Source organism: Enhydra lutris, unplaced genomic scaffold, assembly GCF_002288905.1.
Source record: "Enhydra lutris kenyoni isolate GAN:26980312 unplaced genomic scaffold, ASM228890v2 scaffoldscaffold22, whole genome shotgun sequence".
NCBI lineage: Eukaryota > Metazoa > Chordata > Mammalia > Carnivora > Mustelidae > Enhydra > Enhydra lutris.
Window position 1 is genome coordinate 5,960,330 of NW_019154106.1, and position 115,338 is coordinate 6,075,667.

General features: G+C 51.0%; 6 protein-coding genes across 14 annotated transcripts in view; 2 read left to right on the forward strand and 4 right to left on the reverse strand.

Annotated features, from left to right (window-relative positions):
* Window positions 1–5,511, forward strand: part of LOC111150288 (zinc finger DHHC-type containing 24) — a 5,590-nt gene extending 79 nt beyond the window's left edge. Inside the window, exons 1-3 of the mRNA XM_022507739.1 lie at window positions 1–236; window positions 1,742–2,019; window positions 4,953–5,511. The exon at window positions 1–236 is cut by the window's left edge and continues 79 nt beyond it. Coding sequence (XP_022363447.1) covers window positions 1–236; window positions 1,742–2,019; window positions 4,953–5,248 — 810 coding nt within the window. The 3' untranslated portion in view covers window positions 5,249–5,511. The remainder of the gene's footprint in view (window positions 237–1,741; window positions 2,020–4,952) is intronic.
* Window positions 5,512–13,084: 7,573 nt separating this feature from the next.
* LOC111150133 (Bardet-Biedl syndrome 1) lies at window positions 13,085–30,162 on the reverse strand. Its single transcript, XM_022507510.1, has 17 exons — window positions 30,116–30,162; window positions 29,696–29,772; window positions 29,562–29,596; window positions 26,846–27,118; window positions 26,689–26,735; window positions 26,508–26,546; window positions 26,317–26,389; window positions 24,355–24,486; window positions 23,196–23,302; window positions 21,749–21,869; window positions 21,438–21,596; window positions 20,052–20,121; window positions 19,509–19,667; window positions 16,868–17,001; window positions 15,726–15,860; window positions 14,961–15,047; window positions 13,085–14,737 (listed from the first exon to the last, which is right to left on the reverse strand). Exons 1-17 carry the CDS (start codon window positions 30,160–30,162, stop codon window positions 14,651–14,653), a joined length of 1,782 nt encoding a protein of 593 aa, XP_022363218.1. The 3' UTR covers window positions 13,085–14,650.
* A 701-nt stretch (window positions 30,163–30,863) lies between these two features.
* Window positions 30,864–61,130, reverse strand: LOC111149678 (dipeptidyl peptidase 3). Of its 4 annotated transcripts, none has more exons than XR_002640771.1 (18): window positions 59,785–60,062; window positions 52,710–52,799; window positions 52,038–52,175; window positions 51,447–51,521; window positions 50,784–50,877; window positions 47,745–47,875; window positions 47,502–47,632; window positions 47,368–47,426; window positions 44,084–44,278; window positions 43,790–43,902; window positions 43,418–43,510; window positions 42,037–42,099; window positions 41,809–41,933; window positions 41,573–41,693; window positions 40,268–40,447; window positions 34,379–34,541; window positions 31,175–31,415; window positions 30,864–31,082 (listed from the first exon to the last, which is right to left on the reverse strand). XR_002640771.1 is itself a non-coding variant. In XM_022506896.1 (18 exons), exons 1-18 carry the CDS (start codon window positions 61,120–61,122, stop codon window positions 31,243–31,245), a joined length of 2,238 nt encoding a protein of 745 aa, XP_022362604.1. In that variant the 5' UTR covers window positions 61,123–61,130; the 3' UTR covers window positions 30,864–31,242. The 4 variants fall into 4 exon arrangements, 3 of the variants coding, with proteins under 3 accessions (XP_022362604.1, XP_022362605.1, XP_022362606.1); XM_022506896.1 differs by adding an exon at window positions 61,104–61,130 and having other exon boundaries at window positions 30,864–31,415; window positions 59,785–60,059; XM_022506897.1 differs by adding an exon at window positions 60,801–60,906 and having other exon boundaries at window positions 30,864–31,415.
* A 3,366-nt stretch (window positions 61,131–64,496) lies between these two features.
* Window positions 64,497–73,190, reverse strand: LOC111149797 (pellino E3 ubiquitin protein ligase family member 3). 3 transcript variants are annotated; one of them, XM_022507069.1, is made up of 7 exons: window positions 73,128–73,190; window positions 71,835–71,987; window positions 69,076–69,205; window positions 68,324–68,425; window positions 67,334–67,528; window positions 66,832–67,020; window positions 64,497–65,504 (listed from the first exon to the last, which is right to left on the reverse strand). In XM_022507069.1, the coding sequence occupies exons 2-7, from the start codon at window positions 71,984–71,986 to the stop codon at window positions 64,935–64,937; spliced, it is 1,338 nt and encodes a 445-aa protein (XP_022362777.1). In that variant the 5' UTR covers window position 71,987; window positions 73,128–73,190; the 3' UTR covers window positions 64,497–64,934. The 3 variants fall into 3 exon arrangements, with proteins under 3 accessions (XP_022362777.1, XP_022362776.1, XP_022362778.1); XM_022507068.1 differs by lacking the exon at window positions 73,128–73,190 and adding an exon at window positions 71,231–71,302 and having other exon boundaries at window positions 71,835–71,986; XM_022507070.1 differs by lacking the exon at window positions 73,128–73,190 and having other exon boundaries at window positions 69,076–69,099; window positions 71,846–71,986.
* Window positions 73,191–83,695: 10,505 nt separating this feature from the next.
* Window positions 83,696–86,994, forward strand: LOC111149715 (mitochondrial ribosomal protein L11). 3 transcript variants are annotated; one of them, XM_022506949.1, is made up of 5 exons: window positions 83,696–83,903; window positions 84,257–84,352; window positions 85,172–85,265; window positions 85,353–85,529; window positions 86,700–86,994. In XM_022506949.1, exons 1-4 carry the CDS (start codon window positions 83,781–83,783, stop codon window positions 85,514–85,516), a joined length of 477 nt encoding a protein of 158 aa, XP_022362657.1. In that variant the 5' UTR covers window positions 83,696–83,780; the 3' UTR covers window positions 85,517–85,529; window positions 86,700–86,994. The 3 variants fall into 3 exon arrangements, with proteins under 3 accessions (XP_022362657.1, XP_022362655.1, XP_022362656.1); XM_022506947.1 differs by having other exon boundaries at window positions 85,353–85,512; XM_022506948.1 differs by having other exon boundaries at window positions 83,706–83,825; window positions 85,353–85,512.
* Window positions 86,995–97,553: 10,559 nt separating this feature from the next.
* Window positions 97,554–102,979, reverse strand: LOC111150201 (neuronal PAS domain protein 4). 2 transcript variants are annotated; one of them, XM_022507617.1, is made up of 8 exons: window positions 102,688–102,979; window positions 101,821–101,972; window positions 101,533–101,635; window positions 101,153–101,414; window positions 100,862–100,971; window positions 100,381–100,516; window positions 98,824–100,259; window positions 97,554–98,121 (listed from the first exon to the last, which is right to left on the reverse strand). In XM_022507617.1, the coding sequence occupies exons 1-8, from the start codon at window positions 102,860–102,862 to the stop codon at window positions 98,093–98,095; spliced, it is 2,403 nt and encodes an 800-aa protein (XP_022363325.1). In that variant the 5' UTR covers window positions 102,863–102,979; the 3' UTR covers window positions 97,554–98,092. The 2 variants fall into 2 exon arrangements, with proteins under 2 accessions (XP_022363325.1, XP_022363326.1); XM_022507618.1 differs by lacking the exons at window positions 100,862–100,971; window positions 101,533–101,635; window positions 101,821–101,972; window positions 102,688–102,979 and having other exon boundaries at window positions 98,093–98,121; window positions 101,153–101,324.
* Window positions 102,980–115,338: the final 12,359 nt, after the last annotated feature.

Below are 115,338 nucleotides of genomic sequence, written 5' to 3' on the forward strand. Positions count from 1 at the left end.
CGACTGCCTCTCGTGCTCACCGCGCTGTGGGCCGCGGCTGTGGGCCTGGAGCTGGCCTATGTACTGATTCTGGGTCCCGGGCCACCCCCGCTGGGACCCCTGGCTCGGGCCTTGCAGCTAGTGCTGGCCGTCTTCCAGCTGCTCAACCTGCTGGGCAACGTGGGGCTCTTCCTGCGCTCGGACCCTAGCATTCGGGGCGTGATGCTGGCCGGCCGCGGTCTGGGCCAGGGCTGGGCGTGAGTGGGGCGCGGGAGCTGGGGGTTGGGGTCGGGGAAGCAGGAGCCTAGGACCAGAAGCTGTTAGAACCAGATTACAATAGGATCCGCTTGTTAGCGCCAGAACACTCTTACAGTCTGGGATGGTAGATCCAGAAGAAATATCATTCATTCACTTACAAATATTTAGTGAGCACCTACTATGTGCAAGGTGCTGTTCCGGCCACTGGAGGTCCAATAGAATAGATTACTGACCTCCTGGAGGTGATTCCAGTGGCGGGGTGGGGGGCAGGTCATAAGCTATAGGTATATAAATAAGGAAATTACGTAGAATGTTAGAAGATGATATGGAAACAAAAAGTAGGGCAGGGTAGAGGGTGTCCGGGTTGCAGTTTTTTTTTTTTTTTTTTTTAATATTTTTATTTATTTATTTGAGAGAGAGACAGTGAGAGAGAGCATGAGCAAGGAGAAGGTCAGAGGGAGAAGCAGACTCCCCATGGAGCCGGGAGCCCGATGCGGGACTCGATCCCGGGACTCCGGGATCATGACCTGAGCCGAAGGCAGTCGTCCAACCAACTGAGCCACCCAGGCGTCCCCCGGGTTGCAGTTTTAAATAGGGTAGTCAAAGTAGGCATTTGACCAAAGACTTTAAGGACGTGGGGGAGTTAGCCATGTGGGAATCTGGGGGGAGAGCATCCCAGGTAGAGGGAACAGCAAAGCTGTGCAAAGAGCAAAGCAGTTATGTGCCTTGCATGTTCCAGGAACAGCAAGAAGGCCAGTATGGCTGGTGTGGAGTGAAAGGGAGGGGTGGAAGGGTAGAGATAGAAACCCTGTAGGATACTGAAGGTTTTGCGTTTCACTGCCAGTGAGATGGACAGATTGTAGGGTTTTGAGAAGAGGAGGAGGACACGACTTAGATTTCTTTTTTTTAAGGTTTTATTTGACAGAGATCACAAGTAGGCAGAGAGGCAGGCAGAGAGAGAGGAAGGGAAGCAGGCTCCCAGCTGAGCAGGGAGCCCAATGCGGGGCTCAATCCCAGGACCCGGAGATCATGACCTGAGCCGAAAGCTGAGCCTTAACCCACTGAGCCACCCAGGCGCCCCCACGACTTAGATTTTTAAGATCAGCCTGTCTGCCGGGGTGAGATGATACCAGGAGGAACCGGAGCTGGGATCAATCAGGGAGAGAAGTTAAGAATCTGATGCGGTAATCCAGGGGAGAGTTCATGGTGACTTGGACCAATGTGGTGACCACGGAGGAAGTGAGAAGTTGGCTCCCGGATGTTGGAGGCCAGAGAAAGGCCTTAAGACTGGGCTGTCCGAGCTGCAAGAGCCCTGGCACCTTCAGTGCTCGAGCTGGAAGGGCCCAGGAAGGGGTGTCCGGCCTGCGTTTATGAATGATGGGGTTGAGGCTGTTAGGGCAGTGGCTGTGCCTGTTTCCCCAGGGTGGGCTCCGAGGCTGAGAGGGCATGATGGGGCGCACTCCGAGCTGCTGGCGGAACTGACGCTGTGGTTCCTTCCCTGCAGTTACTGCTACCAGTGCCAGAGCCAGGTGCCACCGCGCAGTGGGCATTGCTCCGCCTGCCGCGTCTGTGTCCTTCGTCGGGATCACCACTGCCGCCTGCTGGGCCGTTGCGTGGGATTCCGCAACTACCGGCCCTTCCTGTGCCTGTTGCTTCACGCAGCAGGCGTCCTGCTCCACGTCTCTGTGCTGCTGGGCCCGGCCCTGTCTGCCCTCCTGCGAGCCCACGCGCCCCTGCACACCGCCGCCCTCCTCCTCCTGCCCTGGCTCATGCTGCTCACAGGTGGGGACCTTGGGAGGCACCCACAGAGGCAGAGGCCCTTGCAGTGGGTCATTCTGGTGGGGGAGGGGATTTCTGGCTGGTTCTCCTGGTTACATCCTGGGGACCCAGTTCCAATGTCATTTATGGGGGGTGAGGGCAGCCTTGGGATTTGACTGGTTATGCAGTACCGTAAAACACAGGGCCTTGACACAGGTACAGAGTTCTGGCTAGGAGAATCAGGCAAGGATTCTAGGTGTTGGCAGAGAAGGAAGGACTGGTGGGAGTTGGGGGTGGTGTTGGGGTTGGGAGGGAGCATTCTCAGTGAGGGGAGCAGCCCGAACAAAGGCATGGAGGTTGGGCAGGGGGTAGCTTCAGACTGGATGGTGGAGACCATCCCTGAATGCTGGTATGAGGAGAGAGAGCCCTGACTTGCCTGGACACTGGGGAGCCAGTGAAAGTTATAGGCAGAGGGAAGCTCCAGTCTTTGGAAGTTGGGAGGTGAAGATAGGGATCAGGAGGCTGACTGAGAGGCCATGTTCTGCATGACGCAGTTAATCCTCCCTGATCACTCTGAACAGTGGCCGTGTCTCCTCATCCTCTCCAAGCCTGGCTCTGGCCCCTCCCTGCAGCCCGGAGGGGTTTGGGGAAGGCCTTGGGAGGCCCCATGGGGCTGTCAGTCTCTTGCTGTGACCACGCTGGCTCTCTGAGCAGCCCTCCTCTGCCTCCTCGATGACCCGCTGCTTCTGCAGAGACGCAGGCCCTCGGGCTATACTTCCCTGCACCCCACCTCTCTGTAGCCATTGTCTCCTCAAGCCCTGGGCCCTGTAGAAATCGCGGGTGGCTGGAAGTCTGGGCGGATGGCCCACTCAGTGCCCCAGTTGCTCAGCTTCTGGACCTTCTCTCCATTTGATCTCCTTCACCCACTCCCACATCCACCCTACACCTCAGAGGCCAAAGTGTGTCATGCCATGAGCCGGTCCCCCTCCTTCTCTGCTCCCCACCTCCTCTCCCAGCTGGCTCTTACTCTTACACTCTAGGACGCCTGCCCTGTGAGCTCCCGGCCCTCACCTTTCTGTCCGTCAACGCCTGCCTTCTTCCCTGCCCCCGCATCCAGCCTAGAACCCTCATTTCCACCATTCTCCTGCCAACATCTCATCCCTCTTGGCTCTGTCTCCCATGGTACCTTTCTGTCTTCTGTCTGCTGCCACTGGGTGCTGAGAGCTGGTACTTTGTGGCCATTGGTCCCATGTCACATTCATGGCAGCTGACCCCAGCTGGCCCTCATTCGTGCCTGGCCATGCTGGTTTCTCATAAGCTTGCTCCCCCTAATGACTGTGGCTCCAACCTTCCCACTTTCCTGTTCTCCAAGGCCCCACCTCCCTTGAATTCAATCCGTCACAGAGAAAATGTCAGTTGGTATGTCCTTTGTCCCATCCTCAGATCCGAAGCCAGGCTGACTGCCCCCAGCTTCTCCTGGTGTCTGGCCCTTTGTCCCTGCTTGGAAGCCTCACTGTGGCCTGCTTTTTCTCCTGCCGACCCGGTCCCCCTCCACTGGCTTTTCCCACATGTACAAACCCTCCCGTCCCCACACATCCTCCTCCTCCCTAGCTCTTGCCTTTGGCTCCTCTCTTAGCAGCCATGCTTCTCGAAAGACTTCCCCGGACTCATAGGCTGCTTTTCCTCACCTCCCACTGACTCCTGTACCTGCTCCAAACTGGCTTTTGCCCCCCTCCCCCTCCTGAGAATGCCTTAGTCCCCACAAAGCCCAGAGGACCCTTTTGAGGTCTCTTTGCTTCATGAGACCTTTCTGCCACATAAAACTGCTGGCCTCCCACTTCCTGGAAGGCTGTACCCCGGACATCTCCAGGAGCTCATACTGCAGGGTTTTCTCCCTAAAGTTTTGGTTTCCCTATCTTCTCTTGATCGGGTCCCAAAGGTCCTGGTCTCCTGATGCTGAGGTCGTGGCACTGCTCCCATCCCTCTCTACACTCTGACGGGTCTTGGAACCGTCTATGCCAACCACCTGCATGTCTGCATGTTGGGATGTTGGGGTTGGGCTTCTCGCTGGAGCTTCCAGAACCATCCACACACTCTCTCACAGGCCCCTCCCCATCCTGCCTTACGACCGTCAAACAGAATGATTTCTCCCCTCTTTGCCTAGCAAATACGTCCTCAGACACCACCCAAGATGTCACTTAATAAAAACAGATGAAATCTACTTCCTTTAGCCTCCGAAGTCCACTTGGCATTTCCCCACATAGCCTCTCTTTTTTAATGAAGCGGAATTCATATAACATGAAATTCGTCATTTTAACCCCTTCCTAGTATATTATTCAGTGGAATTTAGTACATTCACAATGTGGTGCAGCCATCACCACTGTCTAATTCCAGAACATTTTCATCAGTAGTCACTCCCCACTCCCCCTGAGTCCCCCAGCCCGTGTGTGTCTCTGTGGATTTGCCTGTTTGGGACATTTCACAGACGTGACATCGTTTATGTGCCCTTTGTGCCTGGCTTCTTTCACTGAGCAGAATGACAGCAGCCTGTAGGTCATTATTTCAGCAGCCTCGTAGTGCTCACTGCGGGCCGGAAGGTGCTCTTTCCCCTGTAACACACATCCCATCCGTAATTAAGTGAGAAGCCATCTGTCTGTCTGTGAGCAAGACACTCGGGCCAGAGCTGGTGTCCGCGTTCCTCCTGGTGTCTGCCACCACGTCTAGCACGTGGGAGGTGCTCACAGGTTTGTGACGAATGCAGGTCGGGTGTTGGGCAGGGGCTGCGTCTACCCAGGTCGCCGCGTGGGCTGGCCAGGGAGGAGCCCCTCGGCTTTGCTAAGCAGAGGAATGAGCCCTGCTTTGTGGCGGAGGGTAGGGAGTGGAAGAAGGGCAGGAGCTGGGCTTTGGGAGGGCTGGGCCCGCAGCTGCCCCCTGACCCTCTTGCTTTCTCCTTTCAGGCAGAGTGTCTCTGGCGCAGTTTGCCCTGGCCTTTGTGACCGACACATGTGTGGCAGGCGCACTGTTGTGTGGGGCTGGGCTGCTCTTCCATGGGATGCTGCTGCTGCGGGGCCAGACCACGTGGGAGTGGGCTCGGGGCCAGCACTCTTATGACCTGGGCCCTTGCCACAACTTGCAGGCGGCTCTGGGGCCCCGCTGGGTTCTCGTCTGGCTCTGGCCCTTCCTGGCCTCCCCACTGCCTGGGGATGGGATCACCTTCCAGACGGCAGCAGATATGGGCCTCGTGGCTTCCTGATTCCAGGAAGAGTCAGAGGTGTTCAGGGAGAAGGTAGCAGGAGACGGGGGCTTCTAACTCCTTTTGGGCCCAACTCCAGCCTCCAGTCCCATCCTTGGCCTTGCCCCTGCCCAGCTTGGACTCCGGTATCCAGGGCTTGAGTCCCGCAGCTCTGCCTCTGTTGGCCGCCTGAGTAGAGTGGATGGTTTGGTAAGGGGCTGCTTGGCCAGCCTAGTCACCCCTTTGCTGGGTTAATAAAGTGCCCACTTGGTTCTTGGACTCCTTCCATCTTTCTGGGTTTCTGGTCCCTCGCTATTGCCCGGGCTGCTCTTTCTGGTTTCCTCTGATTGCCACGCATGGGAACCACAGAATGCCTGACAGCTTAAGGGGCTAGGGCTCTGCCTCCTGTGGCGTTGGTGTGGTGGGTCTGGGGCAGCAGCAGACCAGGGCGGCGCATAGTGACCAGGGAACGAGAATCCAACATCCTCAGGTTCAGTGCTTTACGGCAAGAAGCATCTCCACCGGGCTGTGCCTCTCGGGCTAAACCGGTTCCGGGGGCAGCAGTTACGAGAGTTGATGTGGTAAGGTCATGGGGCAGTGAATGGAGGAGTCAGGATTTGAACCCAGATGTTTGTGCTTTCTCCTTCACCCTTGCTGGGCTGAGGTAAGTGAGTAGCAAAATCGAGGCAGAGAAATCAGGTGGGATGTTCAGGCATTGGCGGGATCCTGCTCAGAAGGCGAAGCTCTTCCTCTCTGGGCCCTTCGGGAGCTCCCTGTTAAACGTTTTTATTTAAATATAGTGAACAGGGGCGCCTGGGTGGCTCAGTGGGTTAAGCCTCTGTCTTCAGCTCAGGTCATAATCTTAGGGCCCTGGGATCGAGCCCCGCATTGGGCTCTCTGCTCAGCAGGGAGCCTGCTTCCCCCCACCCCTCTGCCTGCCTCTCTGCCTACTTCTGATCTCTCTGTCAAATAAATAAAATCTTTAAAAATAAATAAATAAATAAATACAGTGAACAGACTTCCAGTGAAATGTGGCAGGTTTAAACATATGGGTTTACCTGTTTCCTTTTAAAATCTAAAATGACAGTAAAGACATAAAACATATATATCCACAAGGATAAAGAAACTAGAAGGGAAACGAGTAGACCAGAGAGCCTGATGACATTCTGAAAGATGGGAAGAGGAGGCTCATTTCCTCTCTTAGCAGAGAATTAGAAGTTAATTCTTAGAGGGAGGGGCCGAGAGGCAGCCAAACTGCGCCCCAGAGCCCTGGAGAGGCTCAGAAACTCCTGGCACCAAGAAGGCAGGGTTTGGGACTGATAGTAGGGACTGACCCAAAGTCTGTATGAGAAGCAGCTAGGTCGCCCCTCCCCACCCAGGGCCCCCTTGCAGCCAGGCAACTACCCCTCTGAGGTACAGGTGGGGGCCACCTGAAGAAGCTTGGGGTCTCAGGGGAGGGTGGGGGATGAGGGCCTGGACCAAAAATGGGGTTAAGTGAGAAAGTCTACAGATGCTGCCTTGGGTGGGGAAGATGTCATCCAGTGACACGGCAGGCTTGTTGCCCAGGAACCCTCAGAGAGGCCCAACCTTCTGACAGGCCCTGTCCATACCCACAGAGCTTTGAGCTGCTAGGACTTCTTGTTTCCCCAAATAGCATGTTCAATTGCTAGTTCTTAACAGTTAGGAATGTGGCATGCCTGGCACTTGGTGCTGCACAGAAGCACTGGCCGACTTCTTGTTTCCTCCTCTGCTTTCTATTGTTTTTATTAAGTAGTAAAGAGATGCAAGAAAATATTTATAAAATAAACTCCCTCCCTCCCCCCATTTAAGAAATAGAGACCACTTCCTTTGAAGCCCCCGCTGTGCCCTTCCCAGGTGGAGAAAACACTGCGATGTCTGAATCATTCCCTTGCTTTGCCTTGTAGTTGTATTACCTAGGTTTGTATTGGTTTTGCAAATGTTTGAATTTCATGTAAATGGAACCATACCGTGTTTATTCTTCTGTGAGTTGCCTTTTCACTCATTATTACGTTTCTGAGATTTATTCAGATGAACGTGTACAGCTGTAGGGCATTCCTTCTCCTTGGTGTATAGTGAGCCACTGACTATACCACAATTAATTTTTCTACTTTGTCCACCTCTATTGTATGACTTCCTAAGTCTTGGTCCTTGCTCTTGGTCATTGCTCTTCCATATAAATTTTAGAATGCACTTGTCAAGTTCCAGCAATAAAAAATCCCTTTGAGATTGTGAATGAAACCCAACTGAATATATATATCAGTTTGGGAAAGATCAACATCCATATGAAATTGAAATTGCATTTTTCAGTTCATGAACATGGTATGTCCATTAAATTTTTTCAATAAAGTTATATACTTTTTCTTATAAAGATCATGCCTTTTTTGGGTTAGATTTATTATTATTATTTTGAGAGAGAGAGCATGAGTGTGGGGATGGAGGGGCAGAGGGAGAGGGAGAAGCAGGCTTCCCTCCAAGCAGGGAGCCTGATGGAGGGCTCGATCCCAGGACCCTGAGATCATGACCTGAGCCAAAGGCAGACGCTTAACTGACTGAGCCACCCAGGCGCCCCACAGATGGGTTTTTTAAAAATCTAGACAAGACTGTCTTCCAGTTAAAACATTTGGTCATTTATATTTATTGCAATTAATGTACTTTGGTACATTATTTCTACCACTTGAGTTTGTGCTTTCTATCTGTATCACCTTTTGTAGTTCTTAGTTTTTTACCCTTTTTATTTAAAGTTCCAGGGTGCCTGGGTGGCTCAGTTGGTTAAACCACTGCCTTTGGCTCAGGTCATGATCCTGGAGTCCCAGGATCAAATCCTGAATCAGCCTCCCTGCTCACAGGGAGTCTGCTTCTGGCTCTAACCAATCCCCACCTTTGCTTCCTCACACACTCTCAAATAAATAAAATCTTAAAAAAAAAAAAAGTTCCATGTGATGGAGTCCGGAATTGTGCTCCTTTCTCAGCAGGGAGCCTGCTTCTCCCTCTACCTGCTGCTCCCTCTGCTGTGCTGACAAATAAAATCTTAAAAAAAAAAAAAAAAAGTTCCTTTTTGCTGGGTGCAGAATTCTAGGTTAATAGTTATTTCCTCTCAATATGTTAAAAATACTATTTTGTCTTTTTGTCTTTTGGTTTCCATTGTCACTGTTACGTCAGCTGTCATCTATTGTTTTTCCTTTGAAGATACTTTTGTCTCCAATGCTTTTAGGACTTTTTGTCTTTAGTATTTTGCAGTTTACTGTACACGAGTGTGGTTTCCTCTGTATTTACCCTCATGAAATTCCTTGGGTTTCCTAATTCTGTGAATTGATGTCTTTCATCAGTTCTAGAAGATTCTTAGTCACACCTTCACATATTTTCTCTGTCCCTACTGAAGCTCTGATGAGACCTTTCTACTCCATCCTCATATTATCTATGTTTGGAATTCTGGATAATTTCTACAGATCTACCTTCCAGTTAGGTCTTTCTTCCCCTGCGAGACCCATCTATTGAGGGTTTTTTTTGTTTGTTTGTTTTGTTTTTTTGGTTTTTTTTTTTAGTGGTTGTGCCCATTCCTCCATGAGTTTTACACATCAAATATTTTATTCTTGTTTCTAGTTTTGTTTGCTTCTTTTTCAGATTTGCTTGGTCATTTTATATCTTCTCTTGGTCTCTACTTATATTTTAGGTTTTTTTTTTTCTTTAAGTATATTGAAGACACACATCTTACATTGTTTGGTAATTCCAGTATTTTAAGCCTCTGAGGCCTGAGTACATGGGCTATTGTTCACGGTGGCTCCTCTTCACAATGTCTTATTTTCTTGCAATTTGTGGGTTTTGACTGTGAGTTCATATTTCTTGGCATTTTATCAAGGGGGATTGTTTTTGAGATTGGGTCAACAGTAAATTCCTCCAGAGGGGGAAATGTGTTTCTCAGTCACCTGATGACAAATCCTGCACCACTTTATTTATTTTTTAAAAGATTTTATTTATTTGACAGAGAGAGACAGTGAGAGAGAAAACACAAGCAGGGGGAGTGGGAGAGGAAGCAGGCTTCGAGCTGAGCAGGGAGCCTAATGCGAGGCTCGATCCAGGACCTCAGGATCACGACCCGAGCTGAAGGCAGACGCTTAACAACTGAGCCACCCAGACCCCCCTGCACCACTTTATACTAACTTTTCAGCTGTGGGTCTTTTGGACCACCCAGGTATTGTCAGTTTAGGTTGTAAACCTAGTCAGGCTGGCTTATGGGCAAAAATTCTCAGAAGAGGTTTTTCTCCTGCTTCTACCTCTCATTAAACTTAGAGATAGGCATGAGATGAGATTTGATGATGATATAGAAATCTGATGAGATTTCCAAGAACCAGCTTTTAGTTTTGATTTTCTCTACTAATTTCCCATTTTCAACTTTATTGATTTCTGCTCTAATTATTTTTTCTTTTCTTTCCTCCTGCTTACTTTGGACTTATTTTGCTCTTTTCTTATTTCCTAAGGTGGAAAGTTAAGTTATTGATCTTAGATCTTTCTTCTTTTTTAAAACATGCGTTCAGTGCTGTACATTTCCCTTTAAGCACTGCTTTTGCTGAGTCCCACAAATTTGGTAACTTGTGTTTTCATTTTCATTCAGTTCAAAAGATCTTTAAATTTTTCTTGAGATCTCTTCTTTCATTCATGTGTTATGTAGAAGTTTGTTGTTTCATTTCCAAGTATTTGGGGATTTTCCAGCTATCCTTCTGTTAGTGATTTCTGGTTTAATTACATCTTGACCTGAGAGCAATGTATTCTTTTGATTATTTTAAATTGGTTAAGGCATATTTTATAGACCAGAATGTGGTCTGTTCTGGTTATTGTTCCATGTGAGCTTGAGAAAAAAAATGTGTATTCTGTTGTTATTGAAGTAACTCCCTAGAAGTCAGTTGTTGACTGATGGTTTGCTGGGCTCAACTAATGTCTTTGAAGAGATAATATAGATAAAGATTGAACAGAGAACAGAAAGAGTTGAAAATTAAAATAATGGAATCTTAAAAACAGTTCCAGAGAAGAGCAGAAAGATAAAAATCCCTCAGACAGAAAGACAATGTGAGAACAGAGAGAATTAAAATAGATGATCAATCCTGTTCACTCTGGAATTAACCATTTATCAGGTGCTGGGTTTAATGAGAATTCCAGAGTGAACAGAGACAATGGGAAGAAATCATCAAGAAAACAAAAGTTTGTAGAAGTGAAGGATATACATCTCCACCCTACAGCACAACACATAATGACACACAGTACGGCACGTCCTGACATTTCAGAACCTCAGAGAAAGAGAAGGTCAGGAGTAAAAATGGTATGAAACTTCTCAACAGCATTACCAGAAATCTGAACACAAGGAAATAACTGCCTTAAAAATGATTTTTTAAAAAGATTTTTGTTTATTTATTTGACAGACAGAGATCACAAGTAGGCAGAGATGCAGGTAGAGAGAGAGAAGGGGAGGCAGGCTCCCTGCTGAGCACAGAGCCTGATGTGGGGCTTGATTCCAGGATCCTGAGATCATGACCTGAGCCGAAGGCAGAGGCTTTAACCCACTGAGCCACCCAGGCGCCCCAAAAATGATTTTCTTGTGTGAAATTATTTTCAACTTCTAATTTTATGACCTGCTATCACACATGGATGAATGGAATAAAGATTTTTTTAGACCATGTTTTAAAAATTTTAAGTCTAGTGACTTTTTAGAGAAGGTACTTGTGGATATGCTTCACCAAACGAGGGGTAAAAGAACTATGAAAGATGAAGACACGGGGTCTGGGAACTAGAGCATCTAGTCAGGAGAAATGCTCTGCAGCAGTTTTAGGGAGCAAACAGTTCTCACTGAGGCAGGGGATGAAAGAAAGTGTCCAGAAAAAAAGAACTGTTAGACTGGATGGGGGAAGAATGAACAATTGGTATATACAGAAAAGGAAGCAAAGGAAAGAAAAAGAAAAAGGCAATTGTTAACTCCATGAAAAATTCAAAAGTAATTTAATTATATCCCAATTTTTGACTCTACATTGAATAACTTTCACATAATAATATAAATAGCAATTTAAACAGTGAGTATTAATTTACCTAAAAATTGGGGCAAGAAGGGAGCAAGGTCCTGTCACAAGGGAGCTAAAGGCTCATCTGTTACAAGAGAGCCAACAGACAGTGTCTAGAATGAGAAATCAAGCAAGAGTAGTATAAGCAAATATATATATATATATATATATATATATATATATATATTTAAATTTCTCATTTTTTTCTTAGAACAAGAGCAGGGGGCAGAGTAGGAATAGAGGGAGAGAGAGAATCTTTTTTTTTTTTTTTTTTAAGGATTTTATTAGAGAGAGTGAGTGAGTGAAAGAGCTCAAGCAGGGGGAGGAACAAAGGGAGAGGGAGAAGCAGACTCCCTGATGAGCAGGCAGCCCGATGTAGGGCTTGATCCCAGGACTCTAGAATCATGACCCAAGCTGAAGGCAGATGCTTAACCAACTGACCCACCCAGGCGCCTGGGAGAGAAAGAATCCTAAGCAGACTTCTTGCTCAGTGTGGAGCCCAACACAGGGCCCGATGTCCTGACCCTGAGATCGTGGCCTGAGTCAAAAATCAGAGCTGGATGCTTAACCAACTGTGCCACCCGGGTGCCCTGAAGCATATTTTTAAAAGATTTTATTTATTTATTTGACAGAGATCACAAGTAGGCAGAGAGGTAGGCAGAGACAGAGAGAGGCGGAAGCAGGCTCCCTGCTGAGCAGAGAGCCCGATGTGGGGCTTGATCCCAGGACCCAGGGATCATGACCTGAGCCGAAGGCAGAGGCTTTAACCCACTGAGCCACCCAGGCATCCCACTGAAGCCTATTTTTAAAATAAATAGCTAATGGGGTGCCTGGCTGGCTCAGTCAGTGGAGCACGTGACTCTTGAACTTGGGGTTGTGAATTCAAGCCTCATGTTGAGCTCAGAGAAATCACTGAAAAAAATAATAGCTAAGAGAACTGAAAATGACTGTAGCAAGGGAGCAGTCGTGGGTAATGGGCAGAGGCTATTTTCTTGTAAACTAACTCCATAGTGCTAAGTAGGTATGTTTTTAGAAAAATACGTTTTACAAAGATACCAACCCCCGTCATCCCCAAAGTCGACAGCCTCCTGAAGCTCTGACTAGTGAGGGCCCTGGGTGGCACGCACCGCCCTGGTTTCCTGTTGCTCCACTTGTCCACAGGGGCACAGTTCACACAGGTACGTCGTATCAAATCACACAGACTCTCAAGAGGCGCTGGGCTTTGGAAGTTTCTCCACTCTCCTCATCACGAAAGAGCTACGAACAGAACCCAGATCAGACTTTCTGTTCCAAGTTCACAAGTCATCCCTTGATTGGGGTAGGAGAGAGTCGACAGTCACGTCGCCCAGCACACAAACCCTGCGAAGAGCTAGCCCCGTCCCAGAGACGAGGGGCTCATCTCCTTCTAGGGCAGGTCTTTCCGACTCTGCTAAGCTCCCTCAGAAGTTCTTCGGGTGAAGCTGAAATCCCTCCGGCTACCAGTGACACTCCCCGCGCCTCCATTTCCGGGCAAACCGCCTGCTTGCTCCCAGCTAGAGACCCTTCGCCGCTCTGATCCATCTGACCCGTCTGATCCATCTGATCCAACTGATCCATCTGATCTAGGTCTGCGGCGGCCAGACTGTGCACAGAGGAGGGGGATGGGCTCTCTCTTTGGTCCAGACCTCACGCTTTCTCTTTTTTAAGTAGGCTCCACACCCAGCACGGACCCCAACGCAGGGACTGAACTCCCCACCCTGAGATCAAGAGTAAGTTGCTCAACTGACTGAGCCACCCACGCACCGCCCCTCCCCCACTTGCTTCTCTTAACCCGGTCCCAGAATGCATTCCTTGGAAGGGTTAGGGGGTGGGCTGTGAGCTGTGGGTGCCAATCCCTCACTGGTGTCCTGGACACGGAGGCCACTGCCTGGGCACAGCAGTTAGGTTGGGGCCCTTGGCATCAAGGGCCGGAGCTCCACAGTTACCCTGTCAAATATCTCCTTTCTGCAGTTGACTCATTTCCTCTAGAGGGGCTGCCCAACTCCCAGGATGCCAGAGCTGAATCTGCTCAAACTGCTCCTTCTACATGTGGGGAAAGCAGCCCGGAAGGGGTTGGTTCCTTCCCACACGCCTGAGATACCTACCACACGGGAGGCTGCTCCTGGTCAGACAGAGGAAGATCCAGGCCCTCAAGGGGCAGGGTCCTGGCTCACAAGTGGCTCGGGGTGGCCCTGGTAGCACCAGCCTTGCAGAGGGCTGAGAGGTGGGCCAGGCAGACCGGCCAGGGCTCCAGGAGGCCCTGAGGGCCAGGACTGTGGGTCTCTGGTTCTTGTGGTCTAAACATGTGCCTTCCCTCAAGGTTAAGCCGCACTCAGTGCCTCCAGTCCATGCCTTCCCAGCTCCGTTCTCTCACCCGACCACACTGCCCAGTGAACTTCCCACCGACATGACTGATCTGGGCTCCAGGGCACAGAAGAATCATCTGGGCTTCTGCCTCCCGTGCACCTCCCCAGGACCCCAGAAACGCCCGTGCACCCCAGCCCCACCTCTGCTCTAACTGAGCCTTCCTCTCCTGGGATGCCCTTTCTGGGCACAAACATCCAAATCAGGACAGCAGCTGTGTGGGCTCCAGAAGCCTGGTGGGGGCGGGAGTCACTAGCTCCCTGCACGGGCCCTCTATGCCCTCCTGCACCAGTTCCTCCCTTGGGTATCGTCACGGAGCATCACAGGCCCAAGACCTTGGTTGAGCCCAAATTTCAGGAAAGCCCCCTGTGAGGAGCCAGCCACTCCCTGGGCCCCCTGAATAGAAAGAGGAAGGTCCCTTGTTTAGCTCACAGGGAGAGATCGGAGCATGTGATTTGCCTGTAAGCCAAGCTAGGCGTCAGCCAAGCCTCTAGAACCCCAGGCAGCAACAGGGGGCTCAGTCTTGCTCAAGAAAAAGCCTCTGATTATCCCAGGTCAGGCCGTAGCCAATTCTGGCCTTGACCTGCAGCCACACGAGTAAATGTGTCTAAGGAAAGCAGCGAAGGAGAAGGCTGGGCCTATGCCCCTCCTCTCGCCTTTACCACTTCAGAGATCCTCCTTCAGACTTGGGTGTGATTTCTGGAGAAAAGTGGGGAGATGGAGGAGCAGCAGGCGTCCAGGGGGCAAATGCCTGGGATTTCCTGAGGGGAAGGAGCTGAGCCTCCTGGGTACTCACTGACCTGCTTCTACAGGTCACCCAACAGCCAGGTGGGGAGAAACGAGATACATGGGAGAAGGAAACTGTAGCCCCAACATTGGGGAATGGGCCTGGGGCCACTCGCTCTGTCCAGCTCGGTGCAAGGGGCTGTATCTTCCTGGTCCTGATTCCGCAGGGCTCTCAACACCAGTCCGGGGGTCAGGCGGCTGCCAGCCCCTCACTCACAGGCATGTTGATATGGGCACTCAGCAGGGGTGCGCTCTGGCCTTCTCGAAGCACCAGCACCTACAGAGCAAGTGCCCGTGGCAGGAGGGGCAGGCCCCTTGTCCTCCCTGCTCCCTGCAAACCCAAGCCTGGCCTGGTCTGTACTGGCCCCTGTCACAGGCGACCAGGGCTCTATTGAAGGGGACCGGGAGGCTGCAGATAGCCACCCTGACCCAGCAGCCACCCGGGGGCCTTGTCCACCTGGGTCTCACTGGCCCCCCATGTACTCTCACTGGCCACTCACCTTGATGATATCTGAGATGCCCTTGTCACTGAGACTCTCCACAAAGGTCTCCAGCGGGTAGCTGAGTCCTGGCACCAGCAAGGGGACCTGAGTTTGGCGACAAAGAGGTAAGGAGATCAGCCCTCGTGCCTGGACAGTGTTTGCCAGATTCCAGGGCGCTCTCACGCCTGCTACAGAAGCTGTGTTCGCTGTAGCCTGAATCTGGGGGGCAGCACGGGCAGGGCAGGCCCATTCACGGGGCATGGGGTTCAGGGAGGGGAGTAGACGCTTCAGGACCACACGGATGTCCAGGATTAAACCTAGACCTCTTGACTCTCAACCAAGTCCCAGAGTCTTTCTCGGGTTCTGGTCCTCCCAACTTAGGGTCCGATCTGGACCCGGCGGGAAAGCAGGCCCCTCACTGTGGAAGAAAGTCTCCTTGGGGCAGAAAGAAGCTCCCATTCCCACTGCAGGTGTGGCTGCAAGGCAGGATGGGCTCTGGGATCCCAGCACCAACGGGTTTCTGAGAGAGGCACAGGTGGGAGCCCGAGTCTAGCTGTTCTCCCAGAACCTTCTGTGTGGCTCCCCGAAACCTCTCTCAGGCGGGAAGAAAAGCAGCAGGGCATGTCTTGGGCATTCCCCCCAGAGATCTCTGCCTTGCCCCAGCCTGGTCTGCGGCTGCAGCCCCCGGCCAGCTCCCTCACCACCCATCTGTTTGGATCTGCGGGCACCTCCCCAGGCCCCAGCCCGGTCTTTCTCACTCCGTGTCTCAGTGAGGCCCAGTACCTTGAAGAAGGCCCGGGGCAGAGCATAGAGCACCTCGTTGTACAGGAAGCAGACCAGCAGCCCCAGGATGGGTCGGGCTGCTGACGTGTTCTGCAGGTGAAGTGTGAGCTTAAAGGTGGGGCCCAGGCCCTGAACCTGTGGAGAAGGTGGAGTGAGTGGAGAAAGCCCTTAGAACCGCAGCCCTGGGCGCTGAATCCCATGTGCCCTGCCCTCCAGCTTTCTCACCCGTGTCCTCGAGTCACCTTTTTCCAACTACTCTAACGCACTGTCCTGCCCTTCATCCAGGGCCCCTCGGAAGCCCAGGAGGCTGGCTCCTCTGTACAGGGACCAGCAAAGGCCCAGAGAGGGGAAAGGGCTTGGTGCAGGCCACTCAGTTGTCAGAGGCAGAGCTGGCCTGGGGACGGAAGCCCCAGCTCCCACCTGCGGCCTCACCACCATCCCTGCCCGTCTTCCCAGGCTGTCCCCACTGCCTGCTCTCGTCCTGTGGTGGCCACAATGACTTCTTTTTCCTCCCTCCTAGCCTCAGTTGCTCTGCAGCCTGTTTCCCCCTCCCCACCTACTTCCTTTAGGGAGAGAGAAATCGGAAACCCGGTTGGATCAGGCAGCACACCTCTGGGACCCACTGAGCCCTGGCCAGAGCCCAGATGACCTTGCGGTCACTTGTGTCCGAGTGCAGGGCTCCTCCTCCTGTGCCTGGGCCAGTCTCAGGACTTCCCCTCCCGGCACCAGGTAGTCCCGACACCTCAGGCTGCCCGCGGGTACTCGAATGAACCGCTTTGTTCCTCGTCGCCTGGCTGTGAGAGTCCCTCCAGTGCCGGGAAGAAATGTCCCTTGGTGGCTACTTGCGAAGCCTGGCCCAAATCTAGGGGCCTGTGTGAGGCACAGCATGGGCCAAAGGAGCTGAGGAGTCTGGCCCACTCTGTAGCCGCTGAGGAAGAGGCAGCATGGCAGAGAGGAGAGAGGGCGCCCGCTTGAAGGAAGATAGAGACTTGGTCTCTGGGCCTTCGGGGCTGAGACGTAGGCACAAGGCCTTGTGGGCTCTGAATTGGCTCTGGGGCTGAGGGGTTCCTACTCACCCTCGACCTTTGTCCCTCCAGCCCTGAGATGGCCTGACCACCCCCCCCCCCGGGGTGTTCACTCACCACAGCGTGTAGCTTGAGGGGCTCCCGGGCCGTCACGGACACAGGGTTCAGGCTGGACTCGAGGGCCTGCACATAGGCACGGGCAGTCCGGAGGCGCAGCAGGTAGAGGTCGGTCTGGAAGGCCCGGTGCATGGCTGAGGACAGGGACACAAAGGGCTGGTGCTAGAGGTCAGGAGGGTAGGAGGGAGCAGAGGTGGGGGAGAGGGGTCTCCCGCGTGGGCAGCCGCTCAGACATGCGAGACCCTGCTCTGCGCGGCAGGGAATGTGGGGAAAGGGAAGATGGAGGTGACATGGCCTGGCCTCCCAGTGACACAGGGCGCTGTGGGCCACACGTGGCTTCCTCCTTCCTGATTTCCGACCACCGCACTGCCCTCACGCACAATCCCAGTCTCCCGGACCGCCCCTGAGATTCTGCCGGAAGGGCTGGTGTCCCCTCGAGTCTTGCCCTCCATCCCCCTCCTCTGGGCAACCCTAACGTCCCACACCAACACCTCACACTCAGCACCGTGGAAACCCACCTCATCTCCTTTCCTCAGTCTCCACACCCCCCACCCACCGAGTCACCCAGGTCCTGCCCTCGAGGCTCGTCATTTGCCAAGGCCCGAGGCCTCTCCCTCAAAGCCATCCCCGGAGCCCGTGCTCCCTCTGTTCCCCCTGGGAATCTTCCAGACTTCGCATGCTGGTTTCCCAGGCTGATTCTGCTCCTTTCCTTGTGTGCGGGGCCTTCTGCTGCTCAGAAGTTTTCTGTCTTTATGGTAGCCCACCATTAATCTTTCCTTTCTCCTCTGGTACTTTTACAACTTATTTTAGTTTACCCAGAATGAATGTGTTTGGTTTGAAGTAGAGCTCTGTTTGGTTTTTCTAGAAGCAAGTTGTCCTGATCATGCTTTTTGGACAGTCTCGCCTCTCCCCACTATTCTAAAACAACACCTTTAACATATATGGACCTTCCACTCGGAGGAGGGTCCGTTTTTGGACTTTCTAGATGTGGCCTGGATCGGCGACAGTTCCCGTAGTCCTACCACCACTGCCAATTCCTACAGCCTCACAGATCATTCTCCTGACGGCCAGGTCCCCTCATTCTTTAATTCCCCCCTCCCCCTGCCAATTCTTAGATTTACTCTTAACATCAACTGGTCAGGGGCGTCTGGGTGGCTCAGAGGTTAAGCCTCAGCCTTCAGCTCAGGTCATGATCACAGGATCGAGCCCTGCATTGGGCTCTCTGCTCAGTGGGGAGCCTAATTCCCCGTCTCTCTCTCTGCCTGCCTCTCTGCCTACTTGTGATCTCTTTGGTCAAATAAATAATAAAAATAAAATTAAAAAAACAAAACAAAACAAAACCAACTGGTCAAGTCCTCAGAGTAAACCCTATTGGGATTTGCCCTGTAACATGGCTATGTTCCTAGATTAATTTTAGAAGCTATTAATTCATTAATGAACAGCTTTAGGCATTAGGTCCTGCTACCCTGAGCCTTGCGAAGTCTCATCATTGAAATATTCCGGTAGTCTTTTATGTCCTGGAGAGTTTTGTAACTTTCTTTCTTAGACTGCCATTTTCTTGTTAAGTTCATTTCTATGGGTTTTGTTGCTATTGTGAATGGAAACTCTGCATTATATTTTCTGACTGGTTACTGTTGGTATAGACCAAATTACTGATTTTTTTGGTATATTTTACATTTGGTTACCTTAGAGAACTTCCTAATTATTTCTCAAATGTTTCAAATGCTTCTCTTGGATTCTCCAGGCTGTAATAGCCTGCTAACTCTTTTATCCTCTAATTTCTCCCTTACAAGTGTAAGCAAGGTCCCTTTATGAGACAGAGCTGGCTGAGTTACTGTATTTTTCTGTTTGACATCCTTCCCAGCCCCCACTACCTAGAATTGACCAAATATCTTAGCTCTGCACTCCAGGCCCTTCGGAGCCTGCTCTGACCTGCCTTGCCAGCCTCTGCTCTGGTCACCTTCTGCTTCTGGTCGCCTTCCTGCACGTGCCTGGGACTACATGCAGACACTCCTTGGATCCAGGTAGCGTCCTGTGCCTGAATCGCTCTTACCCACCCCTTTCTGGTGGGTGGACTTGTAATCATTTCAGGGTGAAGTCCAACGTCCGCTCTCTCTGAAGCCTCTCCCAGGCTCCCAGGCCAACTTCCTCACTCTTGTGAGCCCCACCAGAGACCTCTTTGCAGAGACCTCTTCTATACCTGTCATGCAGCATGTAATTAGCAAGAGGGACGGAGCTCCTCAGGTCGGGCCTAGCCTATTTCAAGGCACCTGGCAGAACACTGGGCATAATCCCAGGTATTAGATGAATGGAAGAACGATGCTAGAGCAGGGAAAAACCGAACAGGAAAAGGAAGAACCCTGGTCCAGTTCCACTTCTCTCGTAAGAATTCCTGCATCTAGAAGCAACTGTTTTCTCCTCCGCATTGATAAGGCGCAAGCCCTCATCCCCGACATCTTCCACCTGGAGGGAGGTACTGCAGACAGGGTGTACCTCCTAGGCTCTCTCTGTGCTTCCAGAGACCTGGCTGGCTGCCCACGTCTCCCAAGGCTCAGGGTACCCAGGGTACCCAGGGTTCACCTGTTTCTTGCTGCTTCAAAGCCACGAAGAAGGAAGAGAAAAGACCTAGTCTGAGTCTCACCGGTGCCAGCCTCCCGCTCTCGCAGTGTCTGATCCACATAAAGCCGGGTCTTTCGGGGCACACTGAGTTTCATCGCCTGGGCTGGTGGGGGGCCCACCTCACCTCCTGCTTCCACAAACACCGCTGTACGCTTCAGGATCTTGATGATCAGGCCACCGCCTAGGGAAGTGGACACACAGGAACAGATCTGTCCTTCCTGGTCTGTCCTCCCCAAGCAATCTGCCTCAGATAGAGCCATTTCTGTCCATGTCTGTTTTCCTGCTGAGATTCTGGGTTTCTAGAAGGAATACAGTGTGTCTTAACAGTGTCTTACCATTCATTCATTCATTCATTCATTCATTCAGCAGTTACTTATGGACTGTGATGTTCCTGGCATTGTGCAGGCTCTGGGGAGACTGGGGGGAACTGGAGACACTGTGTCTGCAGGCCTTGCTTCCAAACCCAGGCCTGGCTGGGCGTCACAGCCACCTCTTCCTTCCCAGGATCTGGCTCATCACCTTGGCGCCTAACTCTAAAACCCCTGCCCGGCCTGAGTCTGCTCACCCCGTGTAGTCATGATGAGGGTGTTGTCTTCCCGCCCGTAGCGGCCGAAGCAAAGGCTGGTCACTGCGTCCTAGGATGGAGACACCAGCGTTTAGGGGGGAAAATAGCTTGGAGAGGAGAGCAAGACTGCGGTGGGGTGATAAGCCTGGGAGACCCCAGATATGATATAATAAAGAGATTTCAGGTAAGGCCTGGGGCAATGCGGCCTCCCAAATAAGTCTTGTATTTCTCACTGCCTTTCAACCTTACTGCCACAGCCACGGTTCCAGAATAAACGTCACCGGGCTTCTGGGGTCAGCTTTCTAATAGGCCCCCAGCCTAGTGTTTCTCCCCAGGCTGTCCTTCACATTGCTGCCTTTCAAAAACGCGATCATGTCTATTTTCTGCCAAAAAACTTCCAGTGGCTTTTATCTTTCCCGTTAGAACAATTCAAGGCTTTCCACATCTGACTCCAGCCTGCCTTTTCTGTTCTCCTCTACCACCCCCAAACCCCACCTCACCTGTCTCCCAACAGCCTGCGGTCCAAACCAGCTGCTTTCAAACTTGACACTGTGACGTAGGACACTTTATATATACCTATATGCAAGTTTCACATCTGATATACTCTGAGCTTTCTTTTTTCTGTTGCTGGTTGTGACCCATTAAGTGAGTTGAATAAGTCACAACTCAGTGTCTGAAAAACTCTGGTCCAAACTCATCAAGCCACCTGGATTCCTTCATCAAGAATACTTATGCCTCTCAGCCTTTGTTCATGCTGTTTCTGGTCTAGAAGTTTCTTCCTCCACGCACCCACTTGCCAAACCGTTTTGAGGCCCAGCAGAACTGTCACTTGCTCTGGGAAATGACTTGCGAGTTCCACCCCGTGCTTCCCCACCACCCCAGTCACCAGGCCCCCTGAGCTCTGTCAGTCCTCTGCTCGGCTTTAGTCTCGCTTGTATTTGAATTAGCTGTGACTCTGGTTGGCTGTCACCTTAGATTATAAATTCCCCGAAGGCAGGATTTAGACATCATTTTATCCCCAGAATAGAGTGAGTTATGCTTATGAGATGTTCAACAAATGTTTCTGAAAGACGTCAAGGGACACCTGGGTGGCTCTGTTGGTTAAGCATCTGCCTTTGGCTCAGGCCATCATCTTGGGGTCCTGAGATCGAGCCCCGTATTAGGGTCCCTGCTCAGTGGGGAGTCTGCTTCTCTCTCTCCCTCTGCCTGCCTCCCTCTGACCCCCGCCTCTGCTCATGCTCATGCTTTTTTTCTCTCCAATAAATAAATAAAATCTTAAAAAAAAATGCATAAAAAGTCAAGGCCATCAGGTGGAGAGGGATCAGGAGAGGCAGCTAAGATGTCCCAGAGGTGGGAATGGGGGGCAAAGAGGAGTGAGCAGCTCACCGGGGTGCGGATGACATTCAGCAGGGCCTTATCATGGTAAATGCGGACTTCTCCGTTGGCCAGCCCAGCCATGACGGCCTGCAGGCCCCGTGAGCACTGCTCTAGGAGGTTCATGGTTAGGATGGCTGCTGGCATCTGCACTGTCCACAGCTTCTTACCCTGGGAAGGAAGAGCTTCTTAACTTGGGGGGGTTCAGGGCATGGCGTGGAAAGAAGGGGTGGCTGGAGTTCCAGGGAAAGGGACGCCAGAAGGAATCTCTTGCTGAAGGGGAACCAGGGAGACACACGTGGACGGGGTGGGGAAAGCCACACCTTGTGGGTGAAGCCATGCAGGCTCTCTTGGGTGCTGCCGACCACCAGGACCTTGTGTACCCGGACGAGCCCCACAGGCTGGGCGCTCAGCTCGATGCAGTACTTGGGGCGCGTGGAGTCTCTGTGGGATAAAGACACACTCTCCAAGCCCCAGAGAAACCTCCTCTCCTTCCCTGGCAGACCCTCCTCTTTCTAAGCCTCACCAACTATCCCAGAAGGAACCTTGGCCCCAAAGGAGATGACCGTAGTATTATTTCCACCTTTACCACTTGGCCCCTGTGTGACCTTGGATAACATAAAGTGTGTTTTCTTTCCCCGTCTCCCTGCTGCCTTCATTGCAGTGATCTGTGTGAGAACCTGGCCTTGAACAGTTTGCCGTGAGTGTACCTTCGGCTAGACGAGGTGCTAGAGGAGGCAGTTCACCAACTCATCAGAAATGCGTGAGAAGTCTGCTCTGTGTAAATGCCCTGTTTTTGGTTTCCTGGCTTCTGAATCTTAGTTTCTCTTATCCAGAAAGAAGGGGTAATTCCAGCCAACCAATCACAGGCTATGGCTCCCCTTTCTTCATCACCAAGTCTGATGATCATATCCCATCTGAGAGCCTCCCTCTGGTCTCTGGGCCTCCTTCCAATCTACTCTCCACCCAGCAGAGCAATCTCTTAAAAATATAAATGGCTCGCGTCATTCTTCTGATTAAAACCCCATAATAGTTTTCCAAATTCTAAATCCTTACCATGTCCTAGCAGGGCCATGCACGAGTCAGACCTGGTCTCCGCACACCTCTTTCCACCCTCCTCCTTGCCCATCAAGCTTCAGGGGCACACACCAGTATCTTTCCCATCTTGAATTTGCTTAAGTTTTCTCCGCCTACAACACTTCTTCCCCACTTTTCGAACACTTGGCTCCTTCTTAACCTTCCACATTATCTCCGCAGACCGGTGCTCACCGATCATCCTGGCCCTGCTATTTCTTCCCACTGAGCTTGTATTTTTCCTCCAAAGCACGCAAGGACTACATTTATATCATTTAACAATACATCAATACATCCCTGATACCTTACATAATGCTTAATACATAGTGGGTGCTCAAAGATATTTCTGGAATTGGAAGACGAATGTTGTAAGGAGTATCAACCTAATGCGCAAAGACACGTTCCGTACCTATAAAGCCGGACGGCCACAGGAGGCTATTTTTACTTCTTCCCATCTCTGGCGGTACCTCTCATGCGTTATAGCGGCCCTGCCCAGTCTCTCACTTTGCCGGTCCCCATCACACAAGCCTCCAGATGGCCCCCTACGCACATGAGCTCAGCCTTCTCTGTCAAGTTCCCAGCTGGGGAGCTGCAGTGGAAAGAGCTTTTCCACTCCCGAATACCAGCTCCAAAGCCCCTAAAACCATCGGGGTTCTGAGATGCTCCTCTTGGCCCCAGAGACCACGATGCAGCTACCTTCTCAGGATATAGATGTTTCCGTTACGGCAGGCGGCGGCAAGCCGGAACTCCACATCGAATTGGCCAGAAACCTCCAGGAAGACAGGCACACTGGGTAGGCTCATCTGCAAAGGAGAGGCTCAAACATTCCAGTTTTCCTGGCACCCCTGTCCTTCCTCACCTTGAAATAACTCCTCTGAGTTGGTTCCTTGTCCAAATTCCCAAACTCCTCAGTCACCGTGGGTCAGTTTAAGCTTATTCAGTTTTTCTGGAGGGAAACTCGGCAACATGCAGCAGAAGCCTTCAAGTCTATCCCCTTTGATGAAACATTGCCACTTCTAGGAATGTATCCTAAAGAAGTAGTTAGATGAGGATGCACAGAAATCTTTAGGAAAAAAGGGGCGGGAGTGCCCAGGTGGCTCAATCATTAAGCGTCTGCCTTCAGCTCAAGTCATGATCCCAGGACTTGGGATTGAGCCCCATGTCAGACTCCCTGCTCAGCAGGGAGCCTGCTTCTCCCTCTCCCTCTGCCCCTCCTCCAGCTTGTTCTCTCTCTCTCACTTGCTCACCCTCTATCAAATAAATAAATACATTCTTTTAAAAATCTTTAAAAAATGGCTGGTTTGGTTTTATATATACATATGGACAGACATTGATGGGCTACCATTATGTGAAAAGGGCAGGTTATACGATCCCGTACCACTAAGTCATTTTTTTCTTTTAAAGATTTTATTTATTTATTTCACAGACAGAGATCACAAGTAGGCAGAGAGGCAGGCAGAGAGAGAGAGGGAAGCAGGCTATCCACGGAGCAGAGAGCCCGATGCGGGGCTCGATCCCAGGACCCTGGGATCATGACCTGAGCCGAAGGCAGAGGCTTTAACCCACTGAGCCACCCAGGCGCCCCCACTAAGTCATATTTGTAAAAAAATGTATTTATACGTTATAGATCTGTGTCGCAATATGAAATTTCTGGAAAGACATACCAATACTTTAATAGTAGATACTGTGGGTGGTGGTATTTTCTTGGACGTATATTTTTTTCTTTATGCTTATCTATATTTTATGTTTTCTACAACATGTATTACCAAGAACTGTGGGCAGAAGATGTGGGGGAACAGAGGGAGGGAACGCAGCCTAGGCCTCAGCTGTGCCCAGGGCCAGGCCCCACACTGACCTTGGTCAAAATGGTGAAGGCCTCTGGGTCCAGTACCAGGAGCTCCTTGTTCTCGGTGCCCAGCACCAGGCAGGACACAGCATCCTCGTCGGCCAGGTTCTTCTTTAAGGTGGTCATGGTGGTGATGACTGTCTGCAGGAGGACTTCAGGAGTCACCCAGGGGATCCCCAAACGCCATCCCCACAGACACCTCCAGAATACCAAAGGAGGGAAGAAAGAGGGCAAAGGAGGAGGAAGAGCACCAGAGATGGGATGGACGTTTCATGTGCAAAAGCGTTAATTGCAACAAATCTAATTTTCTAAAAAAGAGGCTTGTTTAAGTCAATTACAAATTTCCATGTGATCAAAAACCATGTAGTGACTTTAAAAATCACATTTTAGGGGTGCCTGGGTGACTCAGTGAGTTAAAGCCTCTGCCTTCGGCTCAGGTCATGATCCCAGGGTCCTGGGATCGAGCCCCACATCGGGCTCTCTGCTCTGTGGATAGCCTGCTTCCCTCTCTCTCTCTGCCTGCCTCTCTGACTACTTGTGATCTCTGTCTGTCAAATAAATAAATAAAATCTTTTAAAAAAATAAATAAAAAATAAAAGTAAAAATCACATTTTAAAGGAAGATTCAATGACAACCAGAACATTTCTAATGTACTAAGAGAGAAAAATAGGTAAAGCGTTATGTCAGTATAATCCTAGATTAGAAAATATCTGAATAAAAAACCATGCCGGAAGGCTAAACTCATAAATACAAAAACTGGTTATCTCTGGACAATGAAATCACAGGTGATGTTTAATTCTTCATTGTGCCTTTCTAGAATTTCTACAGCGTGCACATGTTCCTTTTGTGATTGTGATTGGAGAAAAAACCAAAAGAGAAGAGGATGGTCCATTTTTTAGGAATTTCTCCTACGAAAATAATCTAGCAGGACCAAAATACCTCTTTTGTAAGATAAAACTGCTCATTGTGTGATTATCTTTAAGATTAAAAGAGAGGAATCATTCTAATGCCTGGTGGAAAGAGAAAGGTTATAGAAATGTGGATAGTAATGGCGCCCAAATATATAATCATGACATATGTATCTTGGAAAGATTTCTTCCCTCCCCCAAACTGCATCTTTTAAGCAATAATTAATTTACTTCATGATTTTGTAAGTGCTCAAAGATATTGGTAACTGTGGCTCCGAGCTGCTGGTTGGCAGGAGAGAACAGCGTTGGTCTAAGGCTAGCCAAAAACTAACGCATGCATTGGTCCATGTGTTTGGTTTGAGTGGCTTCTACAGAAGGGGAGGGTTCCCATGAGGCTTTCTGAACCACAGAGAGCAGCTCTGGGACTGGACTGAGGGTCAGCCCCTAGGTCAGTAACCACCAGACTTTCATGAACACGTTCACCAATAAAACCATTAAAATCATAACTAAGAAAAACATGAAGTGAATAAAAGGGATACATTTCTTATCCAGTATACATGAATAGTTCCATAAACTATGAATGGAATAATTAATAATCAATGAAATAATTAAGGGGCCATTAAGAATAGAGTTCTTAAAGACTATTTAAATGCTCAAGATACACTGTTATGTACTCAAGGGAAGCAAATTATAAAGCATATTTATGAAGAAAATGTACCCAAATAGTAAGAACGAGGACCTCTGGGTGGTGAGATTATAGTCATTTATACTTCTCCTTTATACTTCTCTTTATTCGCTTATGAGAACATATTACCTTTACTCTTAAGACAAGAGACGTTATGTAAAGTTATGTAACTATATATCAATTCAAAGCTGTCACCGTCAACAGGACATGGAGAAGGCTCCGCAGCTTTGTGACCGTATACGTGTGCCACAGGCTGGAAAGGAAACTGCAGAGTGAACTGAGTCGGGTTTGGTTGCAGAAGCTACCACTGATGTTACATTGTCTTTTAAAAACTGTCCATATTTTTTTAGAGGGAAATCAAGAGAGAAGGGACGTTACCTGCCGCTTAATGGACTTGGACTTGTGCTGGCTCACAAATGCCTCCATTTCACTCAGCTCCAGCTGTAAAAACCTGTGCGCACAGAGAACTGGCAGGTGCATGGCCTGGGCTACTTCCCTCCACAGGCCACTCCTTAGCCACCTTCTCCCCCCGTGGCTTCGGGAGGCCCGACCCTCCACAGGGCCCTTACCTGAGGGACTGTACAGACAAAGGCACCTCTGCCTTCTCCCTGAAAGGAAAGGGGCAAACATGGCAGATTTAGTGGAGAAACAGGACCCTGGGGATCAGACGGAGAGCACTGGGATGAAGGAGAGGGTCTGGGGGACTGCGGGAGGGGTGGGAGGCATATGAAGGGGTAAGTGGGCTCTCACCGGATGCCTTCCAGCATCTCCTTCAGGGTCAAGGGGTCAATCCGGTCCTACAACAGCAAGGAAGAAAGGTAAGCCTGTGAGCTCCAGAGTCAGGCAGGGAATGAGGACTCAGTGGCCGCATTTTTGCCTTCTTATTCCTACCCCTGACATCACTTACCTCCTTGGCCTGGTTCCAAAGATCTTGCTCCAGGGGGTTTGGAGGCAACTGGGGCAGGCTGAACTTGAAGTAGGGCCTAAGATTCTTATATACATACACACAAGGGCCTGAGGCGAGTGCTAGAGCTGGCGTCCGGGGCTCGTGTTGCTCCATGAGGAAGGTGGCGGCCGCAGCTGGCAGTGCAGGTAAAGGACTTTCAGTCAGCACTGTGGGTCCCTTGAGCACCTTCAGGCGGGGATGCTGCCCACCGGGGCCAAGGTCCCCCACCACCAGCTGTAGAAAGAGGCTGGCTTATTCCAGACTCAAGATCTAAAGACCCCTCCACTGACTCCTTTCTCAGGCTTAGACTTATTTTATTTTATTTTATTTATTTCTTAGATTTAAAAAATTTTTTCGGGCTTAGCCTTTTTACTGGCGCACATTCATTCACTCACACACCAGTGCGCCAAGTCGGGGGCAAGGAGATTTTGTAATAAGGCTTGCAAGACGTGTGACCTTGGAAAAGCTGATTAAACTCTCTAAGCCTCAGTCTTCCCACCCGCAAGAGGGGACTATCTACCTCATGACGCTTGCAGTGAAAATCAAATGAGGTAATGAATTACGGAACCTGGTGAATGCTAGTGAGGAGTGGGTGGCAGATGATGCTTTCATTATTCATTCAGCAAACATTTCTTCAGAGTCTGCTCCACGCCAGGCACTATTCTGGACAGTGGAGGGTGGCTGAAGTCAGTGGGGTGCTGGAAACTCCTATCTGGGCCTCTGAGGCCTGGTTTCCAGATGGGAACTGAGCTAAGGAAACACAAGCACGCACGCAGCGTACGATGTGCTCTGTGGACAGACAGGAGACTCAAGCTCCTCGGTCCCTCTTTTCCACCCTCTAATCTATCATCCAAGCTACTGTGGCTGCCACACAAGCTCATTCTCTCAAGTGAGGCTTTCAAGGCCTCTTTGATCTGGGAAGGTGATGGAAAAGAAGCTGGAAACCAGATCCCAGAGCTGGGACCAGACTCTAGGTTTGTCTGAATCCCAACCAGTGGTCTTAACTCCTATTTTATACTGGTTTTCACTTTCCAACTCCAAATTTACTCTTTCCAAATATGCTACAGATTTCTAAGCCTCTGTGCCTCCACCTGTACTGTTCCTCTGACTGGAATGCTTTCCCCCTCCTTCCCTCCATACCTTCTTCATACATTTCACTCATTCTTCAATACCCAGTTCACTTATCACTGCCCCCTGTTACCTCCAGATAGATCTCACCATTCTCTCCCTGCTGCTCCCATCCTTTCCATATTTTTGATTTCAGCATCCACTCGTTTACTCCACAAATATTTACTGAGTACCTAATGTGTGCCAGGCACTAGGGCAGATGCTTGGAATCAACAAACTAACCATTAAAAAAGTGATTACACAAAAGCAGCTTATGTTTCATGCTAGTTATTGAGGCTGCGATTTCTCTACCTTTCAGTGCTATAAACCCAGGGCCAAGCAATCAGTCATTATGATTGTCATGATATTGACCAATCAGTCAATATCATGGGCAAACTGAGGCCAGTGTCATATCTCCTCCCGACAGTGTACTGATTCATTTCCTAGTTTAGTGTCGGTACAATGTGTGACACACTATTGGGGTTCACTGGACGCTTGCCAAATTGCAGAATGCTTTACGGACCGGAATTTGGAGGCAAAAGTCCACCGAATTCTACTGTACCCGCCGTGAAGGATGTGATTCCAGAGCTATCTTCTAACGGCCCAAATAGCATGCCCACTGTGGGTTCACTGCCCACCGCTGAGCAACAGTGGAATAAACACATGACTGGGAATGTGACAGGCCCAGGTCTGCCACTTTTTACAAATTTGCTAAGTTTACTCATCCTCTCTGAATCCATTTTCCCATTAACAAGTTGAGAACAAGTAATATCTACGTGTGGGAAAATGCTCAAAGAGGGTCTAGCCCAGAAAGGGATACTAAAATAGGTTAACTACCTTTCTGTAAGCCCAAAATATTTCACAATCTTTAAAAAAAAACCTGTATCTTTAATTTTTTAATTAATTAACATTTCATTTATTAACAAGTAGGCAGAGAGGCAGGCGGAGAGAGAGGGGGAAGCAGGCTCCCCACCGAGCAGACAGGACCCTGGGATCATGACCCGAGCCGAAGGCAGAGGCTTAACCCACTGAGCCACCCAGGCACCCCTATCTTTATGTTTTAAATTAAACTTAAAATTCGACCTTTTTATTATGGAAGGATTCAGACATATACGAAAGCAGAGAGACTCATGTAATGAACCTCCAAATATTCAGCATCCAGCTTCACCAATTATCAGCTCATGGCTAATCTTAAAATCTATGCCCTTTCAATAAACATAAAACTCCCACTTTCCTCTCTTCTCCTTTCTCGCCAGATTCCAATGCCACACCCCCAACCAAGGGATGTGCCCTTCCAGCAAAGAATTACAAGTCAACAAAATTAAGAGGCTTTGTCTTAGTAGAATCCCCAACAGCATTTTGTTCTGCTTTCCTTTGTGCAGTCCACTATGAAATCAACAGGTTCTCTTGACTATCCACATAAAAATAACACTGGACACTAAATGTACTTTTTCAGCGTACACATGGGTTCCAGATTATGCTGAACTCTTCTGGAGCCATCAGGAAATGTCAGTTCTCACGCTCTCCCACGCCCCAGTTCTTTTTCTGCTGGGGTCAGGTGCTTGCTTACCTTGTACTCCCCATCCCCGTGCAAATCTGCCAGCGCTGGAAAACACAAAAGGACCGTAAGCCAGAGTTTCCCAATCCTTGAGACTTCGCTACAGAGCCGTTACTCCGCTCCATCTCCTGGTCCCAGAGACTCACCCAAGCAGGCGGAAAAGGTATGGATGTTGGCCATGGGGTCGTAGTGTGCGTCCAGCCATTTCGAACTTGCCTCATTGCTGCGAGAGGAGGGGAAAGAGGTGGCGGCTGAGTCCCAAGGGAGGGGAAAAAACACTTTGCGGGATCTAGTCTCTGAGCGTGACGTGTGCAGGGGGCTCTGAAATGGGGGTGCAGACGCCTGGGGCCAAGTCCAGGCTCCTCCAGAGACTCACTGAGTGACCTCGAGTCACTCGCACAAGCCCATTCATTCACTCCTCGGGGCTCAGTTTCCCTATTTGTTCCCTAAGATCCCTTCAATGACTGCCAGAGCTTTTCGAGAAGCGAAGGAGACCAGATCCCGGGGTCCAAGCCCCCCCTCTTTACATCTGTAGGAAAGACGGCCTCGAGGACCCCGGCCTTCACCTCTCAGCTCGGCCGCTGTCGGAATCCGACGAAGACGCAGCCGCCATCTTTGCAGGCGTCGCCTTGGTAACAGGCTCCGGCCAGCCACCGCGCAACGCCCAAAAGCGCCCGGGCTCTGGGAAGCGCGCTGGGAAGAGCACGTACAAAGGTTCCGGGCGCTCGGCTTTCCTGCCCAGAGCTGAGAGGCCACCAGGCAGGCAGGGAATGACGGCCTCTTAGCTGGTTTACCCTGCTGAGGCGCAATCCCTCATCCCAGATCGTATGGTTTCTCTTTGCTCCTTCCCAGCTGGAACCGCTGGGCCCTGCAATCTCTGGATTATTGGCAGGACCCTCTCGCCTTGAAGCAGCCCTTCTAGTGTCCCTGAAAAGTGAAACAAATCTCACACCCCTTTGTCCTCAGGGTTAACCTGGCTGTAAAGGGAGTATGACCTTTCTTCCCATCTTATTCTACAGGTCTGGGTTCAGAGAAACAGAGCACAGGGTTGAGAGATTAAATCCTAGGACGGACTGAAATTGAGAGTTTCCAGCGTTAGGGTTCCTGGAATATTTTTAAATACAGGATACACCACAAAGGAGGACTGTAAAAATTGTGCCACGTTCCTCCTTGTGCCTGTGTCTCATCCTTTAGAGGTGATATCAAAATCCTGTTGTAGAGGGGCCCTAAAACTGACCTTCCCCAGGCTTTGATCCCTTTACCCTGCTGGGAGCAAAAGAGAAGTGAGGCAAGGATTCACACAAATTGCAAAGATGGTGGTTGTTTCTTGTGTTTATTTTCTGGATATAAAAGCAACACATGAAGAGCACTGGATTGGGAGGCATTTTGAGTCCTGTAGCATCTAGACAGGTCGCTTCTCGGAATTTCCATTCCCTCATCTGGGAAGCAGGGTAAGGAGCTGGGTGGGCCTTGCCCACTCTACCAAGGGCAGTGCAGATCAAATGAAACAACACAGGAGAAGCACTCGGGAAACTGGAAAGTGCCGACAAATGGAAGGGGTTAGTGTCACCACCCTCGGCTGAGGTAGCACCAAGGTCCAAGCTCCAGCTCCTCCCCCAGCATACCCAGGAAAGGAGGGGCTACTTGTGGCCCTGATTTGATGGAGTTGGGGGAGTTGCTGCATAAATCTGTCTCAAGCCTGGCCAGATGGGGCCTCACTGGGGAACCTCCAGAAGCGGGCATCGGCTGTGGCCAGCTGGGTGAGGACCTCCTCCAACTCGGGCCCATCCTCCAGGAAGCGCTCAGAGAAGGATCGGATGAGGCCAGCAGCCGAGGCCTCATACTCGAGAAGCTGCACTTCTGAACCTGCAGAGACGGAGAAAAGGCAGCAGGAAAAGGTCTTAATAGGAAGCAGATAATCACAATCATAACCCTAGGAGCAGGTGGTTTTTCCTGACCTCTTACCCTGTGCCAAAAAGTGCTCAGTGTTTTATTATCTTATTTAATCCTTGCAATAACCCTAGGAAGAAGGAAGCATTAAAGGGGGAGTATTCAATGAATTGTTACATTCATTCGCTCATTCATTCACTTAATAAGTATATACTCTGGTGTCATGTAAGGTTAGACAGACGGTCCTTGGCCTCCGGGAGCTTACAGTCCGACAATTGTTTTATCTCTGTCTACTGTGGGACCTTGGGCAAGTTTCACAACTCACTAAGCCTCATTTTCCTCACCTGTAAAGTAGGGGTGAACACAATACCTCCTCTCTCAAGAAGCTACCGTGATTGGGTACAGTAATGCCTTGAGTGAACGCTCGAGCACTAGCTACCACTAGCAACATTCTCTCGAGCACCCAGCGGAGCCAAAAGGGTACCCACTGAACTCATGGGCTGTTCCAAAGGTCGCCTGAATGCTCATGGGAAGCATTTCCCTCCAACATGGTTCCACTACTCCACCCACTCACAGGCCCTGCTGTGCTTCGTGGCCCTGTGGGGTATACGTAGCTAAGAGCACAGCTTTTGGGTTCAGACGGCACACGTTCAAATCCTGGCGAATGCATGGCCGCTCAGTGTCTCAGTTTCCAACTGAAAAATGGGGGCAATAACTTCCTCCTGGGGTCGATGAGTTCATCCATCCAAAGTTTTACCCAGTGACAAGCACACAGACGTCCTCGAAATTCCTTGTCATCACCACCATCATCATCCCCATACCTGTGAAAACGCTACCTGCTCTACAGGCTTAGTTTAACCACTTCCTCACCAGAACCTTCCCTGATTCCCTCAAAGGTGAATGGGATCTTCCCTTCTCTAAGTGTTCAGACCACTGTTTGGGCCTCTTGGGTGCTTACCAACACTCCCTGGGTGTAATCATTTCTCTTCGGGTCTCATTCCTAATGGACTATGGACTACTTGAGGCAAGGGCCTGGGTCTGATTCACGTGTCCATACCCAAGGGCCCACACAGGGCCGGGACAATCAAAGCGATGATGTTTTAATGAGCACTTACTATGTGCCCAGCATGATTTGTCCATTTCCTCATGAGCAGCTCGTGTGTGCCAGGCCCTATGCTAGCTACTTGCTGGGGATGTGCTGTTCCTGCTAATGTGGAAGCAAAGCAGACGGGAAAACAGCAGAGTGATGGTGCATCAAGGGATTGCTTTAGGAGGAGGGGTCAGGGACAGCCTCTCCCAGGAGGTGTCATTTAACAGAGACCAAAATGACAGGAAGGACAAACCAAAGACTGGGGGAGGACTGTGCCCAGCGGAGGAGACAGTGAGTGCAAAGGCTATGGGAGCGGGACAAGCTCAGAGGGTTAGAAAATGGAAAGACATGAACCTGGAGGCCAGTGAGCCAGGAAGAGGGGTCCCTGAGGCCTGCCAGGGGTTAGGACCAAATCCCCCGGGACCTCTGGAGTGTAGCACGAAGAGTCAGAAATCAGCCTCGCAAATGTGTTTTCCTTGCCAGTAGGAGGTAACTATTTCATTTAACCTTCACAACTGCCCGTGACTGTGGGAGCGAGACGCAGTCTTTTTTTTTTAAGGTTTTTTTTTTTTTGACAGACAGAGATCACAAGTAGGCAGAAAGGCAGGCAGAGAGAGAGGGGGAAGCAGGTTCCCCCCTGAGCGGCTCAATCCCAGGACCCTGGGACCATGACCTGAGCTGAAGGCAGAGGCTTCAACCCACTGAGTCACCCAGGCGCCCCGAGAGAAGCATTCTTAATCTAACTCTAGGTTCCTCCAGTAAAGAGCCATAAGCCTCGAGCGATTTTTGTCTCTGGGCCTCAGTTTTCTTAACTGTAAAATGTAAACTGTAACTATCTCATTGGGTTATGGTGAGGATTTGTTTTATTTTAACTTTATTTTTGTAAGTGAGCTTTATGTCAATGTAGGGCTTGAGGGGCACCTGGGTAGCTCAGTGGGTTAAGCCTCTGCCTTCAGCTCAGCTCATGGTCTCAGGGTTCTAGGATCGAGTCCCACATCAGGATCTCTGCTCAGCAGGGAGCCTGCTTCCCCCTCTCTCTGCCTGCCTCTCTGCCTTCTTGTGATCTCTGTCAAAAAAAAAAAAGTAGGGCTCGAACTCACTACCCCAAGATCAAGAGTTGCATGCTCTACCGACTGAGCCAGCCAGGTGCTCCCATGGCAAGGATTTAGAGAGTGAAGCCACGGAGAGCAGCAAAAGCGTGAAGGACCTCATCCAGGTCAGCTGCAGCCTCGGCACCCAGCACACAGGCTTTACGGACAAAGACAAGGTCCCAGCACAGCTCTAACGCTACCTGTACCACCTTGGCTGAGGTGCCTCAGTGACAGGCATCAGGAAAGACAGGTCAGGAGAGAGGAAAGTGAATGCAGCAGGGGGCCTCTAAGACAACAGGTCTAAGTGCAGCCTGGCCAGGGTCAAGGCTTTGGAAACAGAGTCATCACTTGAGAAGGGGGCACATGGGGCTGCTCATCTCTCTCTTGGGCTCTGCAGAGTCACACTGTCCCCTGAGTTCCACCAGCCTGCTGGGTTCCACCTCCTGCCTGTCCCTCACCTCGACTCCACACACCTACAGGCCTCATCCTCCAGGACTATGCCTGGCCTCCCCATACGCCTGGGGTCTGTCTCTTTTACTTGGCCTGCAAACCTCTGGTTGCTGTCTTATAAACAGCACGGCCCTGTGTTGCGGGGGCTGGTGGTAACAGATGCTAAGGTTTGGGCCCTAGGTTTGGGCATGGGGAGCCTTGGGCAGGGAGGGAGAGAGGCAGGAGTCACCCCAGGTAGCCTTTCCTGAGCCCAGGGATGGGTTCCAAGCCTCCTTTGCCCATCAAAGGGAGCTCGGGGGTCCTATTACCTTCAAGGCGAGTGTTGGGCTGAACGATGAGCTTTCGAGATTCCTTCCGGAGCAGGACGGTGTCCCTGAGGGTGAGGAAGCACTCAGGGGGCTCGTCAGTGACTGCCGCATACCCCTCATACAGGGCCCGGCCTCCGGCCACATCTCCTGTGGACTTCAACACCTGTGGGAAGGCAGAAGGAATTAGTGCCTACGATGGGCAACCCTCCCCGCATCCAGGGGGCTTTGCCAGGGGCCCCAGCCGCTTGGGTCTACCTTGGACAGTATCTGCTCTCTCACCATATGATTGTGCTTATTATGGGAGAAATACCTGGTAAGGGCCTAGGAAAGTGAAGCTAGTGTTTCTCATTTGAATTTCTCATTTGAACTGGAGACAGAGAAAGCATTACCATCATGCTTTTAAAAAAAAAAAAATTTCACACGTACAAAATATGTAGTATATATATAGTAGGTTATAATATGTAGGTTGCAAAGAATACTTAGGTTATTAAAAAAAAAAAAAAGACACCCATATAGCTAGCACCAGCTTAAGAATCAGTTCCCTCCTTTTTGTAAATTAAAAAAATCTTTTAAAATTTTTATTTAATTTATTTAATTTTTATTTTTCTTAATTAAGTAGGCTCCATGCCCAATGTGGGGCTTGAACTCACAACCTTGACATCAAGAGTTGCAAGCTTGGGACGCCTGGGTGGCTCAGTCGGTTGAGTCTCTGCCTTCGGCTCAGGTCATGATCCCTGAGGCCCAAGATCGAGTTGCACTTGCAAACACCCCACAGGCGAACCCCTTCCCAGGACAGGGGCCGCTTCTGCTGTGGGCCATTCAGTTGTGCCACGGACACCCCAGGCGCCTCCTGACGGACGGAAGGGACAGATGCGGGTTTCTCCAAGAGAAGCCATGGTCTGCAGGTCAGGTGGACGCTCCACCTTAGACAAGCCCACGCGCCCACGTCGCTCTCCCGAGGTGTTGCACAAGCTGATGCTCCCAGAAGCAGCGGCTGGCGGTCCTCGCTGCTCTGGATGCCAGGCTGGTGCTGGCACTTTCCGTGTTTGCCAAGCTGGTGGGAATAAGGCTCATGCGGTTTCAGCTGTGCTTTCCTGATCGTTCAAGAGGTTGAACATCTTCCCAGAAGTTGACGCTTTTTTCATTTTCCTTTTTGGGTCATGAGTTTTGTTTTACTTTTCTGTACGGTTGTCTTTTCTTCCTCACCTTTTTTTTTTTTTTAAAGATCTTTATATATTTAAATACTAACCTTTTGTTCACACATTATGTGGTAAATATCCTATCCTCGTTTAAGACTTGTCTTCTCACATTCTTTATAGTAACTTTTGATGAATAAAAGCTACTGTCGTTTGTATTTTTAATTTTATTTCTGCATTTATTTACTTTTAAAAGGCTTTATTTTTAAGTCATCTCTACACCCAACGTGGGGCTCGAACTTACAACCCTGAGATCAAGAGCCACATGCTCCACGGACTGAGCCAGCCAGGTGCCCCCCAAAAAGCTATTTTTTATGTAGTTAAAAGAGTCTGATCTTTTCTTTGATGGCTAGTGTTTCTTGTGCTTTGAGAAATTTTCCTTCACTCTGAGGTCCTAAAGATACTCTTCTCTGTTAAAAACTTTGTCTTTTCTATGTAAACTGTTAAGCTCCTAGGATTATCTTTGTGTATGGTAGAAGGTAGAAATCCAGTCTGTCTCTCCATTAGGCTAACGGGTTGTCTGAGCACAACTTGCTGAACGGTCCCTCCCTTCTCTACTGGTCTGCAATGTCCCTTCCATCATATACCCAAGTCACTGCTGCTTCTTGGCTCTGTTCCACTGGTCAATTTGTCTATTCCTGCCCCAGGGCCACACCGAATTTAATTATCTTAGGATAAATTTTGGTATCTGGTAGAATGAGTCTCCCAACCTATTTTGTTTCAGGAGTGTCTTGGCTCTTACTGGTGATCCTTTATGCTTCTGTCTAAATTTTACATTAGCTTGTCAAGTTCCAGAAAAGTCCTCTTGGGACTTCGTTTCTTTTTCTTTTTTTTTTTTTTTTTTCAGTTTTTTTTTTTTTTTTTTTTTTTTTTTTAAGATTTTATTTATTTATTTGAGAGAGAGAGCAGAGTGAGTGAGAGAGTGCATTTGAGCAGGGGTAGGGGCAAAGGGAGAGGGAGAAGCAGCGGTGTTCAGTAGGGCTCGATCCCAGGACCCTGGGATCTTGACCTGAGCTGAAGGCAGATGCTTAACCAACTGAGCCACCCAGACGTTCCCGCTTTAGGACTTTATTCAACCTTGTGAAACTCGCTGATTTCATTGATTTGTTTGTATATTCTTTTGACTCGCTTAGCCAGATAATCTGCAACGTTGAGTTTTAATTCTTCCTTTCTAATGCCTAAACTTCACGATTCGGTCTTGTTTCCTTCCAAAAGCTAAGCCCTTCAGCAAGCTGTTGATCAGAAGTGGAACTAGGGAACATTTTGGTATCTTTTTCTGATTTTAATTAATTAATTAATTTTTTAAAAGATTTTATTTATTGATTTGACAGACAGAGATCACAAGTAGGCAGAGAGGCAGGCAGAGAAAGGGGGAAGCAGGCTCCCCCTTGAGCAGAGAGCCAGATGCGGGGCTTGATCCCAGGACCCTGAGAGCATGACCCAAGCCAAAAGCAGAGGCTTTAACCCACTGAGCCACCCAGGTGCCCCTGTCTTTTTCTGATTTTAAAGGGAATATTCTAGTGTTTGGACAGATGACAGTTACTGTATTTTCATTTTCTGAGACATTCTTTATCCGTTAAGAAAATTCTTACTGGGGCACCTGGGTGGCTCAAGTCAGTTGAGCCTCTGATTTTTGGTTTTCACTCAGGTCATGATCTCGGGGTCACAGAATTGAGCTCCAAGGCTCTGTACTCAGTGGGGATTCTGTTTTCCCTCTCCCACTTTACTTTTTTTTTTTTTTAAGATTTGTTTATTTCATTTTATTTTTAATTTGTATTTATTTAATGCCTCCTCCCACCTTCTCGCTCTCCTTTCCTCTTGAGGGGAATCCGTTTACACACCCTAGACTTTTCTACACTGGCCCCCACAACCCTTCACCTCTCTTAAATTTTTTAACTTGGTCTCTGTGCTACATGCCATATACTTTCTTTTATCTTTAGCTGGATTTCAAACCTGTCTAACCTATTTTTAGTTTCAGTGGTGTTACAGTTTATTTCTGGGAGTTCCATTTGGTTCTCTTCCAAATATCTGACATTTTGTGGGTCTGATCCTTACTTGGGCTGCTTGGCAGGTGGCGAAGTAGGGCTCCCTCCAGCTAAGCTTCCCGGCTCCCTCCAGCTAAGCCTCCCGGCTCAGACCCAGGGTTACAAGGATTCTCCAGATGGTTGCGGGGGGATCCTCCAGGGGGACAGTTAAAGAGAACATCTTGTCTTCCTGTCTTCCCAAGAGGACGGAGAACACAAAAAGTAGTGGAGACACACTCATGAAGCCAATAGATCGGATCCCACCAGCTTAAACCGGAGAGCTGGTAACCTCGATGCCAACAGGAGGCAGGACAGAGAGTTTGTATATGCCCCTCGGCTAGCTTCTCCTGTTGTTAACACTGTACAAAACTGGTGCATCACTGTCAACTAAACTCTAGGCTTTTTTAGGTTCCATTAGTTGTCCCATTAATGACCTTTTTCTATTCCAGATCTAAGACCCATATTGCATTTTGTGTCTGTTGATTTTGTTTAAGATTTTATTTATTTATTTGAGAGAGAGAGAGAGAGAGAGCAAGCAGGGGGAGGAGCAAAGGGAAAGGGAGAGGGAGAGAATCCCCAGCCAACTCCATGCTCAGTGCAGAGCCCAGTGTGGGGCTCGAGCCCAGGACCATGAGTTCACAACTTGAGCTGAAATCAAGAGTTGGATACTTAACCGGCTGAGTCACCCAGGTGCCCCTGCAGCTACTGATTTTTTTTTTTTTTTTAAGATTTTATTTATCTGAGAGAGAGCAGAGCCAAAGAGAGAGCACATGAGTTGGGGAGAGAGGCAAAGAGAGATGGAGAAGCAGACTACCTGCTGAGCAGGGAGCCCGATACAGGACCCAATCCCAGGACCCTGGGATCATGACCTAAGCCAAAGACAGACGCTTAACCGACTGAGGTACCAGGTGCCTGATTTTCTTTTATTAAAGATTTTATGTATTTATTTGACAGAGAGAGAGAGAGAGAGCACGAGCAAGCACAAGCAGGGGGAGCGGGAGAGGGAGAAGCAGGCTCCCCGACAAGCAGGGACCCCAATGCGGGAATCGATCCCAGGACCCTGCATCATGACCTGAGCCAAAGATAGATGCTTAACCAACTGAGCCACCCAGGCACCCCTAATTTTTAATTTCTAATTTTCTTTTACTTTAAAGGCCAAACACATATCTTTCATTTAAAAATGCCTTAAATCTGGGGCGCCTGGGTGGCTCAGTGGGTTAAGGCCTCTACCCTCGGCTTAGGTCATGATCCCAAGGTCCTGGGATCGAACCCCAAGTCGGGCTCTCTGCTTAGCCGGAAGCTTCCCTCACCCCCTGCCTGCTCTCTGCCTACTTGTGATCTCTGTCTGTCAAATAAATAAATAAAATCTTTAAAAAAAAATGCCTTAAATCCTTTCTGGAAACAGGTGGGAGTATAATCATGGAACTCTTTGCTGAATTGAAGACTAGGCCTTCTAACAGTTGAAAAAGCCAGCAGGGGGTGCCTGATTGGCTCAGTCATTAAGCGTCTGCCTTTGGCTCAGGTCATGATTCCAGGATCATGGGCTCAAGCCCCACATTGTGCTCCCTGCTCAGTGGGAAGCCTGCTTCTCCCTCTCCCATTCCCCCTGCTTGTGTTCTCGTTCTTGCTGTGTCTCTCTCTGTCAAATAAATAAATAAAATCTTTAAAAAAAAAAAAAAGAAAAGACCGGCAGGACCCAGTTCCAACAGAAGGTCCCGCACAGTAGAGTGGGCCTTGAGTGGTTCTCAAACTTTGCTGAATGTCAGACTCACTTGGTAGGCAGCTAAACATGCAGATTCCTGGGTCCTACTCACAATTTCTGAATCAGGTCTGGCGTGGTCCCAGGAATCTGCATTTGTAGGCTGCTTCTGGGTGATGTGGATGCTGCTAGCCCACGGACCATACCTAATGTCATACTGGCTTGGATCCAGAACATTCTATTTGCTCAGTATGTTGTATCATTTGCTTCCTGCCAGGTGAGGCGGGGGATGTATCCCATTTAACAGATGACATAAGTGGGGCCCCGCAAGGCAGAGTATGTTTCCCTAATTACATGGCTGGTTAATACTGACATCAGAACCCCAAAAGGTTTCTACGTGGGAGGGAAGCCAGGGCCATGAGACCACTGTCCTTCACCTACTAAGTTCCAGGCCTCCTTCTGTCCCTCAACCCACGAAGCTCATTCTAGTCCCCATTCCAGACTTTGAGCTTTCTGTTTCTTCTGCTCATCCTGGTCCCCATTCCAGGCTTTGAGCTTTCTGTTTCTTCTGCTCTCAGACCTTCTCATAGGCTGGTTCCTGCCTGGCACTCAAATTGCAGCTTAAATGCCATCTCCTCCAAGAAGCCTTCCCTGACCACCCAGGCTGAGGAGGCTCTGCATTCTTTTCCCTCCAATTTCACTTGTTATCGTATCACCAAGTTTTATTGTCTTTACAGCTCTTGTCATGATTTGAAATCATCTCATTCATTTATTGTTTATACATTCACTACAACATAAGAAACTGCTCACGGCTTATGCTCAGTGCCCCACACAATAACACTCTTTATACACACTTGTCCAATGAATGAATGAATGAATGAATGAATGAGCTGATGATCAGAAGGCTACGAGGCAGTGCTAGAGGGTGGGGAGACAGGGTGAGGCTGAAGGGCAAAAGGGCTCCGCTTACCTGAAGTTTCCTCAGGAACCGCTCCAGGGCGGGCTTGCCCACAGGCCGGATCTTGTCGCGGTCCAGGCGGACCCGGGCATCTGGACGCCCATCAGCCCCTGTGGTGGGAGTGACAGTAACGAGTCCCTCGCCAGCCTCCAGCAGGACTCTCAGGATCACAAACCGGGCCTGCATGTGGGCCTGCCAGAAGCAAGAAGAAAGGAGTCATTTACATGCTGATAAGGCATATCAAAAGTCTGCTCCAAAGCCTCATATACAGTATGTGCTCATTAATTGTCAGTTATTCTTACCACTTCTTCTCCCTCACCCTGTGGGTCTTTTACTGCTCTATTCCTCTCCCCTTAAATATTTCCTCCCCTCTCTGCTCATGAGGGAAGGCAGGCTGCCCTGGAAAACAGGAAAGCCATTTCCAGGCAGGTCCCAGAGCCCTGTGCTCCCCCTTGCCAACCACCGTGCCCTTCGCTGCTCCAGAACGCCCCCAGATGATACCAGATACCCACAGGGGTCCCCCACAGTCCAGGTCACCAAACACTCTCTCTTCTACAATCTTGTTTGCACTCAACAGTGGGACCAAACGGGCATCATGAACCCCAGTTTACAGATGATAAACCATAGCCCCAGAGAGGTAAAGTGACTTGCTCAGGGTCACACAGCTGTTAAGGGAGATCAAGGATTCAGACCTAAGTTTCCTGACTCTAAAACATGTGTTCTTTTGATGACACAAGACTGACGTAAGACTGATGACATAAGTTTATCAAAGCATACTTGTGTAACTTTGAAGAACATTCCTATTGTTAACCCTATTTCCCATCTCGTAAGTGAGCAGTCTCGCCTAACCGCTCTGGAGGCAGACTACTTGGATTTGAATCCTGGCTCTGCTACTTACCAGCAAGTTACTTAATGTCTCTGTGACTCAATTTCCTTATCTCTAAAATGAGAGTAATAATAGTACCTATGTCCTAGGGCTGACATGGGGAACAAAGAGTTAATTCAGGTAACATGCTTAGAACTGTGAATGGCACAGAGGAAGTTTGTCGCAATCCAGGTATGAGCGGTCGTGGTAAAATCAGCTGGTCTGGTTTTGCCCTCAGAGGTGGGCAGGGAGATTATTACTCCCATTGCACAGACAGGGACACTGAGGCTCACAACGGTGTGACTTACCCCCATAAGGAGTGGAGTCTGGGATTAAACCCAGTTCATGTGTCTCTTTGGTAGATATGGTTGTCCCATCCCCATACCTAGAATCCTGACCTCAGACCCCACTGCAGGCCTCCCCCCAACCCCCAGCTCCCTGCTGGCCCCCACCTGTCTCCAGCTGGAGGTCTCTGGGGTATAGAACTCCAGAGCAAGCAGCCCAGCCCGAACCATGTTGAGCCAGTTCACGTAGATCACGTCTTCTGCATCAGCCCCCTTGAAGCCGAAGATCCTGGCGGAGGGACAGGGAGGAGGCAGGAGCAGTCAGAGGCTGCCTGGGTGCTGACCCCCACCAGTACACCTTCTGTCCACAAGGGAGGCCCACCCCCCAAGCCTGTTGACCATACTCCAGCACTTGGGGGTTGAGGCAAAGGTAGAGGCCCACACTTTCAGCCCGGCATTCTTCGTAGCTAGAGGCGATGGTGCTGAACTTGCTGTCCCAGGTCTCCCCGCTCCGGTACCAGCTCTGAATCTGGGAGGGGAGGCCCAGGAAGTAGGCTTAGGAACAGCTGCCATCCCAGCCAAGCCCAGCCCCCCAGCACGACGGGGTCTCTGCCGAGGCCGCCTGCCCTCACCTGCTCTCCCGTCTCTGGATTGATCACGGTCTCCTGGTCAAAGTTAAATGCTCCTTTCTCGTCCTGCAGAAGCGTCAGGACACGGGGCAAGTGAGGGAAACAGGTCTCTGCCCCAGCCCAGCACCTCAGCCTGGGGATTCCAGCGCCATCCATGTGCTGCCACCTCCAAACCAGAGTCCTGTGACCCTGGCTGCCCTCCCACCCTCAAGCCACATGAAAACCCAGAGCCGGGATCTCCGGACCCCAGATATGTGCCAGTGGATGGGCTAGAAAGCTTGGGGGCTGCTCCCCTACGCGCTTCCCACGTCCTCTCCCCATGCGGGCAGAGGCCACAGTCTGCGACTCTCTACCTCCAATAAGCATCGGCCTCACTATCCACTCCATGTGCCAAGTGTCTTACGCACCACCCACTTATTCCTCACACCCCGCCCCCCGGAAGGTTCTATTACCCCACTTCACAGAGGAGGAAAACGAGGCTCAGAGACTATGAGCCCCAGCGTGGAATCGAGCACATAACCTCCACGCACACTCTCTTGACAGTAAACCCACTTCCGAAGGGCCTACTGTGTCGGCAACCCTAGGGCTTTGCTTTTATTCCTCATGATGGCCCATACGGTAGGAGCCAGGGTCCCTGTTTTGCAGATGGGCCAACTGAGCCTCAGTAAGGAGGACTGACTTGCGGAAGAACACAGAGTGGCCACATTTGTCCCCACTTCCCTGGACAAGGCTCAGGGCCAAGCTGCCGCCCCCATTAGCTGTTCTCTGAATGGTCCTGACCTCCAGCCCCTCCGGACTCAGTGACGAGCCCCACCTCACAGGGAGCAGACCCAAACAGAACCCCCCTCTCTCCGATGCCCGGGCCGCGCCTGCCTCTGGTCATCCTGTCTGGCACAAAGGCTGCCTGTCGTCTTTGTATCCCCTGAGTGGGGGCATCACAGGGGCTCCAGCCACTCTAATTGGCTGGCAGGAAGGGGCTGCTCTCGCGAGAAGTGACTCACTCCTTGTTAATATCTGGAAAGGTATGGGTTCCAGGGAATAGTAGTCCCAAGACAGACCATGCTGCAGCCTCAGGACTGGGAGCGTGCAGAGACTGCCCGCACAGCCTCCCTGTCCCTGCGGCTTTCTGAGTCACACCTCCAGGGCAGGCTTCCTCGGCCTGAGCCAAGCCACCCCTCCTGTGCAGGGGACCTCAGCTGGACTGTCCTGCAGGCCCCATGCCCTTGGGGCTCCTGGGACATCTTGGGGGAGGATGAGATAGGAACTTCCCTCCTTTAGGGGCCATTTCCCCCACCTAATCCGAAGCCAGTGAGGGCAAAGATGGTGCGGCTTCACCCTGGGTGGGGTTGATCATGGAGGAGGGGAGCTGTGGGCACGTTCTCACCTGCACAAAGAGCTTGCCGCTGCCATGGCCCAGCAGCTCGTGCAGTCCCACCTGCACGTCAAAGGAGGGCCCCTTCCAGCGGATGTACAGGTCCTGCCAAGATAAGCGGAGGCCCATGCTGTCTGCCGCCCCACCAAGCCACACGGCCTGCTGCCGCCCCTGCTGCCGAGCTGACGGCCAGTGGCTTCCTTCCCACCAGGCTCCACCAGCCCCCACCCCCGCTTCGCCCATCGCCTCTTTGCAACAACCTGGAGGAAGGGACCACCTCCACCGTTTGACAGGTGAGCAAACAAGCCAAGTCACAGGGCCCCGTCTTCCTGTGTCGGCCGTTAGTCCAGGCCCACCCCCAACCCTTTGGCTGCCGGTGCCCACCTTGTCCTCCTCCTCCAAGAAGGTCAGCTTCTCCCGCTGTGTGGCGTAGGCCACGGCCAGCACGTTCCCCAGCGACACATTCTTGAAGCCGTCCGTCTGCCTCAGGTCATCATCTGCAGAAGGTGGGGAGGGAACCAGGGAGAAGAGGCAAAAATCAAGGGCCACGGATAAGGAGTCTAGACAAGAGGACCAGGCTGGGATGGAGAACTGAGGGGGGCATGTGGCCAGGCCAACTGTGTGCGGAAGGGGAGGGGCGACTCTCAGGGGACATGGCTGCGGCTTGAGGAAGCTCACAGTTGGGGATGTTGATGCCAGCAGGGATGCCAGAGCCAGAGAAGGTGAGAACGTCCAGGGAGGTGAAGTCAGGGGTGAGGAACTTATCCTTCTCGAAGGCCGGAGGCCAGGGCAGCTCCTTCAGCAGCTGTTCTGCACTTGCCACCAGGCACTCGAACTTGGCACTCATGGCCTTATTCACCATGGCCACAAAGCCTGTAGGGAGGGAGGTGGGCTGTGGGCTGGCAGGGTTTGGGAGGGGTCCCGTACCCCACTCTACCCCGCGACCCCTCCAGCCATCATGCATGTTTCAAATGTCCGCTGTCTGCGGTACCCTTTGCGGGCCGGTGGGGAGATCAGGGACCCAGGCCTGGCCCTGCCTTCATGGAGGTCACTGGAGGGGGTGGGATGTAGAAGGAAGGCTTCACTGGATAACCTCTGCCATGGATCTTAAAGGAGAGGGCAGGGAGCCCATAGAGGGTGGTGGGTAAAGAGCAGATTCCCAGTGGAAGGGACTCCTTGAACAAAAAACATGTCCTTCTTTTGGGGGCAACTGAACTCTCCTGCAAGGCTTCAGTATTTGGCTTACGAGGGGGGTGACTGAGGCTGTGCACAGGAGGCCTGGGATTGATCTTTTTAGGTTTCATGTGGTTAGAGAGCCTAGCTTCCATTTCTGTTTCCAAAGCTGCACTCCATAAAATGCAGTTTCCATGAGAGCCTTCCTAAAGAAAGAGCTTCCTGGTCAAATAAGTTTGGATAATTCTGTATGCTCTATCTCTAAATTCTTAGAGATTCCTAATGTACGTTTGCATATTAGAGATACTGAAGAGTCCTCCAGGCAATACCCTTTGCCTCTGAACCCTTCTTGGTGTAATTCCTGGGACCTACAGGAACTATACTGCAGAAAGGCCCGGCCTAGACTACTGCATGGTCAGGCTCCTGCACAGAATCGATTAACTTGGCCAAGGGGTTAGACCTGGCAAAGCCTCCCTGTGTGGAGCCACTGTGTCAGGTGGAATTGACATACCAGGTCAGGAAGACAGGATGATTAAAATAGCAAAGAAGAGGGGGCGCCTGGGTGGCTCAGTGGGTTAAACGTCTACCTTCAGCTCAGGTCATGATTCTAGGGTGTTGGGATCAAGCCCCACATCGGGTTCCTGGCTTAGCAAGGAGTCTGCTTCTCCCTCTCTCACTGCCCCCTCCCCCGCCCACCTGCCTATGCTCTCTCTAATAAATAAAATCTTTAAAAAAAGAAAAATAGGGGCGCCTGGGTGGCTCAGTGGGTTAAGCCTCTGTTTTCGGCTCAGGTCATGATCTCAGGGTCCTGGGATCAAGCCCCACATCCGGCTCTCTGCTTAGCAGGGAGCCTGCTTCTTCTCTCTCTGCCTGCCTCTTTGCCTACTTGTGATCTCTCTGTCTCCGTCAAATTAAAAAAAAAAAATTACAAAAAATAAAAAAAATTTAAAAATAAAAAAATAAAAAATGAAAAGAACAGGGTGGAGGGAGTCCGGCTGGCTCAGTCGATAAAGCACGTGACCCTTGATCTCAGGGTCACAAGTTCAAGCTCCATACTGGGCGTGGAGCCTACTTAAAAAAAAAAAAAAAAAAAGTAAGTAAAAGGAACATGGTAGGTCTATATGTACGGATATGAAAAGATATCTAAACTATTTGGTGAAAAAAGCGGGTGGCAGTACAATCCATAGCACATATTTGCATCTCTTGGGTAAGTTGAGTGTCACGTGTGAGCTTAAACAAAGCTCTGGAAAGACCCGTACTCAACTGTGTGAACTGTGCTGACCTCTGGAGAGGAGGGGCACAGGGGGCCGATTTCACATTTCATCCTACATACTTCTATATCATTCCAATTACTTACAACAAGCATGGATTTTTAAATCACACACACGAACACACAAACACACATTTTAAAGCATTATTAGCTCTATCTAAAAACAAAAAACAGGGGTGCCTGGGTGGCTCAGTTGGCTGAGTGGCCAACTCCTGGTTTCAGCTCAGGTCATATCTCAGGGTCCTGGGATCGAGCCCTACATGGGGCTCTAGGCTCGGCCAGGGAGTCTGCTTGTGGATTCTCTCTCTCCCTCTGCCCCTCCCCCCTCACACTCTGTCTAAAATAAATAAATAAATAGGGGGGAAAAACCTGACAAGGTACACTCCCAATTCTAACCTTAAGGTGGGAACAATCACGGATGATTTTTTTAGTATATTTTCCAAAATTTGTGACCGTGAATATGGATGACTTTTCCTTTTTTTTTTAAGATTTTATTTTTAAGTAATCTCTACACCCAATGTGGGGCTCGAACTCACAACCCTGAGATCAAGAGTCACACACTCTACTGAGCCAGCCAGGCGCCCCTGGACTACTTTTCTAATAACCACAGTGAGTTAGGTAAAGAGGGGAGCCTCTGAGATCAAGGCTGCTCAGGAGGTTCTGGGGTCTTGGCCATCGGAGAGGCCTGGACAATCAGGACCCAGGCAGAGAAGATGCAGGTGTGCACACCTGTCCTCCCTTCTGGTCCCTGAACCACCTGCGCCCTGGGCCTGCATCTCTGGGCTTAGATCTAAGCTCCTCACTGGCTGCTGGGGCTGTCCTCTCTCCTCCCAAATCAATCTCTCTGGCTTCTAGAAACTGGACGCTCTAGACTCTATCCCCAGAGGCTGGGGAGGATAAGGCTTTGTACAGAAATCTAAATCCTCAGGCTGGATGCCCTGCCTCCCACAAGTGGGTCCAGTTGGGGTATGGATATAGGCATGGGGCAGGGCCAAGGCAGCCTCCTACCTGCCCTGAGATGACAGCAGCCAAGTCAAGTTCACTGTCATAATGGCAATTACGCTCCCATTCACCCACGACCTTTTACGTGCCTGGAATTCTGCTGAGCAATGTCTCTTCCCACGACACCCAGAAGGGAGTGACCGATGCTCAGATATGGGGTTTACCTAGTTGGGGAGGTCTCACAGTGGGTGAGCGGCAAAGTTGGACTTGGAATGGCCGTAGCCTATGCCCAGATCAGACAGCAGAGGCAGCACAGCAAACTGACTTAGAGCCAAGGTGCCTCGCTCAGCCACTCACCAACTATACCTCGGTAGCCACTTCTATAAAGCGAGAATAACAACTGTCACGGGAGGACAGTGTTCAGATGAGCTCCTGGAGCTAAGTGCCCAGTGTCTAATAAATCATCAACACTGGTTCTGGTTATTTGTATTATTATTGCCAAGGGTGGAGGGGAGAACCCTCAGGGGACACTGAGGATAAGCGTTTGCAAGCTGACCCCCCTCCTCCCAGAAGTTACCTTCAAACTCTCCACGGGAACCAAAGGGGTCTCGGTAGCTCTCGATGAACCCGATGTAACTGCAGGAGTAAAGGGCAGAGATGGAAGAGGGGCAGGCAGGAGGGGGGCAGATGGGGTGAAGGCTGGTGCCTCACCTCTCCACAATGGGGCCTTTGTCCTGGATCCAGAAGCGGGAACCCCTCTTATGGGCCTCGATGGAGCCCTGGGTGAAACTCTCTATGTACTGGGCCAGCATCTGTTCCTGCCGGCTGTTGGCTGCATACGCCTGGAGGTGAGCAGGGGTCAGTCAGCCTCAGGCCACCCACCTGTCCCAACACCTGTCTTTGCTGTCCAGAGAGATCTGGAGCTTGCGACCCTCAGCCCCCAGCCAGCCCTACCTTGGCCTTCTCCAGGTGCTCCACCACCTTCTGGAGGATAGGGGCATAGTCCCCCCGAGTCACCTGGAAATGGCTCCCCCGGAATTCGTAGCTCTTCAGCTTGGAAGTCATTTCAGAATGCAGAGCAGGCTCTGAGGGAAGAAGGATCGCTTAGGGAAAAGGCTAAGACACCCCAGCAAGTTTCTCACCATGACACCCTTACTCTAAGATCTTCAATGACTCCCCACTGCCTACAGAAATAGTATAAACTTTCACTAAAAAAATATATATGTGTGTGTGTGTGTGTGTGTGTGTGTATTAACTATGTATATACTTAACTCATTTAAGCCTCACATCTACTCTGGGGGGTTATCTCCATTTTACAGATGGGGAAACTAAGGCACGGAGAGGTAAAGTAAGTTTCCAAAGGTTGCCAAGAGCAGGATTCAAACCTAGGGTGGCAAATGTATTTAGAAAGACAGTCAACCCGAAATGTAAGGAGCCTTATAAGGAGAAGAGAAGGTGAACAGGAAGTAGGAGACGGGATGAGAAGATGCTGGAGAGAGGGCAGGAGGGGGACGGGACCTGAGCCAAGGAAAGCAGGCCGCCTCTTGAAGCTAAGAGCCAAGGAGACAGACTGCCCTCTGGAGGCTCCAGGAAGAACTGGAGTCTTGCTTCTAACTGTGGACCCCCCAGAACAGTAACAGAATAAATTTACGTTGTTTCGTGCCACTACATTTGTGGTGATTTCTTGCATTTTGCTTGTTGTCCCTGACCAGTAGCATACACTTCTAGGTTATGTTGTAAAAAAGAAAAGATAAGCACGCGTCTCCCACCTCCCAAGGTGACATCCCCCACCAGGATGCGGGGGCTCTTTGCCCTCCTCTGGAGGCTGGGCAGGCTTGTGACTCTAGCAGAAGTGACACCAGGGACTGCCGAAGGGGGTCCAGCTTCCGCCTGGCTCTCTCTGCATGCTCCCTTGGGGAGGCCAGCCAACAAGAGCCACGTCAGGAAGCCACGTGGGCCGTCCTGGCCCATAGCCCCTGCGGAGGTCCCAGCTGACGGCCGGCATCTTCCGCCAGGCGTGTGATGAGTGCACCTGCGGGGGATTCCAGCCTCTGGCTGCTGAAGGCACCCTGGCCTCCGAGTCTCCCAGGCTGAGGCCCCGGTCGTTGTCACCAGGCACAAGCTGTTCTGATCGTGCCCCATCCTGATTCCTGACCCACAGAGTCTGTGAGGTTGAAGAGGTGGGTTTATGTCCCTAAATCTGGGGGGCAGCTGCACACCGCAGGAGGTAACACAACTGGTACTCAGGCACCAGAGCCTCCCTTTCGCACCCTGTCTTGCACACAGCAGAGCATACGGAAGTATGGGCTCGGCTTACATTCCAGCACGATCGATACCTAGTCCCATGGACCGGCGTCCTTTTCCTGAGTCAAACCCAACAATGTGCCAATCGCTAAACTTTCTCTCCGCCATGCTCTGGGGCGCACACTGTTCCCCCCACCAAAGGTTTGGGTGCCATCTTCATCTAGTCCCACACCAAAGATCTGAGTTTCTGCCAAGTGTTAGCCACTGGGGGGACCGTGGTCAGTGAAACACACCATTCCTCCTCCTGAGAAGCCCGCGTCAACAGTGACAACAAAATGCCCACACAGTTGCTGGGTATGATGATGGAAAGGGGAAGAAAGTCATGGAAAGACTGGGCAGAGTCCTGGAGTAGCTAGTGAGAAGGTGTTTATCACGTGTAGATGGAAGGCAGGACTTCGAGGTGGGCAAGGGGACAGACTGTGCAAAGTTCTGGACAGCAGATGTGACAACAAACAGGGGGGTTTTCAGGGGATTGTAAACCGCTAAGCATGGCTGGGGCTCAAAGTCTAAGTGGGAGGCGGGCAGGGATATGGGGCTGGGGGCTGGGAAGGGGAAAAGGGAGGGCCCACTCGCAAAGGTCCTCGTAGGGGCCTGGCTATTTCTGTCCACACTACATGCATTTCCCTCTCACCTGGTAACAGACCCCAATTTTCCTCTAAGAATCCCCCACCCCACACCTCCAATTCAGGTGTGTGGGAAGGGCTGACCTCACTGTCACCTGGCTCCCAGGTCAGCTTGGGATCAGGGTCCAGACAATGAGAGATCTATCTGTCCCTTGACCACAGGGACCACAGATAAATATGGGACCCACAATAGAGAAACTAGAGCCACTCCCAGACCTTACTGAAGAAACTTCTGGGAGAAAAGGGCCCTCTTTCTGCTGGAGTGGCCAGGCTGGTGACCAGGCCCCGTGTGGGAGGAACACGCGATAGATAAAGTGAGAGAGAGGAGGCCGGAGGCAGAGAGAGAAATCTCTCGGAATATGGTCCGAGCAGCTGGGTTCAGCTGTGCTTGAAGCCATTCCGCTCTGGGCTTCTTAATGTCCCAAACCTATTAAGTCTCCTTCTGGTTTAGGCAAACGTGTGCTAGATATCTCACTTGTGAAGAATTCTGAAAAGACAGAGCCCTTGGAGGTGGATTTGGGCTTTACCCTGAGGGTACTCAGAGACATTTAGGAAGCAGACTCTAGTACGTTCACCATCTCCCCTTTCCACGTTCTCCCGAACCTCCAAGACCCCTAAGGTGGCCTCTTTCACTAAGCCTGCACGGATGTGCAGTTTGGATTTCTTGTCTAGCCTGTCATGGGGCAGGTGGCCCAGCCTCTGTTCCCACTGTTCTCGTGGATCGTTATTATCTTTTGTGCCACTGCCTGAAGTATGGGGACCGTCAAAGCTTGTGGTGGTAACATCCGCCAAGTGCCATGGAACCCTTCTCCCTGTCCTCATGTCTCCCCCCTTATCTTTATTGTCGCAGCTGGCCCTGGGGCTAGTGTCCCCCTCACAGGCAGCACTAGACGCAGAGCACAGCAGTGACCACAGCGGCAGGAAGTGCACCGTCAACGTCTTTGGTGACTATCGTGCCTGTCACTCCCGGCAGGACCCACTAAGCCCTGCCCTGAGTCCGGCGCCATCCCCACCCCGGGGCGGAGGTGCTGAGGAGGGAGCGGAAGGGCCGTGTGGAGCAGCTCACCCGCGCCAAGCACCGAAGCCAGCCGCACCTCGTAGCACGGCTTCCCGTCCTCAAGGACGCCCTTGAAGAGTCGCGTGTTGTAGGCACTGAGGTTCTAGAAGAAAGACCAGGGCAGGGGTTGGGGGAAGAAGAGTAAGTCCAGAGGGGTCTATAAGGCGGGAGGAGGGAAAGGGAAGAGGAGGTCCGGAGGCTGCCTGAGTCTGCAGCGAGGGGAGCAAGCGGGTGGGCAGCCCAGGCCGGGCTCTCGGAGACGCTCTGCTCTATGTGCTGAGCGCCAACATTTACTAAGCGCTGACCCAGGGCGAGGCGACGCAGCAGACCTGGAAACTGCTTACGCAGCTGCTGGGGGGTAAACACCACAAGTGGACTCCAGAGCCCAACCGGAAGTGGCTCTGAGGTCTCCACTGTCCTGCCCACAGGCTGTCACCAAGGCCTCCAGCCTGTGGCGGGCGGGGGTGGGGGTGGGGGGGCTCCGTCCCTGGCACATGTGGGAACGTCTGCCTCGCTGGAGCCAGGCCAACTCTTAGACAAGGATTCCCAAGTCTTTCCTACTTCAAACGCCCAGGATGCTGTGTCTCTGGACCCAAGCTGAGACCCCGGAGTGGGTGCCAGTGGCAAGGGGACCCTGTGAACCCCCCGTCCCAAGTTCCCTAACCCTCAAACCTGTGAGTCCAGAAAGTCCTGGGCCAGCTTGGCGTCTTCCATGGTACAGTCCCCAGAGAAGTAGGTGGTGATTCCCTGTCGGGGAAAGAGACAGGTGGGAAGGAGGAACTGCCGTGGTCGGGACACACTCCTCCAAGCCCCCGCACCTCCTCCCAGCCGCGTCTACCCTGCCCTCCTCATCTCTTTCCAGGGGAGAAAACCGTAACACAAATCGCACACAGAGGCCCATCTCCAGCCTTCCTGAAGCTCTGCTCCAGCCTTTTGCGGGCTGGCCCACCCCAGAGCCTTGCCATGTCCCTTGCACCACGTGGTGGCCAAGTGGCCTCCAGAGGCGGGAAGCCCAGGCTCCTCCCTTTCCCATCTGCCCCTCCACAGCTCCCTCTCTCAGCTCTTCTCTTCTTCCCTCCTGCACACACCACCCTAGGCTGTCGGAATGAGAAGGGCATTCAGAAAGCATTGCATCCAACCTGCTTCCTAGCTTACAAATGACAGAACGGAAGCCCACTGCCTCCCTACCCGGTACCCTTGCCTCCGCTCCAGGTGACTTCCAAAGGATGCCCTCCACTTTCCTGCACGATGGGGGGTCCTCACCTCCTTCCCCAGCCCGAGGTGTCGAAGCCGCGGCTCCAGAGAGAACATGAGCTCCCTGCAGGTCTGCCAGAGGCTCTTGACTTCTTCTGGGTGCTGCCCGGCTGCCTTACTCCCCAGGATCACACGTTCCAGCTTCTCCTGCAGGGGAGGAGGCCACTGGCTGGGCCGCAGCGCCCAAGCCTGTCTTCTGCACCCTCCACATCCACCCCCCAGCTCTTCTCCCGCAGCCTAAGGCCTGGCTCAAAGTGCAGCTGAGCGACAGGCAGCATCGGTGCTGTTGAAGGAATGCTGGAGCTCAGGCCCCCCGCAGACCTGTTAGTCAGAAGCTGCATTTCAACAAGATGGCCAGGCGACTTGTGTGGACAGTGAGTGCTGAGAGCCCGGGAGTAAGAACTGCTGATGCCCCAGATGGGCCCAAGCTCCACAGTCCCCGCCCGCAAGGGACTCACAGTGCCTGGGCCTCTCCACCATCCCCAGGGATGAGATGACCAGGCTCCCTTTTTGCAAGCACTGAAGTTCACACACCCTCCCCTTGTCTGCCCTCAAGTCAGCACCGTCAGGAAGACACACTGCTTTCCCTCGCTAGGTGAGGAGCATGGCAGTGACCAGGCCCCCCACTACCATCCCACCGGCCCCAAATTCCTCACCTCCCCCAGCCCGCCCTCAACTCACCTTGGGCAGGTTGGGAACAAACTTGGTGTCACCAAAGGACTTGTAGTTGCCCATGTTGGAGTAGATACCGGCTGCATAGACCAGGAACGCCTGGAGGGAGGTGGGCATCAGAGACCCAGAAGCACAGTGTCCGCCCCCCCCACCAAACCCCACCCTAGGGAGGTTCCCGCCTGAGATGTTAACACCCAGAGGAACCAGTACTGGCGAGGCTGGGAAAGCTGGGGGCAGGACCCAGATCCCAGGAGGCCCCAGTCTGGCCCCAACATACTTTCCCAGACCAACTTCACATGCCCATTGTCCAGCCAGCCTGGTCTTCTCAGCAGCCCCCAAACACACCCACCTTTGTTCCTGCTATGCCCAGCACCCTCTCAGCCACCCACGGCCGTTCCATATGACCTGTGAAACACTGTGCCTCTGCCTCCTTGTGCAGAAAGCCTGTCTTCTGCTCCCAGCCAGCCAGGTAGCTGGCATCGGAAGCATCAGATGTTAGGGCCGGAGGGCCCTTGGTCATCCGGACATCATCACAGGCCCAAAACTCAGTCTCCCTTCCTCTGGCAACAAGACCTTCCTCTTATGAAGGTGGAGGGCTCTCCCTTCCCTGACTCCAGGGGTAGGCTCAGGCTCAAGCTAGACGGTAAGAGCCCTACCTAGGCAATTTCCTAGTGCCAAAGAGCCTCTGTTTTTATACAAGGGATCATAGAGCCTGGAGCCCCTGGACCTCCCCTGTTGCAGTGAAGAAAGAAAGCCAAGCTGAGAGATGAAGACTGCATCAATATGGTATCCCTGAGCCCCTGAATCCAGCCATGACTGAAGCCTGCTCTAGCCATGGACTTTTCAATTATATGAGCCAGTAACGTTCTCTTTTTCAAAATAGACTTTATTTTTTAGAGCATTCTACAGCCACAGCAAAACTGGGGAGAAAGTATACAGATTCTCCACGTACCCACTGACCCCCCACACGAACAGCCCTCCCCATCATCAACGTCTCCCACTGGAGTGGCACATTTGTTACAACAGGTGAACGTACCTGGACACATCACCACCCAAGACCAGTCTACGTAAGGGTTCACTCTTGGTGCACACTCTGTGGGTTTGGACAAATGGATGGCATATGTCCTCTATTACGTACGGCACGTTACTCTGTCCTACAGAGTAGTTTTAGCGTCCTACGATCCCTCCCCTCGATGCCTGGCAACCACTGATCTCTCCTATCTCCACGGTTTTATCTTTTCCAGAGTATCGTATAGATGGAATCACATGTACGTAGGCTTTCAGATTGGCTTCTTGCATTTAGTAATACGCACTTGACCTTCCCATGTATTTCATGGCTTGATACCTCATTTCTTTCCAGCACTGAGTAAAATTCCATTGTCTGGATGGATCACAATTTGTCAGCTCAGCTACTGAAGGACATCTTGGTTGCTCCCATCGTTGGCAATTGTGAATAAAGCTGCTACAAACATCCATCTGCAGGCTTTTGTGTGGACCTACGTTTTTACCTCCTTTCAAGATTTCACTTCAGTCAATAACCAAGAAGCATGACTGTTGGATCCCACAGGAAGAGTAGATTTCTTTTGCAAGAAGACGCCGAATGACCTCCCACAGCAGCTATATGATTCTGCATTCTCACCAGCAATGAACAAGAGTTCCTGGTGTTGCTATCCCTGCAACAGCATTTGGTGTCATCCGTGTTGTGGATTTCGGCAAAGCTAATGGGTGTGTCGTGCTTCTCTCATTACTTTATTTATTTGCAATTTCCAATGACATATGATGTAGAACATCTTCTCACGGGCTTATTTGCCATCTGCGTTCTTCATTGGTGAAGTATCTGTTACAATCTTTGGCCCATTTAATTGGGTTGCTTGTCTTCTTATTGTTGAGTTTTAAGAGTTCTTCATGTATTCTGGCTAAGAGTCCTTTATCAAATATTACCTTTTGCAAATATTTTTACCCCAGTCTGTGGCTTGATTTTTCATTCTCTTGACAATTTCTTTCACAAAGCAGAACTTTTTAAATATACTGAAGCCCGCTTTATCAACTATTTCTTTATGGATCATACTTGGTGTCGTACCTAAAAAGTCATCTCCATACCCAAGGTCATCTAGATTTTCTATGTTATCTTCTGGGAGTTTTACACTTTTGCATTTAACATTTAAATCTCTGATCCACTTTGAATTAACTTTTGTGAAAGATGTAATGTCCATGTCCGGTCTAGATTCTTTTTTCCTCTTCTTTTTTTCTTTCTTTTTATCAAGTAGATGTCCAGTTGTTCCAGAACCACTTGGTGAAAAGGGGCACCTGGGTGGCTCAGTGGGTTAAGCCTCTGTCTTTGGCTCAGGTCATGATCTCAGGGTCCTGGGATTGAGCCCCACATTGGGCTCTCTGTTCAGCAAGGAGCCTGCTTCCCCATCTCTCTCTGCCTGTCTCTCTGCCTACTTTGTGATCTCTCTCTCTGTCAAATAAATAAATAAAATCTTAAAAAAAAAAGAGAGACTATTTTTACTCCATTGTGCTGCTTTGTTCCTTTGTCAAAGATCAGTTGACTGTATTTATGGGGGTCTATTTCCGGGCTCTTTATTCTGTTGCATTGATCTATTTGTCTGCCCTTTTGCCAACACCACACTGTGTTGATTACTGCAGCTTTAGAGTAAGTCTTGAGGGTGAGTGTGATCCTCCAGCTCTGTTCTTCTTCTTCCCTCTTTCCCCAATATTGTGTTGAAAATAAAATAACTGGGATTTTTAATCACATTGCATTGAATCTATAAAGTTGGGAAGAACTGACATCTTTTTTTTTTTTTTAAGATTTTATTTATTTATTTGAGAGAGTGAGAGCACAAACAGGGTGAGGGGAAGAGGGGAAGCAGACTCCCTGCTCAGCAGGGAGCCCAACGTGGGGTTGATTCCAGGACCCCAGGATCATAACCTGAGCCAAAGGCAGACACTTACGTGACTGAGCCACCCAGATGCCCCAAGAACTGACATCCTTAAAAATCTGAATATTCCTATTCAGGAACATGGACTATCTCTCCATTTATTAAGTTCTTTGATATCTTTCATCAGTTTGTAATTTTCCCAAGTTTTAAAACACGTTTTGTTGTATTTTCAAACTATGTATTTTACTTCCTTGTGTGCTATTTAGAAATAGTATTATGGTTTTCATTTTGAATTTTTATTGTTCCTTTCTGGTATATTAAAAGCAACTGTCTGGGGCACCTGGGTAGTTCAGTGGGTTAAAGCTTCTGCTTCCGGCTCGGTCATGATCTCAGGGTCCTGGGATCGAGCCCCACATTGGGCTCTCTGCTCAGCAGGGAGCGTGCTTCCCCCTCTCTCTGCCTACTTGTTATGTCTGTCAAATAAATAAAATAAATAAAAATAAAATAAAACAAACAAATAAATAGATCTTAAAATAAAATAAAATAAAATAAAATAAAATAAAATAAAAGCAACCGACTGGGGTGCCTGGGTGGCTTAGTTGTTGAGCGGCTGCCTTTGGCTCAGGTCATAATCTCAGGATCCTGGGATCAAGCCCCACATCAGGCTCCCTGCTTGGCTCCCTCTCCTGCTCCCTCTGCTTGTGTTCCCTTTCTCACTGTCTCTCTCTGTCAAATCAATTAAAAAAAAAAAAAAAAAGCAACTGGTTATATCTATCTATCTATCTATACACATATTTAAAGATTTCATTTATTTATTTGTCAGAGAGAGAGGCGGGAGAGAGCACAAGCAGGGAGAGAGGCAGGCACAAGGAGAAGCAGGCTCCCTGTTGAGCAAAGAGCCCAAGGTGGGACTCAATCCCAGGACCCTGGGATCATGACCTGAGCTGAAGGCAGACAATTGACGGCAGAGCCACCCAGGTGCCCCTGATTTTTGCATATTAACTTTGCACCCTGCAACCTTGCTATAATCACTTATGAGTTTCAGTTTTCTGGTCAATTCTTTTGGATTCTGTACATAGATGGTCAATCATGTTTTCTGTCAACCAAGACAGTTTTGTGTCTTCCTTCTTAATCTGCATACGTTTTATTTCCTGTTCTTGCCTTATTGCATTAGCTAGGACTTCTGGTAAAATGCTGAAAACCAGTGAGGGGACTTCTCTGCCTTGTTCCTGATCTAAGTGGGAAAGCGTTGAGTTTTTCACTATTAAATATGATATTAGGTGTAGGGCTTTTGTAGATAGGTTTTATCTTTATCAAGTTGAGGAAGCTCCCCTCTATTTCTAATTTGCTTGGTTTGATTGTGAATAGGTGCCGGATTTTGTCAAATGCTTTTTCTGCATCTACTGATATGATCATGTGGTTTTCTTCTTTAGCTTGTTGAGGTGATGAATTATTTATTTTCAAATGTTGAGACAGATTTGCATGCCCAGGATAAATCCTACTAGGTAATGGTGTATGGTTTTTTACATATTCTTGGATTTGATTTGCTAATATTTTTGAGGATTTTTTTTTAATCTATGTAAATGAGAGAATGGGCTGTAGTTTTCTTGTATGGCCTTTGTCTGGTTTTGGTATTAGGATAATGTTGGCCTCACAGAATTAATTAGGAAGGATTTCCTCTGTTCCTCTCTCTCTTTTTTTTAAGATTTTATTTATTTATTTGACAGAGAAAGCAGGCAAAGAGGCAAACAGAGAGAAAGGGGGAAGCAGACTCCCCGCTGAGTAGAGAGCCCAATGCAGGGCCTGACCCCAGGATCCCGAGACCACGACCCAAGCCAAAGGCAGAGGCTCAACCCACTGAGCCACCCAGGCGCCCCTGGCTGGTAGCTTTTTCTCGCAATACTTCAAATACTTCAATCCACTCTCTTCTTGCTTGTGTGGTTTCTGAGGAGCTGGATGAAATTCTTATCTTTGCTCCTCTAAAGGTAAAATCCATTTTTTCTCTGGCTTCTTCTAGGACTTTTCTATGTTTCCTGACTTCTAACAGTTTGGGTTCTTTCTTAGGGTTTCCAAGTCTCTGCCTACCTGTTCCTGCATGTTGTCTGCTCTATCCATGAGAGCCCTTTAGCATATCAGCCATAGTTGTTTTAACTCCTGGTAAGTCCAACATCCTTGCCACATCGGAATCTGCTTCTGATGCTTTCTCTGTCTCTTGAAACTGTGTTTTTTGCCTTTAGTATGTTTTGTCATTTTTTCTTGATAGTCAGACATGATGCACTGGTAAAAGGAACTGCGGTAAATGGGCCCTTCAGTCATACGATGGTAAGATGTGGGAGCAGGTGAAGCATTCTCCAGGCCCATGATTAGGTATCGGCAGTTTCTCAGTGAACCTTTACCTCAGTGAACTTCACATGCGCCTCTCTGTCCCATGTCCCCGCCCTCCTCCTTAGGTGGGACAGGACAGTTCTTGAACTGTCTGAAATGGGATATTCTCCTCCACCCAGGTCAGTTAGGCTCTAGGCTCTGCTGATACAGTTTCTCCCGAGAGCTAACTGGGAAGAACAGAATGTTCTGGCATTTTTCAAAAATGGTTCCCTTGCCCCTCCCCTGGCCAGAAGCACAAGGGGCTTTTCCTCTGAAATCCAATCCATTGTGAGGACCAAGATCCTGGAGGTAAAATTCCCCAAATTCCTGAAAGTGTGGAGACCCCTCCTCTGACTGGGTTCTCCTGGAGTTTTTAAACTCTCAGAGCTGTCCACACTGAGCCTCCAGCAATCTGTCAATCACAGTTCAGGTTTTCTGACTCCAGCACTGGCTCTGGGGGAAGCTTCTGCTCATGAATTTTTGCACTGGTGAGTTGTGATTCTCTGTACCCACCTGTCTGTCTCTCCCATGTGGGGGCAGCAGTTAGCCCTGTGGCCTCACTTACTTAAGGACAGATAAAATGTTATTGATTTTTCCAGCGTATTCCACCTTTTACTTGCTAGGACAGACTGGTGACTTATGAGCTCCTTACATGCCGGACTGGAAACTGGAAGTCATGATTTGCATTTCCACTCAAGCCAGTTTGAGGCGGGTTTCTGCTATTTGCAAGCAAAAGTATCCCACGGAGAATAGCAACACTCAGGTTGCACTTTCCCAGCCATTAGCTCTTTTAATAAGTCAAGGTCTAGAGATGGGATGTGATCACTAAAAGTTAAAGAAAAGGAGAAGAAACAGCCTGGGCCTCAGCTCAGAGATAAGCAATCCAATCCCTTTATTTTACAGGTAGAAACACAGGCCACTTTCTCATACATTGTTGGTGAAACTTTTATAAAAGATGACCTAACAACATCGATCACTTGTAAATGTACAGAGCCTTTGACCCAGCAATGCTAATTCTAGAAATAGAGCCTCCTCACACATGTGCACAAGTATGCTCACTGTGGCACTAGTTCTAAGAAGAACCAGGAACAATCCAAATGTCCAACAATAAGGAAAAGATTAAACTGATTCTGGTGTACATTGCAGTGGAGTGCTTCACGGTCAACAAAAAGGATGAGGTGCCTTTCTATGTACCCCACAGAAGTTCTCCAAGACATGGTGTTCAATTAAAAAAAAGAAAAAAAAAAGTAGGATTCCTAAGAACACGGAGAGTATGATCTCATTTATGTAAAAGACAAAGGGAGGAACCGGTGCACATGCGCATGTACACATAGAGGAATGCAATACACAGACAGAGGACTTGAAAGGCTGTACACGCCACCATCCAATAGGCGATGTTCACGTTTCGTTTTGTGTCTTTCTGCACCGCAGCAATGCACTACGAATGCGTCTAAGTAATTCTTGGCCAATGAACCCACAAACAAACAAAAGCCAGGGCACAGGCAGGGACCCACAACATGGCAGAGGAAGATCTGGTCCAGAACTCAGACCTCCTGATTCCTACCCTGGACTCCCTCCTCTACTATCTCTGAGTGTCCATTGCCGTTTCCTTTACTCACAGTGGCCACTATTTATCTTGGAATCAGGTCACTGCAACCCCAGGAGGTACAGACTACCCTCATGCACATTTTCTAGATGGGAAGACTGAGGCTCCAGGAGATGTTCCTATATTTGTAGCCCTTGGTCTACTCTACAGAGAAGGACCTTTGTACTCCTGCTTGTGGTCCCTCATACCCAGAAGCCATTCAGGAAATGCCAAATGACCTAAAAGAACTGACCTGATACTCCTCCTCGGTAAGGCCCTCAGCCAGGGCGAGCTGGCGCAGCTGGTCGGGGTCCTGGGCGCGGAATAGGCGACTGAGCAGGGCATAGATGTAGGGGGCCTCAGGGGAGGTCTGCAACAGTACTGCCAGGCCTCCATACCAGGCAGCCCGTGACAGATGGTGGGCATAGAGGCGCTCTGTGGGCGACAGCAGGCGGAAGGCCTCCCGGCAGTCCAGGCTAAACACACCGATGTCATTGGGCAGGATGTACTGGGCGTCCGCCATGGGCCCTGCTGAGAACCATCACCATCATCACAGCCATCATTTACCACATACTGACTACACACCTAGCTAAGCACTCTCATGGTCTCATTTAATCCTTCCTCAAACCCATTCGCAGATATGTTAACTGAGGCTCAGAGGTTGGGCAACACACGCAAATATATTACAAAATACACCGGTAGGTCATATTTGGCCTCGGGCCCTTAACCTTAAAGACTGAATTAAACTACCTAGTATTACCAATGGGGAAACCGAGGCCCAGAGAGGCTAGGAGCTTTGCCTACTAACACAAAGGGAGAGGTCAGAAGCAGAGACCTGAATCTCTAGACTCCCAGCCCAGGGCCCTCAGGCGCCCCTACTCCTTCCCTGACTTCTTAGCCTCCTCTTCAGAATTCTCCCATAAGTTCTTCAATTTCACCCAGCACTGTGGTGGCAAGGGTAGAGTTCCAGGCCACCAGCTGGAAAATCCAGGTTCCAAACCTGATTCAGCCCTTAGCTCCTAAAACCAAGTCGGTTGTTTCACTTTTCTGTGCCTCAGTTTCCACCTCTATAAAATGGGGGCGCTCACCAGGAGGGTGTGCAATCTGTCTCACTCTCATCCTTCTAAACACCTTTTCTTTGGCCCTCCATCCTCCAACCCTCTCCCTGTGCTTGGCCAGGGGAACTACAGAGCCACGTTAGTTCGGAGCTGGAAGAAAACTCATTTTACAGGCAATGAGACTGAGGCTTAGAGAGACCACGCGACTTACCGAAGTCTCACAATCCCGTTGGGACACGGGATCTCCCAACCCAGGACATTCTCCACACCGCCCTCCCCTCCCGGGACTGAGAGTCCAGCCTCCCCCACCGCTCCGGATGCCCCGCCCCAACAGCACAACCCTCGGGGTTAACTCTTTGCTGCCCGGAGGGTTTCTTGGCCTCGGGGCCGCGGTGAATGTGGAAGGGGTACTGGATGGAAGGCAGAAAAGGAATAATCCTGCCTTCGGTCCAGGATCGCCCTGTCCCCCGAGAATGACGCATTGTGACCCCGAAACCCGGGCGCCGGTCCTCACCTGCAGCAGCCGCTCTCATCGAAAACTCACTTCCTGCTTCCGGCTCCCCCATTCATTGGGGCTCCGCGAACTCCGCCCCCCGCGGCCAATCGTCGGGCTTCGGGGCCTGGATGGGCGTCAGCTCCGGCCAATAGGCGCCCCTCGGCGCGCTCCGCCCGCCTGCCGCTCTCCGCTCCCGGGCCCTACTGGGTCGCGTGCAGCATGGCCCCAGCGGCCTTGGCCTTTGTCCGCGAGGGTGCTGGCGCTGCGGCCAGGAACCGGAGTGGCCGGCCTGGCCGCGGCCTAGTCCCGGCAGACCGGGCTGACAAGGTCGCTTCGAGTCTGGGCGGGGGGACATGGGTGTCATGTACGGAGCAGCGGAGACTTCCCTCACAGAGCCCCAGCGCCGCCCTCCTTTGGGTCCCGGGACCTCAGTTTTGCAGGTGGGAACCTGCGCTCGGGAAGTGATGTGACTCTCCCTCCCTCACTGGATTCGAGAGTCAGGGGGTGGAGACTCTTAGGACACTGGGAACCTACAAGGTCAGCTGCCGATGAGCCGAGGCGATCACACCCCTGCGGGGACAAGTGCTTCACTGCACCGCCATCGATTCGCTAGGGCTTGGAAGGCAGCCACTAAACGTCTCTGAGCCGGTTTCCTCAGCACAAGGACGCGAGGGGCCTGGAGCTTGTTGGTGCTCGCGCGATGCCTGATGGAAGGGAGAGCGGCCTGTGACCCCAAAAGGCGGCCCAGGACCGAGCTGGGCCTGAGGTCCAGCTTTGCACGTCTGCATTGACTCACAAGAGGACAACCTGGTTCGGGCATGGCCTGTCCGAGCGTTGGCGCCAGGCCTGGGCTCAGTGGGGAACATTGTGAGGGGCCTGGGTCAGCGTGGGCGGAGCCAGGTCATCTAGGTCAAATCCCGCCACCATCATCTACTGGCTGTGTAGCCTTGGGGGGGACACTTTACCTCTCTTAGTCTTGGCTTCCTCAGCCAGAAAACCCAGCTAACAATTGCCTCCACTCCCAACGATGCTATAGCTGGGAGTAAACTGATGACTAGGCAGTCTGCTCCCTAGTGTTGTGCCCGTAGGGGCTGGCTCCGATGAGGACTATCATCACCGAGAAAAGCTCAATAAATTCTCTATGTCCTTAGGAAGGTCACCCCTCTTCTTCCCTGTGCCTCAATTTTTATTGTCTTTAAAATGGGTATACTCCCCTGACTTGGGTGAATTTGAGCGCCGCACCAGTAAAGGAGGTGGCGCTCTCTAGCCATCAACGGGCTGCTCAGGCTCTCAGAGACTCAAGATCTCAGGACTCCTGGGACCCTCAAAGAAGCCACATTTTTATGTTCACAGTTAACACACAAGGTCCTATGCTACCAGCTTAACATGGAGGCTATTTCATTCTTGTAAAAACCCTGATAGGATAGTACCATTTTACCCATTGTAGGAGATGGAGAAACTGGGGCTATTAGTTTCATTGACTTCCTTGAGGCCACCCAGGCTGTCCCTGAACTGGAGTCTAGCCTTCCTGAGAACTTCCACCACGCTGTCTCCTCCACTGGCCCCAGTACGCACACATGCATAATCACACAGAGAAATCCACTCACTGGAGCCTCGGCCATCCCTAGCCTTGGTTCTTCCCCATGGACATGCAGGAAGGGCAGGTGAGGAATGAACATTAAATACCTGCTGTGTTACAGGTGCTCTCAGTACATTCACAGCCATCTGGTCATATAGGAATTGCTACTCCATTTAAAAGGTGAGGAGACTGACGCTCCAAGAGCTGGAAAGGGGCAGAGGTGGGCCAAGATCAAGTTCTCCCTGGGGCGGCACCATGCTCTGTGCTTCTCTCTTCTCTCCTTACTGGAAACAGGATCAGAACATCCCTTACCTGGTTCCCAATAGGGCCAGAATAGAGAACTGGATTATCAGTGTTTTGTGTGTGCATGTAGGGCTTGCAATATTCCCACAGTTGCTTGAGTCTCCCCATCTGGGCTCCCTCACTGTGGTATGTGGGGCCCCGGGAGCAGGAATCTCATCAGATCCCCTTTTCACCACCCTCAGGAGCCCTCTGTCCTCTGGAGAGCCCGGGTCTGGTCTCTGTGGCCCCCACCAGCTGTGCGGCCTGCAGCAGGCCCTCCCCTTGGAATCTATAGTAAGGCTCTGGCGGCTGTCTTCAACTGGGGATGATGGCCAGGGGGCCTATACTTAGCAGCTTCTTTTCCAGATTTTTTTATATTTCCAGAATCTCCATTTACCAGTCTCCCTAGCTTGCTCCCCCCAGGAATGGTCTAAGAGCAACCCCAGCAGCACAGCGACCCTGCCTTGGTTCTCAGGGAGAGGTGCTGCTTAGCCAAGATGAGTCAGGGTCCAGTTCCGTCTTGGTCTCCATGGCAACCAAGGGCCACCAGGCCCCAGCCCAATGTCCTCACCCCTCATTTCTCTTTTCTGCCCCTCCAGACCCAGCTCCTTTGTGGGTCAAGCATATTCTCTGCCACACATTTGCACACTCTGCGCCGGTGACCAGGGCTGCCTGCCCCTCCCCTCCCACCCCCATCCAAGGAAAGCAGCCCAGGGTGATGGAGAAGGCCAGGCTGAGGCCAGGCTGAGGCCAGGCTGAGGCCAGGCAGGCAGTCACGGATCTGGGTCCTGGCTTGGCCACTTTCTAGCTGTCGGACTTGGCACCTGTGCCTTAATCTCCCTGTAAACAGAAACGGTAACCCCTCCCCGCCCCCACCCTGCTACTGTGAGCATTAAATAGCAAAACCTTCTGGTTAGTTAATAGATAGTTATTAGCAGCAGCAGCACAGTGAAGGGCACGGTGGGCACTTGGTAATAGTGGCCCTTCTGTCACAGCCAGCACTCCAGGACTCCGAGTCCCCTCCCCGCCCCCGGCTCCTGACTGTCCACAAATGAGGTTCCAAAGCCTCCATCCAGCATCTTCCCCGTCAGGGCAGCCCCAACCTCTTGCTCCAGCCCTCTTTCTGCCCCCTCTGCAGCCCCTTCTCCAGCCCCTCACTCAGGTCCCTGCTTCCTGACACCCTCGCCTGTGCTCAGCTACCCGCTGCCCAGAGCACCCTCCCCTTCCTGTAGGGAGTTCCCACGCGAGCCTCCCTCACTCTCCCGCCTGCTTGGGAGACCAGCTCTACAGCCCTTGATGATTCTCTGATCCTGGTGCCCAGGAAACCGTGCACCAGGTAATACCCGATTCGGTAATCGGGTCTGTCGTCCACTAGACTGTGCCTTCCACCGGGCAGGGAACCAAGTCTGATCGTCTCTGTGTCCCCAGATCCCACGTGGCATGGAGTCCAGCCTTCAGTGGGTACCAGCAGATGCAGGCCCCGGCCTGCTGCCCACCCCTCACTCATGCAGGGGCTGGTGGCACCACGCGCACCCCGGACACGCGGGATCTGTGAGGGCAGGCTGAGCAGCGAGATTTATAGAGGAACCCAGGGCAGCAGCGGGGTGAGTATCTGGGGCTGGGTCGGCAGGCTCAGGGCACGGCCAGCCTAAGCTGGGGGTCAGGAACCCACGGCCCCTTCACGCCCCCAGGGACACAGTGTAGGCGGCATGATGCGGGACACACCAGGAAGGGCCAGGCATAGGGATGGGCTTCCCTCCATCAGCCCGGGACAGAGCTGGTGCTGAGGGCCCCGTCATTCCGACTGGGGTAGGGGTTTCAGGGACCAGAGTTAAGAGGGGAGGAGCATAGCCCATCCATCCAACATGTCCATCTGGTGTGGCTATGTGCCAGCGGGTAGAGTCCCACATGCAGAGCTCCCTCTGGGCTGCAGGAGGTGGGGGATCTAGGTGGGCAGGTGGGCGTGGCAGCCGGGACCCTGGGGGAGCCTAGTCCAGCGGCCCCTGGAAAATGAGGCGGACGCAGCCATGCTCGCCGGTGAGCCAGGCCCCACAAAAGGGGCAGGCAGCATGGAAAGCGTGGGTGCCGTGGGGCAGCGGCGTCTGGGCCCAGTAGCGGGCAGTCTTCTCCGAACACACATGGCCGCAGGGTGCAAAGGCATGGCTCGGTGGCCCGGGGTCCAGACAGAGGCCTGCCTCCTGGCCAAGCCACAGGGGGACGTAGGGCCCCACGAGGCGACAGAGAGGACACTCGCGCTCCTGGGGGCCCCGCTCTCTCCTGCAGCCCCAGCCGTGGTAGCCATGGACATGGCCACACCGGACGTAGACCCAGGGCTGCTGCTTGTCGGGTGCTGTGCGGCCCCGGGCCGGACTCGGGAAGGCCAGGGTGCTGAGGCCCACGGGGCACTGGGGCCGTGCCGCATTCGCCTCCTGCCGCTGGGCCTCCAGCTGCTTCAGCGTAGGGGCCCTCAGCAGCCCCGCCGGCGTGCGCCACAGCAGAGTGGCCCCACACAGGTCAATGAGGGAGCCGTCCTGCAGCACGTTGGACTCATTTTCCACCTGCCAGAGACAGCAGAAGGGCCTTACTGCTCAAGAGGCCGCTCAACCCCTGGCCGTTGGGCGGCCATCCCCTCAGCCAAGCCACCTGTCTATCCCACCAAGCCTCCCTGGAGAACACACCCTGCACAGGGGGGCCAGTTAGGCCAGAGGAGACGGCAGGGCTGGGGCAGATGAGCGGCGAGGATGGAGGCAGACGAGCCAGGAGGGCTGAGAAGCCACACAGGAGGGCAAGTCAAAGTCTCCAGGCATGCATTGTCCCTCACAGTGGGACAGGGACTTAGTCATGTCATCGGTCAAATCAGGAGATCTGGACCAAAATGAGGTTTCCCCCCAGGCTCTCTCCTAAGGGCACAAGTGGGAAACTCTTCTATCTGAAACCTGGGGACTCGGCCCAAGGCCGCTGTCCTCATGGCTGTGGCTAAAAACAAGGACTCTAGAGCTAGCCGGTCTGGGTGTGAATTCTGGCTTCGCTGTCTATAACTCGGCATCCCTGGTCGAGTAACTCAACCTCTCTGCGTCTTAATTTCCTTATCCTCAGGCTGGATGCTACTTCTCATACTTCCCGTTATCTCAAGTGGTTCTCACGAATCAATCACTGTAAACGCTTGGAACGGAACCTGGAACGTCGTGGGTACCCCGCAAGCGGGTGCTAGTGAAATTCACGTGCACAGCGTTTTTAAAAGTAACGTTTCCCCAGATCTCCCGGTAGAACTGATGCTCTGGAAAGAGAAGCCCTGCTCTTCCCTGAGATTTCTCCTCCGCGGGCCCGATGTGCTCACACGCTGAAGAGCTCTGCATCATGGCCCATTTGACGAGCTTGGCCCCATGACCTTGGGCTGGCCCCTACCTCTCTCTAGGACTCTCGCAGCTCTGAACCTGGGTTCTCTAATCTGTGCCATGTGGAGCCTTCACTGTCCCCTCAGTCAGAACTCCTCTAAGGGCCCTTCCGGCGAGGCGAGGATAATAAGGCTAAATCCGTCTGAACGTGAGAGACACCTTACAGACTGCCAATACTTTAGGCTATAATCCGCTCACACCTGGGCCAAGTGTCATCCTCGTAAGAGGCTGTGATTCCTCCAACTGCAGCCTCCCTAAAGCCACCGGGAACTGCAGCATTCACGTCTGCTCTAAACACGCCACCCCACGGGCCTCCGGCAGCACGTGGGCTACGTTCTGGAGACTCTGGTCTGGCCCTTTCTGTGGGGCAAGTGGTACAAGACCCCTAGATGGAGCCTGTTGGGGCTCCTTTGGGGAGGAGGGGAGGAGATCAGGGGGAAGGATCCGGCAGGGATGAGGGGAGAAGGTGGGCAGGGAGCAGGCCACCTACCAGTTTCCCTCGCTGCTGTGCAGAGCGGCTGTCCCTCAGAGTGTACACGTTCCCACAGACAGATATCTCCCTCCAGACACCCGGGGCTGAGTCCTCCGAGAAGCCGCCTGCTGGGTGCATCACCAGGACCCCATTGGTGGTTAAGCCGTCCATCAGGCCGTCGGGGGTCCGCCACTTGGCCGCCCGCTCCTGAGACCACACGTGGATCAGATCCTATTTCCGAGTGCCCCCCCCCCACCGCAGCCAGCTGTGAGCCAGGGATGCTGCCCTTCTACCCTCACGGTCAGAGGCGACCCAGAGAGGACTGGAACGGACACTGCACAGCCAGAACTCTCGGAGCCTCTCAGTGCTCATTTGTTAAGTGGCATCGCTGGTCCCAGCACAGGTCCTGGTTAGGATGGGTGCCGGCTGGCCCATCACCCCAGGGCGCTGCCCCTCCCTACCCGACCCTTCTGCTCACTCTCAGATGACGTCCCAGTCCCTGCCTGGGGGGCTCACTCACTCCAAGGAAGATGTTGCTGGAGGCATCGAAGCCAGCGGCATAGATGCGGGCAGTATAGGGCGGCCGGCGGTCACACAGGATGCGGCAGGCGTAGCGGGAGATGGTGCTCTGGGCTGAGGGGCCCTCGGCAGCCCCTCCCCCGGGGGATGTGTCTGTTACCACAAAGTCGATCATGTTCTCCGTGGAGCGGCCGATCTGTGACGAAGCGGGGAGCAAGCCCAGAGAGGCTATGTGTGCAGGTCAATCCCAAGGGCTTCCCCCAGCCTCCGCCAGCCCGGGGTTCCCAGCAGCTGCTCTGTAGGCAGGGTCACCAAACAACACGGAGGGAGCAGTACCATCCCAGCTCCCCGGGCCCTCTGGGCTCTCTGCTGGCATCTCCATATCCAGTCACTCGGGTCTGGGGCTTCTCTGTCTCCCCTACTCAATAAACATGAGTTGATTTTTTTTCTTTTTTTGAATGATCAGTGGAAAGGTGACACCCAGTCTGGGAGTGCATTTTTTGTAGGTACTAGATACCAAGCCCCGCGCTTCACGTGCAGTATCTCCGCTGATCTGCCTGATAGTCCATGGAGCGGTATGTTATGGGCCCACTGCAGAGAGGAGGAAACTGAGGCCCAGAGCAAGTGAGTGACTCTTGCCCAAAGTCACCCAGCTGGTAAGTGATGGAGCTGGGATCTGACCCAGGCAGTATGATTCTCATGCCACACTCTGAACCCCTAAGCTGCATGGCCTCCTGTGGCCTGGGTGTCTGGTCTTGGGTTTTTAAAATTTTGATGCGGCCACTGATTTGCTGTGTGACTCCAGGAAGTCAACAGCCCTCCCTGGACATCCTGCTTCTTCATCTGGAGCATAGTCGACTGTACTGGGGGCCCCCAGAGCAACTTCACCACGGCCTTGGTCTTCCAGGTTCACCCTGGAACGCCCGCAGAGCTGGACCTCGAGGCCTGGTGGCTCAGTGACCAAGAGGCAGGCAGAGGGGCCTGAGCGTACCTGGAACATGTCCGTGTCGCTGTCATGTGTGTACTCGACGATGACTGAGTGGCTCCGGGACAGCGTGTACGAGATGCTGTGCTGGCCGCGGTTACTCAGTGCCTGGTGGGGAGAAAGGAGAAGTCATTTCCCAGGGCATGTGGCCAGAAGAAGTGTAAGCCTTGGAGCCAGAGGCTAGAACCCAAGGCCCGCCGGCCAATCCCAGCGAGAGGCCTGCTCTACCCTCACCAAGGCAGTGCCGTGTGGCCGGCATTATATGCAAGTTACCTTACTTGACCCCTACGGCCACCCCAAGAAGGAGGCATCATTATCATTCCCATTTTACAGCAGAGGGAACTGCAGCTCAGAGAGGAGAAGAAACTGGCCTAAAGACACACAGTTAGACACAGGAGAGCTAGTATCTTAACCCAAGTGCTCTGAAGCCAAAGGCATTTCCTTTGCCATTGCTGTGTGACTGTCATGTCCCTCCTCTGAGCCGTGGCTGCCTCAAAATGATGCTGACCATTTCCATTCAACGGCTGGGGTCTGGTCATCCAAGAAACATTTTGTGAACTGTAACTACAGTGCACTACAAGGGATCCCTCCCCCACACCATTTCTCTGGCAGCCCAAGGCCGCAAGTGAGTGAAGACACAAGGGGGCTCCCCTGCTCCAGTGCGGTCGCGTGTGGGTAGGACCCGGAAGGCCGAAGACCTGGGACTTGGGCAAGGAGCACAGGACCTCTGTCCAGGTCCGCTGGGACAAGCTGCTTGCCTTGGAGACGAGCGGTGTGGAGATGTGGTGCATGACGTCGGGCTTCACGCCATTGGCATGGGGCCGGCGGCTCAGCGCCAGGCGGCTTCTCCGGCGGCCCTTGTCCCCACTTGCCAGACACCCGTTGTAGCTGTGGGTGTAGGGGGTTAAAAAGAAGGGGTTGCCGGGAGAAAGAAAGAGAGAGAGAGAGAGAGAGAGAGAGAGAAAGTGAGCCCCTGAGAGATTTGGAGGAACTGCCAACTTCTGGGCAGTTTACCTTCATAAACAAACTCTATAACCAGCGGAAACTAGGAGACCATACCCTACCAGTCTGCGTTTGGGGAGTAGGATGAGGGGCAGAATATCTTCAAAAAGCCTTTCATTCAATTATCCAGTGTTTCCTGGACACCTGACTGGTCAGCTGCTGGGTGCTGGGTGGGCACACCGCAGGTCAGTTCTGTCCCCTTGGTGGCAGGGAAGGGGTGTCCTGAGCTTTTCAAGGAAGCTGGGCACGAACTGTACCACAAGCCCAGAGGCAGGAGAAGGGAATTCTCAAATCAGGTTTCAGAGAGTAGGCCTTGAAGAACTGGAAAGGATTCACCTTTACCACAAACTTTCGTTTACGATACCACAAGTACGAATGGAAACCAGAATGAAAGAAACAGACAGACCCACAATGCCACCAGCTCCATATATCCATACATGTCCAATTACTACCTTCCTTCCAGCTTTTATCCAGAGGGAGTGACTGTGGAAGGCAAAGATGGGGTGAGTCACAGCCTTGATCACTGCCATGGACTGGAGCCTCCTGTGTTCCTGGAGTTTCACATTATTAATTACCTAATGGAATCTGTGCAATGTCCTGCCAGGCATCTTTCTTCCCATTTTACAGATAAGGAAAATTGAGGCTCAGGGAGGTAAATTGACCTGCCTGAGGTCCCAGGCTAGTAAGTGAAAAAGTCAGAGATTTGAACTCAGGTCTGTCTGACTCTGGCCTCTCTTACAGAAGCCCTTCCAGAGGGAAGGCTTGCCCCAAGCGAAGGGCCTGAGACTGGCAGGGTTTGGTGAGATCAGGGAGTGGTGACTTGGGTGGTGAGCTGAAGTAGAGGCAGATGAAGCTGGGGGAAGGGCCTTGAACACCAAGCTTAGGAGTCTGGACTTTATTCTGTGAGACTAGGGAGCTACAGAAGGTTTTGGAGCTAGGAGTGCCAGGATGAAGAGGTGCCAAATACAGACAAAGACCATTTGATTCAGAGTTTTCTTGTGAGCTTGTTAAAATGTAGATTCCCTGGCTCTACCCATGGAGACTCTGATTCTGTAGGTTTGGGATGGGACTGTCAGGGGGTCTTTTCAGTGTGCTCTCCAGGTGCCTCTATCCAGCGTGGGGCTTCATTGTTCTAGCAAGCATTAACCGCAGCGAAGAGGGCCTCTACCCTTAGGTCTACAGCCTCCCTCATCAGTGGCCTCGCCCTCAGATGAAAGTCTGCCCTTCCTTTGGGACACCCAGCAGCTGTTTTTCTCATGCAAGCAGCCCTGACAGAGGCAAAATCACTTTTGCCCTCGTAAACTCTTCCCACTTACGGGGTGTGGGCCAGTTCTGGACACAGGCTCGGGACTCAGATGGGCCTGGCTTCAATCCTGGCTCTTCCACTTATCACATAACCTCTGTAAAATGGTGCTAATTAATCAGGACCTACCTCGCAGGTTCATTGTGAAAACTAAATGAGATAAAGCCTTTGAAAATGCTTGGCGCAGAGTCTGGCATATACAGATTGCAAGCCCTTGATAAATGTTAACTTATTAGGAAAAAGCACATGACGTGTACATGTCAGCAAACAGTAGCCACTATTATTTCTAAATAATCATAACGATAGCAGAGCTCATCAATATCTTCTTCCGTGCAGATGGCAGAGAGAGAGGCCAAAAGGAAGTGTGGATGGGGGAGGAAGAAGAGGGATCTGCGCCTGGGGGCAGCGCTAAGTGGGTGGTGCAAGGATTCTGGTCAGGGGGAGACCAGGAAGGGAATGAGGTCTACCCAGCCACCAGCTCACATCGCTTCCCTCCTCCTGGCCTCGGTTTTCTCATCTGTAGCATGAGGGTCAGCTGTGGCTTAGTCAAAGTGCACTCGACCTGGAGTGAGAAAGACCTAGGTCCGAATCCCAGCCCTGCCACTTACCAGCTGTGTGCCCTTGGACCAGTCACTTCCCCTCTCTGAGCCTCGGTTTCCTCACCTCCTTCCTCACAGCATCTTTGTGAAGATTGAAATGAAATAATGTCCATGAAAGGGCTTGGCACAAGCCTGCCTCCCAGAACACCTGATATGTGCCAGGCACTGTCCTACGTGCTTTACAGAAATCACCTCCTTCATTCCTCTGACAACCCTCTGAGGTATCATTATCATCCCTACTTGTAAGATGGGGAAATGGAGGCACAATGAAGTTAAGCAACTTGCAGAAGCAGGATTTGAACCAAGCATTTTTGCTGGAGAACCAGAGTTCTTCACGCCAGCCTACATCTGCTAGGTGCTTTTGAAAGGCAGATGGTGCTGCTTTTTTTCTGATCAGAAACTTAGGTGGGTAGTAAGAGATTTCTCAGTAATTTATAAAAAATGGGAAGATAAAATAACAAGAATAGAGGTGGGTTTGATCAACTCTGTCTCTCAGTTGGGAAGGTGAGGAGGGACGAACAGCAGAAGGTCATACGTGGGGAGAGCTGGGGCCCTTGGTCTGTTGCCCTGGGGGTGCCTGGTGCCCTGCCCCACCTGGACCAGGGTCACTCACCCCAGGACGATGAGTTCGCCATATTTGATGGGCTCCTCGCCTGGCTGTGCATCTTCACCAGGAGAAGAGAGGACACAAGAGCCCTGGGTCCCTGGATGCCGAAGGTCTGAGGCTCGGGGAGACCCCACTTCAGGGTTTCCTTCTAGCACCATTCTGGGCAGAGTGGGAGAGGAGAAAAAGAATTTTGCAACCTCCCATCCCAACCCCCCCTCAATGCCAGCCCAGGCCTGCTGCAGGGCCACCTAGGCTAAGTGACCTTTCACCACCTCTGTTGCTATGGCAACTGCTCCACCTCTGCCTCCTTTAAACTGTCCGGGGGTTGCCAGGATACCGGGGAAGGGAACCAGGTGGGATGGAACCAAGGGGAGAGGGCGCCCCATTCAGAGAGTCAGGATCTTTGGTGGGGCCATAGGGGTGGACCAACATGGGGTGGCCAGAGGCTTCTTTTTGGCCAGGACACCAGTCTGGGATCTGCTTGGAAGAGGGACACCTCAGGAGTTGGAAGACCCTTATTCCTCATCTTAGACTTAGTTGCTGGGTTGGCTCTTGGCCCAGTGGCCTCTGAGTAACCCTTCTGTGGGGTCTTTGGAATCTATCTATCCATCTTAATCATTCAGCCCCTTTGCAGGTCTAGGCCTCTTGTCTGTCTGTCTTTTTTCTCAATGACTCTCTGCCCTCCTGGGCTGTCCTTTTTCCGCCGTCTCTCTTCCCACCCTCCTCCCCATCTCCGTCTGTCTGGTCACCTTCCTCTCCCCATCCGTCTGCCTCAGTCTCCCCACCTTGGCCTCACCGGGCGGGCAGGCCTCTGGACCCCTCCCGGGTGCGCGCCCCCTCCCTCCCTCAGGTGTCTGTCTGCAGTCCCAGGGCCGCCCGGGTCTCTGGAGGCCTGTGGGGGCGGCGCTCCCCCCTCTAGCTAGGGCTGCAGCAGAGCCCGTCTCCGCAGGAAGCCTGTTTGGAAAACATCCCCGCGCAGGAGGGACTGCGCCGGGGCAGGCCCGCGCCCCGCGCTGGGGGCAGGCACAATGACGGCCCAGCGCATACGCAGATACACACCCGGCGGCCCCTCGCCACAAACACGCGCGCGCACGCACACAGTCCCGCACACCCCGAGCCCCGCAGGCAGTGCCCGGACGGGGGCAGAGCCCACCCGGGATCCGAGAGCGCGCAAACAGCACCCCGGCGGCCGCCCTCGGACCCACTCCCCCTGCCGCCCCCAGACTCGCAAACACGCCCCCCGCGCCCGCCGAAGCCCGCCCGGCGCAGCCCCCGCCCCCTCCGCCCCGGCGGTCTCACCTGGCCGCGCTCCCGGTCCCGCTCGGCGCCTCTCCCTTCGCGCCTCGCCCCTGCTCGGCCCCGGGGCCGCTGCGGCGGGATGGGCCCGGCCCGCGGCGGCTCCGCGCTGCCTCGTCACGGGGACACCCGGGGCCGGGGGAGGGGGCGAACGCAAACCGCCACACTCCGCCCCCTGTCCCGATGCCCCGCCCCGTTGGGCCCGCCCCCAGGAGCCCCGCCCCACCAGAGACCCCGCCCCTTGCGGCGAGCCATAACGCTGGTCTACAGAGCCCCGCCCCTCTGTGGAGGCCACGCCCCCTCCCTCACCCCGCCCCAGGCTCTGGGAAGCCCGGCCCACCACTCTGTGTCAGGAACTCCCTAACCAGTCTTCACTGGTTCGGGGACTCCCCGGTATCTTTGAGATCCATCCCCGGGTTCTGGCTCCCCAGACCCCGCCCTCATTTCTGGGGACTTACGGGTTCTCCCAGAGACACGGGCACCCCCTCCCCCACCGCAAGCCGGACACTTCGCCCTGGGCGCGAGACCCCTTTTCCCACCTTTGGCTGCGGGACTCCACCTCCTGCCCAAGATCCCGCCTCCCGAATGAGAACGCGTGGAATTAGAGAGAAGCGAGGGCTGGAAGGAAAGAAGGAAAATACTAGAGGAATCGGAGGAGGGGGTTGTCCGTTAGCAGGAAGGACGAGGAAGAATGCTGCTAGTGACGACTTGAAGACCTGTCTTCAGCCTAGCTCAGCCACTTTCTCGCGGGGTGACCTCTGCCCGGCTCTGGACCCGGGGTGTCCGGGAACACCTCCCTCCTTCCCTCTAGCACGCACACACTACCGGAGAAGCCAAAAAGGGGATGGAGACCTTGCGGAGCACGCAGCTCCTTCCGGGCCTGCAAGAGATCTATGGGTCTATGCCAGGTGCCATTTCTGTCCTTTGAGCGCAATAAGACTTAATTTCTGGGAGGCAGGCACGATAATCCCCCATTTTACAGATGAGAAAACAGAGTTGTACAAACTTAACTTGGAACGTGGTTATCTTCCTAGAAAGGGACCAGGAGTAGATCTCAGCTGTGTGACTCCAAAATCTGGACTCTTAACTTCTATACCTTGTTGTTATGATGAGGAATGGCAGGATGGAGTTCAGAGGTACAGAGCAGGAGAGACCCAGAAATGCATCAGATAAGATCCCTACAGCACATTATTTCTCAGTATGTTTAGAACCATAACCAAGAGCTGGGGGAAGCCCACAGGGTAGACCCTTAAATACTCTCTAGAGTATTTATTGAGGAAATCAAGGAAGGCTGTACAGAGGAGGTGTCCTTTGGCTCCAGTCATGAAGGAGAAGTGAAAGTTTGTCCATACATTCCTGAAAGAGAGCATTCTTCCTCGTCTCCCCCCACCGTGTTGCTTGTGAAGCAACTGTCTCCTGGACACCCCCCCCCCGGGCCCCACCACATCCACACACCCCACACCCCACACATCCACACACCCCACTAACTCCCCCACCTAAAAATAGTCCATGATGCCAACTGCTTTGCCAACTGTTTGGGGGGCCCAGCAGCCAGATGAAACAAGAAGGCAGCTAGCAGCACGTCCTTTAGGGACAAAGACACTCATTAATCAAAGAGAGGCTAGGCTCCCTGAGAGGCCACCACTGAGGAGGCCGGACGGCTGGGCTGTCAGCAGCAGATCTTACAAATCCTGCATCACAGGAGAGCTGCCATCTCTGAATGCCTGCTATGTGCCCACCTCCATGCCACGTACATACAGCCACCATGGGACACGGGGACAGTGGGACAGTCTCACTCCTCTTCGCATTCCCAGCTTCCAGCACATTGCCTACCAGAACAGGCCCTCAGTAAACGTGTGCTCAATAACTACTAGAATCTCCAGTTTACAGATGAGGAAACTGAGGCTCGGGGAACAGGGGAAGAGATACTTGCCCCAGGTCACACACTCATGCAAGCACATAGCTGAGCCCCAGGGCTACCATCTGACAGCAGACTGCAGGGAGGAAGGACTGAGAGAGATTCCAGGGCACTGCAGGAGGCAGAGATTTCTCCTGTGGTACAGTGTACCTGGGACCAGAGCTGCATGGTGAGCACAGCCAGACCACAAAAGGCCTCCTGAAGCCTGGGGTGAGCCTGCATTGTCCAGGTGGGAGAGAGGAAGGGAGTGTTGGGACACCACCAACAGACACAAGTGTCCAAGTTCCAGCCTTGACTTCTGGCTCTGTCTTAAGAACTCCAGCTTCTGGGACACCTGGGCAGCTCAGTGGGTTAAAGCCTCTGCCTTCAGCTCAGGTCATGGTCCCAGGGTCCTGGGATCGAAGCCCATATCGGGCTCTCTGCTCCATGGGGAGCCTGCTTCCTCCTCTCTCTCTGCCTGCCTCTCTGCCTGTTTGTGATCTCTGTCTGTCAAATAAATTAAAAAAAATATTTTAAAAAAAGAACTCCAACTTCTTAATCTCTCCAGACCTCATGTTCCTTATTTATAAAATGGGAATAATAATAGTACCTGCCTATCATGGGGTACAAATTTGCACTATTGTTCTCTATTTCTTTAATTCTTGGGTCCAAGTGTCTGAAGACAAGTGGCTGGCATTAAGTTTGGAAGAAAATTTGTGTATGTACTTCAGAAAAGATGTTGAAGAAAAACCAACAACAAGGAACTCTCTGGGCTAAGAGATCTGGAGAGAAGGAAGGGCTAAGATGGTGGGCTGTACCTCTGAGACCCTTGTAAGTGAGAATGGGGGCTGGGGAAAAGAATGAACCCTGAGGTCAATTCGGGGATCCAAACCCTATCCCTTTAAAGAGACCAAATTTGATTGGATCAGTTTATGGAGAAATTTATGTCCCAGGACATTGTTGAAAACAATAGAAGACTTGGCTAGCATTGAGTGGAGTTTAACCGCTGGGTGTGGCCAGGGAAAGAGTCAGTCAAGGAGAGCGCTGCCCAAACCACTGTCATCCCAGGGTGACGGTGGGCACACCCAAGGCTGCACTTCCTCAGGATCAAGACAGGCTTTATATTTAGACTGGGAAGTGGGGGAGTTAGGGGGAGATAGACTTCACTAAAATAACCCAGCCAGGGGTGCCTGGATGGCTCAGTGGGTTAAAAGCTCTGCCTTCGGCTCAGATCATGATCCTGGGGTCCTGGGATCGAGCCCCATATCAGGATCCCTGCTCTGCAGGGAGACTGCATACCCCCAACCCCCGCCTCTGCTTGCTTCTCTGCCTACTTGTGGTCTCTCTGTCAAATTAAAAAAAAAAAATCTTTAAAATAACCCAGCCAGGGGTGCCTGGGTGGCTCAGTGGGTTAAGCCTCTGCCTTTGGCTCAGGTCATGGTCTCAGGGTCCTGGGATCAAGCCCAGCATTAGGCTCTCTGCTCAGCAGGGGGCCTGCTCCCCCCCCCACTTTGCCTGCCTCTCTGCTTACTTGTGATCTCTCTCTCTGTGTGTCAAATAAATAAATAAAATATTAAAAATAAAATAAAATAAAATAACCCAGCCAGTCACTAAACAGACAAACGACCATAACAAGCCTCGGAGGGGATAGACCAGCACTGAGTTGTTACAATATAGGAATTAAAATCTTCAGTTTCCAACAACAAAAAAAATAAAATTCATGCAAAAGAACAGGAAAGGATGACCCATAGACTGGGACAAAAGCAGGCTGGCGTTGTCCGGATGTGGGGAATTTGGTACCCTCACACACTGCTCACAGGAGTGTAAAATGGTGCAGCTGGTTAGGAAAACAGACCAGCAGTGCCTCAAGCAGTTAAACATAGAGTTACCACATGAGCCAGCAATTCCACTCCTAGGTGTATACCAAGAGAAATGTAACATTAGAAATAAAGAAATTTGGGGCGCCTGGGTGGCTCAGTGGGTTAAAGCTTCTGCCTTTGGCTCAGGCTCAGGTCATGATCCCAGGGTACTGGGATCCAGCCAGCATCGGGCTCTCTGCTCAGCAGGGAGCCTGCTTCCCCTTCTCTCTCTGCCTGCCTCTCTGCCTACTTGTGATCTCTGCCTGGCAAATGAATAAATAAAATCGTTTTAAAAAATAAAAAAAGAAAAAAAAAAGAAATAAAGAGAGTCAAGGAAGTCAATAGTGTAAAAATGAGGAAGGTGGTCATAATTGGGAAGGAGCTTCCGCGATGGGGGTGGGGGTGGGGGCCACACGGCTTCAGGGAGCTGTCCCTGGTGCTGTTCAGTTTCTTGACTGAGTGGTACTCACCTGGGTACTTGTTTTGTAATTGTCCAGCTGTACATTTATGTTGTGTAGGCTATTTGTTTGTTTATGATATTTTAAAATAGAAGTGTTTAAAATAAGAAGATTTGGTTCAACCAAACTCTCACACTCTGCAATTTGAACAGGCAGGGACTTGTTCCAGCTGAAACTACAGGGGCTTTCTTTTTCTTTTCCTTTTTCTTTTTGCCCATGAGCATTAGTAAGAAAGACATTTTTATTATGGTCCCATAGACACACAGGCACACCAGGGAAACGCCAGTGTGACGAGACAATACGTATCTTCGCTCCATGTGATGTACCTTGCTGTGTTCTATTCTGTTCCATTCTATGTTGTTAAAAATGTTACTTGAAATCAATTTGATAGTTCACTGATAGTCCACAATGCTAGTTTTATAAAAGTCTTGTCTAGGGGTGCCTGGGTGGCTCAGTGGGTTAAGCCTCTGCCTTTGGCTCAGGTCATGATCTCAGGGTCCTGGGATCGAGCCCCACATTGGGCTCTCTGCTCAGCAGGGAGCCTGCTTCCCCTTCTCTCTCTGCCTGCCTCTCTGTCTACTTGTGATCTCTCTCTCTGTGTCAAATAAATAAACAAAATATTTTAAATAAATAAATAAATAAAAAGTCCTGTCTGAGATCAAGGTGTCAGCAGGTCTGGTTTCTTTTGAGCCTTCTCTTCTTGGTTTACAGATGACCACCCTCCTGCTGTGTCCTCACGTGGTCTTTCCTCTGTGCATGTCTGTGTCTTGGTCTCCTCTTATAAGGACATCAGTCAGATTATTAGGACCCAACCTAACTGCCTCATTTTAACTTGCCTACCTTTTTGTTTTGTTTTGTTTTAAAGATTTTATTTATTAATCTGAGAGAGAGAGAGTGGGCAAGAGAGAGAGCACAAGCTTGGGGAGGGGCAGAAGAAGGGATAGAAGGAGACTCCCTGCTGAGCAGGGGTGGGGGGCTCTATCCCAGGATACCCGGGATCAGGACCTGAGCCAAAGGCAGACACACTTAACCAACTGAGCCACCTGGGTGGCTCCTACCTCTTTAAAGACCCATCTCCAAACACAGTCACATTCTGGGTGTTAAAGCTTCAAGATATTACTTTGGAAAGGAGAGAATTCGGCCCATAAGAAACACTTTCCTGAGGGGTAGGGAGGCAGAGGGAGTCAGGAGAAAAAGGAAGAAAGAATTTCCAGGTCTATACATCTACAAATGGGGGGCATAGGGCAACAAGGGAATGTACACTCTGGTTGATTGGACGGTGAAGTACGGAGTATGAGGTTGGAGAAGGTGGCAGGGGCTATGAAGTGTAGACTTTAGTTTGAAGAGTGTTGAGTCCCAGCAGGATCCCCTGGGACCCTGGAGGGAGATCCCAGAAAGCTGAACTTAACAAGTGCTTCAAATGGACCAAGTCCCATACCTGGGAAAAGAAGCTGTAGGTGTCACCGACAAGCTTTAGATGGGACCTGACACTGGCTGACTTGGAGAGGATAGACTTGGGGGTGGGCAAGAATGGAGGCAGAGAGGCCATAGCAGGGGCTGTCCTGAGTACCCAACTGGCAATACTGGTAGTTAGTTTCCAAGAGTACTTACTTGAGCCAGGCCTCGAGCCAGGTCTGAGCTAAGTACCCTGTTTATGGAATCATGTTAAATTCTCTCAACAGTCCTATATGGTAGGTGCTTTTTAATTCTTATTTCACAGTTAAGAAAACTGAGGCCCAGACAGCTGCAAGGATTCGCCTCAAGTCACGGAGCTCGGGAGAAGTGTATGTTTGGGATGCCAGCCCTGCTCTCTGGCAGTCACAGAGGAGATGGCAGAATTGGTGGGATCAGTGGTGACATAAGTGGGTGGGATTCAGGACAGATTGAACATGGGGGCTGAGGGAGAGGGGTAAACTGTACGTGAGCAGTTCTGGGTCCTTAACTCTCCATATCTGCAATCGAAAGTGGAAGGGGGCTCAGCTTACTCCTTCTCCCTCTGCCTCCCCCTTCTCTGCCTGTACTTCTGTGCTGCTCCAGGGGGCTCCCAGGGTACCAGGAATAGGGCTGAGCATTGTTTGTATGACAGGTGCAGATCTTAGTTCATACTTCCTGCACAGAAGATATAGAATTTGCTTTTCTCTGACTCAACCTCATCTCTGTTTCTATTGGTGGAAATTTGGAGTTCCTTCCCTTTACCCCAGGAGGACACAACTGGCACCCAATGCTGTCTGTTCACACGGGTCCCCAATGAGATGGCTCAACAGGACCTCCACCCTAAGAAGGCCTCTGTCCAGGCAACCTTAATCTCCATGGCTGGTGGCTTCTCTGCTCTCTCCCCATTACACCTCAAAGCACAGGAGCCTTTCTGCTGCGCCAGGGCACAGGCGTTCCTGCCAAGCATGCCTTTGTGACTACACAGCTGTTCCCTCTCTAAGGTCTTGTGCCTCCTTGCAGAAGGGGATTAGCCACCCACCGACTCCCGGCCTAAACCACTTTTCTGGGGTCCACTACCCACCTGGAGAGCTGGCTTCAAGCTTTGCAGCTGGGACCTCCTAAGTCTCTCTCCCTGTCACTCCACATCCCCCTTTTCTCCTCTTCCTTGCAGCCCAGCGAATCCTTCTATGCCATGTACGTTGGAGGTCACAGTATAAAACCCCTACTTATAATGTATTGTCCAGGCGTTTTCATTTTCTGCTGGGCGCAGGCTCAATTTTAGCTTGATTTCTACTTCTTCACTTCTTTTTCTCAGACTGCTCTCCTGCAGCTTCCGATACCCCATCTCCTGGCCTTCTAACTCTGTGGCTGCTCCTTCTTGGTTTCCTTTGCTTGCTCTCTCTTCTCTTCTTTCCCCTTTTTAAATGCTGACTTCTCTTCTGTCCTCCTTGGGTGATCTCAGTCCTGGCCCTGGCCCCAAGGACTATCAGTCCCTATGCTACAGATGCCAGCATTTCTGTGTGCAGCTCAGGCGTCTCTCCCAGACCAGGCCCTGTGGCTGAGTGGCCCACATGCAACCCTGTTGTGTGCTAGTCCCAGCTACTGACAACCAGTGTTGTGGCTGGACAGGCCTGGTGTTTTTTGTTTGGTTGGTTGGTGGTGGTGTTTAGAGAGAGAGTGGTGGGGGGGAGGAGCAGAGGGAGAGGGAGAGAGAATTCTTTTTTTTTTTCTCACAAAAACTTTTTTAAAAAGATTTTATCTAGTTATTTAGTTGACAGAGAGAGAGAGAGAGAGTAAGAACACAAGCAGGGGGAGTGGGAGAGGAAGAAGCAGGCTTCGTACAGAGCAGGGAGCATGACATGGGGTTCATCCCAGGACCCTGGGATCATGACCTGAGCTGAAGGCAGATGCTTAATGACTGAGCCACCCAGGCGCCCCAAGAGAGAGAATTCTAAGCAGGCTCCATGTCCAGTGTGGAGCCCAAAGTGGGGCTCGATCTCAGGACACTGAAATCATGACCTGAACTGAAATCAAGAGTTGGGCATTTAACCGACTAAGCCCCCCCCAGGTGCCTCCCACCATATGGTTTGTATTTTGAATGGAAGATGCCTTCAGGAATACCATCAGGGAGCTTGGCGGGGGTGGGGGGAAGGTTATTACAAAAAATAAAAAAAAAATTTAAAAAGGTTATTACTCACAGGTCCTGGAAATTGCATGGCACACCTGGGGCCACACAGCCAGTTCTCAGAAGGAGAGAGAGAAAGGGGACCATCTTGAGTTCTGCTTTTATTGGGGTCCAGGGTGGGAGCCTAAAATTTCACAGACACACTATTTACTGGCGAACTTAAAACAGAAGAGCTGGAATTCAAAGCGCGCAAAGACTAAAATCAAGCAGTTCGCATGCTCAGTTACCAAGATCTCTAAAACAAAGGAGCCTCAGGGAGAGAGGGGACTTGACCTGAGTCTTTATATCTAGACTTGTGGCCGGCAATGTGTTTAGATAGCCATCTCTGAAACGAATGTCTCCTTCAAGTGGATGGATAGCGAAAGCTTAAGCCGGGCACTGACATTACAAAAAAGAGAAACCAGCTGTCTAGGCTTATATTATACTTCCTAACGCAACTCACCATCTTCCACCCACACCTACAGCTCCCATGTTCCAACACTGAAAGTGAAAGACCTTATCATTCATTTGCCCAAACTCTCCATGCCAGAATCTGGAGGTGCCTCTCTCCCTCTCCCCAACAAATCACCCACCAAGCACTAAGTTCTGTTCATTGACAAGGCAACCTAGAGAGTGGTCCGGTGCACTAGAACCAGAGGTCTGGGTTCAAATTCTGACTCTGCCACTTTCTAGTAGCATAAATTTGGACAAGTGACTTGACCTCTCTGGCCTTCAGTTTTCTAGTCTTTAAAGTGGAGAATAATAATAGCACTTATACTTCATAGGATTATAATGAAGTTTACATGAGTTACTATTCATAAAGACTGACACAGTACATATTGCACAAGCATTTCTTGACTAAAGTATATTTCTACCTTCTAAGTATATCTTGAATTGGTCCCAAGCCACTAACATCTTTTCACTGTCTTCCTGCCCTGGCCTGATGGGTCTTCCTACATCCAGGCTTGCCCTCCTCCAATCCCTCTACCTACCCAAGCTAAGGTCACCTTTCAAAATGCAACTACTTAACCCTCTCCAGTGATTTCTGCTGCAAGCCACAGCCTTAGCAGGGCTGACAAGACTTGTATGATCCGACCCCCACTCGTCTGTTGCACTGCCATTTTCACCACTGAACACTCTGACCTCACACGTTCCCAAAGCTAGAATAGGGAGTTGCTTCCTTAAAATCTGTAAGAGCTGGAATAATCAAAACCATCCTTCCATTGACAGAAAGTGGAAATTGGCAACAGAACCCACTTTGTCCCAAGCAGCTTTCTTGGCTCCCTGAGCACCTGCCATGCCCATCTGTTTCCTGATTCCTTCATTTAGGAAGGATTTATGTCTTTATTTGTAAACGAATTTGTAAATAAAGGCTGGGCTGTGTGGGGTGCCCAGAGATAAATCATATCTAGCTGGGCTTGTTCTGGACCGGACTCTCTTCTAAGCACTTCAACTGAATTCACTAATTTCCTGGGAGGTTGGTACTATTATTAGCCCCATGTTACTAGTCAGTAAACCAAAGCACAGGGAAGTTAATTATTTTGCCCAGAGTTTTACAACTACTAAATCAAAGAGCCAGCTTGATTGCAGACTCTTGCTGAGGCTAAGGAGGTAGAGCATTATAGAAAGACCTTGATAAACTTCAGAAGCAGGAACAATCACATTTAATTAGCGGGAGTCCAAAAAAAAATCCACAATAAGAAAATCTCACAGTTTACAGTGTGGTTTAACACAGATTATCTCCTTTTACTAGATGAGGCAATATAGAGTCATGGTATATGGCACAAGGTCTAGAATCAGATAATACCAATATTTATTTCCCAGCCTTGTCACACACATAGTGTTTTTTTACTTTTTTGTGCTTCAACATTCTCATTTTAAAAGGGGTATAATAAAAGAATTTACCTCATGCCATTGTGTTGATTAAATGAGATAATAATGCCCTTAAAGCGCTCAGCACTGTGCCTGGAATGTAGCAACTGCTAAAAAAAAATAAAAAATCAAATGACATAGTAAAACGCTCCCTTATTTTTATTTTATTATCTTATTTTACCAGGCATGATGTATCGAACATGTTCTGGGCCTGTTAAGCCTCACTCACAACAGCCCTGTGAAGGTTTTGTCCTCATTGTACAGTTCATAGCACATACTTACTAGGTGCCAGGCATTGCTGTAACACTTTGGTAACTCAAACCTCACTACAATCCCTAAAGCTGTGTCTACATATTATAATCCTCACTGAACACGGGGAGGAAACTGAACGTAAGTAACTTGAACAAGTTCACAGCCAGCAAGGTAGTTGCTTCCTGGGTGTGTACTCTTAACCATAGCGCCTTTCAACAACCGGCGAGGAAACAGGCGAGGAAAGAAAAAAGAGATTCTCACGCGGGAGAAGGTGGTCTGCGTTCCTTTCAAATCCAATGATTATAATCACATCCAGCAGATGGCGCCCCAGAGCGTAGCAACGTGCGAGAGTCGCATAGGCGGTCAAAACTACCATGCCCACAATGCTGTGCGAGCATTAAGTGCCTCCTCCTTCTCCTCCTCCTCCAGTTTAGCTGTCCGAGGTATTGCCTATGTGTGCTGCAGGAGGAATGTGTATATCTGAACCATTGCGCCTTCCCCTATCTCCATTTCGCGAGTTAAAAAGTTTTTCCCCTTCATATTGCTCTCCTTGTCTTACTGGTTGGAGTATAGAAGGGCTGAAATAACGCTCCTTTTTATTGGCTTCACCTGCCCAAACCTAATTCGAGGACCCTTGACCTCTGACCCAGGATGGCGGCGCCCGAAGCCGTCGCTCTTGCTGTCTCCCTGAGGTGATCTAAGGGCCAGGATCCCCGCGTCATGTCGAAGCTGAGTCGGGCCACTCGGGCCCTCAGGAAGCCCGAGGCCGGCGGCGTAATCCGGACCATCGTGCGGGCAGGCCAGGCCATGCCCGGGCCCCCACTAGGTCCCATCCTGGGTCAGGTGCACCCGTGGCTGGAACTGGGAGCGGGAGGCGCCGTGGGGTGGGAGCTAGTACGCGGTGGAAGGTGCGGGCTCTGGAGGCAGGGAGGCTTCGGATTAAAGCGCGGCTCTGCTGCCCACACGCTTTTTGGCTTGGCGTTCGTTCCGTAACCTCTTCGAGCTTCCTCGGTCCTTGTCAGCGGGCTGCTGGGAGGAGAGGGGCTGATGCGTGTAGATCATCGCGCGTGGAGTGTCAGTTGAGTCTGGGTAGCGGAAGGAGTGCGGGGACGTCAGGAGGTGAAGACGAAGGGGGAAGCGGACAGAAGAGTCTCCTGGATGTCCTCGCCGCACTAACGCCCGTGCTTCCCACCCAGAGAGGTGTTTCCATCAACCAGTTCTGCAAGGAGTTCAACGAGAAGACAAAGGACATCAAAGAAGGCATTCCTTTGCCTACCAAGATTTTTGTGAAGGTGCGCGTCGGGACTCTGATCCTGTTTGGCTTTAAGTTTTTAGTTTAGTCCCAGTCAGTATGCAGTGTTATCTTCGTTTTGGGTGTACAGTATAGGGATTCATCAGTTCCGTACATCACCTGCCCCGTGCTCGTTGCCACGAGTGCACTCCTTAATCCCCATCGCCTAGTGGTCCTGTTTCTTTTTCTTTGCCTTTACTCTTCTTAGTTCCTGAGGGACTGGTCCCCTGGGGTTGCTGCTCTGCTTCTAACTTTGGGCGAGGCTCTTCCCATTAGGGACTCCCACTTTCCCCATTTACAGGGTGGAGACGAGGCGGTATCTTTTCTTTTCTTTTTCTTTCTTTTTTTTTTTTTTAAGATTTTATTTATTTATTTGATAGACAGAGATCACAAGTAGGCAGAGAGGCAGGTAGAGAGAGAGAGGAAGGGAAGCAGGCTCCCTGCTGAGCGGAGAGCGGGATGCGGAGCTCGATCCCAGGACCCTGAGACCATGACCTGAGCTGAAGACAGAGGCTTAACCCACTGAGCCACCCAGGCGCCCCGAGGTGGTATCTTCTCTGAGCCCATCTTGCCATATTGCAGTTCCTCCCTTTGCCTCTCCATTTCACAGGGGCTTCTAGAGCAGAGTTGGGCCTGGACTAGAGGTGACTAAGCTGTTAGCTACAGATTTATTTTCCCCGTGGTTTCGTGGTCTCTTAGATGGACACCGTTGGAAGATGAGTCAAGGGAAGAGGGGACAGAAGTTAGAGGTTCTCTGGGCTGAGGCAACAGGGGTTAAGGGAGACAGGAGATATTCTCATGTATTTTCTTTCCTATTAAGCCTGACAGGACATTTGAAATCAAAATTGGACAACCCACTGTTTCCTACTTCCTGAAAGCAGCTGCTGGGATTGAGAAGGGGGCCCGGCAGACAGGTAAGGGTCAGGGTGGGCACCTGGGATTCTGGGGGGCTCTAGAAGGAAGCAGGGACACCTGAAGGCCGACTTGTTTCTTCCTCCCAGGGAAGGAAGTGGCAGGCCTGGTGACCTTGAAGCATGTGTATGAGATCGCCCGAGTTAAAGCTCAGGATGAGGCCTTCGCCCTGCAGGATGTGCCCCTGTCTTCTGTGGTTCGCTCCATCATTGGCTCTGCCCGTTCCCTGGGCATTCGTGTGGTGAAGGAGTGAGTGTCTCGGGAAGGTGCGGTGTGAGGGGAGAGCTTGGAAAGTTCTTGACTCTGAGGCAAAGCTGAGAGGGCCCATTACAGTGGGAAGGTCAGCTTCTGAGTCAAGGACCTTGGATTCTTGGGAATGGGGAGCCTTATTCATCCATGTAGAATAAGAATATTAAATACTTGTTATGGGTTAGACATTGTTCTGGACATTGGATATAGCTAGGAATGAGGTAGCCATGCTTGGCCCCACTCCTACGGAGCTCCGAGTTCAAGCCTGGAGGCAGATGCTAAGTGGAGCATTAGGCTGCTGGATGGTCCGTGTTGATAAAAGGAAATGCAGGTGTCTGGAGAACAGAGAGTAGAGTTCCTGATTTGGCCTGGTGTGTCAATGAGGACTTCATAGAGGAGGTGACATCTAAGCAGAGACTTGGAAAAGGAGGTCAAGGACTGGGGCAAGCATTCCAAGAAGTGGAAGGTTCCCTGTGAAGGACAGAAGGTGACAAAGTAAGCAAAGAAGTGCCGTCTGCTCTGGCGTGTGGTGCTGGAAGCAGAGTGGGGAATGGGAAGAGAGGTGAGACAGAAGGACCAGTTGGGAAGGCCCAAGTCTGTTTTTAATTGTCTCAAGTTCAAAACTGATCCCAAGGCCAACAGGGGGCCCCCTCTTGGGATGACCTCAGAGATTATTTCTTTGAAGTGAGATGGCTGGGAGGGCATCTGACTCAGACAACAGCAGGGGCAGCACTTGGTCCTTTATGGGCCTCTTGCTGCTGACGTCACATCCCATGCTGAGGCCAACGGTTGTTTCCCCGAGGGGAGTGGGGGGGGGGTTAAGCACAGTATAGGGATAGACTTGACTTTTTGCAAATCTTTGCTTTTACTAGGAGTGCAGAGGTGAGTCAGTTTGACCCCCGCTTTTGGGGGGCACAGGTGCACAGCCTGATGATTTCTTTGTACAAAGTGTTTGGGGGTCAGAGGAAGGGGGGCAGTTAATCTGGACTGGAGTATGGCAGAGGCCTCAAAGGACTGGTGGGACTTTACGAAGGGACTATAAGGTAGGGGTGAGGGTGGGGTGGCAAAGCTGTGGAGGGTGGAGAGTTCAGGGAGGGAGAAGGGGCTCTGAGACAGTGGTGTGGGCCCTTGTGAGCTCCCCAGCAGTGACTGGTCACTCACTCTGTTTTTCTGCACCTGTTTTTCAGCCTCAGTTCAGAAGAGCTGGCAGCTTTCCAGAAGGAGCGAGCCGAATTCCTGGCTGCCCAGAAAGAGGCAGCTTTGGCAGCACAGGCGGAAGCTGCGAAGAAGTGACCCCGTCCCCCAGCTCCAGGATTTTGAAGGGAGCAGCTGGCATGGAGGCCAGTTGGAGAAGCTATGCCAAACGGGTGGAAGGGAGGCAACACCAAGCTGATTATTGTTTCCGTGACTTTAAATTATATATTTTTACGTGTATGACAGTATCAAGAGATCAAGCTTAAATAAACACCCTTTTGTCACCCACCCTTGACTTTTGTCTTGGGACCCGAGGGGAAAAGGACCAATGGCCATGGTAGCCAACATGGACAGACATCAGCTGCCGTAAGGAAGCAGGGTCTTCATGCTGTTCTCATGCTGTATAATCCAATCCTCAGCCAAGCAGAGCGCTGTGCCCAGGTTCTGAATGGGGGGCAGAGGTAGCAGAGCTCCAGCCTCCCGATTCAAAATCAGAGAGAACAGGTGGAGGCCGGGGATGCAGAGGCTTAGATGTACAGAAGCAGCACAGGTTGCTTATGCCTTCATCAAAAATAGCTCATCTCTTTGGAACTCAGCACCTCCCCAGAAACAGACTGCCCTGGAGACTAAGTCACAGCCCCGAGCAGAGTTCCTGTGCAGAGCACCTCAGGTCCCAGGGTCTACTTCCAGCTCATCTACTAAGGTGACTCTTGTCCTGGGAGAGGTGCTAGCTGAATGTGAACTATTGTGGAGTTCATGACTGTGGGCCCACAGAAGCAAAGCTTCAGTGCACCTGCCCAAGTGTGGGGAGGCCTTTGGGAAGCCCCTGGCCTTTCATTTTCCTCATTATCCAGAACATCAAGGATTCCTGTCTTCTCAAAGAGAGGAGGAGATGGAGTAGAAATGGGGTTCACGTTTACTGGGCATCTGCTTGGTGCTAGGAACTTTGTTTCACACCAAGATTTGGAAAGCACAGAAAAACACCTACAACAACTAAACACCTGTAATCCCACTGCCCAGTGAGACTCCTGCCAGTATTTCGGTGTATATCTTTTCTACTCTGTTTCTTCGTGTGTGTTTATAAATACATAAGTATGTAAGACTTATTATATATAAATATATAAAACTTTTTTCTTTTGAGAGAGAGTGCAGGAGTGGAGGGTGGGGGGGAGGGCAGAGGGGGAGAGAGAGAATCTGGTGTGTTTTTTTTTAAAGATTTTATTTACGTGGGGCGCCTGGGTGGCTCAGTGGGTTAAAGCCTCTGCCTTCGGCTCAGGTCATGATCCCAGGGTCCTGGGATAGAGCCCCGCATCGGGCTCTCTGCTCAGCAGGGAGCCTGCTTCCTCCTCTCTCTCTGCCTGCCTCTCTGCCTACCTGTGATCTCTGTCTGTCAGATAAGTAAATAAAATCTTTAAAAAAAAAAAAAAGATTTTATTTATGTGACACAGAGAGCCCAAGCAGCGGGAGAGGGAGAAGCAGGCTCCCCACTGAGCAGAGAGCCAGACACGGGGCTTGATCCCAGGACGCTGGAATCATGGCCTGAGCCGAAGGAAGACGCTTAACTGACTAAGCCACCCAGGTGCCCGAAGAGAGAATCTTAAGCAGGCTCCATGTTCAATGTGCAGCCTGTCGCAGGACTCAGCCTCAAACCCTGAGATCGTGATCTAAGCCGAAATCTAGAGTTGGATGCTTAGCCGACTGAGCCCCCCAGGTACCCCTATATATAAGATTCTTTTTTTTTTTTTTTTTGGTATATATGATTTTTTTTTAAAGATTTTATTTATTTATTTGACAGAGAGAGATCACAAGTAGACGGAGAGTCAGGCAGAGAGAGAGAGAGAGGGAAGCAGGCTCCCTGCTGAGCAGAGAGCCCGATGCGGGACTCAATCCCAGGACCCTGAGATCATGACCTGAGCCGAAGGCAGCGGCCCAACCCACTGAGCCACCCAGGCGCCCGGTATATATGATTTTTTAAGAAAAAAATTGGGCTCATACTCTGGATACTGTTTTGTTCTACTTTTACTTGTTTTTTAAAATTATTTTTTTATTAAGTAAACTCCTGGGGCTCAAACTCAGAACCCTAAGATCCACAGTTGCTCTACTGGCTGAGCCAGCTAGGTCCCCCCAGTCTCTTTTTGCTTTTAAGTTGGCAACTCTTTAGGGGGACCTGGCTGGCTCAGTTAGTTGAGCATCTGCCTCTGGCTCAGGGTGTGATCCCAGGGTCCTGGGATCGAGACCTGCATTGTGCTCATGACCTGAGCCGAAGGCAGATGCTTAACCGACAGAGCCACCCAGGCATCTCAAACTTTTTCTATGCCTATGTTTTATTTTTTAATGTCTATTTTTTTTTCAAAATTACAAAAGGAAATTTATTTCAAAAGCATAAGGGAACATTTACATTTGAACAAGGTGATAACAGGTGTCTTGCAAAAGGAAAAAAAAATCATGGCATGAAGTTTTTCTTTCAAATTTTTGAAGCAAAAATAACCTAAGATGTGTACTGTTGCCTTTGGAAAGGTATGTCTATTTTTTTAAACATTTTATTTATTTATTTGACAGAGAGAAACAGAGAGGGGACACAAGCGGGGGGAGTGGGAGAGGGAGAAGCAGGCTTCCTGCTGAGCAGGGAGCCTGATGTGGGGCTCGATCCCAGGACCCCGGTGTGGTAAGCCACCCTCCAAAACTGTCCCCAAAGATTCTCACCTTTTAGTCATTAACGCCCATCCACATTGTTCCAGGGTTGGCCTATGTCACCAGTAGACTACAGCAGAAGTAATGTTTATGTCACTTCCAAGATTCGGTTATAAAAGACCCCATAGTTCCCATCTTGGTTGCTTTCTCTTCTTTGTTGTCAGACACACCCCCCTCCCCTGCTAGCCCTAATCCTTGCAGCCACTAATCTGTTCTCCACCTCCCACCTCTGTGAGAGAGAGGTCTTCGTTCTCATTTCTAGAACGTTATTTAAGTGGATTCATAGAATATGTGTCCTTTTGAGATTATCTTTCTTCTCACTCAGCATAATGCCTTTTTTTTAAAGATTTTATTTATTTATTTGTCAGAGAGAGAGAGAGGGAGAGAGAGCAAGCACAGGCAGACAGAATGGCAGGCAGAGGCAGAGGGAGAAGTAGGCTCCCTGCTGAGCAAGGAGCCCGATGTGGGACTCGATCTCAGGACGCTGGGACCATGACCTGAGCCGAAGGCAGCTGCTTAACCAACTGAGCCACCCAGGCGTCCCAGCATAATGCCTTTTTAAAATTTAATTTCTTTTCAGTGTAACAGAATTCATTGTTTATGCACCACATCCAGTGCTCCATGCAATACGTGCCCTCCACAATACCCACCACCGGGCTCCCCCAACCTCCCACCCCCCACCCCTTCAAAACCCTCAGATTGTTTTTAAGAGTTCATAGTCTCTCATGGTTCATCTCCCCCTCCAATTTCCCTCAACTCCCTTCTCTCCATCTCCCCATGTCCTCCGTGATATTTGTTATGCTCCACAAATAAGTGAAACCATATGATAATTGACTCTCTCTGCTTAACTTATTTCACTCAGCATAATCTCTTTCAGTCCTGTCCATGTTGATACAAAAGTTGAGTATTCATTCTTTCTGATGGAGGCATAATACTCCATAGTGTATATGGACCACATCTTCTTTATCCATTCGTCCGTTGAAGGACATCTTGGTTCTTTCCACAGTTTGGCGACCGTGGCCACTGCTGCTATGAACATTGGGGTACAAATGGCCCTTCTTTTCTCTACATCCGTATCTTTGGGGTAAATACCCAGTAGTGCAATTGCAGGGTCATAGGGAAGCTCTACTTTTAAATTCTTAAGGAATCTCCACACTGTTCTCCAAAGTGGCTGCACCAACTTGCATTCCCACCAACAGTGTAAGAGGGCTCCCCTTTCTCCACATCCTCTCCAACACATGTTGTTTCCTGTCTTGCTAATTTTGGCCGTTCTAACTGGTGTAAGGTGGTATCTCAATGTGGTTTTAATTTGAATCTCCCTGATGGCTAGTGATGATGAACATTTTTTCATGTGTCTTTTAGCCATTTGTATGTCTTCATTGGAGAAGTGTCTGTTCATGTCTTCTGCCCATTTTTTGACATGGTTATCTGTTTTGTGTGTGTTGAGTTTGAGAAGTTCTTTATAGATCCTGGATATCAGCCTTTTGTCTGTACTGTCATTTGCAAATATCTTCTCCCACTCCGTGGGTTGCCTCTTTGTTTTGTTGACTGTTTCCTTTGCTGTGCAGAAGCTTTTGATCTTGATGAAGTCCCAAAAGTTCATTTTTGCTTTTGTTTCCTTTGCCTTTGGAGACATATCTTGAAAGAAGTTGCTGTGGCTGATATCAAAGAGGTTACTGCCTATGTTCTCCTCTAGGATTCTGATGGATTCCTGTCTCACGTTGAGGTCTTTTATCCATTTTGAGTTTATCTTTGTGTACGGTGTAAGAGAATGGTCGAGGTTCATTATTCTGCATATAGCTGTCCAGTTTTCCCAGCACCATTTATTGAAGAGACTGTCTTTTTTCCACTGTATATTTTTTCCTGCTTTGTCAAAGATTATTTGACCATAGAGTTGAGGATCCATATCTGGGCTCTCTACTCTGTTCCACTGGTCTATGTGTCTGTTTTTATGCCAGTACCATGCTGTCTTGGTGATCACAGCTTTGTAGTAAAGCTTGAAATCAGGTGGTGTGATGCTGCCAGTTTTGTTTTTCTTTTTCAACATTTCCTTAGCAATTCGGGGTCTCTTCTGATTCCATACAAATTTTAGGATTATTTGCTCCAGCTCTTTGAAAAATACCAGTGGAATTTTGATCGGAATGGCATTAAAAATATAGATTGCTCTAGGCAGTATAGACATTTTAACAATGTTTATTCTTCTGATCCAAGAGCATGGAATGGTCTTCCATCTTTTTGTGTCTTCTTTGATTTCTTTCATGAGTGTTCTGTAGTTCCTCGAGTACAAATTCCTTACCTCTTTGGTTAGGTTTATTCCCAGGTATCTTATGTTTCTTGGTGCTATAGTAAACGGAATGCCTTTTTTTTTTTCCAAAAAAGATTTTAAGTAATCTCTACACCTAATGTAGGGCTTGAACTCACAACCCCAAGATCGAAAGTCACATGCTCCACCGACTGAGCCAGCCAGGCACCCCTTGGCATAATGCCTTGAAGATCCACCCAAGTCGTCGTGTATCAGTAGATCATTCCTTTTTATCGCTAAGTAGAATCCCCATGCGTAGATGTACCAGCCTGTCCATCATCCATCTGTTGAAGGCATTTTGTTGTTTCCACTTTTTTATTATCACAAATAAAGCTGTTATGATCATGCCTGAAAGACCAGAATTTTCATTCCTCCGGACAAATGTCAAAGAGCACAATTGCTGAGTTGTATGGTAAGTGTATGTTTAGTTTTTTAAGAAACGGCAAAATTTCTTTTCAGAATAACTGTATCATGTCACATGGCAAGCAGCAACATGGGAGAGATCCAGTTTCTGCACATTCTCACCAGGACCTCACGTTGCCATCATTATCGTTCGTCTTGAGTCGTTCTGATGGTGGTTAGTGTATCTCATTGTGCTCTTAATTTATGTTTTCCTAATGGTTAGTATTGTTGAGTATCTTTTCATGGGCTTATGCATATATATATTATACATATATGTTCTTTGGTGAGATGTGTCTTCATGTCTTTTGTCTGTTTTCTCATAGATTGTTTTTTTTTTTTCTTTTTACTGTGTGTCTTGAGAGTTTTAGGTAGGAGTCTTTTGTCAGATATGTGGTTTGAAAGTATTCTCTCCCACTGAGTAGCTTGTCATTTTATCCTCTGAACAAGATCTTTCACAGAGAAAACTTTTGAATTTCAATGAAGCCAATTTTTCAAAAAATTTTTTCTTTGATGGATCATGCTTTTTGTGTCACAACTAAGAACTCTTCACCCAGCCCCTAGTACCTAAGTACCTAGGATTTTCTTTTGTGTTTTCTTCTACAACTTTTTCTTATAAAACATTTTTTAAAGATTTTATTTATATATTTGACAGACTGAGATCACAAGTAGGCAGGGAGGCAGGCAGAGAGAGAGGGGGAAGCAGGTTCCCCATTGAGCAGAGAGCCTGATGCAGGGCTTGATCCCAGAACCCTGGTATAAGGACCTGAGCCAAAGGCAGAGGCTTAACCCACTGAGCCACCCAGGTGCCCCTTCTTCTGCAAGTTTTATATTTTATAGTTGTTGTGTTGTTTTGTTTTGTTTAACTCTCTGTCTGCACCATAAAAACTTTTTTTAATGGCCATGTCCTCTTAAACCATATCCACAGTATAATTATGTTTTACATTTAAATCTGTGACCCATTTTGAGTTAATTTTTGTTTTTGTTTTGTTTTGTTTTGTTTTGTTGAGTTAATTTTTGTAAAAGATGTCAGGCTTAGATTAATGTTCTTCCCTCCCTCATCCATCCCTGCCCCAAGGATATCTAACTTGTACCATTTGTTGAAAAAAACTATTCTTCCTCCATTGAAGTGCTTTTGCAGTGTGAAAGGCCCATTTTTCTTCAGCTCTGAAAGACTAGGGGGAATTCCATTCTGCCCCTCAGAGAATTTGAGCTTAGCATTCCTTCCCATGCAGGTTTGAAATCTGGCAAATGTCTTGATGGGGAGACTGACCATGTGTTCGGACAGGCTCTCTGCCTCTTAAGCATCTTTCATCTTTAGCACCATGAGACTAGGGGGGATTTTTTTTGTCTTTTAGCTTTCATCTTAGTCACCCAGTCTTTCCACACCCCAGTCTGGAATGTAGCAACTATTCCATGGGGAAAACAGACCATGCATTTGGGGGCTCCTCCAATTTCCAATCCATTACACCAGCCCCTGCTAGCCACCCCAAAACTCACTACCAGTGGATTCCCTCTGTGTGGACTAAACCAATCAGCCTCCACCCAGAATAGGAACATTTCTCCAGGGAAGAAGATGATGGGACTGTCAGCTCACACATGAAAAGGCTCTCTCCTCTCTGGGATTTTAGTAATTCTACTTGTTGTTTCTACATTCTCCATACAACAGCCAGAGGGATGCTTAAACGTGTAATCATATCATGTCATTCACCTGCTCAAGCGTACTCAATGGATTCCTATTCCATGTGAGATTAAGTGTGAGCTTCTTACCAGTCGACACCCTTGGTAATCTTTTCCCTTTGCTGACCTTGACCCAGCCACACTGATGTCCTCGCTATTCCTTAAACAGGTCACATCATTTCTTTTAAACACCTCTACTCTTGCTTTCCTTTGGTCTGGAACATTCTTATTTCTGTTTCTCACCTTTTAGGTCATAGCCGATGTTACCTCCTTATTTTTTTAAATATTTTAAAAGTTTTCAAAAGTAATCTCTACACCCGACGGAGGGTTTGAGCTCACAACCCTGAGATCAAGAGTCACATGCTCTACTGACTGAGCCAGCGGGGTGCCCCAATGTTACCTCCTTATAAAAGTTTTCTTTTCTTTTCTTTTTTTTTTTTTTAGAAAGATTTGATTTATTTATTAGAGAGAGAGGAAGAGAGCACAAGCACGGGGAGCAGCAGGCAGAAGGAGAAACAGACTCCCCACTGAGCAGGGAGCCTGACCTGGGATCATAACCTGAGCCGAAGGCAGACACTTAACTGACTGAGCCAGCCAGGCGCCCCAATGTTAACTCCCTACAAAATTTTTTTCTGACACCCACTCTAAGTTAGGTGAGTGTCCAAACTAAAGCTGTGATTCTCTATCATGGGACCCTGGTGCTTTCCCTTATTGTACATTCTGTACACTCTTTTTAGATGGCCTGTTTACTTTTTGTTATGTCTCCCCACAACTAGAATATGAACTCTGTGGGCCCAGGGACCTTGTCTGTCCTGTGCACCACTGTGTCCCCAGCACGCAGCGCATTTTCTGGCACATACAGGTATTGCAAGTTTTTATCTCATGGAAAAACGAAGCTGCGGAGTCAGCACTTGAACTCAGTCTTTGACCCCAAAACTTGAGCCCTTTCTCCTACCTTCTGCTCCCAGGCCAGAGTTGGGACTGGTGGGAAGCGACTTGGCTGAGAGTAGAGCTGGCTTCTGCAGTGACTCCCGGAGAGCCATCGTGCAAGTCCTTTCCTCTCTCCCAGCCTCAGTATATCCATTTGTTTCTAGTTGTGATTCTCTGAGCCACAGGGACCTTGCTGGTGAGAACAGGAACAGATCCCTCTCTGTCCAGCAGGGGGAGCAGTTGGCTCTCCTATTTTTTTCTCTGTGCTGGACAGTGCTCGTGCCTCCCGGGGACCTCTGGTTTGGGATGATCCTCATTAAAACGCTGTCTATCACATGCCACCATGAAAACCACCAGTAAGGTGATTCTTTTTTCTCATATGTTTTAATTTTTTTAATTTTCATTTATTTGATTTTTACTTTTATTTTATTTTTTTTTTAAGATTTTATTTATTTATTTGACAGACAGAGATCACAGGTAGGTGGAGAGGCAGCCAGAGAGAGAGGAAGGGAAGCAGCTCCCTGCGGAGCAGAGAGCCTGATGCGGGGCTCGATCCCAGAACCCTGGGATCATGACCTGAGCTGAAGGCAGAGGCTTTAACCCACTGAGCCACCCAGGCGCCCCTGATTTTTACTTTAAAAAAAACTTTCAATTTCAGCATAGATACAGATTCATGGGAAAGTTAAATATACTCCATGCCTATTATTTCTGCCATTATTAACATCTTACTCTTATCGGTACACTTGTCACAATGAATGAACCAATACTGATATATTATTATTAACTAGAGTCCGTAATTTATTAGGATTCCTCCTTCTCTCTTTTTAACCTCTGTCTTTTTCTGTTCCGGGATCCCATCCAGAATAACACTGCATATTTCACTGTAATTTTTGTAGGCTCCTCTCGACTGTTTACAGCTTCTCAGATTTTTCTTTCCTTTTTGATGACCACCAGGGAGGTTTTTAGATGGGACTCTAGTGTGTGTCTTGAGCTTATGTTCACTTAAAATTTGAAGCTGAGAGTTACAACCTTTTGCCTTCTGGGGAACTCAGGAACAAGTTTTTGGGGTAGAAATTGGTGACTTTCTACTCAAAGCCTTGGGCTGCTCTTCAGAAATGGTCCTCTCAATCAAATATTTCTCGTGTGCCTGCTATGAACTCAGCCCTGTGCATGGTGCCTCAAGGGAGGGAAGCTAAGACCAGGTCCTGGGGCTTACAGTTCAGTTCTTCTGTCCAAGTGGGAGGACAGATGCACAGGAAGGCAGAGGGCAAGACTTCGCCTTTCCTGTTTCTCCCAAGGATAAATCCAAGGTGCAAAAGGGATGACAGGTCCCTAGAATGTCTTCCTTCCTGTGGGACCCTCTCAAGGGCACAATCCTGGGGCTGGAGGATTTGGAATGAGAGGAAATTTAGGGGATTCTCAGTGTCATGACCTCAGCTCCTGGAGTCCAGCCCAGTATTTCACTGGAGGACGACTGGAGTGTCCTTCCTCTCCTTGAGAAAGAGAAAAGTCTCTGAGACTCGGTGGTCACCAGTGCCTTCTAACTTACTTTAAATAAGCTAAGTCTGTTCTGTACTCCTCAGCTTATAAAGACCCAGTCGAGTTCTAGCAGCATCTTTGAGAAATTAACACCTTTTTCTTCAGTCTCGTTTTACCTGTGAAGAAACTGAGGCTCAGGTCTCACTCAGCAAAAAATTGTTGGAGGTGGGATTTGAATCCAGGTCTTTCTGTCTCTTTTTTCATTCTCCCACCCGCCACCACACCCTGTGGCCATTGGGCACTCAAGTTTGGAGGAAAACAGCATTTTTGAAAACTTTTTCTCTTGACCCAGTTAGTTATATTTTATATTCCATACCCAAGCTGGGGGTCTTCTCTAGCTTGTAGACCTGGAGGAGAAGAGGATCCTGCCCCAACCCAAGTCTGACCTTCTCAGGTGCTCTGGAATGGGACAATATGAGGTGGTGATTCAGCAGCTTTGGGAACAGAGGGGACAGCCCAGAACTCAGATGCATTGATGTGGGTATGTTGCCCACCTGTGTGGGGCAAATCACTTGTTACCTGAGATCCTGTTTCTCCGTTGGTGAAATGGTGCTAATATGCCTGTCTAGAGGCTTTATTGTAGTGAACAAGGGATGTGAAAGTGTTTATCCACGGAAAGTCCCATGCAGAGATAACGCAGGTGGTTATAATTTCCAGCAAGAAGATGCAGAGCCCCAAAGGGAAGTTGCTTCCCTGCAGGACCAGGCTGAAGACAGACTCATGTTCTGGAACTTCAAACCCATGTCCCGGAAAATGTCAAGTTGAATCCCCTGCCCATCCCCAGGCCCTTCTGCTCCCTCCCACACTGTGAGAGCACTGTGAGCCTGGAGCAGGAAGGAGACTCCAATACCCTCTAATATTTTATGCCAAAGCATCTTGAAGGCAAGAGCCAGCATCTGTTTGGGCTCCAAACTCTCCAGCTTCTAGCATAGAGTGGGCCACACCCTGCATGCTCGTGTTGAGTGAAGGAATGAATGAGTGCATGAGTGGAGGAGGAAACCCCAGGGCTCTCAGTAGGTCCAGACTTTGCCTCCTGACCCGCAGACTCCCACCTGGGCCTCCCAACCTTCTCAGATCCCCACCCTTCCTTTTTCAGAGCAGTGCATGACACCAGTGGTACCAAAAAGGCAAACTGGACTTTATTATAAAGTTGGCTACAAAGTCACCGCAGCACCACGCAGTGGCCACCTGGGCAGGCCCAGGCAGTCTGGCAGCCGGGTGAGTCCCGCACCGGGTACACGCACTCGTGCAAGCACACGTGTGACAGCGGCAGGTCTGCCTTCCTCCATCGGAAAGGAACGTAGCGTCTCTTCGCGCCCCCCACCCCAGGCGCGGGGCGCAAAAGTCACAAGAAGGGCCGCCAGGGCGGCAGAGTCCATCGGAATTGAAATCCCGTTACTGGTGTGTAGAGAATTCTACGTGGGTGTCAAGAGCCCCTGAGGGCACAGGCTGGCCCAGGTGGGCGCTGCCTTTCCTCCACCAAGGCCCAGGGGTGGCTTGGCCCCCCAGGAGTGGAGAACTGGCCCAGGCCCATGGGGTAGTGCGGGGGGTGGGGAAGTGAGACTCCCCCATTCTCCGCTTGAAATCCCATTCAAGGAAACTCACTACGAGTGAATACAGATTGAAATGGAAACTGGGATTGCTTGAAGTCTCTAAGTTTTAAAAAGAAGCTCCCCTCCCTTGCCCTCCCACCTCCCCCCCCCCAACATCCTGCAGGGCCTGGGAAATCAGATATATCCCCCTCTGGCCCCCAGAATCCCCCCAACAGTCCCGGGGGGGGTGGAGAGCGGCTCCACGTCTTGATGACAATATGCCATACTTGACGACGTTAAGTCACAGACTTATTCAAAACGTTGGTTCCCCTCCACTTCCATCTGCAGAGAGAGGGAAAGAGAGAGAGATGACAGTCAGTAAGATCATTGGGAAAGACAGGTTGAGGATGCAGCACACTGTTGGCACATAGCACAGGCCTCAGTTATGTTGGTCCAATGACTGAGTGACCACCAGAGGCTCAGCAAGAGAAGGGACCAATCTAGGTGAGGGAGTGAAACTACGACTATTGTTTTGGAAAGGAGGGAGCCATGGGCAAGGAGCCTCCAATGGGCCAGGGGCTGAGTTTCACTTTCCTCCTTTCCGAAACTCTTGCAAACTCTTGCTCTGTATTCTCTTTAGGGGGCAGGAACACTGAGATAGAACTCTAATCCCTCTTCCCTCAGTTGGTTGTATGACCTTATGCAAGTTTCTTTAACTCTGGGACTTTCGTTTTCTTCACCTGTGAAATGGGTGGTGATGGCTGATCTAGGTCCCTCACAGAAGGAAGAAGCACAAGCCATTAACCAAGGATTCTCTTGCACTTTATGCAGCATCCCTGACCCCTGCCCTCTAGGCCTACTTGTCCAGAACGTCTATGCTAAGTTTTTTCTAGTTCTTCTCTTCATTGCTACCCTGGGCAGTAAGGGTTGTTATGCCATTAATAAAACTAAGGTACAGAAAGGGGAATTTTTACTCATCTAACTCTACCAGCATCTCATTGGCGGGGCAGGGACTTAGGTTCCCAAACACTTGGTGGGACTCACCTTCGTGGAAGCTGTCTTGAACTTGGCTCTGGAGTTGATGCAACTCATCAGTAAACCCATCGTAGGGGAACGCTGAGACACCTGTCTCAAAGGCGGTTTCGTATGTGGCCAGGTCCTCCAGGAAGCTGTGGTCTTCTGGGGACAGGTTGTTGCAAGGCGGTGAGGCCCCTCCTGGGACCGCTGCCTCAGGATCCCCTGAACTCCATTCCCCATTGGGGTCTGGGGTAGAGAGATCCATGAAGATGTCTTCCACGGGCGTCTCTTCCAGGAATATGTTATCAGGGTCAGCCAGGAAATCCAGCTCCTGGCATTTCCAGGGTTTCAGGTCCAGGCTGAGCACAGGGGGACCAGCCCCCGGAAGGGACAGGTTGGAGTCCAGGGGCTCCAGACCTCCAAGTGGCTCCAGGCCACCCGTGCCGGCCTCAGCTGAGAAGGGCCTGTCCATGCCCTGAGCCAACTGGCTGATCTGCTGGATGAGGCGGTCTATCTCATTCTGCTCCTTCTCAGAGTAGTGGAAGAAACTCTGCTTGACTGGAGAGGCCTCAGGTGTAAGCAGGCCTTCGGGCACCAGAGGGACGTCCACAGAGAGGGGTCCCCGCAGCTGGGCTAAGGCCAGGAGCGTGCAGTCCCCATTACCAGGGCTGCTAGGACTTGGGGGCAACTTCTCATAGAGAAAACTGCATCCCTCCTGGGTGAAGTAAGTCTTGGTGGGATTGGGGCTCAGTTGCTCTGGGAAAGTTTGGCTGGGGCTGTTGAGGTGTGCTTGGAATGCTGTGCTGGGAGGAGTCAGCTGCTCATGGGCAGGGCTGCCCAGAGACTCTGGGAAGGTGGCAGTGCTGGGAAGGAGCTGGTCTGGGAAGGCAGAGGTGCAGGGAGTCAATTGATCTTCATAGCTTCTGGCTGAGGTTTCGGTCAGCTGGCCCTGAAGTGGGCTGGTCAGTGGATCTGGGAAGGTTGCACTGCTGGGCGTCAGTTGATCAGAAAATGTTGCGGTGCTTGGAGTCAGCTGTTCTTGGAGAGAGCTGGAAGGAGTGGACAGGTGGGTCTGGAAGGGCTCGTGGAGGCTGAAGAGGAAGGCACAGCCTCCTGGCTGGTGAGGTGTGTAGGGTGGGGTGCATACAAGATCCTTGCTCAGGTCTGCTTGAAGAGAAGGCTGAGAGCCAGACGGGAATGCCAGGTAACTAAAACCCAGCTCTTTTTGGGATTGGGGAAGCTCTTCTGATGTTGAGGCAGCACCCAGTTCTGGAGCACTAGGGAAATTGGTGCTTCTGGGAACCCCCAGGGCTGGGGTGAAGAGTGGGTTGGGGCTGGAACACTGCTCTTGGGAGAGGATATTCTCAGGGAATGAGGGCAGCATTGTTGGGGTGCCCAGGACATAGGCTGCCTGGGTATTTTCAGAATTCAGCTGCTGGCGGAGGCTCCAGGCTTCCGTGTCACTGGAGAGGAGAGAAGAGGCAGATGGTAAGGGTTTGGTGGTCTTTCCCAGAGAAGTTCCCTGATTTGTATCTCCTCTATATCCATCTCAGCTGTCCTCCAAGCCCCTGCAGTGCAGCTCACCTGATTGGGTAGTTATTAGCAGTAATGGGGCCCTCTGGACCTTCTGAGTATAACAGGCAATAAATCCATGCCCAGCCTCCAGGCTTGGCCTGAAGTCTCACGACCATCTCTGCCTGAATATCTCCACTCTCAGCCACTGAAGGGAAAAAAGATATGAAGAATTAGGACGTCCATCAGGCAACAACACCTAAACTCCCCCTTTGCTGGCCTCTCCACTGAATTGGGATATCAATGACATCTCTATTTCTGACTACCCTGACCTGCACCACTCAGCTCCCCACCTTGACCTCACCACTTGGAGTCCCCCAGTTCTGATTCTATTCTCACTTGGACTCCTTACCCTAAAGTTCATCCTATAGTATCCAAAATTGTTGGCCTCTGGCATCTCCCCAGCTAAGTCTTGAACACAGCCCTTCTTGGTTGGGTCTCCCATCACCTTTCCCAGCTCCCTGTCTTGTCCCCAGCCTCTCTGGACACTCACACAGGCGGTAGTGTTGAGCAGAAGCGTGGGCCAGGTCCTCAGGGTGCAGAAGTCCATACCATGATTTACAGAGCAGTTCACTGCGCTCAAAGCCCAGGTAGATTAGGACACTGGGAAGGTGGAAAGGGTGAGGTCAGCTTTCTGTTTTCCCTGCTTTATACCCAGGCATCTCACTCCCTCCCAGGTCCTCTGCCCCCTTAGACCCCATCCTCCCTGCCCCTGACTCCAGAATCTAGGGTCCCCTCATCTCTGGCTTGCCTTCCTTCTGGAGTCTGAATGTTCTGGGCTTACCTCTCAGAGATGTCCAGTAGGGCCAGGTCCTTAGCATGACGGCTCTGGAACATGGCCAGGAAGAGTGAAGCAGGGCCAGGGCCAGGACCAGGACGAGGTCTTGGTTCCAGTGGGGCACAGAAAGCTGTAAAAACAGGGTTTCCTGCCCAGTAGGCTCCAGGTGGATGAGCATGGAATCGGCCTCGAATAAGCACCAGTTTGTTGCCTGCACTCTGGCGCCTGAGAGACTTGGAGGTGTTGAAGCGACAGCGGAAGAGGCGATCTAGGTACATGAAGAGAAAAACTGATAAGAAGGTGGATCGTTGCAAGACATAGCAGGTGGGGAGGAGCAGGGAAGCAGGAAGGAGGTTTCATTGAGGGAGGGAGAAGGGAGTTCTTACCAGTGTCCAGGGCAGAGGGCAGAGTGAGCTGCTGGCGCACAGTTAGGTGGTCAGCTGGGTCAATGATGTCATAGATACTGTCACCCTGGGCAACCAGGTCCACCTGAAGAAAGGTGAAGAAGAGATGAGATGATATTTAGTGAAGGAAGCAAGGGCCAATCCTTGACACATAGCGTCTGTCAAAGTATAACCCCTCTCTCCTCAGTAATTCTCAGATTCTCAAAAGTGGAAAACTCATTGTGTCCCATATGCACCCCAGCCCAAACTGAGAGGACTCTAACCACTCACCATGGAGTGGCCCAGATGTTCGCTCACACTCTCAGACAGATAAAGTAGCTTCCCCTCTGCTGTGAACACGAGTAGAAATCCAGGTAGTGCCGCCACTATGTCTTCAAGCTCTTGAGATGAGAGAAGTCCTGTGGGGCCCGCCAGAGGAGTGCCTGCAGGGTAAGAAGACATGGTGGATCAGGAGTAAAACTGGGAGGCAAAGCATAAGTGAGGAAAGCATGGACTGAGTTTCAGAAAATCCGGAGGAATTTTTCATGAACCTGCCTCTGCACGAACCTGTTGACCCGCTGCCTACAGCTCTTGCCAGGGAACCTGTTGCTGGATCTCCCTAGCCAGAGAGCCCTTTGACTCCTAAGTCAGGGCTGGGTCTTTCTTGGCCCCGAATTTCAGACCCATGGACAGCGGTCAAAAACCGACTGGGTGTTCAGCACCGCGGGCAGCGCCTTGCTGCACGGTCGCGCTATCAGCACCGCGGACAGCGCCTCAAAGGCGGCAGAAGAGCCCACTTTCAGCGTAGAGAACCTTGGAAGCACTTGCCCGGGTTTTGGTAACACCATCCCTGCGACTTCCCGGGCTTCCCTCCCCGGGCTCCTGGAGCGCCTCTGCGCTTGTGGGAACTAGGTCCATTCTTTCCTGGCTCTGCTCCTTTGGTAAGTCTGGCACCGGAGACCTTATCCAGGCTCTTACCCACATCCAGAACTAAGGCGAGGTCTAAACAGAGCTCATGAGGAGAAGTAGGAAGTCCTGAGTTCCCCAAGTCTCCCTTCTCTCCCCAGCTCTCCGCCACACTGCCCTGGACATGCAGCAGTCCCCGTGGGTTCCCTTAGCTCCATTGCCCCCAGTTTCCAGCAGCCCCGGGTTGCTCACCTCCAGCGAAGAAGACGCCCTTGCGGGTGTAGATACAAGCAAGGCTCATAATGTGCAGGTAGGACAGCCGGACCTTGTCCGCTTCGGCCAGAGGCAGCAGCTCCTTGAGGTTCCGGATCTCAGCGTTGATCTGGTCGCGGCGCGCCTTGGAGGCGCCCTTGGTGGAGCGGTACATGACTAGCGGCTGCAGAGCTCCAGCTCCGGTGCTCCGAACACCTGCGCTCCCGTCCAGACGCACCGGTGGCTTCTTCCTTCTTGCTTCCCCGTCTCTCGCTCAGGCTCTCTCTCTCCTTCTCTCTCCTCTCCTGGGCTCCGCTCGGCTGCGCTGCCCCCGTCGCCTGCTTCGTTCCGCCTTATATAGCTCCTGCTAGGCGTGGGGGGCTCGCTTTAGAGAAAGGGGGGGCGGGAAAGCAGGAGGCTGGGCTAAGCAAGCTGCAGCGGGAGCCGCTGCCTGGGGGGGGGGGGGCGCTCCTCCTCCCTCCCTGGCTCCCGACGTCATCCCATGACGTAGAATGAGAGCGGGAGGGGGGACGGGAGGAGGGGGAGAACGGAGGCTGCGGAGGGGGCCGTGGCTGGCAGCAGCTGAGCCGAGAAGCAGGCGCTGCGCTAGGAAACCCTGAAAGGGGGTGCAGGGCGCCAGGGGTCCAAATGTATTCAGCTGAGGGAAGGGACAAGGGCAAGGGTTAGGGAGGTCTGCAGCCCCTGGCAGGAGTGTCTGTAGAGGGGAGGGAGGGACTGTTTCCAACACCATTTTTTCTAAGGAGATAAGGAAATGTGGGAGGCGCGGGGTCGTCTACACATTCCTCCCTGATTCGCCAGACAAAGGTCACGTTCACACGTGGAGAAGTAGGACCCTCCTTGGCCTCTGCGGGATGGGTCGCAGCTGAGGTTTCTCTCTAGGGATTACTCAATCTGGGATTCCCTTAGTCACTTTCAAAGAACAAATCTCCTCCCCCACCCTTTCGAAACCCAGGTCTTGGCATTTAGCAGGGGGGCATTACATGAAAGTCTAAGTCTCTAGGGTGGGGTGAAAAGGGGGTCCTGAGGGAGAGGGACTGGCTGAGTTTGGCCTCGGTTCTAGTTTCCCACAACCAAGAATAGCAACGCCAACACCAACGCTGTAGTCTGCAGTGATTCTCGGTTTCCCTGTCAACTCATTAACTGCAGTCACTAACAAGGGAAACTGAGGCAGGGTCCCAGGGCACCGTGAGGATCTCGGTCTGCATCTAGGTATCCCTTCCCCCACCCCGTTGCCAGCCCCCAGAGCGAGCGGTTCCCCCCGCCCGACTGCAAGCCTAGGTCTCCCGGCGGGCCGGGGGCGGGGGCGGGGCCGGGGGAATCCCAGCTCCATATTAGGACAGGAATCCTCCGGCGGCTGCCGCGGCGGCGGCAGCGGGCGGGGCCTGGCTGCCTCCGCACCGCTCCGGAGGGCTCCCCCCGTCTCTGGCGGGGAAGATGGGGAAGCAGCAAAGAAACGAGGGGGCTGTGCTGCACCCTCCGAGATCCCTGCACCTGCCAGGAACCCGGTAGTTCCGTCGGGCTGTCCTCCGTACCCCTCTCCAACCCCCTCCCCGTCTTCCGCACTAGGACTCCTTCTTCTGTCTCTTAACCTTCAACTCTCCACATCGTCCTCCCTCGGCCCCGACTAGTTTCTGAATCTCATTGCCTGCCTGGTGTTCTGTCTCAGCTTTGTAACCCCCCCCCCCAAAAAAATTTCCCCTTCTGCTCTCTCCAGATTCCCTACCTCTCTTCATCAGTTTTGTCTCCACGTCCTGTCACCTTTGCCCTCTATGTCCTTCTTTCTTTTTTTCTCTTTTCAGCACATATAGTTGCTGTCCACAGGGGCTGAGGGGAGCCTTTCTTTCCTCTAGACTTCCATAAAAGGAGAAGGATGTGGTCTAGGGGACATTTTATGTGAAATCTTATGGTAGACTAAGGATCCGTGTGAAAGTATGAAGAGGCTGAAAATAAGACCGCTTAAAAATTGGAGGAGAGGGTGTGGCCTGATGGTAGAAAGTCACATAGGAAGGGTGGGGGTAAACTTTGGGGTCAAAGCAAAATTTGGGGTCAAGAAACTCCTCATCCCTTTGGGGAAAGGTGGTGGCAAGAGAGGCAGAGTGGGGGCAGAAGACAGCTGAGGAGAAGGATGTCTCAGAAGAAGGCGTCTGGGCACCCAGTCATGACCTTTTGTGCCATTTTGGCAGAGGCTGGGGCCATCTCCATCATCCATCCTGTGTTCAGTGGCGTGACTGAGAGGAAGGGAAGAGGTGTGTGTGCCTGTCTGTCTGCCACTATCTCTAACCCTATTTATCTGGATTACAGAGAAATCATTCCCTCAGGAAGTACACCTCTGTTCCACTTCCATCTGTATCTGACCTCTGGTGCACCCACCCACCCCTCCCTCAAGCTTCTGTTTGGACAAGCCCTTTGGTCCAATGATCTTTGGACCATTCTTGTATGAAAATCTGGGGCAGTGTTCCTGATTTCTTCACCTACTGATGCTTTAGCCTTGGCTAGGAGACAATCTTAGCATCCCTTTCTAGGATAAGTACTATGTGTTGGTCTTGTCCATCCAGTCTCCACCGAGCTGAACAGAGCCACAGTGAAAGAATGGGGCACTGACCGCTGTCCATGGTTCTGAAAAAAAAATCACCCGAAAAGTAATTTGGCCATGATTTGCCTGGACATCAAAGTGGAGCTTGAGTTCACACAAGCCTCAGAGTGAGGTCCCAGTTAGCCATCCACTTCTCCTTGGAGGATGAATGTGGGGGGTTTTAGGGTTTAGGGTCCCAAGGTTTCTGAGCTGGAAGTGTAAAATTAGCATGAGAGAAGAACCAGCTCAAGGGAAGAATCCTTGCATTTTTCCAGAATGGGCTGGGGGGAAGGCCCTCTGGAAGGAAAGAAGGGTCTAGAAAAGGATAAGGGAGGGGGACGAGAAGGGCTCATCCTATTTCACCCACTCTAATTCAAGTTGAGAAGCTCTGTGTGCCCCAATGTCTCCTCTCCCTAGGCCAGCTCCCACTCCCCTTGCCTCCCACCTCCGTGAAGCTATTTTTAACTGAGCAGAACCAAAAATAGCTTGGCAGCAGCTTCAGGCCGTGGGAGAGGAGCTATTTATATCACCAGTGACGGTTCCAAAATAGCAAGCAGGAGGAGGGGGGCGGCTGGCACGCTAGAGAGCTCCTGGCCGCTGCTAAAAATACTGGCAGTGTGAGTCATCCCGGCCAGGCTGAGTCACCCCACTCTCCCCCTCCTTGAATCGGCAGGCGGCAGCAGCAGCAGAGCAGAACAGGCTAAGAATTGGAAGCTTGAGATGGGGGAGGAATCAGAGCCCATTGGCTATGGGAAAATGGGCAAGAAGTGAATTGAAAGAGGGGCTTTGGCTGGGGTGTCTGGGTGGCTTAGTCAGTTGAGCATCTAACTCTTCATCTCAGCTCAGGCCTTGATCTCAGGGTCCTGAGTTTGAGGCCTGTGTTGTACTCTATGCTGGGTGTGGAGCCTACTTAAAAAAATAGGGGCTTAGGGGTGAATGTGTAGAAGGAAAGGGGGTAATAGGAGCCACCCAGCTAAACCCATGGTTTGAGCCTGCAGTATTCTCAGCTATGCACTGCTGTTTAGCAATTCTTGGGCAGTTGAAGAGAGGGAGCCAGACTGAGGGTGTGCATGTGTCCATCTGTCCATTTGACTATGACTGTATTTGTATGTCTGTGTCTGTCTGCATGTGTCTTTGTAGCTGTGTGTCTGTATCCCTGTATACCTATGCACTTGCCTATGCCTGCATCTGTATCTGTCTTTGTAAAAAATGTCCTCCACTTCCTGTGTTGTATGTAGTTCTATGTTTGTGTATGTATTCACATGTTTGCAGTTTTCTGTGTGCCTCCCTGTCTGTGTGCTTGCATCTATATGTGAGCCTGCTCTGTGCCTTTCTTTCTCAGCATTCAATGGAGAATATGAATTTGCTTGCATCCCCAACCTCAATGCACCTTCTGTTGCCCTCTCTGATATCACTATTGGGCTTTTGCACAACTTATCCCTTACATTTCTCCACCTGGCATCTTCCTTTCTTTCCAACCCTTGACCCCCAACCATTGGTGAAAGTCTGTATTGCATGCGATCTCTAGTAAAAAAAGATGGAGGAAGGGAGCCCCATATGACCTCTCCCTTTTTTCTTGAATTATCCTGAATCTTCCCCGGCCTGCAGGAGTAAGTGGTTTTCCATCGCTCCATATTTGGGGAGCTGAGGGAAGAGAAGGGCTTTCTTTAGTTCTAAAAAAAAATTCCTGGTGTGGGCACAGGCATGCGCAGTGCGCACACACACACATACACACACAACTGAGAGAGAATGAGAGAGAGAAAAAAATATCAAGGTCCCTTCTTTACTGAGACAAGCTCTTTGCATCTGTTGCCATGGCAACCCGCCCACTCCTTCCCCGAAAAATCACCAAGAAGAGGTGATGGCATTGAGGACCGATTGGCTGATTTCTTTCTTTATTATTTTTTTCTGAAAAAGGTCTTTTTATAGCAAGAACAGGCTGTGAGATCCCCTGGCCCTGTCTTGCATAGCTTTATTGGGGACCTAGAAAGACATCAACCCTCAACTATTATCAAAGAGAAGTGTATCTTTTCTAGAGATTTTGGGGATGGTGGTCCCCTGAGAAGGAGATGGAGGATGACTAGTAGTGGGGGGTCTGCTTCTTTAGAACAGCATGGAGACTTATGGTTAGGGCTGCTTTTCTGGATACTTGGGGCAAGTATCTTTCTTGGCAGAGGGTTGTTGAAGTGTATCCTCTCTTACCCTGAACAAATGTGTTTATGATGAGAAAGAGAAAGGAAGGGAAAGAGGGAGGGAGAGAAGGAGGGACTGGGGGGGTAGAGAATCACTTAATGGGTCTTCAGAGCAGAAGACAAGATGCTCAAGGATGCAGGATCTCCTGGTGGTCAAACCAGACAGGTGGAGAAGATGGCTCAAGAATGATCCATTAATGCATTAGATGGACCTGCCAGTCACCACCAGATTAGAGCTGTGGCTACTTGACATGTACCTCAGGGAAGCTGGGGCCATAGGTAAATGCTCTAGGGAACACTGAAGCTCACCTTTCCTAACTTTGAGTCTCAAAGGCCTCCTCTAAGACCTGGCCACCAGCCACTGCAGCCACATCACTTTCTCAAGTGAACTGTAGCTTCCTGCCAAATGACTGGATGGTGGAAAAGAAGGGATTCCTTGTTTCCGCCTGTGCCTGGCTTGCTGCAGAAATGGGGTCACTTGAGGCTGGAAGTTGGAAAGCCAGACTAAGAATCTGACTCTAGAGAGAAACACCTCTTCCTTCCAGTGGACTGCTGCCACCCTTAGCAGGCAAGGACATGGCCTTGGGAAGGGAGTTAGCTCTACTTGAAGTGATGGAACAGAGAGACGGAAAGACTTGAAATTTGCTCTGACTTGTTAGACCAATTTTCATGACAAATCTGACTGATATTGTTATAGTCATTTGATAGATGGTGAAACTAAGGATCAGGGACAGACAGTGACTTACCCAAAGTCACACAACAAGTCATTGGTGATTCTGAGCCTTAAGCCTAGTTCCTGCTCCCAGCTCTTTCTCTTGCACCATAGCGAACAGTAGGGGTCTGTAGACTCTGGCCAGCATGCTGAATCTTGCCCACTGAGTGTTTGTGTAAATAAAGTTACCGGCCCACAGCCACGTGCATTTGTTTATGTATTGTCTATGGCTGTTTTCACCCTACAGGGGCAGGGTTGAGCAGTCACAACAGAGAAAATGTGCCTTGGAAAGCCTAAAGTATTTACAAACTGACCCTTTGCAGAGAAAGTTTTCCATCTTTTAGAGGAGGATGAGTTCACACTAGGACTATCTCCACCTCTCTCCTTCTCAGCCAGAAGCTCTCTGGGCCCAGGGCATACCAAGCTATCATTTTATCTGCCTTCATTCTTCCAAATGCCAGAAAGCAGTAATGTTCCTACACCCTTCAAGAGAAGAGAGATTGGGAGGCTCCATGGGCTAGGCTTCTTACTGGCTTCTAGCCCCCATGGAGCATCTCCATGCAGGAGTGATGGTCCACTTCCTGTTGCCATGGCAACAAGGGTTGGATTTGGCAATAAAGAGTCAGGATACTCCACTCCATCCTTACTCCAACCTCAGTCTCAGGACTACATTTTGGGAAGAAGGACGTCCCATAGTTGGTGATGAAGGTATTTTCAGGAGGACAGAAAGCCCTGGTGGGAAGAAAATTATGGTATTATGGGGTCTTGGGCCTCCTCGAGTCTTCAGTCTGACCAAGGGGAAGAAACCTAATGCAACTTCTCAGAGAGTTTTAGTTAACTTGCCCAGTGTCACACAGCTAGAATGAAATGATTCTAAAATTAGAAACCAGGTTTCTTGATTTCCACTTCTTTCCATTTTTAAAAAGATTTTATTTATTTATCTGAGAGAGAGAGAGAGAGCACAAGCAGGGGGAGGGTGAAGAAGCTCCTTGCTCAATGTAGGACTCAATCCCAGGACCCTGGGATCATGACCCGAGCCAAAGGCAGATGCTTAACTGCCTGAACCACCCAAGCATCCCTACTTCCTTGCATTTTTACCAGACTGTTCTTGGGTTTGAAACCACACCAAAGTTTTCTAAGAGATTCTGAAGCATCTCCCCAGGCCCAGGTCTAGAGTTTGTCCATCTGTGGAGTGGAAGCATAATCCTTATGTAGACCTGGTCTGAGCAGCGGCTGTCTTTTGTTCAGCTGCATCTTCGAAGCCTGTTTTCTTTCTCCCAAGGCCTTTTCATTATGTGATCACTCCCCCAATCTACTTGCACAGGGAGATATTCAGAACATTTTATCTATTTATGGTTATGAAATCAACAAAGCTCATGTGAAGAGGGTACATGCTGGCACCCACACATTGAGACGGTCAGAGCCGGGTGAGTGGGCTGAGCCGAGAAGGTGAGGGGCAGGGAACCATGCGGTGGGTGGGAGAGTGTAGCCAGGTGGGAAGAGATGAAACTGCTCTGGGCGAGGACCTGGAGGCAGGGCAGAGAAAAGGGGCCACAAGTCATACAATGAAGAGCATGTCAGAACAGTCGTGTTCCAAGAAGGTGAGGAAAATGTATCACCAAAAGGGTTCTTAAAGTGCACAACAGGGGCCCAATACTCCTGTAAGGCCTACGGGGTAGACAGGAGTTCAGGACACTGGCCTCGCCTTTGAGGAGCTGGGGGTCTGGAGGAGGAGACAGACGCTCCACCATTCATTTATTAGTCCAGCCCAGTTTCAGAGTCTTCTGCACTATGGTCTCCCGCCCCCCCCCCCCCCCCCCACAAAATGGTGAATTCCTCCTTGCTCGGCTCGTCCTCTCGTTGGGTCTGGGGCCCTTCCCCAGTGCTACCACAGCCTCCCCTATTTCTGCATCAGTGCATTTCTCATCCTGTATCATCATTGCTTGTTTATTTGTCTGTCTCCCCACCAGCATCTCCGTCTCCTCCCCATAGTCACAGCATCTGGCATAGAACCCGGCCCAGAGCAGGGCCCACGTATGTATTTCATTCATGCACACACATCTGAGTGCTGGGTTTGTGCCAGGCTCTGTGCTAGGCACTGGCACAGAGTGTGGAAACATGGGCCTGGTCTTAAGTTCATGGAGCGTCCAGACTGGTGGGAAAGTGGGAACTCCATGAAGCCATTGAAATGACCACCGTGAAGAAGACAGGCAGCGTGTGTGGGGAGAAGCCAGATGAGGACTGACTGAGCTCATGGAGTTTGGGGTGGCCCCCCTGTGGAGGTGTGATTGAGCTGAGTTGCTGGATGAGGTCAAACTGTGCCTTCTTGTGTGGAGCAGGGTACACAGAGGAATGCAATCATAAATGAGACCCCAGATGGGGACAGGTAGCCACAGAAGGAGCCATCAGAGCCAGAGGCTGTGTTAACAGGTGTGGGGAGTGAAGGTGAAGAGGGGGCAGCCTCTGCTAAGGGCAGCAGGGCCCCCACCTTGACCAGGAGGCTTGGCTCCTGTGCTAAGGGCAGGACTGCAAGGGGGCTGTGGGCAGGTGAGTGGGAGGGATCCTGAGGTTCAGAGAGGCAAGAGAGGGTGAGGGTCCAGTTGGGGGCTCTGGAGTGAGATGCCCATGTAGAGTCCTGGTTCCTTCACATTGGGCAAGTGACAACATTTCATGACTCAGTTTACCCATCTGTTAAACAGGGAGGTGAGGAGAATAATAGCTCCTGCATCCAAGGATTCACACAAAATTTTAATGAGTTAATTCATTAAAGCAATTGGAATGATGCCTGCCACACAAAAGGAGCATAATAGATGCTGGATGAAGGAATGCCAGTCGTCGCTATTTCACCTTCATGAAAAATGGAATTGTGAGCAAGGCTTGAAGACATGGCATGTGCTGCTTGAGGACATAGCACAGGCTCTGTCACTGTAAGTGTGGAACCAGCGCCTGGACACCCACTGGCTTTTTGTAGCCTTGGCCCAGCCTGGTCTAAGAGCAGCAGATGGGCTGGGCCGGGCTAAGAGCTGCAGCAGTTCAAAAGAAAAAGACAAAGATGACAGCTGGGGTCCTGGAAAAGTTGAGATATGCACACAAAGTCTGTGTGGGCTCTGGCCTGGGTCCCAACATGACCCTTCCCCAAGCGCCACTGGATCCCACAGTCCTCAGCACGTCCAGGATGGAGGCCCAATGAGCTCTTTCAGTGCTCAGTGACTGAGGTCCCCTTGGATTTTTCTAGAAGCCAACCTAAACAAGTTCTTTTCCAACTTAAAACACTTCTGGTTTCTATCACTCCCAGTTACCCCAAATTCCTCCTGGCCCCCTCCCTCTTCTGCCCCTCGGTGTTTAGGCCACCACAGGCCCCAGCTCCAAGGATCTGGTTATCACCTGAACACACCTTGCAACATGAGAGTTCACTGATGCAGCACTTACCTGCACCTTATATACCTAACACGTGCATTATGTCACTCAAACGTCATGGCAACCTGCCACATACGGGTACTTTTTATTCTCACTGGCCCTAGACAGAGAGGAAGTCTCCAAGGCCTGGCCCACAGGAGCTCAGGAGTAACTGAAGGGGCTCAAGGCTGGGGTGACCATGGGAAAGCAGCAGGCCTGGGACTAGCCAGTGACAGAGGGGAAGCCGGAGGAGCAACCAAGAAGAGACTCCCGAGAGCAGGGGGAGTGATGGTCCCCCTCCCTGGAAATGCTGGAGCTGCAGGGAGCTGGTTGAACCATGGCAGGAAAGGGGTAGCTGCAGTTATGGCGGGTTGACAGAGCAGATCCTGGAAGCAGGAAAAGATGAAACCTGGGCATATGGGGAAGGAACACCAGGAAGCTTTAGGAGAAAGGACCATCCGGCTGAAGGGAAAGCTCGTGAATCACCTAGCATACCCAGGGGGTGAGCTAGAAGAGCCTTCTGTCAAGGATTGTCAAGGTTCTGCAGAATCGGAGGTGGGCTCAGCCTAGATCTCAGTGGATTGTGTTTGATGCAGGGGAGAGTCCTGGAGAGGAGACCAAGATTCTGGTTGTAGCCCTGCTACCAGCCAGCTTGGGTGTTATGCAAGCTCCTTCCCCTCTCTGGGCTCAGTTTCCCTGTTTGCAAACTGGCAGTGGCAGTGGGTTGGACCACTTGGCCTGGAAGGAACCTCCCATATCTGGCATTGTGAGCATCTCTGGGCCCAGGGCTCAGCTGGTTCGTGCGTTTCAGGTTTGGAGGTTGAATGCTGCTCCCCGAGACCCGGTTTCAGGTGGGAAGAGCCCATGTGCCTAGTGCTAGGGTCTAGGTGGGCCTGAAGTCTCCCAGAGGACTAAGCCCTCAGTCCTGGACAAGTAGGGCCACCTTGGGCCTTGGAGGCCTGGCCTGTGTGGACATGGGTGGTAGCAAGTACTGGCACTGACCCTCTGGTTTTCCTCCTTCAAACCCAACCCGTCAGAGGCTATTTACAGGTCTGTGCCAAGTGCACCAAGGGGACTTACCATTGGAGGGATCCAAAGGGCTCTAAAGTGTGTAAAACAGATTCCCAGGTCATCCCGGTGTGGTGTTCATAGACCATAGCTGAAGCAACTACGATCTCCTCATGGCACTCCTTAGTGTCAAGCTGATGGGAGGAAAACACCCCAGCAGTATCCCACAGATCGCCAGAGAGGGATGCCACAGCCTGGAAAAACACCACATTTCATAGAATCCCAGGCTCACAGTTGCAGTAGGAGCCTCTTAGTCATCCCCCTTGGGTGACTGAGGCTCTAGTACTGAGAATGGTCCAGGTGGCGCAGCCGTCATTTAGTAAAGGTGGACCCTCAACCAGGTGCCTAGCTTTGTGCACCTCTCAAAGTCTAGCTTCTGGGATCAGGATACAGATTTCCCTGCCCAGGCCAAGAGGTGGTGTTCTGGGAACTAGTCTCAACAATGCGTTGACTTGCTGTGTGACCTTGGCAAATAGTGTCTCTCGGAGGGATGCCTCAGTTTCCCCTTCTGTGCATCAAAGTCTTGGCTCTGGCAATGGATACCCCTTGGAAGAGCCATTCAGGATTCCGGGGCTAACTGCTCCAGAGCAGGAACCTCTCTCCTTTGCCAGATGTGGTGCTCACAACCAGGCTGGGTCGGATGCACCTCTGGGTCCCCAGCCCTGGTCCAGAGTCAGGGCCCAGAGATGTCTGGAATGTATACAGTACCCTGGGCATGTAGAGCACTTCACAGCTGTCTTCAGGGAGTTCTGGTCAAACACCCTTGTGGGTGCTACAGGGAGAGTGCAGGCATCAGGACTGGGCACGGGAGTCCGAAGAGCTGGGTCCACATGGCTCTGGGGAGCCTGGCCAGAGCCTGCAGGCCATGCATCCATCCAGAAACTAACAAGTGCTTGTAAGCAGTCTGGAAGAGGTTTGGCCCCAGAAAGTTCCAGAGAGCTGGTGAGCTGTAGGAAGCCTTCGATGGAAGCAGACGTTTGCAAGTAGCAATCTGGTTGGTTGGCCATAGCGTCCTTGGGATCCTGAAGCTTATCTATAGTGATCAACAATCCAGAAAGCCCACCTAGATCTGGACTGTCCTGGGGAAGAAGCAGCAGCCGAGGCCATGCTGGAAGGGGAACCGTCTGGCTCTGCAGCCCGTGCGGGGCAAGGGCCAGAGGCTGGCACACTGTGTCAGCTATTCTCAAGGTGAACAAACACGGGACTGACCTCTGGCTAGGAAGTCCGCATCGCTGGGCTCTGGCTCACCGCTCTCCAGGAACACACCATGTGACCCTGGTCAAGTCACTACCCTTCTCTGGGCCTCAGTTTCCCTTTCAGTTTAATGAGTGGGCTGGAGAAACTGGTCAAAGGTCTTCCAGTTAGATCCTAAACGACCCCAGGCTGAGCCCGAGGAGAAAAAGGCTAAGGCAGGAAGCTGGAGGGGGCGTGGATCTCCAGAGACCCGGGGTAGCCCCGCGGTTAGTGACGTTCTCACCTGGTGTTTGCACTCTGTGGCCTTGTCCAGAGAGGATCCCCAAACGCGCTAGGCCTGGCATCTCGTTTTCTTCCAAGTCTCCTATCGAAGAAGAGTCTGCCCTGTTGGAGGGAGGAAGAGGGGGACGAGGGGCAAGGGCAGGACCCCTTTTCTCCATGGTTGGAATTCCCCTAAAGTGAGTGAAGGGCGCTAGAATGGGGGTGGGGTGTATAGCGCGGGGGGCTTCCCGGGCCCAGGCTCCGCACGGGGCTCGCGGCTCGGGGGCGGGGGCAGCTCCCGGGCTCTAGCGGAGCCGCCACTCCGCCGGTTGCCTTTAAAAGGCGCCAGCGCGCGCGCATCAGCAGAAGGGCTGCGGCTCTCTTCCAAAATAGGCAAGAATTGGGAGGCCGCGGGAGACAAGCCGCTAGGAGCTCAGACGTCACCCGGGGCCTCCCCCCCCCCCCCCACCACCCCCGCCTGCATCACGTCTCCGTGGCAACGGCGTACCGCGGCCGCAGATGAATGAGCTAGAGCGAGGAGAGGAGGAGCACGCAGAGACGAACGCTCGCGCTGTCAGCGCCCAGGCTGCCCCGGGGAAGGGGATGCAGATCTGGCGCTAGGAGGAAGGGGGCGCCCTCATATGCAAAAAGACTCCAAAACCCATTCTTTCCCAAATGATCCTTTATGTCCCTAAAATCCGGAAGTTACATGGTCCAGGGACCCCTGATCCTTTGGTTTAGGGCTTCTCAAGTCTCAGGGTTCCCCTTTGCCCCCATCTCCCCTCCCATTCCGACAGCTCTCTCTGCGCCTCAAACTCTGCGGAGCAATCAGACATCCTGTGGCTTAGTGCCACCGCGTGGCCAGTGGTGGCGCGGCGTCAGGCCGGCTTGTGGCTGGGGTCCCGCTGTCTATGTCGCCCTCTGGCGTTTACTAGTGGGAAGAGCATAAGAGATCTCAACAGTCTTCCCATAAGGACCCTAATTAACAGGGCCTCGTGGAGACATTAGTAGGTAAGGTTCAGTGAGTGCTCTGGGTGTGTCTAAGCTGCTAAGCGCTTCATTTCATTCCCACAGCAGCTCTGCAATTCAGACGATGATGATGATTACTATTATGATTTTAGAGCTGAGAATAACAGGCTGAGAGGTCGAGACTTACCTAAGATCCCACAACTGTAAGGGGCAGAACAGCCACCTGAACTCGTGACTGTGAAAAGCAGTTGACTCCCTCACTTCCA

Excerpts from the sequence above, each read along its gene's own strand:
- LOC111150133 (XM_022507510.1), bottom strand. The coding sequence starts at position 30,162 with ATGGCGGCTGCGTCTTCGTCGGATTCCGACAGCGGCCGAGCTGAGAG. Across the intron at positions 24,487-26,316 it reads CCAAGTCCATTAAGCGGCAG|ACAGTCATCACCACCATGAC; the intron begins GTAACGTCCCTT and ends GTCCTCCTGCAG. Across the intron at positions 19,668-20,051 it reads CCTCATCATGACTACACGGG|GCGGTGGCCTGATCATCAAG; the intron begins GTGAGCAGACTC and ends CCACTTCCCTAG.
- LOC111149678 (XM_022506896.1), bottom strand. Across the intron at positions 47,876-50,783 it reads GGCTTCGGTGCTTGGCGCGG|AGCCTGCTCTGCATTCTGAA; the intron begins GTGAGCTGCTCC and ends TTCTTCCCTCAG. Across the intron at positions 47,633-47,744 it reads AGCACCTGGAGAAGGCCAAG|GCGTATGCAGCCAACAGCCG; the intron begins GTAGGGCTGGCT and ends GCTCACCTCCAG.
- LOC111149797 (XM_022507068.1), bottom strand. The coding sequence starts at position 71,986 with ATGGTGCTAGAAGGAAACCCTGAAGTGGGGTCTCCCCGAGCCTCAGAC. Across the intron at positions 71,303-71,834 it reads GGCGAACTCATCGTCCTGGG|ATGCTGTGAGGAAGGAGGTG; the intron begins GTGAGTGACCCT and ends ATCTTCACAAAG. Across the intron at positions 65,505-66,831 it reads CACAGCAGCGAGGGAAACTG|GTGGAAAATGAGTCCAACGT; the intron begins GTAGGTGGCCTG and ends TGTCTCTGGCAG.
- LOC111149715 (XM_022506947.1), top strand. The coding sequence starts at position 83,781 with ATGTCGAAGCTGAGTCGGGCCACTCGGGCCCTCAGGAAGCCCGAGGCC. Across the intron at positions 83,904-84,256 it reads TAGGTCCCATCCTGGGTCAG|AGAGGTGTTTCCATCAACCA; the intron begins GTGCACCCGTGG and ends CTTCCCACCCAG. Across the intron at positions 85,513-86,699 it reads GGCATTCGTGTGGTGAAGGA|CCTCAGTTCAGAAGAGCTGG; the intron begins GTGAGTGTCTCG and ends CCTGTTTTTCAG.
- LOC111150201 (XM_022507617.1), bottom strand. The coding sequence starts at position 102,862 with ATGTACCGCTCCACCAAGGGCGCCTCCAAGGCGCGCCGCGACCAGATC. Across the intron at positions 101,973-102,687 it reads GGGCGTCTTCTTCGCTGGAG|GCACTCCTCTGGCGGGCCCC; the intron begins GTGAGCAACCCG and ends CTTACCCTGCAG. Across the intron at positions 100,517-100,861 it reads TGCTCAACACTACCGCCTGT|TGGCTGAGAGTGGAGATATT; the intron begins GTGAGTGTCCAG and ends TTTTCCCTTCAG.